The 144,179-nt window shown below is 43.6% G+C and overlaps 2 protein-coding genes and 1 long non-coding RNA gene across 4 annotated transcripts; 2 read left to right on the plus strand and 1 right to left on the minus strand.

Annotated features, from left to right (window-relative positions):
- The first annotated feature begins 8,932 nt into the window (after positions 1 to 8,932).
- Positions 8,933 to 45,217, plus strand: CAT (catalase). The gene is made up of 13 exons (XM_055549297.1): positions 8,933 to 9,092; positions 22,249 to 22,420; positions 23,840 to 23,950; positions 24,998 to 25,128; positions 25,678 to 25,782; positions 26,369 to 26,494; positions 30,713 to 30,904; positions 31,365 to 31,517; positions 35,064 to 35,202; positions 37,901 to 38,031; positions 42,017 to 42,124; positions 43,908 to 43,991; positions 44,509 to 45,217. Exons 1-13 carry the CDS (start codon positions 9,027 to 9,029, stop codon positions 44,572 to 44,574), a joined length of 1,584 nt encoding a protein of 527 aa, XP_055405272.1. The 5' UTR covers positions 8,933 to 9,026; the 3' UTR covers positions 44,575 to 45,217.
- Positions 9,372 to 18,567, plus strand: LOC129629307 (uncharacterized). Its single transcript, XR_008703134.1, has 2 exons — positions 9,372 to 13,117; positions 18,243 to 18,567. It is a non-coding gene; the product is annotated as an uncharacterized LOC129629307 (long non-coding RNA).
- An 8,168-nt stretch (positions 45,218 to 53,385) lies between the features above and the next one.
- ELF5 (E74 like ETS transcription factor 5) lies at positions 53,386 to 101,360 on the minus strand. 2 transcript variants are annotated; one of them, XM_055547754.1, is made up of 7 exons: positions 101,141 to 101,360; positions 79,209 to 79,333; positions 67,544 to 67,777; positions 63,086 to 63,136; positions 56,574 to 56,642; positions 55,434 to 55,629; positions 53,386 to 54,786 (listed from the first exon to the last, which is right to left on the minus strand). In XM_055547754.1, exons 1-7 carry the CDS (start codon positions 101,194 to 101,196, stop codon positions 54,690 to 54,692), a joined length of 828 nt encoding a protein of 275 aa, XP_055403729.1. In that variant the 5' UTR covers positions 101,197 to 101,360; the 3' UTR covers positions 53,386 to 54,689. The 2 variants fall into 2 exon arrangements, with proteins under 2 accessions (XP_055403729.1, XP_055403728.1); XM_055547753.1 differs by lacking the exon at positions 101,141 to 101,360 and adding an exon at positions 80,195 to 80,390.
- Between the last annotated feature and the right edge of the window lie 42,819 nt (positions 101,361 to 144,179).

A 144,179-nucleotide genomic window follows, 5' to 3' on the forward strand; every position in this document is an offset into this window, starting at 1 on the left:
AATGCCATTATTTAATATTTATCATTTTCAATCTACCCTCTATCAAGGTTATATGTGAAATTCTTCTCATGTGATCAGCTTTCTGTTGAACTTCGGTTTTAAAAACAGAGACTGTTTCATGAAAGACAAATTTATGCAGCAACTGTACTCTAGCGTTTGGCAAACACACAGGACAAACAGCATACTGCTTTTGCAATAAGGCCAAGAATCAGTGGCCTTTGATTGCCTGTGTGTGACTCTAAAATGTGGAACTAGGCTTCTGTTGTGCGTGGAGAAGTGGGAAGGAAAGTAAACATCACCCAAAAGGAAAAATCTGTAGTGCGTAGCGCTGGGTTCCAGTCCTTGTTTCTAGCTAGTTTTGAACGCCGGATACACAGATGTAATAATCCATGAGGACCTCAGTTATTTATTTTTTCCAGCCTGTTGAGGTATAATTGGCAAATAACAATTGCATATATGTAGGGTGTACACCATGCTGATTTAATATGATTTAATGTATGTGTATGTTGTGAAATGAGCACCACACTCGAGCTAATCACATCACCTCACATAGTTGCCATTTCTCATGCGTGATGGCAATACTGAAGGTCTACTCTTACAGCAAATTTCAAGTGTATTAACAGTAGTATTAGCTGCCGTCACAATGCACATTAGATCTCCAGAATTTAATCATCTTATAACGAAGTTTGTACCCTTTGACCAACATTTCCTCACCTCCTCCACCCCCCAGCCCCTGGCAACCCCATGCTATGTTCCGGTTCTACGAGTTTGACTTTTTCAGATGCCACATGTCAGTGAGCTCATACAGTTTTTCCATGTCAGTGAGATCATACAGTTTTTGTCTTTCTGTGTCTGACTTGTTTCATTTAGCACAGTGTTCCCCAGGTTCATCCTTGTTGGAAACAGCAGGATTTCCCTTTGCGTGTGTATATGTGTGTGTTTATAAAGAGCTGATAATATTCTATTGTGTGTGTGTGTGCGCGCACCATATTTTCTTTATCTACTCATCTGTCAACAGATATTTAGGTAATTTCTGTATCTCGACTGTTGTAAATAATGCTACAATAAATGTGAGACTGCAGATATCTCTTGGCGGTACTAATTTCAGTTCCTTTGGATGTATACCTAGAAGTGGGATTGCTGAATAATATGAGAGTTCTAGATTTAATATTTTGAGGAACCTCCATATTGTTTTCCATAATGGCTATACCAATTTACATTCCCACTAATAGTGTACAGGGGGGTCCCTTTTCTCTACATCTTCTCCAACAGGTACCATCTCCTCTCTTTTTGATAGCCATCTTTAAAGGTATTAAGTGATATCTCTTTGTGGTTTTGATGTTCACTTCCCTGATGATTAGGGATGTGGAGGACCTCTTTATATTGTTGTTGTTTAGTCACTAAGTCGTGTCTGACTCTTGCAACCACATGGACTGTAGCCTGCAAGGCTCCTCTGTCCATGGGATTTCCCAGGCAAGAATACTGGAGTGGGTTGTTGTTTCCTTCTCCAGGGGATCTTCCTGATCCAGGGATTGATCCCCAATATCCTGCATTGGCAGGTGGATTCTTCACCACTGAGCCACCAGAGAAGCCATCTCTTTGTATACCTGTTTGCTATTTGTAGGTTTTCTTTGGGGAAAAAAAAGTGTCTATTCAGGTCCTTTGCCTATTTTTAAATTTGCTTATTTGGGTTTTGTTTTTTTTTGCTATTGAGTGGTAGGATTCCTTATGCGTTTTGGATTTTAACCCCTTATTTTAAAATTGCTAATGTGTAGAGGTTGGATTGTCACCCTGCTTATTTAACTTAAGTGCAGAGTACATCATGAGAAACACTGGGCTGGAAGAAGCACAAGCTGGAATCAAGATTGCCGGGAGAAATATCAATAACCTCAGATATGCAGATGACACCACCCTTATGGCAGAAAGTGAAGAGGGACTGAAAAGCCTCTTGATGAAAGTGAAAGAGGAGAGTGAAAAAGTTGGCTTAAAGCTCAACATTCAGAAAACGAAGATCATGGCATCTGGTTCCATCACTTCATGGGAAATAGATGGGGAAACAGTGGAAACAGTGTCAGACTTTATTTTTTTGGGCTCCAAAATTACTGCAGATGGTGATTCCAGCCATGAAATTAAAAGACACTTACTCCTTGGAAGGAAAGTTATGACCAACCTAGATAGCATTTTAAAAAGCAGAGACATTACTTTGCCAACAAAGGTCCATCTAGTCAAGGCTATGGTTTTTCCAGTGGTCATGTATGGATGTGAGAGTTGGACTGTGAAGAAAGCTGAGCACTCAAGAATTGATGCTTTTGAACTATGGTGTTGGAGAAGACTCTTGAGAGTCCCTTGGACTGCAAGGAGATCCAACCAGTCCATTCTGAAGGAGATCAGGCCTGGGTATTCTTTGGAAGGAATGATGCTAAAGCTGAAACTCCAGTACTTTGGCCACTTCATGCGAAGAGCTGACTCATTGGAAAAGACTCTGATGATGGGAGGGATTGGGGGCAGGAGGAGAAGGGGTTGACAGATGATATGGCTGGATGGCATCACCGACTCGATGCACATGAGTTTGAGTGAACTCTGGGAGTTGGTGATGGACAGGGAGGCCTGGCGTGCTGTGATTCATGGGGTCGCAAAGAGTCGGACAGGACTGAGCGACTGAACTGAACTGAAATGAGAGGTTGGATAATTCCTTCCAACTCAGCCGGTTGTCTTTTCAGAACAGTGAGTTAACTAATTCCTGAAACTGTGATCTTGCTAACTTGAGAAAGATTAGAAGATAGGGTCGGTCCATAGGGCAGGGACCATGATAATTTATAGACTACTGAACCCCAGAGCCTGTGTAGGTTTTATTGATACCCAATAAAAACCTGTTGAGTGTTAAACAGCTGAGGGCTTACTAGCAGGTAGATTTTTATTTTCAATTCAGAGCTAGCTCTACTGACAGTTCTAAAGCTATAAATCTAAAAATTAATAATTGGTGCACATTTGGGGGAACTACAAAGGGGACTAAATTCTTCAGTGACAGCTTTCATTGATGTAAGGGATAAGGATTTTAATATTCCAGCCTACCATATACAGCTTAGATCATTTTATGACTTATACCACAAGCTCCATACATTAAACAAAGGTCTTTTCTCAATGGAACAGATGTCTATTGTATTAAAGTTGCCCCTCCTAACAATAACTGACTTCTCCAGTGCATTCTGACACTCTTTCTTGCTCCTTCCCCCTGGCTCCTATTGCCATCACCACCTGCATGCCAGTGGCAGATTCGGGGTTTGGGGGGGGGTCAGATATAAGACCAAGGCCCAGGAAGAATTAAGGAAAGGCAGGGATGTGTCCCTGGTACACGCTCCTCTCAGGCTGAAAAAGTGCCGCCTCAGCTCCACCCCCCAGTGAGCCAGTTTAACTTGATGTTCTATAATAAAGCTGCCCAGTGGGCTGGTCATGCTCCAGAGAGGGTGGGGAGAGTTACAAAAGCCAACGCTGCCCTTAGTTCAGCTCAGCCAGTAAGCAGTGGAGGGGTTGTTTTTCCTAAACTCAGTTCTCAAAAATATGAGAGCTTCTGCCATCAGTATTTAATAATACTGTTTTGTCCACATTTTTCTGTTTTCGAGCTTAAAACATTCGTGTCAAATATCTTTGAGGTTGGTCACATATTTGCAATTCTTTCTGTTCCTAGTCAATGGAAGTTGGAAGCTATTGCTGTAATTTCCCCAAGAAGCTTACCTCATAATCACACCCTATCTTAAATGATGTTTGGCAGCATTGAGATTGAGAGTTCCAATATACTTACTGTTTTATCAAAAAGTAAGTCATAATTAGACATATTATAATTTTTTTCCTTCTTTATTTTCCTGATATGTGCCTTCAGAAGTGAGGTTCAACACCATGGAACTTGGCTTCCATGAGTATTAACCTGGACCTTACTGACATCTCATTAGCTATCTTCTGAAGTGACTTGAAGACAGCTATTATTTCTTTTCATAAACAAGTCACAAATTGAAGAATCTTGATATTAGTAATAGTCTTGGTTTTTCTGTGTGGATGTTTCACTTAGTAGACGTGGAAACCATATTCTAAAAAAGTTAAATACTGATTTACTGCAGACCACAATGCTAGGAGATGTTAGAAATAAAACCCAAGGATTTTGATTTCCAAATAAGAGTCCATTTTTCTTTACCAGTGATTCTCAATATGTGGTCCAGAAATTTCTGTTGATCCTTGAGGGCCCTGTCAGGGGGTCAATGAGGTTGAAATGATCTTAATAATACTAAGATGTCATTTGCCTTTTTCACTGTCATTCTCTCATGGGTGTACAGGAGAGTACTCCAAAATTTACATAATCTGATATTGCACCAGACGGCATGTAACAGCAGATATGAGAATCCACTTGTCTTCTATACCAGACATTAAAGGATTTGCAAAAATGTAAAACATATTCTAGTTTTTTGAAAATATGGTTATTTTTTACAACAATATGTCATTTACGTTAACATATATTGGGCTTATTGTTTTTATTTTAAAATAATATTTAAATATTTAAAATTTATCAGTTATAATTTCTAATCATATACACATATATATTTCCAACATTAACAAAAGAAAGCTCTTTGGAGTCCTCAATAATTTTTAAACATGTAAATGGGTGCTAAGGTCAAAAGCTGGACACCATGCTGGTTGGATAAGTATTGAGCAATACAGGACTGTAATGTCTCCAGAAATCCTTTTCTTTTTTTTATGAAAGTGTCCTTTAAATTGAATCACACTGAAATAAGCCAGACAAAGACAAATATCAAATGATATTGTTTATATGGGGAATCTAAAACAAAATGATTCCAATGAATTTATTTACAAAACAGAAGTAGACTCACGTAGAAAACAAACTGATGGCTACCAAAGGGGAAAGGGGAAAGGGATGGGTAGGGATAAATTAGAAGGCTGGGATTAATATTCATACACTACTATATATAAAACAGAAAACCAATAAAGACCTACTGTATAGCACAGGGAACTATACTCAATATTTTGTAATAACCTATATGGGAAAAGAACCTGAAAAAGAAAATATATATATATATATATATATATATATATATATGTATATAAAGGACTTCCCTGGTGGCTCAGATGGTAAGGAGCCTGCCCGCAACTTGGGAGACCCGGGTTCGATCCCTGGGTGGGGAAGATCCCTGGGAGAAGGAAATGACAACCCACTCCAGTATTCTTGCCTGGAAAATGCCATGGATGGAGGAGCCTGGCAGGCTACAGTCCCTGGGGTCGCAAAGAGCTGGACATGACTGAGTGACATATCACTCATATATATATCAATTATTTACATTACTTTTCTGTACACCTGAAAGTAATACAGCATTGTAAATCAACTGTGCTTGAATAAAAAAAAATTTAAAAATAAAATAAGATAAAATGCATCACATTGTTTTGCTTTTTATGCGTTGTATCAGTCAGAACCCCTGAAAAAAACAGCACACTCTGAAGGGACAACTGTGGAAATTTTCATGAAAGGAGTATATAAAAAGGGGGAAGCATCTGTGACTGCAAGTAGCCTGTGTGCCATTCTTGCTTCTGAAGAGGCAAAGAAAAAGAGTGGTTTTTGGAACCAATTATACCTATAGCTATAGGACATGGCTGCTTCCAAGAAATCAAGGAATCATGGCAGGGTAGGCAGGCAGTGAGCTTGCTAAGAGTGGATCCCAATTTTGTGGGATTCGAAGCTTATATGTATAATTTTCACTATCTCTATAAGGAAAAGAACACACACTTAAGTATAAAAATCAATCTTTGTTTACAATGGTAAAAAAATCACAACTTACAAACTTGAATAATCAAAAAAGTACCATAAAAACATTACAAAATCCCACCCCCCCAAAGCATAATACTTTATTAACAGCCTGACATATCTCTAAAATACTTTTTTTTTTTCATTTTGAGTGCATACTTTTTGATCACCAAAAGAGGTAAAAATTTTCAATAGAGAGAATAGAAAGGTAATTCAATCTTCCTTCTAGCATAGTTTTCCAAAATTTGTGTTTGTTATTTATAGTTTAGAAAACTTTCATTTTGACTTTATACCTTACTACTGATAATGTCATTTAAAATTGATGAATTATAGGATATTCCCTGGTGATCGAGTAGTTAGGATTCCACACTTTCACTGCCGCAGCCTGGGTTCAATCCCTGGTCAGAGGACTAAGATCCTGAAAGCCATGCAGGAAGGCCAAAAAAAAAAAAACTTTAGCTTAGTGGAGTGAGGAGGACAGGTAAGGCAGTGATGGGAGATAAAACCAAGTGACAAGACAACAAAGTGCTGGAGTTTTATAGGCGAGGTGAGAAAAGAGGGTCAGATGTTGGCAAGAGGCTGAGCATGGGTTTCTGTGCATTAGAAAGAGAAATCAAAGGCTCAGTGATGCTCGCCAAACAGAGGAAAGGCTACAGAGATACTTGGTATCAGAGTCAGACATAACTCTGCCACGCTCTAGCTTGCAAAACTTTATGAACAATTACTAACTACACACGGAAGAGACTGCAAGTCAACTGTATTCCACTAAACTCAAGTAAATAATCTACAACAAAAATGTCTCCTTAGCAGGATGCCAAAAATAACCACAGTCACTCCAATGACACATGATAAGAAAGGTAAGGTGGTGAAGGGGAATTTGGATTTGAAAAGATGATGGTTATATCAATTGTGGTTAAATACCTCACTCATTTTATGAAGACTCACAAAAGTGCACATAAGCACTTTGTGAGGACTCCTCCCAAAAGTTTGGAAGGAACATGTGTAGGTGAGGAACTCTAAAATTAAGCTTCATTAACTTTGTGGTAAATCCAACTTTGGTGCTAATGTAACGAATAACTTGGTCCCTCTTTCTGCCTAAGCTCTGATCTCACGCCAGCCCACCACTGGCCGAATTCAACAAGAAGGCAGGGTATTGTGGGGCCAAGCGGATGATAAAAATCAAAATTTCTGGAGTACAGATTAGAGTCAAGAAGGATGGAGAGTAAATCTGGAGTAGCAAACAAACAAACAAAATGCCTGTTTTTCAAGAGAAGCAGATGAGCAAAGTGATGACCTGGAGAGAGATTGCATTTGATCCAATTCCCAGTGAAAACGAGAAAGAATCAAAAGTCCTACCACTTTAAGACACTGTCTCTGGTTGGGGAACTAAGGCCATGTGGTCCAGCCAAAAGAAAAAGAAAAGTCCTACCACTAAGCAGCTGAGGCCCAGGAAACAAAGGGCCTTTAACAAGGAGACACATAAATCAGCAAGTACAGGAGATGAGATTTACACAGAACCACTGGAGGAATCACGCACATCATTCCATAAATCATGTACATAAACACTTGAAAGTTCTGTATGGGTACTGTGTTTTCTTTTCTTCCTTAGGGTCTTTTAATAGGTCCAATGATCATAACGTGACTTGGCAAAAAATTTTTGGTGGCCCTCCCTAGCTCCTTCTACTTAATTTAAGCTTGAAAGACTTATTCCCATGCTCCTTCTACTTAATTTAAGCTTGAAAGACTTATTCCCAGGCTAATAATGTTATAGACAGTGGTTAGATTACCAGTTCTAACCACAAAAATCCTTTTTTCATACAAATGTGACTGAACTGGACTCCCAAGAGTATGCGAACATTTCCAAGACCAAGCTCAAGTATAAAAAGTGATATGAACCGGAAATAAAAGAAAAGAATGGCAGCCTATCTGGAATAAGGCAACTCCTGACCACAAGAGGATGGAAACGACTAGAGGAAGGGAAGATCCGAAGAACAAATGTTGATGCCCTATGAGTGGGAGGTTCACACAGAGGAAGAAAAGATCTATAACGTGGCCTCAGGATGAGAAGTTGTAGGAGTACAGATCCCTGTTGAGGTCTGGGAGGACCATTTCTCCCCAGCTTTATTTATTATGCCAAGTCTCAGACTTTGTAGACAATCTCTCTAGCTGGGTATAACCAAGTCTTTTTTCACACTTTACCTAATTTAAATGTCTTGACAAGAGTAAAACACCAATTGAAGGTATTTTCATAGAATAAGCCATTTTTGTACTGTTGAACTCTTGAACAATTTTCTCTGGAATATCACAAAATATATTGTTATTTCACTTATTAAAATGCATTGCTCAAACACCTCAAAAATTAGTTACATTGTCTTAGGGAAGACATTTTCTAAACTCTAAGGCAGCATTTCTGTTAATAAATACTGGGTTTGGACATCTTATTTAACTTAGTTAATTATTCTACATCAGGAGCAAGCCAACCTCTTCATGCTTGTTTATACTCTGTCATGATGGGGAGACTGCACTGACCTTTATATTCTTTTTGTTGTGAAGATTAAGTGGTCGAGTTTGGCAACCATCAGCAGTGTCCAGCACAAAGCAGACACTCTAAACCAAAAAGGGAATCTAAGGGACTGAGTTTTTGTCCTGCGTATTTTAGACTACTAAGATTTAGAACTTGCAAATATTTCGCTTTTCTGTTTTTTATTTTTATTTTTAAAAGCTTTTTATTTTATACAGGAGTGGATTTCTTTCTCTCTGTTTTTTAAGAGCTGAAAGCATGTCAACAGAGTTCAAAGCCCCACCCAGCAGGGCCTAAGCATTCCCTCAAAAAAACTGGCAGGCCACCAACCGCCACCTCCCAGGGCACCCTGAAGGATACTGATAAGCCGAGGAGACAGTCACATCCGAGTACGCGGGGTCCAACCCCAAATTAGTTAATCGGGCGTTTGCGGGTCGGAGGTGAGGAGGTGCCGTTCCTTTTCCTATCTCTCCCCAGCCTCTTCTCTCCCGGAGTCCCTGCTCCTCAGCCCCGCCCCTACTTGGCTTCCAATCCCATTCCGCCTGGAGCTCAAGCGGCCAATCAGGTGGCGGTCCTGCCGAAGGGGCGGGACGAGGGGGGCGGAGCTGAGTGGCGGAGTCTGAAGTCGCCTATTTCAGCTGCGGCGCTGGAGACGCGTGAGCCGGGCCCACCTGCAAAGTTCTGCAGCGCCACTCAGACACCATGGCGGACAACCGGGATCCAGCCAGCGACCAGATGAAACACTGGAAGGAGCAGAGGGCCGCGCAGGTACACCCTGCGCTCTCCGAGCCTGCCCTACGGTCCGCGTAGGAAGCAGGGTGTCCTCGAGTAACGGCCCCTGCTGCCACAGCGCGGAGGTTCTGGGGAGGGAGGGCTGTACCACCGATCGCGGGGGAGGTTAGGGGTGTTTGTGTGCTTCCTTTCGGTCTGGTTGGGCTGTTACATTCGCGGGCGGGAGGGGAGAGGGTTCTGGGCCCGGGGGCAGCGGTCCTGCAGGGTTTGTGGTAGGCTGCAGGTCGTGGGTGGTTGACTTACAGTTTTGCGCCTTTGCCAGCTGGGACAGAGGTTGCAGTTTGAGGCAGCAGTGAAGGCTTATGGGGAAAGAGGCAGAGAGCTGCAGCTGCAAGAAAGGAAGTGACGGGGGACGTGGGAGCAGGCTCTAGCTTTGCCCTGGCTCAAACAATAACTACCAGCTTTCGTATTTGGGGTGCGGGGTGTCTTGGGGGCAGGGAACGACTTTTATCATCTCCATGTCCCCAGCATTGAACATAAAGCGTTGTTTGTGTGTTAGTTGCTCAGTCGTGTCCGACTCTCTGTAATCCCATGAACTATAGCCCACAGACAGACTGTTCTGTCCATGGAATTATCCAGGCAAGAATGCTGGAGTGGGTTGCCATTCCCTTCTCCAGGGGATCTTCCCGAACCAGGGATGTAACCCAGGTCTCCCGTGTTGCAGGCAGATTCTTTACCATCTGGGCATCCAGGGAAGCGCACATACAGCATTAAACAGCTAAATAAAAAGATATGTACACCCATGATTTCTTTTGCACTTAAAAACATCGTCTAGCATTTTAGAGCTAAAAGTGACCTTAGTGATTAATTAATGCATTTATTTACACCTATGCTTTGAGTGCCAACATGTGCTAGGCACAGTGCTGGGGCAAGTGGAACAAATTCCAGTGAGGCTGAAAGCTCAAAGTCAAGTTTGGGAGACAAGACAGGTAAATAGATGGTTACCTTCCAACGTGGCCAGGGCACTAATATAGGTTATCTGCTGAGTGTAAAGGGAGTGACTGACCCAGTTGGCAGGCTTCTCAAAGCAGGTGACATCTGAACAAGAGCTTTACAGCTGAGTAGGAATTCAGCCCTATAGTGGTTGGCCAGTCATTCCTGGCCTGTACCCCTAGGATGTAGAGCATTCAAGGGCATCTCTGAGCAGGTTGGGTGGGATGGGAGCACTTCTGTTTTGAGTCTTCTTTTGTCAAATTGGCCTAGAGAGTGTTCAGGACTTGCCCAGTTCCCATGGCGGCTGGTTAATGGCAGAGAGAGGACTAGAGTCATGCTTTCCTCGTCTTGTCTAGTGCTCTTTCTTCTTTTTAAAATTTATTTTTAATTGGAGGTTAATTGCTTTACGATATTGTCTTGGTTTCTACCATACATCAACATGAATCAGCCGTAGGCAAACATATCTGCCTTCCCTCCTGAACCTGCCTTCCACCTCATGCCACCTGTCTAGGTAGTGACAGAGTACTCGTTTAGTGCTCTTCCTTAAAACCGGGTTAGTGTTCATGAACTAGGATTAATGCTGAGTGCTCATGGATTACCTTGTAGTTCCCTGTTTGTGAGAAGGCTACCATTCTCTTTAAAGGGCCTGGAAAATCTCTTTTCTCATTTTGTTCCTTATTATGTGCTACTAGGGGATTTGGCTTTTCATGAGTTCTTAGGCAAAGTGAACCAGAGAGACTTAGCATCTTATCAGTCAAGGACAAGTGGCTAGTCAGTGGCAGAGTCAAGATTAGAACTCTGCTTCCTAGAGCCAGGACTCTCTGTATACCCAGTGGTTGCTGCATCTTGGTTCACATGGAGGTGTTCATGAATACTCGGTGAATTGGAAACAATATGGGCAAATGAGATTCTCATAAAACAAAATTCATTCTTTTGAAAGGACTCCGTTGAGACTAGCTTGCCTTGTCACTGTTTGGGAGAATTATTAACTGTTGTTAAATCATTAAGATCTTGCTGGTGACTTGCCCTACATGGTCACCCATGTGAGAAACAGCTGGCCTGCAAAGCGCATCTATAATCTGGGCACTCCTAGTTGAAATACTTCTGTCTCCTCTGTTCATGCATCACAGTGCACTGTTCACATTGTCCTGATTGGCAGTCACATTGGCATCTTGTTTTTCCTTACCTGAGCTGCTCTGAGTGGAAACTGCTTATTTTTATGAGGAGACTGCCCACTTCCCAAAGGAATTTTGCATCTGTCACATACCCTTTGTAATTTCCCAATGCTTTCTTTGGAAAATTTTCAAACATTCAGAAAAATGAGAAAAATTGTGTAGTATATGCCTGTATACCTACGACATTTTAAAAAATTTCTTTTAACATGTTATTCCATATCTGTCTGTCCCTTCATACATCCCTTAACCTATGTTTTGGAGGGGCACTTCAGAGTATGTTGTAGACATCAGTAGACTTGATGCAAATTACGAGAATTCATTGTTTATTTATGTTTTTAAGGCAAAATTTATATACAAAAATATACAAATATGAAGTGCACCAGTCTGTGCTTTTTGATAAACACCTGTGAATCTGGTTCTTTTATCAAGATGTAGAAGATTCTCATCACCCTGGAATGTTCCCTCGTGCTGTTTTCCATCTTTCCCTGCTTCTCCTGCAGTCCTGCTCCAGGCAACCACTGATGATTTTGCTTTTTAACCATTGATTTAGGTACTTTTTGTGTAACGCTGCTTTCATTCAGCAAATATGTTTTAAGATTAAAAAAAAATGTTTTAGGATTCATTCCTGTCATTGCATGTATTGCTGAGTAGTAATAGTACTAGTACTATTACTGATTAGAGCACCATTGTCTGATTAGAGCACCGTGTGCTTATCCTGTTGTTGGGCACCTGGACTATTCCCCCTGTGTGGCTGTTATGAATTAAGTTTCTATAAAGAGTCTTATACAAGTCTTTTTGTGCACATATGCTTTTATTTCTCTTAAAAAATACCTGTGAATAGAATTGCCGAGTAAGTGAATAAGGTAAGTGAATGTCTTATGAGAAATTCCTAAGCCTTCTTCTGATGTGGTTTACCATTTTACACTTCTGTCAACAGTGTTTGAGAGTTACATTGGTCCACCTCCTGCCATCCTTTGGGATTGTCATTCTTTTTAAGTTTAGCCTTTCTGGTGAATAAGAAGTGATATTTGCATTGCTCTGATGACCAGTGATGCATCTTTTCATGTGCCTATTTGACCAGTGGTATACAGTATTTCTTCCCTGGTGGCTCAGATGCTAAAGACTCTGCCCACAATGCAGGAGACCTGGGTTCGATCCCTGGGTCAGGAAGATCCCCTGGAGGAGGAAAGGGCAACCCACTCCAGTATTCTTGCCTGGAGAATTCATGGACAGAGGAGTCCAGCAGGCTACAGTCCACGGGATCAGAAAGAGTCAGATATGACTAACACACACATATGTATTTCTTTAATGGATTTGTTCACATCTTTTGTCCTTGAAAACATTGGATTGTTTGTTTTACTATCCTTGATTCATAGCCCATGTTTTAAGTACAGTCACGCATGGGCTACATGCTGTAATAATACATCCCAAAGTGTATAGTGGCATAAACCTATGAGAAGCTTATTTCTCTCTTATGTGATTAGCCAAAATGGTTTGAGGTTGCAGAAGGAGGTAGTGAGTCCTCGGCAGCCCACAGTTCCCCAAGGCTGCAGGCTGAAGGAGGATGCTCCTGTGGCAACACAGGGTTTCTTAATGTTGCCCTCCATATCACTGTCTAGTCACAGACGATTAAGAGCGTGGAGGAGAGTATGTGGGAGGTTTAGATGCCAGGCTGGAAGTGGTGTATGTCACTTCTGCCTGCATTCTTTTGTCTAGAACCCTGTCACATGGCTGCACCTGCTGTGAGCGAGGCTGGGCGACAGTCTCCCTCTGCACCCAGGTCGCCAACCCTTCTACACCGTGTCCAAACATACTTTCAATGTGATGACAATCTCTCTGGCCATTTTCTTCTGATGTGGTGATGAGCAGACAGGCATAATCTCTTTCAGAAGGGTATGTTGGACTTTTAAAATATTCTGTTAGAAATTTATGACGGTAAAGTATAGTTTTTGTTTTTTTTTTTTTCAAATCTTCATTTGCTTGGCAAGTGCTTTTTAAAAAAATAAGTGGGCAGTTCTGCATCAGTATCTTGCCTTCCATCACCCACTTTGTTTATATTGGTTCTGGACTATGAGCGCTTTAAGTTGTGGAACTGCTGCTGGAGGGCACGCTGCCATCTCCTCCCTCAAAAACCGGATGCTGAATGTTGTGCTGGGCGTCTCCTCCTTTGGAACCGAGTCAGCGAGCATGAAAACAATTTATGGAACGTCTCTCCTTGTGGGCATATTTCATTGCTGACAAGTGAATTGGGACCTTTGTGAAATTTAACAGGCGAGTGACAAATCAAATACGTTCATAGGTATGACTTGGATCTTCTTAAAAATCTCTCTTTTTCTTTCTCTCAGAGTAGGTTTAGGGGAGGGAGGTGGTTCTCCAGGTTATTTCCGGTCCCTCTGAATGGAACTTGATGGAAACTTTTATTGCTTAGAATGCCATTGGCTCTTCCTGTGGGAAACTTAAGGTAATTGGTAGCCTCTGATCCCTTAAAAACTGGAGAATTTGAGCATTTCGAGACTTTCCTTTTTAAACAATTCCTAATTACTTAGAAGAGAAGTTGGGTTTTAGACCATCCATTCCTGTCAATGAATCACAAGACAGAACCTTTGAGGGTTTATGTATTTTTTAGGGTAAACTTGGTAATAGCTGCATTGACGTAATGTTGCCGACATTCGGGGGCTGGAGAGAGGTGACTGAATAACTTCTTGTGCACGTGTATTTGCATTTCTTGTGGAAACCACCTTTTTTGTTCATTTTCCTTCTAGTGCTGTGACTGCTGTCGTTTCTCCTGCTAAGGGTAAAGGAGTCTTTTACTTAGTGGATCGGTCATCCTTCATTTTTTGAGCCTTTCTCTCCTCTTACTCCCTACTTTTTTTTTGAAAAAGTAAAGGACTAGTGCATTTCTCAGTGCTGTCAGACTTATTTAGTAAAGTCATTTTCAAGACAGAGAAAACCTCTTTTTCAGTAGCCGTTCCGTGTATTTTCAAGGCTTTATTCCCGGTAGGATTATTCTGTTTGCTGATTATTGAAAACCAGTAGCAGTGTATTTTGAACATATCTGGAAATATAGACAGCTCACCAAGAAGAAAAGGAAAAAAAATGTGAGCAGCTACTGGGACGTGTTTCCTCTTGTACAAAATAATACAAAAGAACCTTGCTTGAAAAGCAGACATTTCCCATTAGGGTGAGGAAGGAGGTGTGTTCAATCAGTCTGTGCATGGCGGTCCAACCATGTGACCTTCAAGTCTGACATTTATCTTCCTTGTAAAAGGCAACTTTTTTTTTTTTTTCTGGAATAAAAACTGTCCACTAGAATCTAAAAATGAATGATACAAATGAACTTATTTATAAAACAGAAATAGACTCACAGACATAGAAAGCAAATTTGTGGTTAACAAAGGGGAAAGTGGTGGGGGAGGGATAAATTGGGAGCTTGGGATTACATATACACACTACTATAAATAAAACAGATAACCAACAAGAACCTACCGTACAACATAAGGGAACTCTACACAATATCTTGTAATAATGAGTAATGGAAAGGAACCTAAAATATCTATCTGGATCACTTTGCTACATACCTGAAACTAACACAACACTGTAAATCAGCTGTGTTTCAATAAATTTTGTTAAAAAAAAAAAAAAAAGCTGATAGAGCTCATCCAGACCTACTTAAAAAAAAAAAGTGATTACTAATAAAGTTGGATTAATATCTACAAAAAAGAACAACAACAAAAAAACCCCCACTAGTTGTCTTCCCTGGGATCCTTGGAATCATTTTTTAATTTTCTTCAAGCCCTCACAGGCTTCACTTTGACACCAACGGCCTTGTTTGTGAAAGTCGCTCAGTCTTGTCTGACTCTGCAACTCCATGGGTCTATCTATGGAATTCTCCAGGCAAGAATACTGGAGTGGGCTGCCATTCCGTTCTCCAGGGGATCTTCCTAACCCAGGGATCAAACCCAGGTCTCCTGCATTGCAGGTAGATTCTTTACCATCTGAGCTACCAGAGAAGGGCAATTCTTGGCTTGCTGGTGAGACCTTATTGTTCCTTGCCCAGGGCATTGTTATCAGCCTGAGGCCATATTCCATAGCAGTTAGCTCGGTGTTGACAAGCCTATTGTCACTCTCGCTGACTTTAGTGCACTTTGTTTAGTACCAACAGGGCCCGTTTGGTTCTTAATGAAGAACATATTTTGATTTTTTCTTATGTTTATTGGATTTCATTTTTTTCCCATTATATATTATTCAGTTTTTTTTTAATTGAATGGCACTTCTAGAGGTGGATGGTATAGAATAACTTAGACAATGAGTAAAGTCAGACAAGAACTCATTCTTGCCTCTTGCACTTCGAATGACCAACAGTTCTTGACTGAGGCACCTGGTGGCTTAAGCATGAAGTCAGCTTACAAGATGAAGTATATCCTGGTGATGAAGTCACCACTTGGAGCCCAGAAAGCATAATTTTTAGTCTTTAAGGCAGTCAGCAACGTTTCCCAGTGTTGTCAGGTCACTGATTTTTGTGCTAGAGAACCCCCTCAGTGTGATGTGGTATTGAGGTGAGTCACTTTCTAATGCTTCCGATGTTTTAAGACACAAAAAAAGCACATCTATTGAATTCAGAATTTAGGAGTAAATGATCTGCATGGAAGTTAGGATTCTCTTTGTTTTCTAGTGACAATCTCTGGGCAGGAGCCTGTGGCTCAGCAAAAAATCTGCCTGCAATGCAAGAGACATGGGTTCGGTCCATGGGTTGGGAAGATCCCCTGGAGAAGTGAATGGCAGCCCACTCCAGTGTTTTTGGAAAATCCCATGAACAGCCATCATGATGGGCTGCAGAGTTGCAAGAGTCAGAGACGACTTAGTGACTGAATCACCACCAGGAAGAAGCCAGCGTTAATCACCTGGTTGGTCTGTTGTATATTTTGAGTACAGTGCTGAACTTGCCTGTCCTTTGTCTTGACCGAATGTGTTGATGTAGGAAGAGTATTTAACACAGAGCCTGCCCAGGGTAACCACTCATGCATGATGCAGCCCTTTATTTCTGTCCCTTGTTTCAACTTCTCCCTTACTTCTTTTCTTTGACATTGCTCTTTGATTCTTCATGGAAAAACAAAAAAATCAAAAAACAACCCACACTTTATATTGTGGAAAATTTCAAACCGGAGCTGAACAGAAAAGATGGTATAATGAAGCTCCAAGCTTTTGTCTGTCAGCTTCAATAATGAATTTTTGTCCCACCAGCTCTCCCTGCTAAGAGCTCCCCTACAGAACAGCAGTTCATGTGAGTTGCCACGACTTGCTGGGGGAATTAGGCATGTCTTGTGTGGCTCCACTGGCAGAGGACTCTTGGAAGCTTCTGCTGGTTTCCTCTGACTTAAGGAGCCCCTTCTCCTTGCTTATTTTGCTTTGTATCTAAATGCCATAATAAATGATGGCCTGAGGATGGCTAGATGCTGAGTTCTGTGAGTTTTAGAGAATCACTCGGGGGAGGTCTTGAGGAACCCTGACATTGTCTCTCTTTTTTTAACACTTTGTTCAAATCCTAGATGCAAGTAAGGTTCACACATGGCATTGATTGATATGTCTCTTAAGTCCATCTGTCTCTTCCTTAGGGTGGTTTTAAATGAAGTTTACAGTGATTTAGTAACCTGTGAAGGGTCAGGCTTTACAATCAAATAGGGTTCAACTTGAGGCTTGACCGCTGGGCAGATTACCTCACCTCCCTCCCCTTTCGTTTCTCATATTGAAAATGGGATAACAATTCTCCTTACCTTGCAGTATTGCTGTGAGAATTAATTTATATAAAACATGTGTGTAAACCAACACATGTCAGTTACCCAGCCTGTAGAATATGTGCAGGAGATGTAAGCTGTGCTGTTCTGAGAAGCACTATAGTGTGTGCTTTTGGGTCCTTGAGCCAGTCTGCTTGGGTTCAAACTCTGCCTCTGCCCCATTTTAGGTGGGTAGCCTTGAGCCGGTTGTATAACTTCTCCACGCCTCAGTTTCCTCTTCTGTATAGTGGAGATTATCACAGTCCTTACCTTGGAGAGGTGGACTAAATGTGATAACCTGAGTAGAGTGTAGAACAGTGCCCGCAGAGCAAGCTGATATTTGTTGTTCTGAAGCTTGAGTGTGTCTAGTAAGGCCTTTCACACCTAAACAGAAAGAGGCAAAGAAAGAATCAGTGGGATGACAGGAGATGGAGGAATCGTCTTCATTATAAGCTGAGGCTTAACTGGAGAATGTGGCTTAGGAGTTTGGGCAAAGAGGGCCTGCTGAGACCGTTTCCCTGATTTGAATTTATTTACGCCTTGTGTTTAGCTGACTCTGGAGACTACCAGAGGAGTAGATGCTGCTGTGGCCACTGGCTTCCAAAGGGAAGAGCGTGGGCCCTGTGTAGGCCTGGGTCCCTTTCCCAAACTGCCCCAGCAGGGGAAGTTTCCCCGCTTCCTTGCATCAGGGCAGGAGGCCCGGAACACCACCGCACTGTCATGCCAACCCCCCACCAAGAAACTCGAGGACCAAGGCAACCTTTGGTTTTCTGAACGGGGTGTGTTGTAGGCACTGATTTGCTAGAAAACGCTAGGTATATTCTGTACTGATCTCTGAGAATATAAAGCTGACATTATGACTCTACTGGGATTGAAAGCTGGGGACAGTTTGTATGACCCCCTTTTTCAGTTTAAAAAAAGAAGCCTACGATAGCGAGTTCTTGGAAATTCTGTGAGCAGAGGGCACTTACCAGTGGCAACTATGAGCAGAGGGCACTTACCAGTGGCAACTATGTTGACAAAATATTTCACCAGAGAAAGCCATCTTGACCGCTCCCAGGAAAATTTCTTCAACCCTGTCTTAGTTTGAGCCAAAAAGTACAAACACCAAAGCCAAAGTGGAATTTTACTTTGATCTCGAGCCTTTCTTTCTAATCATGGTGCTAGCCTTTAAACCAGGCCAAAGTACTTCTTGTCAATTGCTGCAGCAGTTTTTATGACAAGTTTGTTTCACGATTTTTCATCAGAATTTGAAGTTACAGGACTTCCCTGGTGGTCCAGTGGTTAGGAATCCACCTGCCAAGACAGGAGACGTGGCTTCCATCCCTCATCTGGGAAGATTCTACGTGTGACGAGGCAGATAAGCCCGTGTGCCACAACTCGTAAAGTCTGAACGCCGAGATCTTTCTCTGCACCCAGAGAAGCCAAAGCAATGAGAAGCCTGCGTACCACAACTAGAGAGTTGTCCCCACTTGCCACAACTAGAGAAAGGCCCTGCACAGCAATGAAAACCCAGCATCACCTAAAATAAAAATAAATAAAAAATTAAAAAAAAAGAATTTGAAGCTATAAGTGCAGGTATTTCCCTTTTTTTTTTGGAGGGAAGGTGCAGGGAGAGGCATGGGCTATTGTTACCTCCTCCTCCTTTTGAGAAATAATCTTTCTTGGCCATTTCATATCGGTCCATAGTTTAATTCATTCCCTTGTTAAATCCTCAGCCTTGGTTGTGCGCTTGTGGCTGGGCTCTGGATGCAGAAAGAGTATACTGTCTCGAGAGAAAAAACCACAAAGCAACTAAGGCAATGAGATTATCTGTTCTGTGGGCCCAGGAAGATGCCCTTGGCCCAGCTTGTGGGGTGGCATGGGTGGGGCAGGAAGAGTGGTCGGGGAGAAGCATGTACGATTGTCATGAGGAATTGGCAGCCAGAAAGATGTTAAACATATTAACAGGTAACTGCTGCTGCTTTTCCAGAGAGGGAGCTCTCAGAATTGCCTATCCACAGAAGAACTCTTCTGTGCTTAAAAATATTCTAGTTGTAAAGTGATCTTGCACTGAGTTAAAACAGGCCCTTCCCTGGCAGTCCAGTGGTTAAGACTCTTCGCTTCCAATGCAGGGGGCACAGGTTCAGTCCCTGTTGGGGAACTGAGATGCCACATGTCACGTGGGGTGGCCAAAAAATTAAAAAAACAAAAACCCTATAACCAGCAAGTTGGCAGACATATCTTTGCCCTTCCATGCTTTCCTGTGTGCTGCCACACAGAAATCTGCGTAAAGTTAAATACTCTGAGCATGTGGCATCGACCACTAAACAAGTAATGATATTCCTCTCACTGGTTGTGGAGAGGCTTGAAAGAAGATAGCTAGAAAAAAAGCCTTTCATATGGCAAGTGCTCGAGAAGTGGTATTTACAAAGGGAAATTAGAAACTAGGTACCGTTCCATCAGCTGTGCTGATTCTGTGTGTTTGTCCTTTCTGATTAGCTTTGGACCAGTGGTAACCGCCCTCCATCATATCCCTAGAGAAAGCTCAGAGCTTGCATCACGGGATGTTGGGGATGTTGTTTCTTTTGTTTGCTGCTGGTGAAAAACGGGCACGGGCTCCAGGATGTGGTTATATTCTGGTTTTACTGGCACTCGCTGTCCTCAGGAGCCCTCTGTCTACCCTCCTCCGAGGGGGCAGACCTCTACCCTTGTGTGTGCAGGTCATAGGGATACATCCTGCCAGGCTCTGGTCTGTGGGGACCGGGAGGACAGGGACCACAGCTGGTGAATGAGTGACTTGAAATGAGTCACCTGGGGGGCCCTAGTGCTAAATCCACTCCCCCACCGCCCCGCGCCTGCCATCCAGCCTGCAGAGGGGTCCACCGTGGGGCTGTTGAACTAATGAGACCCAGGTGCACTGTGGCTGCTTCTTACGTCCTTCATCAACAGACAAGCTCCCACTTATTTTTCCCTCCTTCCCTGTCTTTCCCGGCCTCTGGCTGAAGTCTGCTGACCTGTTGCTCTCATCACCACTGCCAGACAGTTGCTGCCTCTGCCTTTGGTAGGCTTTTCATTTTTTCTCCCTTCTTCCTTTACCACTCCCCTCCCCGTCATCACCTCTGCCTTTCTCAGCACGTGCAGGGAGTGGCTTCATCTGACTGTACTCGTCTAAACAGGTACCATCTTCCAGGTCTTGCTGTTCTGGGACACTTTTGTCATTGCTTGTAGCCCAGGAGGGCTGGTTTTCACTGCTTTCTACTTCAGTTTAGTCACTCAGTCATGTCCAACGCTTTGCGGCCCCACGGACTGCAGCACGCCAGGCTTCCCTGTCCATCACCAACTCCCGGAGCTTGCTCAAACTCATGTCCATCGGGTCGGCAATGCCATCCAACCATTTCATCCTCTGTCCTCCCTTTCTCCTCCTGCCTTTAATCTTTCCTAGCATCAGGTTCAAAATTATTCTAAATGTTTGAGAATGCTGGAAGTTTGATTTAAACAAAAATCAAAACAAATTGTATCTATTCTGGGGTTAATTGCAATGCTTACTGCATGGAACTGGCTTTTTTTCAGAAATGACTTTTAAAATTTTGCTTTTGATGGTCCATTTCCCAGCTCCACCTTCACTTACTTTATTTAGTAAAGCTTCATTGCATTAACTCTGTTAGTTTTCACCATCTCAGTGAATATACTGTGTCCTTCTTTTCATCTAGTGAATACTCTCTGTCTTTGTTTAAATTCAGTATCTCTTTTTTGATGTTGCCCTAAACACCGCCTGAAGTCAGGAGTCTTTTCCTCCCTGATCTTTGACCATGACCTCCATTCTGTCTTGCTAACTATTGAATCTTTTCCTGCCACACTTGTTTTAAAGACATATTGCATATCCATTGGCTTGGAAAGGTGTTAAAAGAGAGGACAGTTGATCTATTAGACCAGGGAACTAGAAGAGAGGCTGAATGTTACTGACCTACAAACCCAGGTTTCATTTCTCGGGGGGATGAATGTCATGGAGGAGATTCCTGCACTGGGTGGGCAGGAGGCCCAGTGATGGCAGCATTCCAGCATTGCCACGTTAAGCGTCCATGATGCATTGTCACGAGGCGAGCCCATCTCGTTCTTTAGCCCTTCAACTCGCTCATCCGCTCATCCAGCTGGCTCTGCATCTGCCTCCTCTGGGCGTAGGCTTTATTCTTGACTTTATCACCCTGACCTGGTCCTAAGAAGGAGTCTTGTGATGTGGTCTCGTTCATTTCTCAGCAGCAGCGTCTTCCTGTATTAGGGATGCAAAGATGGAAATAACCCTCTGACCCGTTTACCGTTCCTCTCACTGAGCTTGGTGTTCTCTCACATACGCTTCTCCTTTATGGGAAGTCCCCCACCACTGGCCCCCCCTCCCCTGCCATGTTTATTTTTTTGCACATGAAAAGTTGATTAACTTGCTAATAGCCAGGGGAGGACTGGGGAAGGTCGTGGGAGAGGCAGTTGGCTGCTGTCAAAAGCAGAATGTGACCACAGAGCAAGATGAAGCTGCCTGGGATCACGAGAGGCTTAAAAATGCTGCTCCCACCCCAGAGAAGGGACAGCTGAAGGGCTCCTGATATAATAGAAATGGGAAAATTGGGTGGATCTAATTTTTAATTACAGTAAAACAACCTATCTCATCTCATAGACATTTGGCATCTTTCGAAAATTAATACTGTAATCCATCTTACCAGTAACTGTTTATTTTCGGTGATGACAAAAGCCAGTGACTTCTTTTGGAATTGAGAAGAGATGCTGCAGATGGCTGGAGTACTGCTTGAGAGCAGCGTACTGCACTGTACAGAGTGATTCGCCTTGACGTGTCTGGTGGTCAGGAAGTATTTGGAAAATCTGTGTAAAGCAGGTGGAGGCATAGCTTCCCTGGGGACCATCTCTCATTATGAGTTTGGACATTCAGTGTTAAACGCATATGACATATAATCCCTTTTAGGGGGATCTCTACCTGGGGTTTCCTGTGTGGAGCCTGGTGGCTATACCTAGACCAGAGGGGGAGCAAGTTGGTGAGTTATCTAGATATCGTCCTGCTTAGCATTTCTTAGAATTTCTGCGACCCAATTATAAATTTCAGGCAGCTGCATATTTTGTAGCATTTCAGTACTTTTCACACAGGAAATTTAAAAAGAGTTTGAGTAGCAGATGTAAAAATGCAAAATGATGTGCCCTGTGACAGTGGAAATTGAGGGCGTGATGGTATTGATGCTCTTGCACTCTTTTCCTCTCATGTTCACTTAGAAACCTGATGTCCTGACCACTGGAGGCGGTAATCCAGTAGGAGACAAACTCAATATTCTGACGGTAGGGCCCCGAGGGCCCCTTCTTGTCCAGGATGTGGTTTTCACTGATGAAATGGCTCACTTTGACCGGGAGAGAATTCCTGAGAGAGTCGTGCACGCCAAGGGAGCAGGTGAGAGCTGTGTTCATTTGCTGTGAAAGGACTGTTTCATAACACCTGGGTTAAAAATTACTTCTCAAAGGATCAGAGTTCTTTAAGAGAAGTGCCAAATTTTCATTCCTTGGAGAAAGGCAAAAATGTCCATCAGTTGAGGAGTCAGTAATTAAATGATGGTTTTTCCCTGGATTGAACCTTCCATGTAAAATACTTTATTTTGCTAAGAGTAAAAGTAATCTTCCTTTTATTCCATTATGCAGCTTAGTACAGAATGAAAAATATGGAAATACAGACACAGACATACTGTAATTATAACTGGATTAAGATGGTGCACTTAACTGGATAAACACTGGAATTAACTGTGCAAAGTCAATGACTGTGTAAATGTGCTGTAGTGATTTTTCCATTTTGTCCAAAACTTCTGTAAAACTCTTATCTTGCTTTTGTTACAGAAACAAAAGATATAGATGGTATTTAAAAGAAAGCTAAAAACTCAAAAGGAGGGACTTCCCTGGCAGTCCAGTAGTTAGGACTCCAAGCTTCCAATGCAGGAGGTCTGCGTTCCGTCCCTGGTTGGGGAGCCAAGATCTCACAGGCTGCACGGCACAGCCGATAAATAAATAAATTACTTAAATATTGTGAATCTTTAAAAAAAAAACAACTCAATAGGAAAAAGAAAGCTTGATAGAAAGGAAGAAGTTTTGTTGGACTCCCGTTTCAGTTCAGTTCAGTCGCTCAGTCGTGTCCGACTCTTTGCGACCCCATGAATCACAGCACGCCAGGTCTCCTTGTCCATCGCCAACTCCCGGAGTTCACCCAGACTCATGTGCGTCGATTCGGTGATGCCATCCAGCCATCTCACCCTCTGTCGTCCCCTTCTCCTCCTGCCCCCAATCCCTCCTAGCATCAGGGTCTTTTCCAGTGACTCATCTCTTCGCATGAGGTGGCCAAAGTATTGGACACAATTTCTTTATTTCCTGTTCTATCTTCTCCAGCTTATTTTGTGGGGCTTTTCCGTCATGCCTCTGATATGCTGTTCAGGTGGTTGTTTGGCTCTGTGGCAAGCTTCCTAAGTGCTCAGCCTTTCCGTGTGTTTTCTCCTCCTCTCTCCCCTGTTCTTTCTCTCCTAGATCCTACTTGTACCTGAAGGGCCTCTCAGACCCTGTGTTCTTCCAGCAACCCTGACTAGTTCCTTCTGGCTCCACTTCTCTTTGGCTCCGGCTCTGTAGCTCTCAGCTTAGCCCCGAGTGACGTAGGGCTTTGCATTTTGCTCTCATCATTTTATGTTTGGTTATCTCCCCTTCTCTCATCATTGGAAGCTCCCAGAAGGCCCGTGCTAAATCACCGGTTTCTGTTGTCACCCAGATACCTGTTGCGGGCCTGGTGACCTGAGTGATAGTCTTGTGATGCCAATTTCTGTGTCTTTCTCCTTAGGGGCTTTTGGCTACTTTGAGGTCACACATGACATTACCAGATACTCCAAGGCGAAGGTGTTTGAGCATATTGGAAAGAGGACGCCCATTGCAGTTCGCTTCTCCACTGTTGGTAAGTTGCTCTGTTTGCATTACTGGTGTTGCTTGACTCAACTCAGTGTTTTATCTGAGGCATTTATAGCTTAGTTTCCAGAAAAAACTTATCAGACAATAGGAAACAAGCACTTCTCCAAAGTATAGCAACATTTTACAGTAGAAAAAATATTTTAAGACATGTAGAAAGTTAATTATAATTCTGTTTGTTGAGAGGTCTTAGGAAATCATGCTTGTGCAGAGCTCACGCCTGCAGCCCTGTGGCATTTAGAAAGAGTTTTTCCTATGAGCGGTTGCCTCAAACGGAACATGAAGTGGTAGTGTTACTCCACAGCCATGAGAACAACTGCCCTTTATTGAGGGTTAACTCTGTGCCACCCATGGTTGGTGTTGTACTGATCCTGCTTATAATCTGTAGATGTATTAATGCTTTGCATGGTGGGGTTATTTCTGTTTCTGAGAGAGTGATTTTTCTTACGTTACAGAGCTAGTCAGAGATAGAGCTATCAAATTGCATCTCAGCATACCACAATGCCTGATTAATTCTGCCTCTGCATGAGTCTGTGTTTGTGCATTTTTATAATTCTGTGAAATGCAAAAGGAAATGAAATTAAGGATAAAAATTTCTGTCTTGACTCATTTTCTTACTATTAACCTCATACTTTTGACAACTTGCTTATTCTCTTTGGTCACTGCCTTAATCTTCATAATTATTCTCTTCCCTTATTTTACTTCAATTTTTAATTACCTGTTTGAACAAAGCTATCGTCCCTTATTTTAATTTAAATTTTAATTACCTGCTTGAACAAAGCTATCTTATTACATTAAATGGATGATATTTTCAGCTGTTATTATATATACTTTCTTATTTCTCTCAGCTAATTTCTTTGTTTACTTTTTCAGTCTAAATTAGCTGGTGGGTAATAGAAATAATAACCCAGGCACTTAAATACCTAATATGCTTCTAGAACTTGGGAAGGGTAGATTCCAGTGTTTTTATGACTTGAGGCCTCCTGGATGCAGAGTACTGTAGTGAGGCTTCATTTTCCCCATTTGAATCTTCTAGCTGGAGAATCGGGCTCAGCTGACACAGTGCGTGACCCTCGTGGCTTTGCAGTGAAATTTTACACAGAAGATGGTAATTGGGATCTTGTTGGAAATAACACCCCCATTTTCTTCATCAGGGATGCTCTATTGGTAGGTGATGAATTATTTCGCACTCTGCAGATATTTGTTGATTTAAATTGATTTCAAATACTCCGTATAGATTGGCATTTGAGGAAAAGCCCTGGGAAAAACAGAAAGAAGAGAACATCGATTGGGATTGGCTGGATTGCCTTTTACATTTTTTTTCTGTATTTAGTATCTTTTTATAAGGTCAGATTACAACAATTATCATTAGTCTTAGTTTGGCATTTTGGGGTTCACTGACTTGATGGGAATGATCCAGTTTTCCTTGCAGCACTTGGAAGATGAATAAAAAGAGGCAGTCTGCTCAAAAACGTGTAGAGGGTAAATTTCATTTCAGGGTTTTGCAGCTTAAAAATTTTAAATTGTATTGTTCAAAATGATAATCTGTAAACCTAACAAGAGGCAATGAATAAGACACCATAGGCCTGGCGTGCTGCGGTTCATGGGGTCGCAAAGAGTCGGACACGACTGAGCGACTGAACTGAACTGAATTGAAGACACCATAAGTCCTGTAAACTTAATTTTTGGATTTTTTCCCTCTCTTTTTCCATTTAGTTTCCGTCCTTTATCCACAGCCAGAAGAGAAACCCTCAAACGCACCTGAAGGATCCGGACATGGTCTGGGACTTCTGGAGCCTGCGTCCTGAGTCTCTGCATCAGGTGGGAATGCCTCTTTTTTCCACTATGTCACCTGATAAGGAACTGTTAATTATGCCTCATATAGTTTTCTCCAGTTTTGGATATTTTTATTGGAGTTGATTTTTGACTTTCTTTTGGAGAGCCTTCCTCAGATTTCTTGGTCCTTGAAGAGTTTTATAATGACGATTTTATTCATCTTTCCCCATTCATGGACCTTACCTGATACTGAACCATTATCAATTGATATTTAACAGTATTAAGGATTAAAGTTTCTTGTAGGAAGTCAAGCTCTTTGTATTAGGGAAATGAAGGGAAAGTAGTACCAAATTTTCTATTAAATTAGAATGTGAACAAGTTAGGCTAGTTTTCAGATTTGTTTTAGCTTTTCTTTATAGAATTTTGAGTCAGGACATTAGTGATTTATGTTTAATCTTTCTGCTTTAAAATTCTTCTGTTTGATATTTTTTTCAAATGGCAACCTTTCCTGTGAGCACTTGGCTAGTATGTTCCATGTCATTAAGAGATTTTTCTGGTAACTTAGGACTGTTTTAAAAATATGTTTTGATTTAAACTGAACAATTTGACCCTTGATTTTTCTGTTCCTTAGGTTTCCTTCCTGTTCAGTGATCGAGGGATTCCAGATGGACACAGGCACATGAATGGATATGGATCGCATACTTTCAAGCTGGTTAATGCAAATGGAGAGGCAGTTTATTGCAAATTCCATTATAAGGTATAGGTCACCTTTGGCAGAGTGGGTGGAAGGCTCCTACCGCCCATGTCTCCTTACTTCTCCTGAGGATTGGGCAAGGATCAAGGCCTGGCCTTCTCCACCTTTCCCTTACCTCCACCCCCAAGAATGACAAGTATCTATCTGGTTGATTAGGACCCTGATTATCTTATTGGCCACTGCCTGAGGCCCAGTTAGAACAAAGTAGTCTCTCTTTGGTCTCTTCATGTGGCTGATAGCACACAGCTGCTATCAGTAGTCAAACTTTTTCTTTCTGGACCCTGGGAACGCTGCCATAAATATTCGGGCACGTGCTCATTTTGTGCTGGCTCTCAGCATTTCTGGTGCTGGCAGGTACATATTGATATATATTTTTTTCCCCTGGAGAAGGAAGATCTAAGGTTTTAGATCAAAGATGAAGAGATAATAGAGGCCTCCCAGCTAGGTAAAAGGAAATTCCTACCTGGTTTAGCCTAGAGTTCTTTGTTGGAGTTTAGAGTCAGATGTTAGCAAACAGTCACGTGTTACGTTTTTGCTTTGCCTTTCGTAGCCCTGAGTACACTGTTCTGAGTACAGATGCTTTTGGGGTCCAGGAGGGCTTTAAGACAGAATTGGGACATTCTTGTTTGTAATAGCAATCTCATTCTCATTTTCAACATCTGATGCTATCTTTCCAAAAATATTTTTCCTCACTTTTAAATTCATCCATCTATTTTTTTAAGGATTTATTATGAACACCAGACATTAAAAAATCAGTTATAAATTTCAGGAAACAAAAATTGTTTCTTTCTTTCATAATTGAGATTTTTATTGGTTGTTTTGAGGATCAGTATACAGACATTTCAGTTTGTACACAATTGTAACATATGTACCAAAAATCTAAAAAAATCATGTAGTTGTGATTCTTTTCTAAATGTTTCAGTGATTTTCTAGCTTAAAATTTGGAGGCAAATTTTCCTTGATGGGATATCAAGTATCAATATCTTCAAATGTTAATATGCTATTATATCAAAAGTCCCACTAATTCACAATTTAATATCATATATACTACATACTTGAATTTTCAGTCATTCATAGCATGTTAACAAAGTTACTAGGAAAACTGGACTTCCACAACCAAAGATGTTACAGGGTGCATAAGATTCTGACAAGGAGAGCCAACATCAAGGAGTGGTTTGCTTTATTTAGGGAACACTTCTACCAAAAACAACATAGGAGAAGTGATTTCAAGTGTTCAAGACATTAAGTGTGCAATTAATTCCGAAGTGCTATGTAATATGCTTTGTTTTATAGGATAGAAAAGCTATCCCCATTTATGGAGTTGTTAAGCTGACACCCAAGACAATCAAAGCCTCCCATATTCAGTACCCCACTGGTCGTACCAAAAAATAACCAACCAGCAAATGATCTTATTTATTTATTTTTTTTAAAAAAGCATTTCCACTTAAAAAATTGGATAAGGTGGGATACTTTCCTTCTTTTTAAAAAAAAAAAAAAAAAATTATTTACTTCTTTGGCCGTGCTGGGTCTTTGTTGTGGCGCATGGGCCCATGGGTTGTGGCAGATGGATTTAGTTGCTCCACAGCATGTGGGATCTTAGTTCCCTGATCAAGGGTTGAACCCACGTCCCCTGCATTGCAAGGTGAATTTTTAATTACTGGACCACCAGGGTAGTCCCAAGATTCCCTCCTTCTTAAAACTGTTTCTAAAGCTACTAAGAAACTTGGATTTACCAAATAGTTGATTAAAAAAACATCCCTCTGGATTGTACAAGAAGGGGGACAGGGACCACTGATAGTACTGGGTGTGTGATATTGATCAGACTTGGCTTCTCTCTCTCCTGCTTCATCAGAGGCTGGGCTCTCCTCGTTTTTTAGTGTCTCTGTTTTCTGCAGGTAAATCATCTTTAGTCCCTTTGTTAGCCACTTTGTCCTGTTTTCCTTTTGCTCCTCCCTGTTAGCCTTTTGTTGGCACATTTTTGTCTGAAGATTTATCCTTTTCTGCTGCCTTTTGGGGCTTTATCTCCACTTTTGTGGAGCAGGTTTAGCTGACAGCCTTGCAGATCTCTTTTTGGGCTCCTCATTCTCTCCACCTCCCCCAGCTTCTGAGCTGACCTTCCTCATGGCAGCAGTGGGAGCTGTGGAGGTATGCTGCGCCGCCTGGCCACTGCTGCTCCTCCAGCCCAAAATTTCTTCTTCTTTTTTTTTTTTCATTTCCTTTCATACAATCAGATCAGATCAGTTACTTTTGGGGAATATTTTGAGAATCTTTTAATTGAGGTGTTCTCATGGGTTCTTTTAGTATGACTTGGCATTGGTTAGAATAAGTAACATTGCCAGAGAAGTCTAGAGGGTTATTTAAAAAACCTCTGGTTGCTTAAGAACTTGTTTCCAAATACTGCTGCTAAAATAAGCAGAGACAGAAGTGGACTCATGACATATACAGGCTCCCACTTAATGATATCCCAAGGACCTATTTTCTTCTGTCCTATTTGAACCATTATCTGAACAACTTAGGTGGGTGTATCAAACAGGAAAACTGTTACCCCTGTTTATATTTATGACTTGGATCTATAACCTTTGGCAAGGAACAGTTACAGGAAACAGTTGACCCACTGGCTTGTAATTGCCAAAAGAAGAAGTGTAGTGTCACTTAGAGCAAGACTAAGTCATTGTATCTGGGACAACTAGTGTGGTCGTGGCTTTGCAGTTAGAACGATCTGAACTCCCATTTCCCTCTTCTAGATAATTGTCTCTTGGCATGTTATTAAAGGTTCTCTGAGCTCCAGTTTAGCCATGGTGAAATAGTGCCAGCTGTCAGTGGTCCTGGAAAGATTGGGATGCTTATGGGTCTGTTCAGCCAAGGGCTCTGAGGTAGCGTGGGATCTAATAGACTCATCAGTCTGGATTATTCTGACCTAAGGCCATGCCTTTCTAAACCCAGGGGCTTCAGTTAAAATCAGAAAGGTATTGCAATAATATTGTACAATTTAGTGTATTCGCTGGGTGATCTGCAGATGGTGACTTCCATATTCTAATTCTGAAGATCTAACAGGCTGAAAAAAATCTTGCCACTGGCTAGAGAGAGCTGGGATTTCTGTGCTAGACATCGGCCAGCCTTCTAGAGGTGACTTTTGTGAAGGAAATATTTACGTGGTGCGTGACTTGTTTGGGCTTTTTCAAAATAAGATAGCGGTGGGAACTCTATTGAAGAGCAGGATGGGATGATAATAGGAGCTCTGGTGAAAGTGACTTAACGTCTTTGGGTTTTAATGGCTTGTTTGAAAGTCAGAATATTAATACTATTGGGTTGACCAAAAAGTTCAGTTGGGTTCATCTTATGGAAAAACTTGAATGAACTTTATGGCCAACCCAGTACTTTTGGTTGCTCATAGTTGGTGAACTGCTTGAGTAGCTATACCGAATTTCTTTTCAGTTCTATAAACCGTGATTCTATGATTTCTTTAAAAAAAAGTTAAAAAAGGAAGAGAGTTGGGGTGGAGGAATACTAGCTGAGCACAATCTCAGTAGTTGATTTGAGATATTTTAAGACAGGGAATTTAAAAAATTACTTCATGCTAAAAAAGGAGGAAAGTCCTTTAATTTTATTAACCATTTGCTTACTTTAAAAATATATTTTGATTTTTTTTTCTGATTGGAAATAGCATGAGTATAAACATTCAAATAGTAGCCACTCTGGAAAACACTTTTGAAATTCCTCAAGAAATTAACCATAGAATTACCATATGACACAGCAAGTCCATTTTACAATATGTACTCAGAGAAATCCACTGACTTGAACACTTGAAAACGGTTAAAATGATAAATTATATGTTATGTATACTTTATAGCAAAAATTGTTTTGGCTTTTCTGAAGACAGTAATGTAGCATTTTCTAGATGAGTGAAAAATTGAAAGTGAACTCTATGTCAACAGTTTAAAAAATTCAAATAATGTAGAATCCATAAAGGGAAAGAAAGACTAATTTTAAATATAAAATGTGTAGACAGATTCCACGGAGATTGGAAAGAATCAGGATAAGCAAACAGAATTTCTTACTGATAAATTCATACTTGTGTCAGATTTGAAGAGGGGAGTTACTGTTACAAGGAAAATCCAGTCTTTGGATAGTGTCACTCATAATCACGCAATGAATTACTGATTGAAGTTTGATAACTTTGCCAATAAGTTTCAGTTTGAGCTTCTTTGTTTTCTCCTGTAGACTGATCAGGGCATCAAAAACCTTTCTGTTGAAGATGCAGCAAGACTTGCCCAGGAAGACCCTGACTACGGCCTCCGCGATCTTTTCAATGCCATTGCCACAGGCAGCTACCCCTCCTGGACTTTATACATCCAGGTCATGACATTTAGTGAGGCAGAAAATTTTCCATTTAATCCATTTGATCTTACCAAGGTGAGTCAGTTAACAACTAAGTTGTTTTCTTTTTAAAGTGTCTTCACACCTAATTAAAAAAAAATTGTAGTCAAACATTTATAAGTTGTGTACAAAACAGTTGGAGCCACCTAAGAGTTTCCTAGCCTGTGAATGCGGGCTCACCAGCATCTCCCTTCCAGTTCCTGTTTGATAACTTTACTGAGTTCATCTGGGTGGCCTGATATATTGTTATTAGCAGGGAACAAATTTTGATGAGGTGATGTCCTTTTGCCCAGGGAAAATGTCAATATTCACTCCTGTTTGCTGTTGCAAAAGATTCAACCAATGCACTCACCTTAAGTTCTTACCATTTTATTAGATTTAAAAATGTTATTTCCACTTACTGTCATTGGCTTCAGTGTATTTGAAAGCTGATATTTTTATGAGTAATTTCCTTCTGTTGGTTGTCTGGTAATTGTGAATATGACATTATTTTTAGGTTTGGCCTCACGGCGACTATCCTCTTATCCCAGTTGGTAAACTGGTCTTAAACCGGAACCCAGTTAATTACTTTGCTGAGGTTGAACAGTTGGCTTTTGACCCAAGCAACATGCCGCCCGGCATCGAGCCCAGCCCTGACAAAATGCTTCAGGTAAACCTAGTTGATTGAGAGGTTCTGAGGCAGGAGTGTGTGTACATGCCTGTGTGCCCTTGCACGTGTGCGTGTGCACACACACACACACACACACAGTGTAATTTGGCTTGATCTTTATATGAAGAATTAACTAGGACATTACTTAAACCTTGGTTTGGGTCTTTAGTTCCTGTGGGACTGAATGAAACATCCTTAAATGAGTGTTACAGGATAAAACAGATTTCATAGTGAGTCCCTCAATATGGTAACTTTGATATTTAGGCTCTTAATTTAAAAGAAGTTATAATAGAAATACCTTAGGTATTTGTGGGATATTCTTTTTCAGTCTCTAATCAAGGATGGGGAATACCATTAATTGATTATAACATTTGATCAGCATAACCGTATTCATTTTCTCTTTCATGTAAAGAGAAAATGATGGCACGTGTAAAAAGAGACCCAGAGGTGATTTTTACAAGCTCAGTTTATGTTTCCATTGATTAAAGGCAGTGGGTTTTACTGTTTGTTTTGGTAATGTTGCTGCTGCTAAGTCGCTTCAGTCGTGTCCGACTCTGTGCGACCCCATAGACGGCAGCCCACCAGGCTCCCCCGTCCCTGGGATTCTCCAGGCAAGAACACTGGAGTGGGTTGCCATTTCCTTCTCCAATGCATGAAAGTGAAAAGTGAAAGTGAAGTCGCTCAGTCGTGTCCGACTCTTAGCGACCCCATGGACTGCAGCCTACCAGGCTCCTCCGTCCATGGGATTTTCCAGGCGAGAGTACTGGAATGGGTTGCCATTGCCTTCTCCGGTCATGTTCCTAGGCATTCAGTATTTTTTCACCTCTTTCCAGTATGTTTTTTCAAGAGTACAAAGAGTGAAAAATTCTTATCTGGATCAGAAATTAATGGGGAAATAACTGGCTTAATAATTATTGAGTAAATCAATCTTTTGTGTTCTTAGACTATGATCATGGTACAAAGGTTAAGGTTTTTACCCTAGATCAGACCACAGTGACTTACAGCTATTTCTTATGTAAGCGTCCAATTCCAGTTCAGGTATCACTGTCCATGGAGGTGAACTAAGTTTCGTTTGTTTTTTTAAAATAACAATTTTTTTGTTCTGACATTGGGAACATTTGAACCTTTTATAGAAAATACATTTATATTAATTTTTAATTTAATTTGCTGTGGGTTGAATACCTGTCTACTGATAGACTGCCGTGGCTGCTATAGCAGGAGGCTATACAGCAGGGAAAAACCATTGTACTTGGTTAGCCTTTTGATGAGCATTGAGGAATTGTCCAAGGTTTTTTGAGTAGGTAAGTAATAGAATCTGAATGGGGCCTTAGGAAGAGTCTTTTGGCAGGAATATTTAGGGTGACGTTGTTGGAAGGATGGCTTGGAAAAGGAGAGCCAGTGAGGAGGGCTTGGAAATGACTCTGATGGGAACTAACGCATGACCAGGTGGTGGTAGTTGTACAGTAATGGACAGTGTTTTCAACAGTAATGTGGAAAGGCAACACATTATTAAATTTTAAAACTTGGGGATACAAAGTGTAAACCAGACCGTGGTGAAAAGCACTCAGTAGTGTCACGCGAGTCCCGGAGACTGTCCCCTGAGTGCCTGGTGATGCAGGGGCAGCCCTTCTTCCCTCCCGCGCTTCACAGTTTATCAGGAGTGGAGAAGTCGACTGCTGGAGTGGGAGAGCTTTGCCCCGGCCCAGCAAGGAGCTTGGGCACAGGGCCCTGGGTGAGGCCTTGCTGTCTGCGTTTCTCGGCCTTAACTTGGAAGGTCTCTACCTGCAGGTGGGATGGGGATGCCTTATAAACACAAGGTGACCTGAAACCAGAACAATATGATGAGGCTACATCCAGGGGCTGCTGATGGCTCAGCTGTACCTTCTGTCCTATTGGTATAGTTAGAGCACAGCTTAGTCCATTTTGGGCAGAAGGAGGCGACCAGCATCCAAACTGTAGGTGCTTTTGTTCATGGTTGCATGGCCGGTCATCTGAATATTACTTTATTTTTAATATTTTTAAACATTTTTTTGATGTCCATTTTTAAACTCTTTATTGAATTTGTTACAGTATTGCTTCTGCATTATGTTTTGATTTTTTTAGTCGAGAGGCATATCAGATCTTATTAGCTCCCTGACCAGGGTTCAGACCTGCACCCTCTGCGCTGGAAGGTGAAGTCTTAACCACTAGACTGCTGGGGAAGTCCCTGAATATTACTTTAGACTCATGATTATGGGAGGTAGAGTCACTCAGCCAAGAGCAGATTATGGACAGAACAGCAAGACTGGACTAAGCATGTTGGCCTGAGTGATTTGGTACAAAATGATCACATCAGTTGCCCTATTCAACTTGTGTTTTGGCTGGCCCATTGAATTACTGATATAAGAATATTCTTTCAGGCTTCCCTGGTGGCTCAGATGGTAAAGAATCTGCCTGTAATGCGGGAGGACCTAGGTTCCAGGCCTGGGTTGGGAAGATCCCCTGGAGAAGGGAATGGGTACCCATTCCAGTTTTCTTGCCTGGAGAATTCCATGGACAGAGGAGCCTGGCAGGCTACAGTCCATGAGGTTGCAAAGAGTCAGACATGACTGAAGTGACTTATGACTTAGCATGCACGCACGCATGAATATTCTTTCAGTTTCAAGGCCAGTAATAAAGTTAATTAAAGAAAACTGCTTGTGAGTAGAGCTTTGAATAATGAGAATATTTAAATAATTGGATACTAAGATTTATATGGAGTTAATCATCAAGGTTTTTGTTTCAACACTAGTTGAAAGAAATTGCACAATCTCCTGCCCTGGTAAATATGTGATTTAGTTTAATCTTGATTCAGGGCCTTGTGTCGCCGTAGGGCCATCGTCCTATACCATGGCTTGCTTTGTGTGTACTTTGTTAATATCTGGAAAGTCTCAGAGCTCAAAGTATATCTGACATAAACCAGGCTGCAACACAAAAGGTGTTTTTTTTTTTTTTAATAATTTCCCATACAGTTGGTTTTGTAGAAATCTGCTGCTTTTTGTTAAGAGCAAATGGTTGACCCCTCCCCTGGAGTGAGAGAGTGGGGAGGAATGGAATTAGTTTGTTTTGCAATGTAATGTGTCCTTGGAAACAGAAATCATTTTTATTTCTTATTTATTTTTTTATATTTTGGCTGCACCACTTACCATGTGGGATCCCAGTTCCCCGATGAGGGGTCACACGTGTCTCCCTTGCATTGGAGTCTTAACCCCTGGGTTGCCAGGGAAGTCCCAGGAATAAGAAATAATTCAAGCCTGGGCACTAACTTGTTATTTGAGGAAAAAAGGAGTTATGATCTAGAAGAGATGTGAAGATTTGTGGCTCTTTGGCTGCACGATGTGGAAGATTAAGGCCCGTTCAGTTAGGGAGCACTCATTTGGTGAGAGAGAAGAAACTTTGGTCTTTACTGGGCAGACCAGTCAGGGCTCTGTGGTGCTCTGTGTTTGACGCTTGCCAGTGAAGTTCATGGGCTGTTTCTCTTTTGTCTCTTACTGCACATTGTCAACGTCTGTTCCCTTATAACTGCAGGGCCGCCTTTTCGCCTATCCTGACACTCACCGCCACCGCCTGGGACCCAACTATCTCCAGATACCTGTGAACTGTCCCTACCGTGCTCGAGTGGCCAACTACCAGCGCGACGGCCCCATGTGCATGATGGACAATCAGGGTAAGCCTCAGAAGGAGGCTCGCTCTGAGGGTGCCGGGGGGCACTGCTGGGCAGGGGTTGGGGTGCCCCATCAGCCCAGGGGTTTTCAGGCTGCCCCAGGGACCTCCTACTCTGTGGAAGCCCCATATGGCTGCTTGTGCCCACCACATATTTCTTGCCCAGCAATGAAGGTTTCAGCTGCCTGAGGACTCTTCTTACCTTTATCTATTTTATATGTTTTATTGAGAGTTCCCACCTCAGATTTTACTTTCTGTCCATCTCACAGTGAAAGGCAGGGAGAAAGATCTTTCACCCTGGCTGCTGCAGGATATCCAACTTAGGGAGCAGGTTTTTGTTTTTTTTTTTTAATTAATTTTATTACTGACATTGATTTTGCTGTATTTCTTGCCAGTCTCTCCTGTGAATATTTGTTACACATTTAAGATCAGCTTATATATATATAATTTTGTGCCTTGCATCTTGATACGATTATTATCATTAAGCCTCTTCCAAGTATTCAACAAGTTAATATGCTCACTAACTGCGTGTGTTGGGTGGTTGCAGTATTTCTGTTCTCTGAGGCTTGACATGTTGGTGTATAATTGCCCAAAGTAATTGGTACTCCTCTATCTGTCTTCTGTGTTTTTATACTAAAGTTATTGTTTTTCATCAATATTCTTTGATTCTTTTGTTGTTGAGACTGGCTGTATTAAGTGAAAGTTGCACAGTTGTGTCCGACTCTTTGCATCCGCATGGACTATGCAGTCCGTGGAATTCTCCAGGCCAGAATACTGGAGTGGGTAGCTTTTTCCTTCTCCAGGGGAATCTTCCCAACCCAGGGATCGAACCCAGGTCTCCCGCATTGCAGGTGGATTCTTTACCAGCTGAATCACAAGGGAAGCCCGAGAATACTGGAATGGGTTGCCTATCGCTTTTCCAGTGGATCTTCCTGACCCGGGAATCGAACTGGAGTCTTCTGCATTACAGGCAGATTCTTTACCAACTGAGCTGTCAGGGAAGCCCGGCTGTATTAAAGTGGTTCATATATATTTTGGGATGTCATTAATAAGTAATTGCTTTGTGTTTACCATTCTTATTTACTATTATGGTGGCGTATGTGGGAAAAAACTACTTTGACACCCCTCTTGCCTAATTTTAGAAGTAGAAAGTTTGACCTGTTCCCTTGCAGTTTGGTGAAAAAGCTTAATCTTTCCCAGTAGTCAGTGACTTGAGGACAACTCCAACTTTGAGTAAAGGTCAGAGCTTATTTGGAAATAAAATTTTAAAGTTACTCCAACTGGTACATTTCAAAGAACTAATTCTTAGTACAGAAAATCACTGTGATGGCTCGTTATGGAGAACTTTGCTTTTCACATGGACGTGGCTGACCTGGAATGAATTTCTTGGGCTGGTAACTGGACTCCATAGGAGTATGGGGCCTGTCTTCCTACAAGCTGTTGGTTCCTTTGTCAGTGTGATGTACAGTGTAATGTATCCACCCAGGATTGTCTATTCCAGCAGGGACCTGGGTGAAATTCTAAACCCAGACTGGTTTGTTCAAACCACTTGCTATGTTTTTTCAAGCCATCCTTTCTGTTTAGGCAGCATGTACTCAGATAACACAAGCTTCTGTATACATCAGCTGAAGCAGAGTATAGTTGGGAAAATGAACATGCCAAAAGGGAAAAAAAAAAGCCTCAAAATTTATTCCGGAAGTCTTAATACATGTTTTGATTGCATTTGTCATTATTTTTCCTAAGTTCAGAGAAATCAGAGTTGACATATTAGAAATATCAAAGTTAAAAAAATATTTAAAAAATGTATCTGTAGAGAGAAGCAAAAGTGAAGCTATTGGGTTGGTTGGCCAAAAAGTTCGTTTGGGTTTTTCTGTAAGATGTTATGGAGCACCCAAATGAACGTTTTTGGCCAGCCCAATAGAATTAAATAAAGTCGTAGTCAATAAAGGAAAGAAACCCCAAGCATCTTAAACACCTTTAAGAAATAGTGAAGTAGAGTCCCGTGATGGGAATCTAGTATGTGCTGGAATGGAAAAGTCAAAAATTCCAGATTCCGGATCCAGCAGAGGGAGATAGACATACGAGCAGATGACAGTATTCTCTAAGAATCTGGGTGCTGTTTATAGCTAAATACGGGGAGTTAAAAATAATATGTGCATGGCATCTGCACACATGCGTGTGCGCACATCACCCTGCAGCAGTCAGTGAGTGTCTCAGGGCTCAGCCCGTGTGTCTGGTGACTGAAAGAGCAGAGCTGGAACTTTGAGCTCCCAGGAATCCCATGATTGCATGTTTGAACTGCACCCAGGCCCAGTTGAAACCCTCTAATTTGAAATGTGTCTTTGGGTGTCATCTTCTATGGGGGCCAAACCAAACTTATATAAATATATTTGTCCTGGTAAGCATCAGAAGATTGTAGAGATGGGACCATCTGAGTGTTCAAAGGGAACTTGAGATCTGTCCTTTAAGACGCAGAGGGAGACAGACATGCGAGCAGATGACAGTATTCTCTAAGAATCTGGGTGCTGTTTATAGCTAAATATGGGGAGTTAAAAATAATATGTGCATGGCATCTGCACACATGCGCGTGTGTGCACACATATATAATTGTCCCTTGAATTTATTTTTTATTTTGTTGACTATTTGTAGACTTACTTCATTTTTCATCTCCCCAAGTAAATGTATGTGGTTTTCCTTTAAAGGTGGGGCTCCAAATTACTACCCCAATAGCTTTAGTGCTCCTGAGCATCAGCCTTCTGCCCTGGAACATAGGACCCACTTCTCTGGGGATGTACAGCGCTTCAACAGTGCCAACGATGACAATGTCACTCAGGTAATGGCTCCTTTGTCTTCTGTGAGAGTCGCTTGGTCATTCTTCTCAATGTCTGCATATATTCCCCTTTTAAAGTGTCTGTTGCTGCTGCTGCTGCTGCTAAGTCGCTTCAGTTGTGTCCGACTCTGTGCGACCCCATAGACGGCAGCCCACCAGGCTTCTCTGTCCATGGGATTCTCCAGGCAAGAACACTGGAGTGGGTTGCCATTTCCTCCTCCAATGCATGAAAGTGAAAACTCAAAGTGAAGTCGCTCAGTCGTGTCTGACTCTTAGCGACCCCATGGACTGCAGCCTACCAGGCTCCTCCGTCCATGGGATTTTCCAGGCAAGAGTACTGGAGTGGGCTGCCATTGCCGTCTCCATTTAAAGTGTCTAATATGTCTCAAGTTGAATTCAGGGACAACATCTTTATTCATAACTCAGTTCCCATATTAGATGGAGTTGAAAATAGAGTCTCAGATTATCTCTTTATTTTTCATACGCAAATATCCAGCATTCAGTAAGTACTAAATTATCAGGCATACCCTTATATCTGAAAAATCAAGAGGGAGGAAAAAACAAAACAAAATTGGCAATAGAAGCAAACCTACTGGAGATCCAGATAGTGAAATTGTCAGATACAGGTTTTAAAATAACTGCAAATAATATTTTTAGGAAAATAGAAAAGAGATGACAGCATGGAGCATTATTGAGAACTTTGATCTATAAAAAAAGAATTGAGAGAACATGCCTAGCAGTCCAGTAGTTAAGACTGCGCTCCTACTGCAGGGGGTGTCCCTGGTTGGGGAACTAAGATCCCTCAAGCTGTGCGGTGTGGCCAATAAAATTTAAAAAATTGAATGGACATACTGAGCTGGAAAATGAACAACTAAAGTTAAGCATTTAGTAAATGAGTTTAAAAAGGCGATTAAACATAAGAGAGGATTACTGAACTGGTAGAGCAGTAGATGTTATCAGGACTCACTCATGAAGAGAGAGAGAAAAAGAACTCCCCTTCATGATGAGAAACCATTCAGAGCCTGAGAACGCAAGCCACGGTTTGCTTTCCTCTAAATAACAAACAACACACATACAGTACGTATAAAGAACTCCCACACAGCAGCAAGAAAAAGTCAGACAAATGAATGTGAAAAAATGGGCAAAAGACTCGAATAGGCACCTCGTAAAAGAAGTATCCAAATGACTGGAAAACATATGGAAAGGTCATGTATTTCACTAGCCATCAGGAATATACAAAATAAAACTGAAAAGAGGCACTACTACAAATGCACAGGAATGACGAGACTTAAAAAGACTGTGTACCAAGTGTTTGTAAAATGAGAAACAGCTCTCACATAAGTGTAAATTGGTTCAGGTGTTTTGGAGACCTGGTTGTCAGTATCCACCGAAGCTAAACATGTACGTGCCTTTTGACCTAGTAAGTGCACTCTTAAGCATAGATTCCAAATAGAAACGTGTACATGTGAGCAGCAGAAGACAGGTACAACAGTTTCTTCATATCATCCAAGTGTTCATCAACGAAAGCTTGGATAAATAAACCGTAGTATATTCCCACTGCTGCTGCTGCTAAGTCGCTTCAGTCGTGTCCGACTCTGTGCGACCCCATAGACGGCAGCCCACCAGGCTCCCCCGTCCCTGGGATTCTCCAGGCAAGAACACTGGAGTGGGTTGCCATTTCCTTCTCCAATGCATGAAAGTGAGAAGTGAAAGTGAAGTTGCTCAGTCGTGTCTGACTCTTAGCGACCCCATGGACTGCAGCCCACCAGGCTCCCCCGTCCATGGGATTTTCCAGGCAAGAGTACTGGAGTGGGTTGCCATCGCCTTCTCCAATATTCCCACAGTGTACATCAATGAAAACTAATGAAGTATCCCAACAAGCAGTAACACAGATGAATCTTACAAACATGAAATTGAACAATAGAATGAGAATACAGACCACATGATTCCATTTGTGTACATTTCCAAGAGAAGTAAAGAAAGACATTTATAATAATAGAAGTAAAAACAACTGGGGGTCAGTTGCAGAAAGGGGACTGGGAGGAGGGGTATGGTAGGGGCATTTCTGAGATGTGAGTGATGTTTCTCTCTTGATCTGGGTGGTTGTGACACATGAGTGTCCCCTGAAAAATCACAGTGAACTTCACACTTAATGTTTGGTACCCTTACTGCAGACATATTACACTCAAAAAGAAAAAAAGAGTTATTCTCTCACTTTGTATAGACTATTAAAAATGTCACTTTTTCGTTAATAGGAATTTGGTCCTGCTCTTAAAGGTCTGTGGTTAACGTGTTGGAGTGGGTAGATTAGCTCGGCATCCTCATCTGGTGATAAAATGGAACCGCTGTCCCATTTGTGGAATGCCTTCCTGTAGTGAGCAGCCGAGCTGTGTGTGATTGGTGGTTGTTAGCCAGGCATGTGCTGTGCTGCGCTTAGTCGCTCAGTCGTGTCCGACTCTGCGACCCCATAGGCTGCAGCCCGCCAGGCTCCTTTGTCCATGGGACTCTCCAGGCAGGAATACTGGAGTGGGTTGCCATTTGCTACTCCAGGGGATCTTCTCGGCCCAGGGATCAAACCCGGGTCTCCCGTGTTGCAGGCAGATTCTTTAGTGTCTGAGCCGCTAGAGTTTATGATATGGCCATTCACACTGGAGTGGGGTGATACCTCACTGTAGTTTTGATTTGTATTTCTCTAATAATTAGCAGTGTTCAGCATTTTTTTCATGTCTGTTGGCCATCTGTATATCTTCTTTAAAGAAATGTCTATTTAGATCTTCCCACATGCAGTACTTTAATTGGATTATGTTAATACCTCAAAGTCTAAAGATTTTTAAACTTTAATATCAGATTTAAAGTTCGCTCAAATTTTAAAAGTAGTATTATATTCTGATATTTGATAACTTACTTATAAAAACTGTCAAGTTTTGATATTTTATAAATTTGCTACCTTGGGTAATTTGATGTTTTACGACTGAGCGACTTCACTTTCACTTTTCACTTTCATACACTGGAGAAGGAAATGGCACCCCACTCCAGTGTTCTTGCCTGGAGAATCCCAGGGACGGGGGGGACCTGGTGGGCTGCCGTCTATGGGGTCGCACAGAGTCGGACATGACTGAAGCGACTTAGCAGCAGCAGCAGCAGCATCAGAACAGTACATAGAATAGTGTCTGGTGCATTATAGGTATGTGAGTAATAAATATTTGCTCAATGAATGAATGAATGAAATGTTGCATAGAGTCAGAGCGATACCTGAGAAATGGCTGATTTCAGAAATAAGCAGAGGCTGTTAGGACTCATATATGTATTACTTTGCTCTTACTTTTAATTTTAACCTTTTGATATTCATTTTAGAAGTAAACTCAGTGCTGTAAGCAAAATACCACTATTAACATCTGTCTTCTCTAAGAAATCTTGGCTTCCGAGTAGCTAAGAGCCTAATTAATGAGCTAGGGTGTGTCCTCTCTGGTTCTGGGTGAACTGAACAAAGGTTGTCTTGTGCTAAGCTTGTATTTGATGATGGCACATTCTGCATTTGTCAGTAACAAGGTGTGGTGGCATTTTTAATTGTAGGCTACACTGCCTTTTATTTATAAGAGATTTATAAGCAGTGACCACAAAAGACATTATTAAAAAGAAGTTATGAGAGATTATCTTCCTTTTTTTTTTTGCCTATGCCCCCACGGTATGTGGGGTCTCAGTTCCCTGACCAGGGATTGAACCCATGCTTCCCACATTGGAAGCGTGGCATCTTAACCACTGGATGGCCAGCGAAGTCCCCGTTATCTTCCTGTTTGACTTAAAACAAAAAGTGAGGAACTCAACACGTGACAGTTTCATCTATAAATTATTCTTAAATTGCAAAGCCTTTTTTCATTCTTACAGCAATGAGAAATCTTGCGTCTTCATTTCAAAAGTGGGGTTTGGGTCAGTTTTGTTCGTGATAAAATAGTTATCTGATTCCCTGCCCTCTGTTTTCAATGAGCAGGTGCGGACTTTCTATTTGAAAGTGCTGAATGAGGAGCAGAGGAAACGCCTGTGTGAGAACATTGCAGGCCATCTGAAAGACGCACAGCTTTTTATCCAGAAGAAAGCGGTGAGTGACACTTTGTAAGCCGAACAGTGACACCTGCTGGCAGGGTGGGAGAGTGCAGCTGTGGGAGAAAGACCTTCAAAAGAAGTGTCATTTCTATTTTACTTGAGTTAAGCAAACTTAAAAAAAAAATTAGTATGAATCCCCAATCAACCTCTGATTCTTTTCTTTCTATGCCTTACCTCCAGTAGATACACTATATCCATCAATCCTTTACTCTTTGTCCAGCGTGTAATAATGTAGTTTAAGGCAAATCGTCTCCTAACGCTATTCAATCTGACTGTAGCCAAGTTCCATGTTAAGAGAGTAATATCCAGTAGGAAAATGTGGGTCCTGCCACAATTTTGCTTAGACTTGAGATGATAAGAAATACAGATTACGTCTTTGTGGTTTGAAGTCTACCTGACTACTCGATGTTATGATACCCAATTTGCCTTCAGAAGCAACTAGAAACATGCTGTTTTCTGGGGTAAAAACTGAGCTGCTTCCAAAGCTCAGGCTGACCTTTTGAGCAAAGGTGTCCCAGGGCATTTCTGATGGTCGCTGGTTGTGCTGTTTGCTCACTGTTGGTTTCCTGGCTGCCCCAGGGTCAGCCTCTCATAAATTTAGGAATCACTGCCCTTCCCATGTCTCTTGGCTGCTGCTTCTCTGTTCATAAGGGCAGCTGTCTGGAGTATGTTCTAAGGTCTGGAGATAAGTACCTTGCAGGCTGCGTGCTTTCTCTGCAGGCAGAGCTCTATAAACCGTGTTTGATGAGTGTGTATATGAAAGATAACCCTTTGATTCCCTGGACACTAGTACTTCTTGCTGTTTACTCAGGCAGAGAGCCTGACTGTTGCTCTGTGAGAGAGGTGGGGCGGGTTTTTTTCTCATCTTTCTTAGAAGAATGAGTGAGACTGTTTGTAAGCAGAGAATTGGGCCCAAACTCTTGGCCTTCTCCTCTTACATATGCTAAAGCTGCCTGGCCTCCGTGGGTTCTTGATGTCTTACCTCTTGCCGTCTGCTAGGGATCGGCCCGTGGTCAGGAATTCCTTCTTGCTGTCTGCTAGGGATCGGCCCCTGGTCAGGAATTCCTTCTTGAAGTGTACAGAGTTGCCCAGCACGGGCCAGTGTTTGCACACCTCACTTTATTTTGTAATTGGTGTATAATTGCTCTACAATTGTGTTACTTTCTGCTGTACAACAAAATGAATCAAGTATATGTATACATATATCCTCCCCCTCCTTGGGCCCTTCAACCCAACCCCCGCCCCCATCCTACCCATCTAGGTCACCACCGAGCTGAGCTCCCCATGCTGGACAGCAGCTTCCCACCAGCTGTCTATTTTACCCATGGGGTATACGGCTAACTGTAAATTCAGGCAGTGTCGGGGCCCGTTTCTTAATACAAATCACTGTAACTTGTTGCATTCAAGGTCAGCTCTTTACCGGCTGTAAGTGGAGCTCACCTCCTAATGCATTTTTCTCACAATACTCTGCAAGGTTGATTTAATCGATTCATTTGTTTTTATGGGAGTGGATATTGAACTCTATGAGGGAGATTTGATTGTCGCACCTATTTCATGAGGAGTGGGTATTGAAGCTCAGGCGAATGACTTATCCAGGGTTGCTCAGCCAGTATACATCCAGGACCTGAGTCCTGCTCCCTGTTGTTAAATGCTGTGTGTCTCTGCCTCCTGTGGACGTGTCCCTCCTCCCCTCTGGAGTAAATCCCGTGGAGCAGACACTAGGGACTGGCATGGTAGGGGGCTAGGGTGATGCTCTCATGGTCTTCATTTGGTTTCAGGTAAAGAACTTCAGCGATGTCCATCCTGAATATGGCTCCCGCATCCAGGCTCTTTTGGACAAATACAATGAGGAGAAACCTAAGGTAAGCCCAGAGCACCCCAGCTGTGGCAGAGGGTGTGTGTCATGGATAGGCACAGTGGGCTTTCTCTTACAGTAATTCTCCTCAGGGACAGCTATTCAGTTTCTTAAGCAGCTGTTCACAATCTCAGTTGAGATACAAAGAACTCACCTGGAAAGCGCAACCTCTTCATTTAAGCCTGGGCCATATAAGACTCGGGGATGTGTGGGCGTGTGTGTGTGGGTGGGTGAGTGAGATGTCCGACTCTTTGCAACCCCACCAGGCTCCTCTCTCCATGGGATTCTCCAGGCAAGGATACTGGAGTGGGTTGTCATCTTCTCCTCCGCAGGGGCTATAGTCCATAGGGTCGCAAAGAGCTGGACACAACTGAAACGACTTAGTGCATATGCTTATAAGACAATCTAAGGTGGACAAATTCTGCATTGTTATTTTCACTTGAGCACAGATGAAAGCAGAAATAAGTACTGAGTCTCTGCCCGAGTGAGTTAATTAACCTGCTGCTCTTGCCCTTTTGAAACAGAACGCAGTTCACACCTATGTGCAGCACGGGTCTCACTTGTCTGCAAGGGAGAAAGCTAATCTCTGAGGGTCGGGGGCCCTGGTTCTGCACCACGTTGCCGTCCACCTATGAAGCAGAGCATGGTGTTCACACCTGTACCCACTGATCGCTGGATGGAAGATTCTCCTACACTAGACATGCAAATGCAAGTTTGTGTCTGTAAAATGATAATCCAGATTTCTATAGCAAATGATGTAATAATGGCTTTTAATCCTACTTTCCTGTGGGTGAATGAAGGTTAGGGCTTAACAATCATTTAAAAGAAACATGTATTTGCTTTTGACAGCTGATTATTCACTTAAAATGATTAGAATGAAAGTTTCTAGCAGAAATATGATTTTATTTGACCAGAAAAAGTCTTAGTGACATTAATGTTTACATATCATCTCATGGCCTATTTTATAAAAATATCAGTGTAATTGTATAATAAGAAAAGATAAAGATAATTTACTGAGAAATTTAAATTTTTCTAAGTTCCCATGAGGAAGAACGCATTGCTGTCTTTTGAAAATAACTTCAGCACCATCATGGCTTGATGTTTATTCCTGCTTTGAATTAATCAGATTTTTTAAAACTTGCAATTACATTTATCCTAATACAGCACTGATTTTGCAGTAGACTGATCTGTAATTGCTTTCCTTTTTCCAATAAAATAATCTGTAAATAAAAATAGCAGACTGGTGTTTGATTTCTTTAGTCTCCATATGTAACTTGAAATGTCTCAAGATTCTTAATCTGAATATCAAGTTATTAGATTGTTGTTGTTTAGTTGCTTAGTCATGTCCAACTCTTTTGTGACCCCATGGACTGTAGCCCAGCAGGCTCCTCTGTCCATGGGATTTCCCAGGCAAGAATACTGCAATGGGTTGCCATTTCCTTCTCCAGGGGATCTTCCTGACCCAGGGACTGAAGCTGTGTCTCCTGCATTGGCAGGCATATTCTTTACTGCTGAGCCACCAGGAAAGCCCCCTGTTATCAGATACTTGCCCTTAAAATTGAAAATACTGGTTTCACAAGGATAGTATATTATTTGCTTAAATCAATAGCCTTTATACACAGCTTCTGAGGTACAGGGGACCAAAACTTTATTCTATTGGGAAAACAGGAAATTTCCCAGTTTTGAAAGTTACTTAGCTCTCTTGTTCATTAGCTTGCTTCTTTTTATCTGATTATGAGTTTTAACGTCTTTGAATTTTATTTTTCCCTTTTTTTCTTTCCAATTTTATTGATATGTAATTGGCACACAGCACTGTATAAATTTTACGTGTACAGTATAATGATTCAACTCACATAAATCCTGAAATGGTTATCACAATAAATTTAATTGGGCAGTCCAGTGGTTAGCACTTGGTGCTCTAGTCACGGGCCCAGGTTTGATCCTTGGTTGGGAAACTAAGATTCCATACACTGTGTGGTGAGGTCAAAATAATAATATTACATTAGTGCAAATGTAACTGTGGTTTTTGCATTGTTGAAATTTGCTGTTTGATTTTGGGATACATTCTAAGTGTGATTATGTTATACAACTTTTTAATGTGCATTTCTCATTTATGTTTTTTGATAATGATTTATTACTTGCTGTTTATTTTATATTTACATTCAGTTCAGTTCAGTTCAGTCACTCAGTCGTGTCCGACTCTTTGCAACCCCATGAATCACAGCACGCCAGGCCTCCCTGTCCATCACAAACTCCTGGAGTTCACTCAGACTCATGTCCATCGAGTCAGTGATGCTATCCAGCCATCTCATCCTCTGGTGTGCCCTTCTCCTCCTGCCCCCAATCCCTCCCAGCATCAGAGTCTTTTCCAATGAGTCAACTCTTCACATGAGGTGGCCAAAGTACTGGAGTTTCAGCTTTAGCATCATTCCTTCCAAAGAACACCCAGGCCCGATCTCCTTTAGAACGGACTGGTTGGATCTCCTTGCAGTCCAAGAGACTCTCAAGAGTCTTCTCCAACGCCACAGTTCAAAAGCATCAATTCTTCGGCGCTCAGCTTTCTTCACAGTCCAACTCTCACATCCATACATGACCACAGGAAAAACCATAGCCTTGACTAGACAGACCTTTGTTGGCAAAGTAATATCTCTGCTTTTCAATATGCTATCTAGGTTGGTCATAACTTTTCTTCCAAGGAGTAAGCATCTTTTAATTTCATGGCTGCAGTCACCATCTGCAGTGATTTTGGAGCACCCCAAAAATAAAGTCTGACACTGTTTCCACTGTTTCCCCATCTATTTCCCATGAAGTGATGGGACCAGATGCCATGATCTTCGTCTTCTGAATGTTGAGCTTTAAGCCAGCTTTTTCACTCTCCACTTTCACTCTCATCAAGAGGCTTTTTAGTTCCTCTTCACTTTCTGCCATAAGGTTGGTGTTATCTGCATGCTGCTGCTAAGTCACTTAAGTCGTGTCTGACTCTGTGTGACCCCATAGATGGCAGCCCACCAGGCTCCCCCATCCCTGGGATTCTCCAGGCAAGAACACTGGAGTGGGTTGCCATTTCCTTCTCCAATGCATGAAAGTGAAAAGTGAAAGTGAAGTCGGTTAGTTGTGTCCGACCCTCAGCGACCCCATGGACTGCAGCCTACCAGGCTCCTCCATCCATGGGATTTTCCAGGCAGGAGTACTAGAGTGGGGTGCCATTGCATTCTCCGGTTGTCTGCATATCTGAGGTTATTGATATTTCTCCCGGCAATCTTAATTCCAGCTTGTGCTTCTTCCAGCCCAGCGTTTCTCATGATGTACTCTGCATATAAGTTAAATAAGCAGGGTGACAATATACAGCCTTGACGTTCTCCTTTTCCTTATATTTACATTAGACTATGGAAATAATGTTAGGCAAAAAGCAAATTTGAGCTATTTTCTCATTTGAGTTCAAAATGGGTTGTAAAGCAGCAGAGACCGCCTGTAAGATGAGTAATGCGCTTGACCCAGGAACTGCTAGCGAACGTACAGTGCAGTAGTGGTTTTGCAAAGTTTTGCAAAGGAGATGAGAGCTTTGAAGATGATCGTAGCGGCCAGCCATCAGAAGTTGACAGCGACCAACTGGAGGGATCATCGAAGCTGATCCTCTTACAACTACCCGAGAAGTTGCTGAAGAACTCAACATCAGCCATGCTGTGGTCGTTCAGCATTGAAGCAAATTAGAAAGGTAAAAATGCCTAATTAATAAGAGGGTGCCTCATGAAGTGACTGAAAAAAAAAATCGTCATTTTGAAGTGTCATCTTCTCTTATTCTTCGCAACAACAGACCATTTCTGGATCGGACTGTGACGTGGCGAAAAGTGGAATTTATATGACAGCCAGTGACAAACAACCAGCTCAGTGGTTGGACCAGGAAGCAGCTCTAAACCACTTCCCAAAGCCAAGTGAAAAGTGCAAGTTAAGTCCCTCAGTCGTGTCCGACTCTTTGCGACCCCGTGGAGTGTAGCCCACCAGGCTCCTCCCTCCATGGGATTCTCCAGGCAAGAATACTGGAGTGGGTTGCCATTTCCTTCTCCAGGGGATCTTCCCGACCCAGGGATTGAACCCAGGTCTCCCACATTGCAGGCAGACGCTTTAACCTCTGAGCCACCAGGGAAGCCACATCCCAAAGCCAAATTTGTACCAAAAAAAAGGTCACTGGTGGTCTGCTGCTGGACTGATCCGCTACAGCTATCTGAATCCCAGCAAAACCATTGCATCTGAGTATGCTCAGCAAATCGATGAGATGCACTGAAATCTCCATTTTGCAGGGACAACTTTTTGCAGGGAAAATGTTTCCGTAGCCAGCAGGATGCAGAAAATGTTTTCCAAGAGTTTGTTGAATCCTGTAGCATGGATTTTTACATTACAGGAAGAAGCAAACATTTCTTATTGGCAAAAATGTGTTGATTGTAGTGGTTCCTATTTTGATTAATAAAGATGTGTTTGAGGCTGATTATAATGATTTAAAAATCACAGTCCGAAACCACAGTTACGTTTGCACCAACCTAATAATTTTACTTAACATTCGTCATCTCATATAGATACAACACTAAAGAAATAGAAAAAAAATTTTTTTTCTCATGAGAGCTCTTAGGATTTACTCTCAACAGCTTTCATATATAACATACAGCAGTGTTAATGATATTTATTGTCATTGTTCCCTTTATTCTGCTCCCTTTTATTGAAAAAATGTCTTTTAAGAACTGCCTTTACTTGCTATCTTCACTCTCTCTGTCCTTTCTTTGAACCTACAAGCAGACTGCCCTTGTTAAGGTCACCAGTGACTTCCATGCCACTAAAATCCAGTGGTCCCATCAAAGAGTCCCACTTCTGGGTATATCCCCAAAAGGGGTGGAAGCAGGGACTTGAAGAGATATGTGTACCATGTGAAGCATTATTCATCAGGGTCAAAAGGTGAAACAACTTCAGGGTTCATTAATAGGTGAATGGATAAACAAGATGTATATCCAGATAATGGAATATTATTCAGCCTTAGGAAGGAAGGAAATTCTGACACATGCTGCAACATGACTGAATCTTGAAGACATGCTAATTAAGTGAAGTAAGTCTGATACAGATGGACAAGTATGGTATGATTCCAGTTATATGAGGTACCTAAACAGTGAAATACACAAAGACAGAAAGTAGAATGGTGGTTGCCAAGGGCTGGGGGAGGGGGAAGTGGGGAATTCTTATTTAATAGGTATAGAGTTTCATTTGGAAGATGAAAAAATTCTGGAGGTGGGTGGTGGTGATGGTAACATAATAGTGTGAATATATTTGCCACTGAACTGTATACTTAAAAGCAGTTAAAAAAAGGTAAATCTTATGTATGTTTTTGCCACACAAACACGTACACACACAAGCCCAAAGCTCAAAGTCCATTCTCATCCTTACCTTACGTGGCCTCTCGGCAGTGTTTGACACAGTTGATCATTGACACTTTCTTTAAAAAAAGAAACTAGCTGTTTTTTGATGATAGACTTCACATACCATAAAATCCATCCATTTAAAGTGTATGATTCAATGGTTTTTAGCATATGCACGGAGTTGTACAGTCAACACCACAGTAAATTTCAGAGCATCTCTGTCACCCCCTAAAAATCTCTGTATTCATTAGCAGTCATGCACCAGCCCCCCCGCCCCCGCCCAACTTAATCCTGCCCAGTAACCCTTGGCCATTAGGGATCTGTCTATAGATTTGCCTACATTGCACATTTTATCTAAATGGAATCATAACAACATGTGATCTTCAGTGACTGGCTTCTTTGACTTAGTATAATGTTATCAAGATTCTTACATGTTTTATCAGGTATCTGTACTTCATTGCCTTCTGTTGCTAAATAATATCCTGTTGTATGGATAAGCTATTTTTTAGTGATCCATTCATGAGTTGACAGACATTTGGGTGGTTTACACTTTTTTGGCTACTATGAATAATGCTGCTATGAACATTTGTATGTGTGTTTTTGTGTGGACATGTCTTTTCGTTTCTCACATTCTTACCTTCTTAAAAGACATTTTCACTTACCTTCTGGCACACCACTCTCTAAAAATCTACTGGTATTTTAAAATTTGTTATTTACTGTTCTAAAAGGAGGGTCGGTCTGGACTTAGGGAAACATTGAAGAATCATCTTGTTGCTTTCAAATTCAATGTCAGAATTTTAGTTTAAAGCACATTAATTTTTTCCCTTCCCCAGGTGAAAGGGCATGACTCTAATTCTTGTAATCCCTGCTACAGAAATAAGTTTTCAAAATTTCTTAGCACTTGCTTTTCTGAAAGAAAAACAGTGGGCAAGCTTCTTGGCCATTTCTTTGCCTCTTATTTCATGATAAAGGCAAAGGGCCAGATTCTATTTTAAATGATCCTACAGGGCACACTGAAGGCTTTAAAACTCTCATCAGAGCTTTTAAAGATGTGAAAGGTTAATAGATGTGAATTGAAAATGTTCTGTATACTTTTGAGTTTTTGAGAATTTTAATCACTCACATGTAGAAAGCTCTACCGTGGTCTTTTTCTTTCTTTTTTTTTTTTTTTTTAACAAAGGAAATACCTATTCTATCATTTGGCTGTTTGATAAGTGATTTTTGCATTGTCATTTTAATTTTTGTTGTTTTGCTTTTTTATTGTTTGTTTAAACGTGGTATTTTAAATAATCCTTGTGTTTTCTGATCTGGAATGAATTACATTATGAAAATCTATGTTTAAGTAAAACTCAAATTTTGAGGAGTATAGTGGATTGAATGATGGTCTAAAATAATATATCCATATCCTAACCTCTGGAACCTGTGAAGGTGACTTTATTTGGAGAAAAAGTTTTTGCAAATATCTCCAGATGAGATCTGGCTTCCCAGGTGGCACAGCGTAAAGAACCTGCCTACCAATGCAGGAGACATAAGAGACTCCTCTTATGTGGGTTTGATTCCTGGGTCAGGAAGGTCCCTTGGAGAAGAAAATGGCAATGCACTCCAATATTCTTGCCTGGAGAATCCCATGGACAGAGGAGCCTGGGGGGCTACTCTCCATGGGGTCACAAAGAGTCAGACACGACTGAGCGCACATGCATGGCATGGCCAGGTGAGGTCATCCTGGACTGGGTCCTAAACTCCAAGGTCAGCTTTTAGGAGACTGAAGGAGAGGAGAATGGGCAATTCCTATGTAGATGGAGGCAGAGATTGAGTTTTTACAGTCACAAGTGAAGGAACCACTCGAGACTCTAGAAGCTGGAAGGGGCAAGGAAGGGGTCTTCCTTAGAGCTTATGGAGGTTGCGTGGCCCTGCTGATGCCTTAATTTTGGACTCATCCCCCAGAATTGTTAGAGAATGAATTTCTGTAGTTTTAAGTCACTTCTTTCGGGTGGCCTTGGAAACTCATACAGAGACAGAGCTAGTTTAATGGTTTTACAGAAGGAAAACTTTTTGAGTAGCAGAGGGATTCACTTTTTTGTTCTTTGAATTGCCTGATGCCCACCTCTGGTGAGGGACAGCATCTCTTAGGTGGTGAGTGTACAGTCCACCGCTGCCTGCCCGGCCCCCACCTCAGTCCCGCCATTCCCCAGAGCTGCTTGGTTCTGCTTTTTCACTGCCAAGCTGGTAGCCTGAAAGCTCCCAGCTCCCCTCCTGTTAGATAATTGCCAATTTCCTGGAGAGTCTCTTCTTTCAACTGGACTGAGATTTGATCCAGTGCATCAACATGGTACTTCCCTCTTCACCTGGCTTGGACAGGGGTCCCAATTTCAAAATGTAAAACCATTCTGGTTATATGAAAAAAAAAAAAAAAAAAGTGAATTGGTGCAGCCATCATGGGAAATAGTATGGAGGCTTCTCAAAAAAACAAAAAAACAAAACAAAAAATAAGAAAACCACCATGTGACCCAGCAATTCCACTGCTACATATATATCTGAAAAAGCAAAAACCCTGGCTCGAAAAGACGCATGCGCCTCAGTGTTCAAAGCAGCATTGTTTGCCAACATATGGAAGCAACCTAAGCATCCATGGAAAGAAGATTGGATAAAGATGTGGTGCATATATATAAAATGGAATATTACTCAGCCACAAAAAGAATGAAATTTTACCATTAGCAGCAACATGGATGGCCCTGGAGGTCATTATGCTTAGTGAAATAAGTTAGAGAATGACAAATACTGTATGATATCACTTACTTGTGGAATCTAAATAATGCAACCAACTAGTGAATATAATAAGCAGCAGACTTACAGAGCAAGAGAACAGACTAGTGGGTGCTAGTCGGGGAGGGGGCAAAATAGAGGTGGAGGAATGGGAAGCACAAGCTACTGAGTGTAAAGTAGGGTACACAGATGTATCATACAACATGGGGAATATAGTCAGTATTTTGTAATAACTGTAAATGGAATGTAACCTTTAAAAATTGTATTAAAAAATTAAAAAAACAACCACCTCAAACTAAACACAACAGGGTACAAACAAAGCTCAAGGTATGAGGCAGCACGAAGTGACCAAATGCTCTTCCACCCAGTCCAGGAAATTCCTGCCACAGCACTGAGAGACTAGTGATGCCAGATCTGACTTTTAAAAACAAAGTGGTGATCTGGATTTGCCTATACGTCTCCTGATTTTCAAATAAGGCAACTAATTCACAGGAAGAAACAAAACACCACCTCAAACACAAGCAACAAAAATGTGTGTTTGTACGCAAACCAAACAAAAACATACCTGTAGGCCCCACTGGTCCATGCACTCCATCTTGTGAGAACTCTGTCTTCAGAAGGAAAGGTGGTGGGGTAGATCACTCCCCTATATCTCGTACATCTTTGGGGCTCTCTAGGAATCTCCATCTCCTAAATGGTAGGAAATATTAATAGAAGGGTCATCCAAGGTCCATGTAGTCAAAGTTCTGGTTTTTCCAGCAGACATGTATGGATGTGAGAGTTGAACCGTTGAACCATAAAGAAGGCTGAGCACCCAAGAATTGATGCTTTCGGACTGTGGTGCTGGAAAAGACTCTTGAGAGCCCCTTGGACAGCAAGGAGATCAAACCAGTCAATCCTAAAGGAAATCAACCCTGGATATTCATTGGATGGACTGATGCTGAAGCTGAAACTTCAATACTTTGGCCAACTGATGCGAATAGTTTCGACCCTGATGCTGGGAAGGATTGAGGGCATGATGCTGGGAAGGATTGAGGGCAACAGGAGAAGGGGGTGACAGAGGATGAAATGGTTGGATGGTATCACCAACTCAATGGACATGAGTTTGAGCAAATTCCGGGAGACGGTGAAGGACAGGGAAGCAGGGCGTGCTGCAGTTCATGGGGTCACAAAGAGCTGAACACAACCTAGCGTCTGAGCAATGTTTCCTGAGTCAGCCTTGCTAAACTGAACAATCCAGAGACAGTGTAACATGTTAAATATTTTATTCACATTGTTTATAAACTGTATCCACCTGGGAAACACATGAATCCAAAAAATAGATTATTTTACAGTCATTCACATTTTTTAAAAACAAGTGACTTTTGACGTGAAACTCTAAGATGGAGGCCCTCAGTCTATCTTGCGGTTCAGTGCCTCATCACATGAAGCTTCCTGCTCTGGGGAAGGGGTCCTGAGGGCAGTCCACCTAGCTGGAGTCACTAATGGTTCACCTACCAGTGACTGATGAGAAAACGTCAGTGCAGACTTTAACCCGTGAACATTCACTGGTGTAAATCCATCGTCACTATTTTTGTCAAGGAAATATGCGTTTTAGAGCTTGCGTACCCATCAGGTAGGAAAACAAAGGGAGAGACTCATAGTTTAATTGCCTATTACAGAGCCGTCAGGAAATTCCTGGCTCTGTAAAGGTTTAATGTCTTGCTCACAGACAAATCAGTGAATTATGATTTTATTGCGTTGACAGCTTGAGCCATAGAAACAGTAGTGGTTTGGAAACTGATGCAAACGTCTGTGGATTAACCCTTTGCACATCTGATGCTCCCTACCCTGGAGAAGAGGGGCAACAAATTCAGCAAGAATTAAGAATGTGCCTAATTTTAAGTGTGTTAGCCCAGATAGATGGCCATGGGGGTTTTGCTGAGCGGCTAAAAAGGTATTCTGGTTAAGAAAGTTTACTATGCTAAATCCAATTATGTATCAGCTTGATGGCTTAGCTCCTTTACCAGTTAAGAAACTTTACTATGGAATTTGACTTTAACGATTTAAAATCTGTCTGTTTATCTTATCACATCTGACCCCCTCCTACTATGTGAACTACAAACTAATCACTTTTTTTTTTTTTTTTTTTTTGCTTTGTGAGCTGCCACAGTTACCAATGTGAAAACTTTGGAGCCTTTGGAGTGGGACCACCAGATGAGCCTCTAAATAGCAGAATTGGATCCTTTTTCTCTGAGCAGCAGCGATGACACTGGGCATTGTGGTTCTGCAACTCTTCACTAGGGAAGTGATTTCGATCAGGGTACCACAAAAGGTCATTCCCTCCTCCCCTTGGGTTAAAAAAAAATAGCTTAAGGGTTGCGGCCATTACCCCCAAACAGACAACAACAACTCTGAATCCAAACGTAAGCTGAGATGTGGAGAAATTTTATCAGCACGTTGGCAGGTGTTTTTTTTTTTTTTTAAAGGACTTTCCAATGTCTATTGCAATCTATTGTTTGAAAAGACAGAAATCCATTACATGAGCTGGATGATGGAGCAGATCATAGCTTGTCTTCCTGCCACCCATGTGCATTTTTTCCAAATTTGTACACTAATCTTCGGTCAACCCGTTCCAAAATTCCGGTTTTATAGTAGTACCTGCAAAGACAGCAGAAGAGAACCATGGGGAGGGTTCACACCCCGGGAAAGCGACAGAACACGAGCTCTCCCCTCGTTCCTCTCAGCTGACGGGGCCAGCCTGTGGTTGCCCTGGTATTTTCACACCCTCTTATCAACTTACACTTAAACCTTTCCCAGACATCTTGAAGACTGAACCTCACCGCATGCAGTTCAGAATGTGTGTGTGTGTGAGACGGCCTCAGAGTGATCCCCTGGGAACGCTGCCAAGAAGGGCAAGGATGGCGTGTCAGTTTACAAACCCTAATCTCACCTGAAACTAAGTCCCAAAGTGTGGTCTCATGACCTTTTGGTTATCAGGTAAAAAGAGCCCTGTGATTTTCTATGTGTGTGCTGTTGCTTCAGTTGTGTCTGACTCTTCTGCAACCCGCTGGGCTGTGGCCTCCTCTGTCCATGGGATTCTCCAGGCAAGAATACTGGGACGGGTTGCCGTGCCCTCCTCCAGGGGATCTTCCCGACCCCAGGATGGAACCTGCATCTCTTGCGTCACCTACATTGGCAAGCGGGCTCTTTAACACTAGTGCCACCTGGGAAGCCCAACTTTCTATGGCTGACCATTTAATATAACTGTGCAGGCAGACTCACGGCATTTCGTGCTGTTCACCTACCTCAGCGCTCTGCTCAGCTTTTCGTACGTCATTCTGTCATTTTTCTTCCTTTGTCCCCACATCTTCGCCAGGGCTTCTGATTTAACCACCCGAAAAATACCTTGTTCCCTATCTTCCCATTCCAGAATGCCGCAGTTTTCCTCAGGAGATAGAAGCAGATCTCGCACAAATTCCCATAGATGAGAACTCTGGAGGCCTTTAGGGAAGCAAAGAAAAGTGAAAAATTAAAAATTTTCGAGTCATACAACTTCTTATGAAACCATGAGAATTGCTCCTTCGTGGAGTTATGTCCCAAAGTTATGACCGAACACTCTACTTGGAGCCTTACAGAGCTGTGAAATGTTCTCTTCTGCTAAAAGAGTTACAAAACACCCACAGAGACACCAAATTTATGGCAACCAGCGACACTGATTCATGAAGCTTCCCCGCTCTATGGAACTCCCGGCCAGTTCTTATGGAATTAACGACGCGACAGTCGAATGATGCTTTGATTCTTCTTTCTGACAAGCAGTATGGTTCTTCTGAGGCCCCATAGCTACAACCATCTGGCTGGACTAATCCTACAGGTGTGTTTTTCATGAGAAACTGGTATTTCTGTTGTTCCATTGTATCGTCGTTAAAACTGACTCTGGAGCCTGGGTTTGGGTCCTGAATTTACCTCTTCTTGCTCTGTAACCAAATCTCTCTAGTCATTGTCTCTCTCAAATGGGTTAGTAAGAGTACCTCTCTCATAGCACAGGTTAGAGGATCATGATTTAATACGTGTTAAATGGTTAGACCCAAGCCCAGCAGGATTGACCCTGTAGATCTGTCTCAGTGCTGGGAAAGCTAACAGAATTGCTATTATCCTGGAGTACCTTTGAGAGAAGAATCCACAGTAGACCAGGAGAAAAAAACCCTTGTTTAGAAATTCAATCTGGCTAAAACATTTACTTACTTTAATTCTCCTGTTACCATTTCCAAGGGAAAAGAAAAATTTGATAACACTTACAAAAGTAATCTTCAGTTTCTCTGCTGTGTTGTTTGGGAAATAACTAGTCCTGCTCAAACGCTGGGTCTCAAAGCTTATTGAAGCAGATGATGTTGTCTCATGAATGGTTTCAAGGAATTAGCAACGACAAATGACATCAGCACACTTACTTGTTCGACTATGACTGTGACAGTCTTGACTTTTGATGCCACTTGTTTTCAAACAACTGGAATCAGCATCTGCAACAGAGTGATTTACAGCTGCAGGAAGAAATCTAGAGGCCACATTCGGACCTCAAGTCACACCAAATGAGCAGCTATTAATTGGACACCTTCGTGGCAGGAGACAACTGGTGCCGGCTGTTCTGGGGATAATTAGTAGGTTTCAGGAGAATTTGTATTCAACACTGGGGCCCAACTGTGTGTCAGATTCCAGGCTCTGAGCTGGAAACAGACAGTGAACAAGGCAGACTTGGTCCTCGCTCAGGTAGAGGCTGAGGACTACAGGGCAAGGAAAATACAGGTGAAACACAAATCGGCTCTGTTGTAAGTGTTACGAAGGAAGGAGGCATTAGATAGAGAATGGAGGCAGGCGAAAGCACCTGCTGCATCTAGATGGGGTGGGCAGGGCGGGTCTCCTAGAGGGACACATTCATGCTAATGTCAGGAGGTGGGAGAGGGTTTCAGAGGGAAGGAGCAGCAATGCAAAGCCAAGGGGACCGCGGGGTGCTAGGGAGGGCGGGAGGTGTTGCCTCGGGGGCAGCTATCTGCTGACAAGTCACGTGGGCACCTGAGAATGGCGAGGGATTTTATTCAACAAGTGAAGACGGAAGACTTTGACAAGATCCACACTTTAAGAAGATCCCTCCGGCTAGTGTGGAGAACAGACCAGAAAGGACACAGGGAAAAGCAAAGGGACTACAGCTTATGAAGAGCAGAAAGCAAAGCATGAAATCAATGCAGGGTTAGATTAGAACTCAGGCTGTAGCAGTCTGAGACAGGGGTATAGTTTCATAATTATGTAACAGCCTAAATGGGAAAAGAATTTGAAAAAGAAGAGATACATGCATAGGTATAACTGAGTCACTTTGCTGAACACAACATTGTTTATCAACTATACTCCAATATAAAATAAAAAAATCTGGCCTTCCATTTAGAAGCCACAGCTAAATGTCCACAGAGGCTTCTAGCAGGGGGTGGTCCTTCTCCTGTCAACAGGTAGAGTCTGCGGTCCCCACACCTCCAATATGGGCCGTGAACGGAGCCCAGAATTCACGCCCTGAGACTCCCAAGGCTGGCAGGAAGACGTCACAGACCAGGTCACAGCTGGGTTCAGTGGCCAGCCCTGCAAGTGGAGTCTTGGAAGAGAATCCTCCGCCCCTCCCCTCTCACCTCCCTTCCCCCTCCCACCCCCACCTCCCTTCTCCGGGGCCTCCCCTCCCCCTCCTCAAACGCAGGACTTGGACGCCTTGCATGGTGTGCAAGCCTCCCATGCGGAGCTCTGCCCAAACTGCCTGTTTGTGTGTAAATAATAAATTGTTTGAGCCACAAAAATAAAATAAAAAATTTTTAAAAACCCACAAAGTGTATATGATTCAAATCTAAAAGGTGGCAGCAGACCACCCCTCCCAATCCCTACATCACCTGCTCCCTCCACTCCAGCCACAGCGGCCTCCCAGCTCCTTCTGAAACTCACAGGCACCTCCTGGCTTGGGGCACTTGCTCCCTTGGCCCTGAGTGCTCTTCCCTGGGGCGTCCAGGGGCTTAGGCTCTCACCTCCATCTTTGCTCAAAGTCACCGTTTCGGGGAGGCCCTCTCTGACTGCTGAGCTGGAAGTGCACACACTCACCCTACTCAACACTCCATGTCCTAGTTCTATTTTTTGCCGCCGTATATGTCGCCATGGAACATATTATGTATTTATTTTGTTCACTGGCTGACTCTCCCTACTAGAGGGCAGGGATTTGTGTTCCCATGTGTATCCCCAGAACCTAGCACAGTGTGGGGCATACAGTAGGTGCTCAATAAATGCTGTGGCGCAGCCATGTACTGTACTGCACTGTTCTCACCATCTCTGCTGTAGGAAGGCGATGCTACAACTCCTGAATGACAAAGTATGCTGTCCTGGGAGGGAATGGTGCCCCGTGCACCGCACCACTGCCCAGGGTGGCTGGTCTCAGCGCCCGTGGGTCTTGTCACTCTGTGGGGTGACAGCCTGCAGTGGTGCCCTGTGGTCTCCCGGGCAGAGGCTGCCATGTCAGCCAGGCCTTTCACACCCAGACCACCACCTGGTTCTCCAGGTTTATCTCTTGCTGCTCCTCAACTCCTTCCCTCCTCTTGGGTCAGATGGTCCCAACAGGGCTCGACTCTCTTCCGCCTCAGGGCCTTTGCACAGGCTCCCTGCCTCTCACTTCCACCCAACCGACTCCGTTCTCACAAAACTCTTCTGGAAGGCTTCTTGGAGCCCACCCTTCTCTGTCCCACAACACCTGTGCATTCCTCAGTGTCCAGCACTGGACCCACTATCCCTGTACTGCAAAGGTCCACGTCAGCTGTTGGTCACCTGAACTGACAGCTGATATTCATTCAAAGTGGAAAGTGTTAGTCGCTCAGTTGTGTCCGACTCTTTGTGGCCCCATGAACTGTAGCCCGCTAGGCTCCTCTGTCCACGAGGTTTGCCAGGCAAGAATACTGGAGTGGGTTGCCATTCCCTTCTCTAGGGGATCTTCCTGACCCAGGGATTGAACCTGGGTGCCTGTATTACAAGCAGATAAGTGCTTACTAAATGCCAAGTGCTTGGTGAGGGCTTCACAGACAGCATCTCATTTCATTTTTGCCAAGACCCCTTGAGGTATTATTGCTTTTTCCCTTTACTGAGGAGCAACTGAAGCCCAGAGAGTTTAAGGGTTTCACCAAGGAAGGTGGAGCCAGGACTTGGACCTAAAGCAGTTCTGTTCCAAAGCGGCTGTTCACACTACTGCTTCAGTGTGTCTCTCATGGCAAGTATCTGTTCAACAGATACTTAATGAATAGTCATTGAAGTGTGTTGAACGTCTGCTGTGGCCAGGTGGTCACCCAATCTCACCCACTCTTATGATGCATATTTCTTACTCTCCCCACTTTACATATAAGAAGACAGAGGTGTCTCACTGGAGGTCCCTCACTCACAGGCTCCTGAGGGACCACACGAAACAGGTCCCAGTCTCTCCTCTGAGAGGACTTAGACCCAAGTGGGAGGGAACAGCCAGTGAACAAACCCATATTGGTGATAAACACGGTGGAGAAAGATGCAGTAGTAGTGTGCAAGGATCGAGGCAGTGGTGAAGGGGCTGAGTGACACTGTGATCATAACAGGAGCCAACAAAGAAAGCTCTTGGACAAGAAGACAGCTGAGCAGGAAGGAGCGAGCCCTGGAGACGTTTGGGGAGCCTGCCTAACGGCGGAGCTGAGATCACGTCTAATTTTCTGGCATTGGAGCCCTCAGCTCAAGTAACTGCTTGCATGGTTCACTGAAACGAACAATGACGCGAACGCGTGACTTCAGTGTTCAGGGTCCCTTCGGCCTCCCCTCTGCTATTTCCTACGTTATAGCCCAGGATCGTATCACTGTGGGAAAACAGGCCTGAGCGCACAGGCCAAACCTCAACCAACGCTCAGGAGAGATCAGCTGACAGTGGGGATGCTGCCAGGTGGAGAGAGGTCAACGGAGGTGAGCAGTGTTGATGGTCAGTTGATCAAGATGGAGAAAGGGTTTCGCCCTCCTCTCAGATCCGGTGCCATGCTCTGCGGCGTCGCCTGCAGAGCAGACCTGGCCTTTGTTTTAATTTAATCTTTCAGGAAGAGAGAAAACAAATGGAGCGGTCAAGATAAACAAAGGTGAACTATTAACTGGGGATTGGACAACAGCTTTCACTGAAATGCCCAAATGGCAAGAACAGGCAAGAACCTTTTTAATTCTTAAGATTTCTCCCACGTGCTTTGGACAGAAGCTATGTGGCTGGATGGGATGGACACAGGATTGATCAGCAAGAGGCGGGATGGGTGGGATGGCGGGCGTTTCCACCTGTGGGTCTTGCCAGAGATAAACAGTCCTGCTCTATCCATTCCTACTTCTCAGCAGTGGATCTGACGGTAGTCAAGGGTCAACTAGGCTGGAGGCCCTGCTTGGCTGGGGGGTGGGGCTGGGGGTGGGGATAGAGGGGCTGAAGCCATCACTTGGTGGCCACGTTGAGGGAAGTTCCCACGTCCAAAGCTCCCCAAGGCGGCAGGGGTGGCAGCATCATGGTGAACCCCACCCCACCCCAAGCTTCTCTGCAGAGGTCTGCAGTGTCTGAGGGTTGCTCTCCCTGCCTCACACTGACCTTCATCTTGAATGTGTCCCCGCGGCGGGGCTGTGCCTGACACAGGCCAATGGGAACAGGGCCCAGGCTCTCTGTTGTCTGCGGGATTTGGAGAAGTTTGTTTGCCTTGAAACTGGAGACTGGTAAAGTGTGGCCAGAGGATATGTTCCCCGTCGTTGACTGAAATCACGCTCACTGTCCCCCAGAAGCTGGGATAGAGACTGGAGGGGCAGTGTCTACACTGAGCTTGTCACGCACACGTCCCCGGAGGCCAGCAGTCCAGTCACAGAGCTGCATCTCGGGCCAACGCAGGAGGTGCCCGGCAGTGAGGCTGGGCCTGCAGGCTTGGTTCACTGGCTCTTCTGAGGCAGGGGTGAGGCAGGGCCAGGGAGAGGAGAGAACAAGTGGAGAAGGGCTGGGGTGCATCCCTTAGGCCCCTTCTGACGGTTTCCTAGCTTGTTGGGTGTAAGTCAAAAATCCCTTGTTCTCTGAATCATTGTGGCGCTGGGCCCAGACTCAGAGGAATTCTGAGTCCTAGGTCTCAACTGAGTGGACAGCAGAATGAGCACAAGGGTCTGGGGGCACGTGTGCGTGCATGTGTGTGCACCTGTGGGCATGTGGTGTGGAGCGCAGCATATAAGAGCATAGACCTTGAGGAGATGAGTCGGAAGCTCAGTTCTGCAATGACTTGTGACTTGTGAGTTCTAGCACCACCAGTTTCCATAGTAGCAAATGGGGATAATGCTACTATCTACTGAAGTTACTCATTGGTAGAGATGTGGATGGACCAAGAGACCATCATACAGAGTGAAATAAGTCAGAAAGAGGAAAACAAATATATATTAACACATACATGTAGAATCTAGAAAACTAGTATAGATGATCTTATTTGCAAAACAGAAATAGAGACACAGATGTAGAGATCAAACATATGGATACCAAAGGAGGAAAGCGGGGGATAGGATGAATTGGGAGATTGGGATTGACATATATACACTATTGATACTAAGTATAAAATAAATAACTAATGAGAAGGTATTGTATAGCTCAGGGAACCCTACTCAGTGCTCTGTGGTGACCTAAATGGGAAGGAAATCCAAAATAAAAGAGGGGATTTTTTTATATAGAGGATTATATAGAGAGGATTCACTTTGTGGTACAGTAGAAACTAACATAGCACTGTAAAGCTACTATACTCCAATAAAAATTAAAAAATAAAAATACATAGTGAAGTTATATATGAGGATTGTGGTGTTGGAGAAGACTCTTGAGAGTCTCTTGGACTGCAAGGAGATCAAACCAGTCAATCCTAAAGGAGGTCAGTCCTGAATATTCATTGGAAGGACTGGCGCTGAAGCTGAAGCTCCAGCGCTTTGGCCACCTGATGGGAAGAACTGACTCACTGGAAAAGACCCTGATACTGGGAAAGATTGAAGGCGGGAGGAGAAGGGGACGAGAGGATGAGATGATTGGATGGCATCACCGACTCGATGGACATGAATTTGAGCAAGCTCTGGGAGTTGGTGATGGACAGGGAAGCCTGGCATGCTGCAGTCCATGGCGTTGCAGAGTCAGACACAACTGAGACCGAACTGAACTGAAATAACAATGTACATAGAATATCTGGCCTGGCAGCAAGCTGGGCATGTAGTAAGGGTTTCACAAACGGCCACCATAGCTATGAATTTAATCTTACAGTTATTGAAGATGGATGGGAACATTGCTTGAAGCCCCCAGATGGATGCCACTTTGTCCTGGTTGGTCAGGCCCCCAGGCCAGGACCTTTGAGAGGGTCTCAGTAACCAAGAGCAATCATCATCAGCTTTAAAAAATGAAAGCTCCAAAGTTCCCTTTCCTAAACCTTCTCCATCTGCAGAAGTAAAACCACGAGGGTTAATTTTCAGTCAACAAGGCCATTTGAGATCCTCCATTGCCTTATAATTATAAATGTGATCTGCTTAATGAGCTCTGATTTTTAGACATTATCAACCACAAGGCCTCTAACGGTTGGTAATTTGTGATTATGATTTTTTACTGCTAACGGGTACCAGTATTTGGAGCAACTAGGCTGCTGGCATAGCTTAGGCACTTTATATGCACTGTTACTTGAACTCATCATGACCCAGCGAGGGTCTGACCATTTTGTAGACAAAGAAATTGAGTCTGGGGGAGGATAAAGAAGCCACAGACCCAAGCCCCATGCTCCACCATGTTTCTCCTGCCATCTTCTCTTCGTCTCCCGCTGTTTCAGGTTATCAGCCTTTGACTGAAGTCCTACAAGAACCATCGAGCCCACGTGCACTACAACAGCCATGGCACAGCAGCGTGAACTTGGTTACTTACAGTCTTTGAGGGTGGCCTTGGTCTCATCAGGATCATTAAAAAAGGAGTAACCTGGGAAAGAAAAAGAAATCCATTAACCATGGCATACATCCCTGGTTTCTGTGGCAAGGCCAGAAGGGGAGGTGCTGGGGAGAAGGGGAGTGATTTTATCCTCTGCAGGGTAGTTTTATTTCACAAGGAAACTTGGAGACCACCTGGCCCTTATAGGGCCACCCCAAAGGCACTCCTGAGAGATATAACCTCCTGGTGCTTTTTTGGCCGCTGCACAGCTTATGCGCTCTTAGTTCACCAACCAGGGATCAAATCAGGGCCCCAGCAGTGAAAGCGCCGAGTCCTAACTACTGGACCACCAGGGAATCCCCCGACCTCTTTGTTTTTAAAGGTCACCCCGGGAGAGCCCTGGGCCAGGCCTCCCAGCAGCTTCTAGAATTTTTTGAGTGGCTATTGGGAGCGAGTCCTGGCTTGGGGCTGGGAGGCCTGAGCTCTGCACTGGTCTGAGTCATCGACCCTTGTGCAGACTTGCCAGTCACCCAGCCTCCAGGCTTGTGTTCCTTCCCGGCAACATGTGACACACCACCCTGACCACCCTGTTGGCGCTGTCTATGATCTGGGATGTGACCTCTGATCCCTTGGGGATTTGAACACGTGTGACATGCTGGTCTACAATGGACATGAGAATGGACACAGGAGGCCTTAAGAAACCCGACGTGAGGATTCAAAGAGGGGTCTGGAGACTGCTGTTCTCCTCTGAAGGAGGGGGTTGGGGTTGGGACTGGATCAGGACTTTCAGATCACGTTTTCAAGCAGCACCACAGGCCGGAGGACATCCATTTTCTAACGTGGTGTCCAACGTGAGGGCCAGTTTCTGTTTACTGAGAAGACAGGAACAGGGCATAGCTGTGACTGCTGACTCCTAGGGCCGCTGGTTCTCGGAATGACTGGTTCTGGTCAGCCATACACTGTTCCTTCTTCCCAAGAACAGGCGGGGTTGCCGGGGGATCTTCCTCTCCTGCGCTGGGGAGCCGCCTCCTTCCTCCTCCCTTCCCACTGACCCCGTGCTCAGGGACCAGGATCCCTCTGATTCTGGGCCCTTAAATCCCACTGCAGTACCTGTGGAGCCAGACCACACACTGGGCATAGAGACCCCCTTTGACTCCTCTCTCTGCCAAAACTTGGCCCGTATCCTTTTCTGTCAGAGCCCCAATCTGTGGGGTCATATATGGGCTAAACCAGCCTTCTCAGGTGGTGCTAGAGGTAAGGAACCCGCCTGCCAATGCAGGAGACATGAGATGTGAGTTTGAAACCTGGGTTGGGAAGATGCCCTGGTGGAGAGCATGCAACCCACTCCTGTATTCTTGCCTGGAGAATCCCATGGACAGAGGAACCTGGCAGGCTACAGTCTACAGGGTTGCACAGAGTCAGACACGACTGAAGTGACTTAGTACGCATATACACATGCAAGGCCTAACCTAGGTAATAACCAGTTTAACATATAACTTATAGACCAAACAAGAACTTTTTTGAGGATAAAAAACAGGATAACAGGTGAAGACACTATGTCCTGGGCAGATTGGGACACTGGAAACTTTGGTCACAGTACCTGCATTTCAATACACTTTACACACTCTCACCCAAGGAACAGTGAATAGAGATCTAAGAACTGAGCAGGCTGATGGGGTAATCTCACTGCTCAACATGATAACCGTCCTGGCCTGCAGACTGCCTGAAAGACCATCATGGGGGGTGGCTTTGTGGCTCCTAGGATCCTTTAGAATAAGAAGAGGCAACCTGTGGCCTGTTTAAAAACCAGCTGGTTTTTCACTTATCCATTTTGCACAGACCTTGAGGTGATGGGACCAGGGACAGGTACGTTTTGATGTAACAGTTGCCTGGAACAGAAGGGCCCCAGAGGGGAGATGCCAGCACAGGACCTGCAAGGGCCTGAAGACAAACGTGATTGACTTGACCTTTGACTGAGGCTGGCAGTGCCAAGCTGCATCTTCTCCTAGATGGGCTACTCTTCTCTGTGGTCCTGGCAATCTTATGCAAGGCTGTTCCCTTGGAAGGGTTCCAAATGGAGCCTACCTCCTCCCTGAGCCTCTGTGATTTGCTCAGACTTGCTTTGTTTCCTGGAAGCCCACTCTGCGCAGACCACTGACCCTGGTAGGTCACTGGCACTGGCAATAGTCAAATATGGACTGGAAATCAAGGGATGGCAGGTCTGTTTGTCCTTTCCTTGCCCTCAAGAGGCCATGGTTCCTAGGGCAGAAGCCAAGCCTGAGAGCCCCCGTCCTGGGCTTTTGTGCCCTTAGGCACTCATGATGGGGGAGATCAAGGTGGGGGCAAAGAATCTCAGAGCTGGAAGGTCCTCTTTGGATTTCTCCCCAAATAGGAATCCCTGTCACAGCACCTCCATCAAGCAAGGGACCATTAGGTTGTTTGATTACCTCCAGTGATGGGGAGCCTCCTACCTATGATAACTTTGAAACAGCCTTTTTATTTTTTTTTAATTTGATTTTTTTTAAAAGCCCAAAACATTTTGTATTAGAGTATAACCAATTAACAATGTTGTTACAGTTTCAGGTGAACAGTGAAGGGACCTGACCATACATGAAACTAAAGAAGGTGCTTTTAGAAATGTCTCCTTAAATGGAGCTGAAGTATGTTTCCTTTATTTATTAAATTATGTTTTCTTCTTGGTTATATTCATTATGACAAAAGCAGGTGTCATTCACTGTATTTGCTTCCTTATCTGCTTATGCCAGGTAATGTTTCACTGAATCCTGTCAAGAAGGCTGAGGATGTGTGTATCATTACCCCACCCTAGAGGTGAGACAATGGAGATTCACAGACGTTTAACCCTGTGCCAGAGGTCCTGTGGCTCTGATGTTTTAGAGCCAGGGTAGGAACAAAGGTCTTTTTGATCTCGCAGCTCTTGCTTTGTACTGACTTTCCACGAATCAGCCTTGTTTTCTGTGTGACCCTGGAGAAGTTACTTAACCACTTGGGTCCTCAGTCCCTTTATCTGTGATATGGGAAAATAGAATTATATGTTCTCAAAAAACCTTTCCAGATTTAAAAAACCTGCCCATATACGTTCTACTCTTTCAGGGCATGTGTGTGCATGCTAAGTCTCTTCAGTCATGTCTGACTCTGTGCAGCCCCATGGATTATAGCCCACCAGGCTCCTCTCTCCGTGGGATTCTCCAGGCAAGAGTACTGGAGCGGGTTGCCATGACCTCCTCCAGGGGATCTTCCCAACCCAAGGACTGAGCTCCCATCTCTTACGTCTCCTGTATAGGCAAGAGTCTTCTTTACCACTAGCATCGCCTGGGAAGCCCCTTTCAGGGCATGAAGTGAAAGTCGCTCAGTCATGTCGGACTCATTGTGATTCCATGGACTATACTGTCCATGGAATTCTCCAGGCCAGGATACTGTAGTGGGTAGCCTTTCCCTTCTCCAGGGGATCTTCCCGACCCAGGAATTGAACTGGGGTCTCCCGCATTGCAGGTGGATTCTTCACCAGCTGAGCCACAAGGGAAGCCCAAGAATACTGGAGTGGGTAATCTATCCTTTCTCCAGGGGATCTTCCCGACCCAGGGATCGAGCTGGGGTCTCCCTCATTGCAGGCAGATTCTTTATCAACTGAGCTAGTAGGGAAGACACCCTTTCAGGGCATGTTATGGCAATGGCACCCCACTCCAGTACTCTTGCCTGGAAAATCCCATGGATGGAGGAGCCTGGTAGGCTGCAGTCCATGGGGTCGCTAAGAGTCGGATACGACTGAGTGACTTCACTTTCACTTTTCCCTTTCATGCATTGGAGAAGGAAATGGCAACCTACTCCAGTGTTCTTGCCTGGAGAATCCCAGGGACGGGGGAGCCTGGTGGGCTGCCATCTATGGGGTCGCACAGAGTCGGACACGACTGAAGTGACTTAGCATGTGTTAAATAAAGATACTATCACCACCTTGTGGCCAATTGATCCTTGACCATTAGGAATGTGATGAAAGGAAATTGCAATTCGTTGAGCCTCCCTGGAAACAGGGAAGGTAAAGAGTCTAGTTAATTTTTTTCTGCTGCTTAATGAAAGGTCAAGCCAAGTCTCTTTCTGTCCACTTTTCATGGCTATCAATCTTTATGAACATAATATTTTGTATCGGCCTGGTTCCTGGGCAATCCCTGAAGATGTTTTAGTTTTCTTTTTCTTTCTTTCTCATTTTTTAAAAAATGGACTCAACTTACTTCCTTGGTACTCACTCTGCTTTTCCTCCAATCTCTGATTCTAGCGTGCTAGAACTTCTAGGTATGGAAAGGTCTGGTTAGTAGAGGATCTTGGTTAACAGTTGCAGTTAATAAAATATCGCCACGTGAATCCTATGGTGGGGCAGGACCTCAGAGGTCATTTGGTCCCAATCCCGCGCCCCTGTCCTTGAGGCCCTGTGCTCTGGACACTGACCTTGTGAGCGGATGCTCTGGAGGATAAAGTACAGATACTCCCCGCAGACGCCGGCTGCCTCCATGAACTCCTCCTGTGTCATGCCGCACAGCTGCAGGCCACTGATGTTGAAATGGCAGAAAGAGATGCAGTTGGCGTCCAGCTTGTACTGGTCACAGCAGAACTGGAGCCATTCCCAGACGTGGCGCTTCGTCCAGTACTCAGGGTGGACGGATGTCCAGTAGGAGTCGCAAGCTGCACCAGGAAGAGACAAGTGAGGGATGACAGCTGGGAGAGGATTAGAAGCCCCCCAGAGGAGGCTCTGATTTTGTTAATGTCCTCATCCTCTGTCCAGTGAGTCAACGGGGCCTCCAGTCCTGGGGTGTTTTTCTGGGACCCTAGTAACTTTCTATCCTGCAGTGAAAACCAGAGGCATCCTGTGTGTAGACTTATTGGGAATGAGGGAATGAGAGGAGTAAGAAACCTGATTATGGCTTGGGAGTACCTTGAAGGGGGGTCACTATAGGAGGAGGAACGAAAAAGACCCTTCAGGTATTTGGTTTCAAACAACATGACATCAAGTGTATAGACTTTAGAGCCTGACAAGCCTGGGTTTTAATCCTGGTTCCATGGCTTTCTACTTGGGCAAGGTCCACAGATATTTAAACCTCAGTTTCCTTATATGCAAAATGGGGATAATATGCTCCACTCACAGGGCTGTTCTGGAGTTTGTGGTTTATGTATATAGACTACATGGCACATAGAAAATTATTGATCAATATTTATTCAATACCTGTGGTGTTCCGGGCACCATTTGAAGTGGATTTGATTCCCTCTGCTTTTATGGACAGCTGCCCCACACTAGCTACTGGTTTGTATATTGTCTCTGGCCATCTTGGGTTGCTGAGATGTTGCCCAAGTGTTTGGCAGACCATGGATCACCGGAGCAGGCTTCTCTAGGGGATGGGGGAGGTGGAAGTGTTGGTTGTATTGCCGTTCTTGTGTTTTGAGGAATTTCTATCCCAAGGTCAGATCCCCTTCACTCCTTCATTGAAGCTTCCTATGCCCCCAGACAGAGGTGGGCACCATCCTGTCCAAGAGGCTGAGAGGTAGCTGTACTGACCCAGGGGCAGAAATGGGTGCTCAACAGACTGTCCCAATGCCAGGAGAAACTAAAAGGTTGATGGATCAGGTGGGGAAGAGGTGAGGGACCAGGTCCTTGATCAGGCACTTTGACAGATCTTGCAATTACCATGGTACTCGTTCATTCATTCAAAAAGCTTCAGTTTTCTCATCAGTAAAATGGGGGTAATGATAGCCCTACATCATAGGGTTGTTCTGTGGATTAAATGAATTAATATATATAAAAGTACTTAGAAAACAGTCTAGAAGATTTTTAGTGCTATTATTATCATTAAGCACCTTTGATGACAAAGGTCCATATAGTCAAAGCAATGGTGGTTATCCAGTCGTCATGTACAGATGTGAGAGTTGGACCATAAAGAAGGCTGAGTACCAAAGAATTGATATTTTTGAACTGTGGTGCTGGAGAAGACTCTTGAGAGTCCCTTGAACAGCAAGGAGATCAAACTGGTCAATCCTAAAGGAAATCAACCCTGAATATTCATTGGAAGGACTGATGCTGAAGCTGAAACTCCAATACTTTGGTTACCTGATATGAATAGCCGACTCATTGGAAAAGACCCTGATGCTGGGAAAGAGGGCAGGAGCAGAAGGCAGGTGACAGAGAATGAGCTGGTTGGATGGCATCATCGACTCAATGGATAAGAGTATGAGTTAACTCCAGGAGACAGTGAAGGACAGGGAAGCCTGGTGTGCTGCAGTCCATGGGGTTGCCAAGAAATGGACATGACTTAGCGACTTAACAACAACAAAGATTATCCCTGAACACCTACTATGTGTGAAACAACAAATTGTGAGCTAAGGATTCATCATGAATAGGAGGTTTGGTTCCTGTCCCCCAGGACGAATCCGAGGTTCACAGAGGACCTGCTGAAGGTCCCACAGCCAGTGGTGGGCAGAGTCGGGATATGAACTCCAGTCTGAACTCGAAAGCCAGTGCTCTTCCCATTCTATCATGCTGGTGTTCAGAGGTCAGTACAGAGAAGAGATGAAATATGGAAGGAGAATTGGACACCAGCGGAGAGCCAAAGAGAAGGAGAGGGCTGAGGAGAAAGCAGCAGGCAGAGCCAGGAAGAGGTGACTGGCTCAGGCTGTGTGGATGACAGAGTGTCTCTCATCAGTTAGACCCCACAGTAAACGGCAGCGAGGCTGTTATGATTCTCTCTTTAAATGCTGAATTTGCTGCCACCATCACCAAATGAACTGTGGCAATTCTAATATCTAGCAGGAGATGGCTTCTCTGCCCCTAAGCATCCATTTGTGTTGGTCAGGCTGCTATGTGCCCTGACCTACACCACCTTTGCTTCCTCAAATCCTCCCACATGGGTAACAGGAAGAAACTGAGGCTCCCTCTAACTCAGAGCCCTTCCAGAAATCTCTTTTCCTACCTTGAAGGGGACTGAGATCAAACTTGAACACTAGATTTGTTATAGATTCGGGTCCTTGGACTCTTTAATCAATAGAAATTGATAAGAGACCAGACCAGGAATTCAGGCAAGGCTTATGACTTGTGCTGCAGCACGAGGGAATGAGAACAAGAAACAGGTGTCCCTGCTAGATGCTGGGGGAGGGTTAACCTGGTTTCTCAAGTAGGGTGAGGGAGGGCGTGAATTGGTGGGTCAGGCTGGAGGGCTGGTTTACGTGGTCTGCCCATCCCCTTGGAGGCACTGAGCCCAGGGATCACGCGCGGTTCCCTGCTTCTGCTCTGGTGCCTCAGAAGTGGTGGTTGGGTTTGGGCCTTTTTGTATTTTAGGGCTTTTTGTATTTTATTGTTCATCATTTAGGGCTTCCCTGGTGGCTCAGGCAGTAAAGCATCTGCCTACAATGCAGGAGACACGGCTTTGATCCCTGGGCCGGGAAGATCCCTTGGAGAAAGGAATGGCTACGCACTCATTTTCTTGCCTAAAAAATTCCATGGACAGAGGAGCCTGGTGGGCTTGGGCTGCAGTCCATGGGGTCACAAAGAGTCAGACAGGATTGAACAACTTTCACTTTCAGCCATTTGCCCCAAGTATGTATGCCTGCAGTTATTTTTAGTCCCTTAATAGTTTTTTTTTTTTTCTTTTTTTGTATTTTATGTTCCAGATGTTTGTCTGGGTGTAAGCACTACAGCAAAGGATCCCAGACCCTAGGTTTATTTAAATTTAAGTTTTTAATCAGAGTTGATATCTGGCCAGGATGGCAGAGGTTGACGTTGCTGGATGAGGAGGGACCCCTATCAGTCGTGGGGTGGGGATCCAGGATCTCCTTGGAAAATCTGGGGGCCTTTTTGCATCTGGGCTGTGTTTCCATGTGCTGAGTTCTGGCTGGAGTAAACCCGGGGCCTCCCCCTCCCTGGTATTCCCATGAGACTTTTATGAACCTTGCAATTCTTCCGCCCCAGTCCTGAGCTGAACCCCGCCAGGGGGTATATATCTGGGCGCTGCCCTTGGAGGACACACTTTCTTTCTTTCCATGGAGAGTGTTCGCCAAGCCTCCAGGCCCCTCCCCGCTCCTCACCTCAACCCCTGTGTTATTTTCTTTGGCTCTGGGAGATGGCCATGGCCGTGTTGTTTCTGGAGGCCAGCGAGGCCTGAAGGATTCAGAGAAGTGTCATGGACACTGGGAAGCCATCGCTGGCTCTGCCTGCTTCCCCTGGGCTCTGTCTGCTCTGAAGCTCCCCACAGAGCGGGCTTTGTGTGCCGCTCCGGCCCCTGGAGGGAGGCCAGGGCCGGGGCCAACATGGCGGCTCTCCTCACCGGCTGAGTGCCTCCCACGGCCCCCAGAGTGGAGAGAGAAGTGGCTGTTCTCGGCCCTGTGGAGGGCGAAGAGCCAACATGGTGGGAAGACTTTTGGTTGTGGGGCGTTTGCCCCATCCTGTCCTCACAGCGGTGAGGAAGGCCTGCTTCCTCCTCCTCACTCCGTCCATCCCCACCCCGCCCTCAGCACTGCCTCCAGCCCCAGGCACTTCTGGTCACTTAGGATGGCATCAGCCTGTCTTCTAATTCCTGCTCATCCTCAAGAGCACAGCTCACTGCCCCTCTGAGGGAGGCCAGCCCTCCTCACCCCAACTCAGGGGTCCTCCTGTCACCTCCCTCCCCATTCCCCCAGGTGGGCGGGCCCAGCTCTGCTTTGTTCAACCTGAGTGGGCTGGGAGCTGGCCTGGCCCCCTGTGGGTGCTTGGGGAGTGAAATGACCAGCCTGGGGCCCGATAGCTACTATCATCACTTCACAGGGAGGAAACTGAAGGCCCAGGAGGTTACGTGACTCTGCTAAGGCCTCATGGCTGGTCAGTAAGGGAGTTAGGGCCCCACTAACTCTTCCATCTTTGCAGGTAGGAAGTTTGCATCATATTTGCCTCCCTCTTCCTGGTTGACAGGGACCAAACTGGACACATACAGGCTAAACAATTTGGATGACAGTATATACATAGAAGGGGCTTCCCAGGTGGTGCTGTGGTCAAGAATCTGCCTGTCAATGCAGAAGCAAGAGATGTGGGTTTGATCCCTGGGTGGGGAAGATCCCCTGCAGTAGGAAATGGCAACTCCCTCCAGTATTCTTAGGAAATGGCAACTCCCTCCAATATTCTTGCCTAGAAAATTCCATGGACAGAGGAGCCTGGTGGGCTACAGTCCATGGAGTCTCAAAGAGTCAGACACAACTGAGTGACTGAGCATGCATGCACATATATAAAAATATAATTAAATTAAAATATATGTACATAGTTTATATAAATATTTATATAGTACAGTGTATGTATGTATATTTATATATTTTATGTTTCACATATATATTTATATATATAATGTACATATATAACCTAGGTTTGAAAAATCAGAATAAGGATAGAGATGATAACACTGTTTGAATGACATGAAGACCATCTTACTACTTGGAAGAAATGAACTCAGAGAAAATAAAAGACAGGGTAATTCACCCAGAGAATATATTATCTTCAACAGGTTGTACTGTCTGGAAATGTAAAGTGTTTTCCTCAACATGTCTACCATTCACAAAATAATCTAGACTTTATAGAGAAACTGTGCCATGAGCCACTTCTGCCTATGTTTACCAGTTGGGGACAGATGACATCCCATGTCTGGTAGACTTAATCCAAAGGTCCCCAGGCCATGATTACACAGCAGGCTTGGCCAGCTCCTTTGAAGTTGGAACTAGGTCAGGACACTTGTTTAAAGGGTTAGCTGCACTGGGAAGAAGACTTATGGGGTTAAAGGGAGTTTTCAGCAATTCTGGGGTGACGTTCTCAGAGACGATACTATACCCTGGGATGCATTCAAATTCAGAGGGAGGGCTTAAGCTTTTAGAGCTGGGCTAGTGCACTCAGATGCCCACAGGGTCAGCAGGTGATGCCCATGTCTGAAAGTGGCTGCTGATGGGGACCGTGAGACTGGGCAAGTTCATGCCAAGTGGACAGTTGTGGCCCAGCTCTGCCAGTCGGCTGTTGCCAGGCAGGAAGGTAGGCCTTGTGTTGCCAGGCCCAGATTGTTATGTGAAATCTCACAATTTTTAAGTGCTGATTTATTTAGTTTTTAAAAATCACTCCGAGGGGCAGTTAAAACTCTTCCACAGGCTGGCTCCCTCCTGGTGGTCACTTTTGAGGGAGAACTTGACAAGCTTCTGGACAGTTGTCTCCTTCCAGACTATTGTTTAGAGTGGGCATGCTAAGAGTTTATTTATATTTATTGAAGTATAGTTGATTTACAATGCTATGCTAATCTATGAAAGTGAGAGTGTTAGTTGCTCATTGTGTCCAGCTCTCCCTGATCCCGTGGTCTATAACCTCTGTTCATGGAATTCTCCAGGCAAGAATACTGGAGTGGGTTGCCATTCCCTTCTCCAGGGCATCTTCCTGACCCAGGGATCGAACCCAGGTCTCCCTCATTGCAGGCAGATTCTTTACCATCAGCCACCAGGGAAGCCCAAAGTGACTCAGTTTTGCATATATATGCATTCTTTTAAAAATATTCTTTTTCCATCTTGGTTTATCCCAGGAGATTGGACATAGTTCCTTGTACATACAGTACCATCTTGTTTATCCAATCTAAATGTAATAGTTTGGGGAGGGAGAGGGATGGACTGGGAATTTGGGGTTGGTAGAGGCAGAATTTTTATTTTTTATTTTTAGCTGAATAGTATTTTCTTCAAATTGAAGTTTATCTGGGAAAAAGCAGTGCTGCTCTGCTGGGAGTTAAGGGGAAGGTACTAGATGGCCTCCTCTCCTTAACACCACAAGGCTCCTTGAAAAATTACTGTTCTGGAGCTTGTTATTTGAATTCTCCCTTAAAGCTGAAAGTGTGTGTGGTCTCACACTTAGGGGGCCTGCCTCCTAGAACTCGTTAGCAAAACGGGAATAATAGGATCTGCCTCTCCATGCTGTTACAAAGATTAAGTGAATCAATGCATGGAAAGTGCTTGGAACAGGACAGGCAGAGAGTAAGTGCTCATTCAATACCATTAATGTTAAATATTAACATGTACTTGTTAATATTGGGGTCACTCCATACCACTATGTTAATTGCATTTCCTCCACTTGTTAGCTGTGCAATCCTAGTAAAGTTTCCTAACCTCTCTGGACTGCAGCTTCATTCATCTGTAAAACAGGAATAATAATAGTGTCTATCTTTTAGGAAGCTTACTGTGAAATGGAAGAGAAATGATGCATGGGCTGAGAAACTTAGCCCAGTGATCTGGATGACAATTCAGATCAACAATTCCCCGTGTCACTTGTAATTAGTTATTATTTGGGGACAACATTTGTTCTCGGGGAAATGACGCTGTCTCCACCAGGGCCTCAGTCTAACTGAGGGACATGCAGAACAAAGGAACCCAAGGACCCAGCAAGACGGAGGCAGACAGTCTGGGTCAGAGGAGACCTGAGTTAGCCAGCCTGGACTGTAATTAGCATGATTTATTAGCATCGGAACCTGGGAAAGTCTTTTGCCTGGAGCAGTACTGAAGAGGGCCAGTGAATGGACTAGGTAGCACAGGGCACCGTCAATTGTGGTTTGTCTCTGAAAGGAAGGACTTTATGAGGAGGGACCTGAAATGATATATGGCTTCCAGGTTTCCCTCCAGAGTTGGTCTAGCCCCATCCAATAGTCTTTCTTGACTTTCCTTCTAAGCCTGTGGAGTGATTTAGACCATGAGATGGAAAAAAAAAAAAAGAGCCTGGAGCAGTGTGAGAAACTGGATGGGGAAGAGATGAGAGGCCACGAGCATGTGGTTAGAAAGGACAGAGAGCACCAGGCCCTAAGCTGTTCCAGGCCACAGCTGCCCAAAGGCTCAGATGTGTGCGGGAGAGGCTGGAGGTGGCCGGCAGTGAGGTCTGTCCTTGGGAATGTGCTGGGGTGTGACCACCTCCACGGGGCTCACCTTAGGCTTTCTGATGATTTTATATTTCATTATTTGATTTTGATTTAGAAATTCTGAGACTCTCTTTGATCTCAAACATCTCTACTTGGAATAGGAATCTTACTTAAGAAAAGCACCCCCTGGAACCCAGATACCTCTCTCTCTGAGTATCTGGATGTTAATACCCAAGATCAGCATTTTGTATCTTAAAAAAAAATTTTTTTTTTCCATCAAATAAAATCTCCTCGTGCTTGTGCTCAGTGGCTTCAGTCGTATCTGACTGCTTGCAGCCCCATGGACTGCAGCCCGCCAGGCTTCTCTGTCTATGGGATTTCCCAGGGCAAGAATACCGGAGTGGGTTTCCATGCCCTCGTCCAGGGGATCTTCCCAACACAGGGACTGAACACGAGTCTGCTGTACCTCCTGCACTGCAGGTGGATTCTTTACTGCTGAGTCACCAGGGAAGCCATAAAATCTCCTATAGCTAACGTATTTGTTGAGCACTTAGTACGTGCCAGTTACTCTGCTACACTCTTGAGTTTTCTTATCCCATCCTCAACTCAAGGTCCTGGATCATGTAGCCTATTTTACAAAGTAAATGAAGAAAGAAAGGCAGAGAATGGTGAAAGCCCTTCTTGAGGTCACACAACGAGTAAGTGGCCGAGCAAGGTGAAAAGTGAAAGTGAAAGCCACTCAGCTGTGTCTGGCTCTTTGCGACCCCGTGGACTATACAGTCCATGGAATTCCCCAGGCCAGAATACTGGAGTGGGTAGCCCTCCCTTCTCCAGGGTATCTTCCCATCCCAGAGATCGAACCCAGGTCTTCCACATTGCAAGTGGAGTCTTTACCGGATGAGCCACAAGGGAAGCCCAAGGACGAGGTCATTTAGGTGTAACCCAGCTCCTGCAGCCAAGCCTTGGTAACCACTATACTGCACTGTCTTTGGAATCAAAGTGAGGGTGGGGGTAGAGAGGGGAGCCTAAAGTTTGTCCATCTCAACTGTCACTCCAGGTCCCCAAGGGACCTCCCAAGAACCCCTAGAGTTGCCCCAACCTAGAAAGCTCTGCTGCTAAGTATAAGCAAGATCCCAAAGCCAAGGTACATTGCACATTAGCCTGGCCATCTTGGCCATCAGGGGAGGGAGGTGTGGGTTTATGGAGGGTCAGGATAGAGTTGCAGGAAGTAGGGGTGAGTCAGGATATTCCATGACTTGTCAGATGCTTGGCTACTGGAACTCGATTGGAGAAATCATCTTTTAAAAACATCACCTGCTAGTGAAATGTACACAGCTCTCCACTATCCACCCTGGATAAAATTTTCCAGTATCTGTAATTCTTTATTTTAAAAGAGCTGAAGGGAAGTTCAGGATGAACTCATGACATTCTAGAGCATTTTGCAATCTGTGACCATCCACTCGCCAGCCTTCAGGGCAGCCTCTAAGTGCTGGTTTTAAGAGAGGCCAGGTCCTGAGCTCTTAACACATGGAGAGTTCAGGTTTGGCTGCCTCTGCTAGAGCTATTTAAGAGTCAGTAAATAGCTGGTTCTCCTGACCATGTTGCTTATTGCTCCCTACCCTTTTTGTTCGTAGACATCATTTATCCAGCAGGCATACCATTTCTCTCTCCCTTTCTCTCCTTTTTGTCTCAAAGTGTCTAAGCTGCCAACAATTCTGAATTGGATAGGTTGAGATAGAGACCTGTGTCGCTTTTGTTCAATATGAAAAGTAAGGCGAGGAGAGAGAAAGCTGTTTTTCCATGTGGTGTCTTGGTTGCTGGGCACCTACCAAGTGCCCAGCACTTTGCTAAACACATTATATGCGGAATCTCAGTCAATCCTCCCAACACCGGGAGGCAGATGCTATTTTAGCTGAGGAAAACATATCTCAGAGATGTTAGGGAAAACCTGGCCAAGGTCACGGGGCCGGTCAGTGCCAGCACCAGCCCCGTCACCTTGGACCCAAACAGGAAGCTGCCATTTGCTCAACCCTGACTTCAAGCTGGAATTTCCTAGGAGGTGGGCAAGAACTTCAGAAGAGGAAAACATATCTCAGAGATGTTAGGGAAAACCTGGCCAAGGTCACGGGGCCGGTCAGTGCCAGCACCAGCCCCGTCACCTTGGACCCAAACAGGAAGCTGCCATTTGCTCAACCCTGACTTCAAGCTGGAATTTCCTAGGAGGTGGGCAAGAACTTCAGAAGAGATGGCCACTAAGGTGGCAAGTTGGCAGAGCAGTGTCTGGAGGAGAACTTGGCTATCTCCTGATACATCCCTCTCAGAAGGTTTTTGCAGATACTCAGACCCATGTGTCACCTCCTGGGAGACAAAAAGACAGAAGGCCCTGCAAGGCATTCCTCCCACCAGTGGGAGCCTGGTCCTCATTTGGGACTGTTTCACACCCAAACTTGACCTTTATAAGCTCAGAAACACTCGGCTCCTTCTGAAATCCAGAGTGCAAGAGGGAAAGCCCCAAACCTGGCCCCTCCCTTGGTAATGGCAGGGAGCTGGCCCACTCTTGGCCATGCCTGGTTCCAAAGTCTGAGCTCTTGACAACTACAGAGGCTCCTGGAACACTGCATGAGGCAGGCACCTGAGGCTACCCTCTCCCATCCCACTCTGACAACACCTGGTAGAAGAGGCAGGAAGAGGCGGCTCCCAGGATGGCAGGTCTGGGTTATGTGTGGGTGGGGCTGGGCTTCACCATCACGGGACACGCAGGGAAGAGACGAGGGCTTGGAAACCTCTGTTTTCCTCCTTCAGATTTAGCCTCTTGACCAAACACAGGGTGGGAGGGTAGGGAGAAATTGATACATTTCTCATTGTCTTTTTGGGAAGGAGGCACTCTTTAGGCTTGAAGAACTGTCCTGTGCAGCAGGATGAGCCAGGTCCCCATGCAATGATGTGGACCCTGGTGAGAGTGAACCACGTCACAGATACCTGTGTGTCACGTGTAGGGTTAGGGCAGGTGTGGGATTGGTCTATGTAAGCACGCGCCTCAGGTCTGTCTGTGCAGTGCTGGTTTCTGGCCTGGAGGCAGGCGCTCCTTGAGGGGGGCATTTCACAGTGACCTCGGAGACTCACCCTCTCCTGGAAGCCACCTGCTTTCTGATCCTGAGTGTGAGCCCCGCTGGGCCGGAACACACAGGGTCAAGGCTGGGCGGGGAGGCCTGAGGGCTGGATCGGCGCTTGCATCACCCCCACCGCGGGGCGTGTACCTGCTGTACTAGCAGTCAGCCAGGCTTGCCGTGATGTGCAGTCACCCGGCACCTGGGGACAGAGGCCCTCAGAGGGTTTCTGGGGCAAAGCTCAGCTGGCCTCGCTTTGGCTTATGGCCTGCACAAGGCCCCGTGCTTTCTTCTTAGGTGGAGAGAACTGGACTAGGAGAGGAGGAAGTGTGGGGAGGGCGGCCTGGGGGGACAACGAGGGGACCCCTGTTTACTGAGCACTTCCTTGGTTGCCAGGTTATATATTTCACAGTTTGGCTCTCTTGGTCCTTATAGAACTCATCATCCCTGCTCTAGTGATAAGGAAATAAAAGTTCAGAGAATAGCTGTAATATTAATACTGATAACCACAGCACTACACCATATGTAAGATGACCATGTACGATAGTTAAGGGCACAGAGCTCAAGTCAATGTGCATGAGACTTAGTTAACTGTTAGACCTTGGGTGGGTCACAAAACCTCTCTGTGCCTCAGTTTCTTCATCTATAAAATGGGAATAATTACTAATTTCTCTTAGGGTTTCTGTAAGGATGAAATGGGTGTTTGGCACAGGGTCTGGGGCACGGCTAATAAGTATTTAGCAAATATTGGCTAAAGCCAGGATGCTCAAGCAATCACAGTGTACTTACTAGGCTTCAGCCTAAGGGTTTCTACTATTTTGTTTAAATTAATTGCTCCAGGAGATTGGTGTTATCTCCTTTTTACCCATTAGCAAAATAAGGCTCAGAGAGGTTAGTGGAGTTTCCCAAGGCCACAGAGGGAAGAGGGAAGAGGTTGCAGTGAGGATTCCAGGGCTTTCTTCTGTGCAGAAGTGGCTCTTCTTCCTGCCCCGGACTCTGGCAACCCTCTGTCCTGAACGCTGGTGAGAGCTGGCCTTTTCAGGCTCTCATGGCCTTGCCGCCCACCTGAGGCCAGCGCCACCTCCTGCCCCACCTGTCCCAGCTCAGATGGGCTTCTCCAGTCATACACACCTGTCTGATGCTCAAAGGCAGGGTAATACTCTTCATTGCTGAACAGGTCAGTCCACGACATCAGGGGGTCGCAGAAGGATGTGTTGGGCAGGAAGGTGCTGTGTGTCACTGAGTCCAACATCACCCTGTAATAGCAGAAGAGGCTGTGAGGAGGTGGCAAGCCACACCACAGGAGACCCCAGCAGGGCAACACTTGTTTTTTGTTTTTTTTGACTGTATCACTGGCATAAGGGATCTTAGTTCCCCACCTGGGGACTGAACCCATGCCCCATGTAGTAGAAGCATACAGTCTTAACCGCTGGACTGCCAGGGAAGTCCCTACACTTGGCTTTTAATTATGTCAGCAAACACAAACATGCAGCCTCCCAGGAGCCAGGCACTCCTCTGTGTGCCTTCCACGGTGACATTATTTAATTCTTTCCGCATTCTGTGAGGTTTGTGTGTACATCCCCATTTTATAGATGGGAAAAACTGAGGCAGAGAGGTTGAGACAATTGGTAACATGGCCAGTAAGTGGCAAAGCTGGGATTTGAGGATGAAGGTTTTAATTATGCAATAACTCCTCGTTCTTTACTTTTCCTGGTCTCTCTCACCTGGCCCCTGAACTCTGGATTATAATGTCTAAAAATATACTTCTGAAAACAGGGAAAGAATTATTATAAGTGAATATGCCCACAAACACTAATCCACAATTCTGAAATCTGAAAGCTCTGAAACTGAAAGTATATTTATGTGTGTTTGGTGCCAACATATTTCCCAGCAAAAACAGTCCCGAATTTACTGTTATAAAACTTTTATATATAATTATATCTATACTTCTATATATGTATGTAAACTAAACCATGCATTTATTAAACATATGTAACTATAGTATGCCATACAGTCTTATATCTATAGCTATAGTTTCATTTGTTCTACTTGATGAATATTCATATGATACACTGCAGAAAATATTGATGCATTTAAGCAGTCCAAGCAGGCAGTACCTTGAGAGGAGTGATCTGTGCTCTGCAGTATATGCCCTGGGTGGCTTCCTGATACTTGAAGAACTCTGAATTCTGCAGCACGTCCCACCCCAGGGTTTTGGATGAGAGACTGGGGGCTTGTCACCATTGTAACTCACTTGCTTCACTGAGTGCCCTGGGCTGAGCAGTTTATTATTCATGGTGTCCCCAGAACAACCACTCTGAGTCAGGGTCTGGTAGGCGTTCTGTCTTATAGATGAGGGACGGGAGCTCCGAGATTCCAGATGAAAAGCCCATACCACCCAGGTGGCAGGTGAGGGAGTTTGAGTGACAACTCAGGTTGGTCTATTTAAGAAATCATGATCCCGGTTGCTGTGCACACCAGCGAGTGGGAAGCTTTGGGAAAAGATGTCTGATTGAGGTTGGAGAGGGGATAGAAAAGAAGGGGCAAGCATTTTTGCCCACATTAGTCTCCTCTTTCAAATTTCCCTTTGCTGTTTTCCATATTCCCACAATTCAGAGACAAAAAAAATTCATTCTTGGTGAATTAGAAAAACCTGTTCACCCAAATTCTCTTATTATTATTGCAATAATATTGATGAGATACTTGGTTCTACCCCTTAAGCAAAGAGGACGCAGCAGCTCAAGATCACACAGCTGGGAAGTGGCAAAGCAAAGACTAGATTCCACGCTTGGGTTATTAAGTGCATGGAATTTTAAGATGGTCAAGAACTTATAAGTCATCTAGTCCAGCGTTTTCCAAACTTTAGTTATTCGCCTGCCCCATGATAACTTACTTAATTTATTTAAAAAAATCACCTCCCTATTGTTTAACATAACTGCATTTACTTAAAAGGAAAACTTTATATCACTACTATAAATGGAAAGCCAGGATTCATTTAATATACATAAGAATAAAGATATAAACTTTGAAATAAAAATTAGTCATTCACACATTGCCTAGATCAGAGGGTCTAGGCACAACCTACAGGCACAGTCTAGCCCACCACCTGTTTTTGAATGGCTCACAGGTAAAAATGATTTTACATTTTTAAATGGTTACATATTAAATGGTTATATAATATGTGCATAATGCACTTGATTTTGCCTTTAGGCCTGCAAATCCTAAAATATTTACTATCTGGTGCTTTAAGAAAATGTCTGCTACCCCTGACTGGATTTATATCACGTATCATGAGTGATCTGGCATGTTGGAAATTACTGTCAGTCCAATCTTTTCCCGCATCCAGACATTTTACAGTTGTGAAAATTAAGGCCCAAGAAATCTGTGTAACTTTGTCAAAGTCAAACACCCTACAGTGTAGGGAATTAAGTTTTTTCCAATTTTCAACCCATCTGCTTTCCTTTCTACAAACACTCACAGCCTCATCTGCTCACAGACACATCCTAGGCTCACTACCAGGGCAATCCAGATCTTGATCCCTAGAGGGTCAGGGACTGTGTGATTCCAGAACCAGAGATCAATTATTTGGGGATGTTTGCAAATCTGTCACGATCATCACTATCAGATATGCATGAGAACTCTGCTACAGACAGAGAAATAACTGAATTCAGATTCTCATGTGTAGGCACCCTCTCTGGGCATCACTGGAAAGTTGCCAGACTTCCCTAGGAAGTCTCCTTCCTGATGCCTGGAGAGGGTTAACGTGCCCAGCAGATTATCATGTTCCTGGATCTCCCCCTGGGAGCCATATCAAACAGAGGTCAAGGCTGCCCGGGTCTGGACTCTGATTTTCCCACAGATTGACTGGTTTTATATCCCTGAGCAGGTGGCTGGATGAGGAGGGATGGGGGTGGGAGGATATGAGGAAGAAAGAGGCTTGGTGGGAGCCCAAAGCCTTTTCTACTTTCTGGACTTGACCCCAGAAAAGTTCTCCTAAGTGACAGTTCAAGGTGAAAATACCCCCTACCCCTCTGGGTCGGAGGCTCAGAAAATGGGACAAGAGGGTGGCAGACCTCTGACATGACCTTCATGGGTGGGCTTGGAGAAAGGAGAGGGGGCTTCCACGTGGAGAACAGTTCCCAGGTCTCCGGTGTTAATTAGAAATCCTCCAGATATAGGATGCAACAGTAGGAACGTGCTTCTTCATCTCTGCCTGACAAAGCTCTCAAAAGTCATTCGGTAAATTGAATTTGATCACAGAAAAATTAGGAATCTCTGTGACCAGTACAATATTTACCTCTTCGAAGGATTTCTTTTTTTTCTCTTTGCATCACCCTACTGGCTGGCACTGTGATTTCTTCAGGGCTGTACCGGGTGATGTCTGTATCTGATTCCCTTTGGGGGTTCCTTCTATGGCAAATTATATCCATTAGGTTTTCTTAAAGGGCTGTTTCCGGTATACAACATGCTGTTTTTCTTCTGTAATTATTTTTTGCTTTGTGGAAAAGTATGTTTTATAAAAGGCAGCGGCTTTTCTTTTTTCTATTGCAGTGGGAGGAGGGGATATTGTTAACTCTTGGACTCTCCACAAAAGACCTTGGCCACTTAACCAGCAGGCCCTAGATGTGAAAGTTCAGGAATAATGGCTCCTTTGTATTCAGCAGTCCAGCTTCTTAGGCCTTTACAGTCCTTGCAACAACTGAACATTTTAGCTCTTCAGATTTCTTTAATGTAGGCGGAAGAGGGTGGTGGGCAACAATAACTTTTGGGTTCCCTCTTCTCAGGGAGGACATTGAGGCCCAGTGATATATAGTTTTAGGCCTGAAGTTAGAATATGTATTCCAACGAGGGGACAGTGACCAAAGAGGGAAAAAATTGGTAAAAAAATTGGTCTTAAGGGTCAAAAAAATCTTAGCCATCATTATCCTTTATGACTCTTCAAAGCCCACAGTACATAAATGATGAATGGTGAATCTGTGATATTAACATTTCATGGAGGGGGTAAGATTAAGAACAATGATCTAGGGGACTTCCCTGGTGGTTCAGTGGTTAAGACTTTACCTTCCAATGCAGGGGAGAGTGGGTTCAATCCCTGGCTGGGGAGCTAAGACCCCACATGCGGCCGAAAAACCAAAACATTAAACAGAAGCAATATTGCAACCAATTCAATAAATACTTTTAAAAATTGTCCACCTTAAAAAATTCTTAAAAAAAAAAAGAACTAAAAAGGGGGTGATAGTGGGAAAAAAAAGGTTGCAAAGCATTGGGTTAGACTTAGAGTCAGCAGCAGGACAAGTAGGGGAAGCCTAGGGAGGGTCCTAGGCCTGCTGTTGTAACCCCGCATTTTTGGTTTTTGAGAGGCTGGCTGACTTGTCCTCATAGAAGGAACATTGTCGTGATTCTGCCTCTCACTTTTCTCGGAGCCTCAATACTTCATCGGCTGCATGAACACAACAATGAGATGGACTCTAACACATACACTAGCTGCGTGATTTTCTTCAGGATCCCACCCGATTTGGCTGACACAGCCACACACGTGCACGCATACACATAGGCATATATGATAGCTATAGTTGGATATTGCAGTCAAGTACGCTCACCAAATTGGAGTACAATTCAATCATGCAGAGATGAAAGTTTTAGCTATAAAAAAATTCCCATGATTTTCTCTTCTCCTTTTCCTCCCATACCCACTTTCAGCTGTGACCTCTGGACATTCTTTGCCTGGGTTAGCCAGACCCCTTAAGTATTCTGAACCCTCGCTCACTGCCCTTCTACAGACCCATGGCAGTGGAATTCAGTCTCCCCAAAGTGTAATCAGCACTTTAGCTGCCTAGTAGGTAGGAAAGAATCAAGCACTTTCAGCACAAGAGGGGAGAATCAAGTGGGTTCTCTTCCAGGCACAAGAAAGGCTGGCTAGACCTTTGGGAATGGCATGGACGCTCAGGTCCTTGGTGCTTCCAGGGGCTTCCTAACCCTTCTGAGAGTTTGGTTCACTCACCAAGGGTGCACCGGAAGGGTCCACACAGTCAGAGAGACAGGCCTGTGGGCTTCTTGCCCTCACACGAGTCAGAGGCGGCAGTCACAGGTGTGGTGTCCATGGCACCTCTGTTCAGCCTTCCAGAGAGAGTGGAAGGCGCAAACCACCCAGCCTTGGCCAGTCTGTCAGACAAGGAAAATTCCTTCCTGACCCTGGCAGAGATCATCAACTTCACTCTGGGCATGTGACCAAAAATTCACCCAATTAAGCACCTACACATTGGCTGTTTATGCACCAAAGCATCACTGCGCAGAACGGGCTGTGAAGGTGTAAACCATGGAAAAGGGGGCTCGGGAGGGCCTTCCTTGATCCCACCATCCAGGCCATCTCGCTGGGAAGAATAATGCTTTTCCTCCTCTAAAGTCCCAGTGATACCCCAATGCCCACCAGGTTCCGAGCCCTACGGGCAAGGCAGGGTCCACTTCCTACCTTTTGGACCTCCCTCAGAAGAGACACATGGAGGAAAACCCATTGGTTGAAGTATTTCAATGTTTTCTGCTAAAGGCTTGTGGGTTGGGTGCTTGAGTGTTTGCTCTTCTGGGAAAAACCAGAGCAGCTATGAGACTGCTTTGCTGATGTCTTGCCAAGTGATTCCTCATCTTCCTTTGGCTTGTATCAGAAGTTTGCTAGTTTGTTCGTTTTTTAGTTGTTTTTCTAAAGGTGCCGCAAAGACTCATAGGAGTTGTGCTGAATAGTTTACCATGGGCTCCCATACAAGGCTCACTGGGTTTGGGTTAAACCCATGTGTGTGTGCTCAGTCGCTTCAGTCGTGTCCAAACTCTGCAATGCTGGGGACTGGAGCCTGCCAAGCTTCTCTGTCCATGAGATTCTCCAGGCAAGAATACTGGAGTGGGTTTCCATGCCCTTCTCCAGGGGATCTTCCCAACTTGGGGATGGAACCTGCATCTCCTGCAGCTCCTGCATTGAGCTGAGCTGAGCTACCTGGGAAGCTATATTAAATCCATTGGGATTTAAATCCTACCTCTGCCACCCACAAGGAAAGGGATGTGGGACACATTTCTTACTACTCAGCCTGCTGAAATTTTATTCTTTTTTTTTTTTGTTTCATATAAGGTGTGTAGTGTCAAAATCCACAACCCTCTTTGAGCTCATCTCTCAAATGGAGATTTTAACATGCAATACTCAGGATAACCCAAAGATTTAACAAAATTAGGTAATATATGTAGATGAGTGGATATAACATGTATGTCCATTACTGTCCCAGCAGGGGATGGGGGACACAATTGTCATCAGTATTCTAAAAGGTTGCTACTTAGGTGACTTCTGAGAAAAGCAGACAACCAATTTGTGAAAACTCTTACCAAGAACACTTTGAATCACCAGAAAACCCTCTCACAGAGAGCATGAGGACAAAAGAATTAAGCTTTCACTCAGAAGGGCAAACAACCTCTTCCCCTGGGTCTTTAGACTAAAACATGAAACTGTCTCCCTGAATCACTTTACCTTGCTAGGCTTCAGTTTCCTCCTCTGTAAAGACAATTAGGGATCATTGTCCCTAATGATCTCTGACAGCCTTTGCAGTTTGTAAAATTCTCGGCACATCAGAATGAACGTGGGTCCTCAGCTCCCGCGGGAGAAGGGAGCATGTGCTACACCAGTCTGCCAGCAGGGGGCGAACGCTCAAGAACCTCACGTAGTGCAGAGTCTTAGGAAAGGTCTGAGAATACAGTGGAAAAACCCTAACCATTGCTTTTCTGGAAGCATTCTATACTGAGGAGGTGTGAGAGTGCAGAATGGGTTTCCTTTAAGCTATTATGTTCAGACAGTCTCCTGAAAAATTCCCCAAACTGTAATAAGGCAACAATTTGTTTTCTGTTTCAAGGGGGTGCTCCATGAGCAGGCCAATGGAGGTGAGGCGCTTAGGCAGGAGGAGGTGGGCTTTTCTTGAAGCTGAATATTTTTTGGTGTAAAATCCAGCTTCCCTTCCTCAGGTTAGCTTGAAGAAGGTAGAGAATGGCGTGCCCGTATGCATTCTCTCTCAGTGAGTTCCCCTTGGTTTAATCAAGTCACCCAGAGGGGGCAGGGGCTGCCTACACAGCCCGAGGAAGCAAAAACGTCTCTCTCGGCCAGCAGTTAAATCCCAGTCAAACAGCTCCGGGGAGGTACTGTGACTGACGGACGTGGCAGGAGGCCTGGCCATCTGGAGCTGGGGACGGACCCACAGACCCAGGCCCCCCACCAGAGCCACTAAGCCCTGATGCCCCTTACGATTTATCCAAAAGAGCAAAGAAAAGGTGCTTACGTGAGGACGGCGGTGCTGGGTCCAAAGAGGAGGTTTTCAAGACAAGAGAAGGCAGGCACTCCCAGCACCGGCGTACGGTGGAAATAAAGGCACCTGTAGCCTTGTGATATAAGTAACACCTACAGACAGGTCCGTTTGGTTTTTCAGGTTTATGCACAACCCCTTTGATGACGGTGACATACAGTGTGACACGGCTCCTTGGAGGGGGAACAGTTCTCACACACAGAAAGTTTACCTTTATCCTGCTTTTGTGCCCAGCTCACCCCCGACCCCGGCTCCCCTGCTCCCCACCCGGGGAGTCAGTAAACAAGCTGAGAATTCTCGCCTCTGGGAGCTTTGCTGGATCCAGCATTTGCTGGGAACTCTCTTTTGGGCAAGCTGGAGGGGAAACAGGAATCTAGCCGTGGTGCCCATCTCTGCAGCCCTCCTCCCCTCCCCCGCCCCCAGCAGTAAGGTGGAAGGGTAGGATAGGGCAGTGGTTAAGAACAGACTCTGCAGCTAGACGATATTTTTTTTTTTGCAGTTAGATGACTGAATTCAAATCTAGGTGCATCATTTTCTAGTCATGTCACCTTGAACCACTTAACTAGTTAGCTAATAACTTAAGTCGCTCTAATGCAAATAACAGGACCTACCCTCATACGAGGTCCTGCAAGTGAAGCACTGTGTGAGCTCTTTGTTTCATTCTGATTGTAGCGTTTTCTTTGACAGACCACATTAATCAGAAAGCCCTTCTCCACCACTTCCTCTAAACTCATGCCTTCCCAGCAGATTGAAGGGAACGGCCAGTTTGTAGAACCAATGTTGGGGCCTTGTTTCTACTTTTCACCCAAAGCATAACCAGCCATCGGACACATTAACTTACTCAACTTCTAACCTCTTGGGACATAATGTGCCATGGGGTTGTTTTCTCTCTTACCTTCCCCTTTACAGATGGGGAAAAGAAGAGGTTTAGGGGCTCAGTCAGGTGACCACAGCTACGAGGCTGGGGTCTGACTTGGATGCCAGCTCTCAGGTGTCTTTGTGAGAACTACCTGCATCCCTGTAAGAGCAGAAACTGGACCCAACTTAGGCTGAAAACAGAAGTCCCCGGTCACCTGCAGGACAGCACTGATGGCCCCCTGCCTTTTTGCCCTGTGCTTCCAGCTCTCCTGGGCAGCCGAGACCTATGTCCAAACTGCAGACTCTAAGCTTTAGAGTGAAAGCAGGCACTGGTTTGTTAGGTTTTCTTGGGAGCACCAGGCATGGGTACAAACACAAATACAAACACACATACAGTCTGGGGAAACAAAAGGCAGTTCATTAGAGGACTCAAGTGTCATCATGGAAAAATTGTTGAAGGAAGATAAGAGGATTGCTGAGGATTCTGACTTGCTGTGTAACCTCAGACAAGTCAGGTAGCTTCTCTGGGCTTCATATCCCCTAATGGTGAAAGGAGGAGGCTGGGTTAGAATAGCAACTTTCAAACTGTGCTCTGAGGAACCCTGGGGATCCCTGAAGCCCTCATAGGAGCTGCTGGGGGTGGGTGTGTGAGAGAATGGGATCAGAGTGGGTTAGGCTCCAGGCGGCTCCTCCCTGATTCAGTAAGAGCATCTCGGCTTTTATATCAATCTTCAGGATAAGATTTCTCTTGAACAAAAGAATCCGCACTTGAAAAGAGCTTGCAGAGAATGGGATTAGGTGGTCATTGAGATTCCTTTAAGCTTTAAAATTCTGCGATTTGCCTCTTTCTCCTCTGTGTCTAGGGGATCTGGTTGGTCATACAGACTGTTTCCCACTGTTGGGTACTTTCCCATCTTGTCACTCATCTTGGAAAGTCTTCTTATGTTTATATCTACACACATATGTTCTTCTTAGCAGAGAGAGTTTCATGGAAAATATAGTATTCTGATATTGTTTTTAGAAAAGAGTCTTTGGAGAAATTACATTTGTTTCTGTGCTGTCTTGACTCAGCTATTTCAGAGTGAAAAGTTTCTGGCATAAACGTGTATGACAGTAAACTGTTTGTCTCCTGGTCCTGAGTGTGTAATACAGCATATCTGGGTGCCCATGTGGGAAATTATAGGCTTCTGGGCTAGCGAGTAAAAGGGGGTGATTAAGATAAAACCAAAATAAAAGAGGAATTTGACTCTAATTAAATCTAACTATCACATTGAACCTAAATTTGATTGGAGTGGAGATCTTAAATGATATCAAACACTAAGCTCATAAAACCTGTATTTGAATGTCAGAGGTGGACCAAAGGAATGAGGCATTTTAGACTTTCTAGCCCACCCTCCCTCTGCTGTCTCAACCACATAGCAATACAGGTAGAATGAATTAGGCTTACAAGAGCCACGGAGTGACTCAGCCTGGATTCTATTTTTTTTTAAGATTTTGATGTGGATCATTTTTAAAGTTTTTTTTTTTTTAATTGAAATTGTTACAATATTGCTTCTGGTTTATGTTTTGGATTTTTGGCCATGAGGCATGTGGGATCTTAGTTCCCCAGCCAAGGATCGAACCCATACCCCCTGCATTGGAAGGTGAAGTCTTAACCACTGGACTGTCAATGAAATTTCTAAGCCCGGATTCTGCAGAGAGACTTTATAGGTTTGAGTCCTGACTTTGCCATTTTCTGGCTGAGTGAGTCTGGGAAACTTCCTTAAATCCTTACATCCTAGTTCCCTCATGTGTAAAGTGGGGGGAAAAGAATGCCTCCCTTGTAGGATGTTGGGTGAATTAAATGAATTAAAAGCTGAGAAGAGGTGAGAGCCCTAGAATGAACTCTGTTATCTACGTGCTGTGTGTGCATGTGTTCAGTCGCATCTCACTCTTTGCCACCCTAAGGACTGTAGCCCACCAGGCTCCTCTCTGTCCAAGGGATTCTCCAGGCAGGAATACTGGAGTGGGTTGCCATGCTCTCCTCCAGGGGATCTTCACGACCCATGGATAGAGCTCATGTCTCCTGTGTCTCCTGCATTGCTGGCACTCTTGACCTCTGAGCCACCACAGAAGACCCTATCTGCATGCTGGCCTGTTACATTTGTTAAAGTAATGAAACAAGAAGGCTGTTTGACTGTGGTGCCTTTAATGCTCAGCTAGCCTACACAAGCAAACCGACGCCTCAGCCAAAGTTGATTGTAAATCCACTCAGGTCCAAAAACAAGAAATTCAAAACCACCGATCACAGACAGCCAACTAGGATTTCCCAGATAAAGCAACTGGTTAAGCAAAAGCCAATCAAATAATTTCCTTGCTTTCTTCCATGTCTGCACTATAAAAGCCATTCCTGGGACTTCCCTGGCGGTCCAATGGTTAAGATAGGGTGCTTCCACTGCAAGGGGCACAGGTTGGATTCCTGGTCAGGGAACTAAGATCCCTCATGCCACATGGTGTGACCAGAAAATAGAAGGAAAATAAAGTCACTCCCCTGGCTCTTGTTGGTGGAGTGCTCCTAAACTCCTAATCACTTGCAGTTTGGTGATGCCAGATTGGAATTGATGTTTGCTCAAATAGACATTTAATAACCTTCACGTGCCTTACCTTTTAATACATTCACTACTTTAAATTCTCATAACTCTCTGATGAGGATGCTACTTAGTATCCCCATTTTACAGATAAAGGAACTGAGGCATAGAGAAGTGAAGTAACTTGCCCATGGTCACACAGCTAGTAAGTAGCAGAGCAGCATTTTCTGCCTCCAGAGCCCATCCTCTTAACCACCATGCTAACTGGTCCCTGGGTACTCCTGGGGTGGTTGAGGGGGGACAGGAGGAGGGAATCTACCACATGCCAAGAACTGTTCTAGAACCGCTCACCTGTTGTCCCGTGGTTATTTTTCACTGTAATCCTGGGAACTAGCTATGACTACTTTCTCTTAAAGAATGAAGAATCAGAGTTGCCAGGCTTGTTGGGTGTCACCCAGCTGGGCAGTGGCCAAGCCTGGGTTGAACTCGAGGCTGCCCACTGTTAAAACCACAGTGTAGACACGAGAGTTCAAGCTGGTCTCAGAGCGGGGGTCTGGTCTCAGAGGGGGTCCTTCCCTCTCGGTTGGTTTAAGACCCCTGAGTTGCATGACTGTTGCATGCACAGTCTGTCCTCTCAGAGTAGAATAGAAATTCTGTTACCTCCTTGATTCTCTGGTGTCTAGTATGGTTCTTGGGACAAAGAAGACGCTCATTACATGCATGTATCATGGGAGTGAATTAACAGGCAAGCCTCCTAACATAAGGCCGGAGGTTACTACCCAGTTCCTTTCACTAGATGTAATGGGTTCCCTTCTTCTCCTAGACCCTGACTGTGGTTAACCTGAGCCAGAATTTCTTTAGTCATTTTTCTCTCCCTCAATCTATCACCCTCACCACCCAAGGGGCAGCACAGGCTGAACACAAAAGTGAGTTAAAAAATACATTTAGGTAAATTCAGAGATGAGGCCATTAGCAGGAACAGACTTTCAGGGTGAAGATAAAATATATGAGCTATGGATTAGGATCTCTGTCTCCATTATCTTAAAACCATTTTTTTTTTTTTAGAAAAGAGTCTGTTGGAGAAATTACATTTTCTATGCTCTATTGGCTTAAATATTTAAGAATGAAAAGTTTTCTGTCTGTGGATATGTATGATAACAAGCTCCTGGCACCTGCCACCTGGGAGCCATTAGATGAGGTATCAGACTGCAAGGCTTCAGTTCCCTCATCTGGACATACCTACTCTGATTCCTGGTACACATTAAGCTCTCACTGAATGGTGACTCCAATGGTCTATGGAGAGAAATGTAGATGTTGATTGAGATCACCCACCTTTGAAAATTACCACAGCAAGTAGGATAATGTTGCCCTTCTGCAATGAATAATCACAATCGCTACCATTTATCTGGCACTTACTAGTTGCCAGACATTGCCTAGGCATGCTCCATGTATTAAATCATTTAATCTTTGCATCGCTCCTGTGAGGAAGGTACCATTATTATTATCTAAAATTTACTAATGAGGAAACAGGCATAGAAAGTTCAAGGGACTTGCCAAATATCGCGCAGCTGGTAGAACATGAAGCAGGGTTTGAGTCTAGGTATGTGGGAGAATCCCAAGAGGAGCCTGGTGGGCTACAGTCCATGGGGTCACAAAGAGTCGGTCACAACTGAGTGACTTAGCATGCGCACACAGGGCACTAGAGTCACTAGCTTCCCCTTTAGGCTCTCGTTTGGTACCTCTGGAGGAGGCAGAATCTAAGTTGTGGAGACACAGTTTTTTTTTTTTTGGCTGGGTCTTTGTTGTGGTTTCTCTTGTTGCAGTACGCAGGCTTAGTTTCCCTGCAGCATGTGGGATCTTAGTTCCCTGACCAGTGATCGAACCTGCATCTTCTGCATTGGAAGGAGGATTCTTAACCACTGGACTACCAGGGAAATCCTGATATCAATTTCTTAGGCATCTCAGGTTGCTGGGATCAAAATCAAGGATAAGGATTATAAACCTATTATCTACAGAAACACCCACGATGGACTTAAGCACAAATAAGTGCTGAAGCAACTCTTGTTGCTGGTTGTGTATTTGCTATATTTCCTCTTTGGGTGTCTTTCCCCAGTCTCCTATATCCAGCTCATCCCTTAGCTATTCACGCTGTCCATTCTCCTGGCCAAGAACCCCAACTCAGCAGAGAACAGCAGTGAGGTAGCTCCCTTGATAATCCTTTCATGGCTATGAGCTTCATGGAAGAAATGGATCTTTGTGTGATTTCCATCACAGAAGGCATCATGGAGGTTAAACAATAGCAAAGACAATGGCTGGCTGAAGCATAATGAAAATGAGGTTAGGTATACTGATTTTGTCATTTTAAGGTTGAATTATGGTAACGTTTATGAAACAGCAGACACAATTGCATGACTGTAGTTTTGGTCTCCTCTCTCTCTGTAGAGATACTGGAGCATGCTGAGTCACTTCGGAGAAGGCAATGGCACCCCACTCCAGTACTCTTGCCTGGTTCCATGGGCAGAGGAGCCTGGTAGGCTGCCGTCCTTGGGGTCTCAAAGAGTCAGACACGACTGAGTGACTTCACTTTCACTTTTCACTTTTACGCATTGGAGAAGGAAATGGCAACCCACTCCAGTGTTCTTGCCTGGAGAATCCCAGGGATGGGGGAGCCTGGTGGGCTGCTGTCTATGGGGTTGCACAGAGTCAGACACGACTGAAGTGACTTAGCAGTAGCAGCAGCAGCTGAGTCGCTTTAGTCATGTCTGACTCTGTGCAACCCCATGGACTGTAGCCTGCCAGGCTCCTCTGTCCATGGGCTTCTACAAGCAAGAATACTGGAATGGGTTGCCATGCCCTCCTCTGGGAGATCTTTCTGGCCCAAGGATTGATCCTGCATCTCTTACCTCTCCTGCATTGACAGGCAAGTTCTTTACCGCTAGTGCCACCTATGGAGAAGTTAATGGCAACCCACTCCAGTACTCTTGCCTGGAAAATCCCATGGACAGAGGAGCCTGGTAGGCTGCAGTCCATAGGGTCGCTAAGAGTTGGACACGACTGAGCGACTTCACTTTCACTTTTTACTTTCATGCATTGGAGAAGGAAATGGCAACCCACTTCAGTGTTCTTGCCTGGAGAATCCCAGGGACGGGGGAGCCTGGTGGGTTGCCATTTATGGGGTCGCACAGAGTCGGACACGACTGAAGCGACTTAGCAGCAGCAGCAGCAGCAGTTGAATCTGAAGTCACAATGGCTATACATTGAATGGATCTGAGAGGCCCAGCTAAGGGAAGCTTTCTCAAAGGAATTCTTAAAGAATATTTTCTTTAGCTGTTTTCCTACCAAACTTCAGTACCCTGGAGGGCATGAGCTTGCTTCCTGAGAGAATTGCTGGGGGCGACAATTCGAAGAATGGATGCCATTGACTTCTGTGGCCAGTTCATGATATTGGTTCGAGGATGGTGTGGTGCTGACGGTGCTGCCATTGACTAGTATTGAATGGACCAGTCCCTTCAGCTATGGCTCATTCACTTTGTTAATTCAGGAACCACATTAATGACAGGCTATCATTAGATGATCCGTCAGTCAATCATTGAAGACTTAATCTTCCTGCAGGTGACTTGACACTTGCTGGCTAAATTTATCTGAACTTCAGTTTCCTCATCTGTCGGTGGGAATGACCACACATGTAGTTTGATATTGCGTGTCTTCACACTGATATCCATGTCTCTGCACTGAACTCTAAAGCATGTCTATGGTCAAGGGACAGGGGGCGATGGTGGCTATGAGGATGGAGGCTGGTGTGAGGAGGGATGCTAGGGGAAATCTGTTGTGGATCCATGTAGATCTACTCTTATTGATCAAGCAAGTCTTATTTCTAAGATGCTGTTGATTATAATAGACAACACTGATTTAGGTAAACTTTGTGGGCAGAAAACATTATATTAAATGTATAGGTAGATGGTAAAGGTAAACTTTGTGGGCAGAAAACATTATATTAAATGTATAGGTAGATGGTAAAGCTTATCCTAATTTCAGAAATGTTAAAATGTGAACTTAGTCAATATAGTAATTAAAAAATATATAATAGGCCAATATTTTCAGGAATATTAAAAAAAAAAAAAGCAAGATCTAGTTGCATCCTTCAAGTAACAAACACTTTAGCAGAGAATTCAAAAAGAGACATTTAAAGTGAGTATAGAAGTCCAAGTCTAATTTTGAGTTAGGGACTGTAGGACTTCAGGGAGCAGGAGGTCAATAAGGGCTGAAACAGTCAGAAATCGCTTCTTGTGGGATATGGCATGTGAGTTGGGTTCTGAAAAATTGGAATGACTTGCTAAAAATGGTTGCTCATTATGTGCCAAGTACAACAACTATAGGAATTGGGCCTGTTATTGTCCCCATTTTACAGAAGGGGAAACTGAGGCTCAAAGAACTTCAGGAATTTGCCCAAGGTCATACAGCTAACAAGCAGCAGAGCCAGGGTCCCACTGCCTGATTCAGAGCTCAGGCCGTGGGCCACCATGCTCTGTGGTGTCTGAGACGGCCAGAAGGACAGGCCCTTTCAAACAAGAGGAAAGTTGCAGGTGTGCAGAGACAATGAGCATGGGATGGCCCAGGAGCTGAAGTCTAACACATGTCACCTCATGGCAGTCCTGGGACATCAACCACTATGAACTAGCAGGGATCTGTGGCTAGTTGATGAGGGGTTTTGAGTTTGAGGAGGTCTCAGATCTTGTCTGCTCTTCAGGGTCAGATTTTTGTGGGTCAGCAATGATGCTTGGTGAACAACTTTGATTTTTCTCTTACTCTGTCCATGAGTTTTTCCAGGATTACACTGTATTTCTTATGGAGATTACTGCTGGGTTTTCTTCTTCCACTCATTTTTAACTAATATTGCTTTCTTAGGTTGTTTCCTTGCAATCTTCTACTATCTCCCACAATTTGATTTGCCATTAAAAAGTACAAAGGTCTGGACTACACACTGAAATTTCCTGAGTTTGGTTTTGTTGGAGACTCACTTAGAGAAACAGTCTCTGTTGTAAACACAGGATGGTGTAAGAACTCAGGCAGTGTGTTTTACAAAATTTCAGTCTTTCATTGTTATAAACTTTTCTGATTTATCACCTTCTTCTAGAGTGTGTCACCATATGCTAACTGAAATCCAACAATTCTGGTACTTAAAAGTACTTATAAATCTGAGAGGTGAGCCTTCAAATTGGGGAAGCTGCTTGGCCTCACTGAGAGTTTCACATCAATGTTGACTGGTTTGTTCCTTGAACTTGCAAACCCAGGGAAGTTCCAATGAAGCATTTGTCACTCCCCAAGGTGTTTGTCTAGGGTCCACATTTGGGGAAGTTATCACTGAGCTGTTGGAGTTAAAGAGAAGACAAGTGTCGTCTTTGGTCCTGGACATCACTTGCCCCCATCTCTTTTCATGAAATGATGTTTTAATTCCTCTCGAAGTACAAAAGCAGGTAGGTAGGATTCAGCTTCATTCTGAGTCAATGGTTATCCTTTGGTTCCAAAGAACCAATATGAAATATGGGACTTGGCTGAACATTTTATTTCTTTTCCTTTTTCAATTTTTATTTTGTACTGGAGTATAGTTGATTTACAGTGCTATGTTAGTTTCAGGTGAACAGAAAAGTGATTCAGTTATATATACAGATATATCTATTCCTTTTCAATTCTTTCCCCCTTCAGGTCATTGCAGAATATTGAGTAGAGTTCCCTTTGTTATACTATAGTCCTTGTTGGTTATCTGTTCTATATATAGTAGTGTGTATAGTTTAATCCTAAACTCCTAATTTATCTCCTCCCTTCCCTTTGTTAACCATAAGTTTGTTTTCTAAGTCTGTTTCTGCTTTGCAAATAAGTTCATTTGTATCATTCTTTTTAGATTCCCCATATAAGCAATATCATCTGATATCTGTCATTCTCTGTCTGACTTACTTCACATAGTATGATAATCTCTAGGTCCATTCATGTTGCTGCAAATGGCATTATTTCATTCTTTTTATGGCTGAGTAAAATTCCACTGGGCTTCCCTGGTGGCTCAGCAGTAAAGAATCTGCCTGCCAATGCAGGAGACATGGGTTTGATCCTGGAGTTGGGAAGATCCTTTGGAGAAGAAAATGGCAACCCACTCTAGTATTCTTGCCTGGTAAATCCCACAGACAGAGGAGCCTGGTGGGCTACAGTCAGACACACATCTCAGAGTCAGACAAGACTTAGTGACTAAACAAGAACAATATTCCATTGTATACATGTACCACATCTTCTTTATCCATTCCTCAGTTGATGGACATTTAGATTGCTTCCGTGTCTTGGCTATTGTAAACAGTCCTGCAATAAACATTGAGGTGCATGTATCTTTTTAAATTACGTTTTTCTCTAGATATATGTCCAGGTGTGGAATTGCTGGATCATATCATAGCTCTATTTTTGACTTTTAAAGGAACCTCCATACTGTTCTCCATAGTGACTGTACCATTTACATTCCCACCAAGAGTGTAGGAGTGTTCTCTTTTCTCCACACCCTCTCCAGCATTTATTGTTTGCGGACTTTTTGATGATGGCTATTCTGAGTGAGAGCTTCCCTGGTAGCTCAGCTGATAAAGAATCCACCTGCAATTCTTGAGACCCCAGTTCGATTCCTGGGTTGGGAAGATCCTCTGGAGAAGGGATAGGCTACCCACTCAAGTATTCATGGGCTTCCCTGGTGGTTCAGATGGTAAAGAATTCGCCTGCAATGAGGGAAACCTGGGTTCAGTCCCTGGGTTGGGAAGATCCCCTGGAGTAGGGCATGGCAATCCACTCCATTATTTTTGCCTGGAGAATCCCCATGGACAGAGGAGACAGGCAGGCTATAGTCCATGGGGTCACAAAGAGTTGGACATGACTGAGTGACTAGGAACACACATTCTGACTGGTGTGAGGTGATATCTCATTGCAGTTTTGATTTACTTTTCTCTAATAATTAGTGATGTTGGCAATCTTTTCATGTGCTTCTTGGTCATCTGTATGTCTTCTTTGGAGAAATGTCTATTTAGGTCTTCTTCCCATTATTTGATAGGGTTGCTTGTTTTTTTTAAATATTGAGCTGCATGAGCTGTTTGTATATTTTGGAAATTAATCCCTCGTTGGCTGCATCATTTGCAAATATTTTCTCCCAATCTGTGGGTTGTCTTTTCATTTTGTTTATGGTTTCCTTTGCTGTGCAAATTGGCTGAACAGTTTTAAATGATACAGTAACTAAACAGACAACCGTGGTGTTGCTAAAAGCAAAAGCCAGATAAGAAGGTAGCAAAGGAAAAACAAGAACAAGAAAGGGCAGTAGGTTTTGAATCTGATAGATGTAGGTTCAAAGCTTGGTGCTGTCCCTCGGTAGCCAGTGACAACTACCTCCCTAAGACACAGTTTCCACATTTAAAAACCTGGAGAAATAAATTGTTACTTCATAGAGTTTTGGTAAGGATTAAATGAAATAATATAAAACAAGAAGTACTTAGCTCAATGCCTGGCATTTATTAAATATTCAATAAATGATGGTTATACTTTATTAAATACTCAATAAATGATGGTTATACTTCTTACTATATTATTATTTTTGCTGCTGCTGCTGTTGTTATTAAACGTATCCACCTCTCAATTTCTTAATCAGCAAAATGAGAATAATGTTAGCTATTCACTAGATTAATTGAAATAAGACAGGTGTGTGCCCCTGGCACTTAGTTGATATTCATCCATCCATTTGTTCATTTTTCAGTCTCTTACCTGGTGTCTATCAAAAGTGTACTAACCTTGGAAGTTACGAGAAGGCCAGCATATCTGGCCAACAGTTATTAATTATCTTAAATAGAGTAATACTTTTATAAGATGTCATAATATATACTTTTATACTTATACTTTTTTATACATCTTATACTTTTATAAGATATTCATTCCCTGATCCAAAATTTTTTGTCCTGACCTCCTATGTGCCCTTCTGGGAACAAAGAAGCTTCAAGAATCCCAACAACTCACTTTACAGAGTAGCCAACAGTTCTGCCACCTGGCCATGGCCCACTCTCCATCTTTCTGCACAAGCCCTGTGGGTGGGCTTTGGCAAGTTCACCTTCTGCTGTACCTAGGGGAGAATGGATGCCACCTGCCTTTATGGGAGGGAAACAGGGGCAGCGTCTCTTTGATTTGGGGTTTGTCTTCACCCCGGGCTGCAGCTGTCACTTTGAGTAGAGTTCAGGTGGCATTAAGGCAAATGGCAGACTTTGCACAAGGCTGTCTGAGGGAGGAAATAACCAAAAGGGGTCAAGTGTTCCAGCCAAAGCAAGCGGTGAGTTGCACGATTGACCAGCAGACCATGGCTGTGCTAAGAGAGGCCGTCCAAGTATTTAAGGCTGTGAGTAGACTCAGGGGAGGGGGGGAAGGGTGGAAATGGCCAGGCCGGCTCTGGATCTGGCCCACATGGGGATAGGTGCTCAGCCCTTGCTGTAGCGGGGGACCTAGGCTTGAAGTGTTACCTTACACCCATCTGACCACGGATGTTTGTTATTGTTGTTTAGTTGCTAAGTCATATCCACCTCTTTGCAACCCCGTGGACTGCAGCATGCCAGGCTCCTCTGTCCTTCACTATCTCCCAGAATTTGCTCAAATTCAAGTCCATTGAGCCAATGGTGCTATCTTACCATCTCATCCTCTACTGCCCCCTTCTCCTTTTGCCTTCAATCTTTCCCAGCATCAGTGTCTTTTCCAGTGAATTGGCTCTTCCATCAGGTGGCCAAAGTATTGGACCTTCAGTTTTAGCAACAGTCCTTCAGTGAATATTCAGGGTTGATTTCCTTTAGGAAGCCACTTATGTTTAACCAAGTTTAAATCAGAATTGGAGACTTTCTGGAGGACCTTTAGTATTGGGCCTTGAGGAGTTCATTTATCCGGCCCAGAGGTGAGTAGAGTTGACTCCAGTCAGGCCACACAATATTTAGAAGGAGCAGTACTCTTTCAGGAGCCCTTGCAACTTACAAACTAGTTTAAGGTGATAGATGTTGAAGACAAGCCAAGATAGGTCTGGACGTAAGATTTGAAACTGTGGCAGACAGTGGCTAAAGAGGGCACTTGCAGGTAGAATTGGCAATCAGGAGCTCCATGAAACTGAGAGTTGCTCAGTCATGTCCGACTCTTTGCAACCCCATGGACTATACAGCCCATGGAATTCTCCAGGTCAGAATACTGGAGTGGGTAGCCCTTCCCTTCTCTAGGGGATCTTCCCAGCCCAGGGATCAAACCCAGGTCCCCCGCATTGCAGATGGATTCTTACCAACTGAGCCACAAAGGAAACCCAAGAATATTGGAGTGGGTAGCCTATCCCTTCTCCAGAGGATCTTCCTGATCCAGGAATCGAACTGGAGTCTCCTGCATTGCAGGCAGATTCTTTACAAACTGAGCTATCAGGGAAACCTGATAGCTATTGGATAGCTATCAGGAGCTCCAGAGGTCTTAGCTAAATGAAATAGAGAAAGGTCTATTTTTGGGGGGGGGAAAGAGTTATGACAGATTCAACATAGAGGGGAGAACAGGCAAAATTCCGTCGCTTGTACTCCCATCTGGTCATGTACAGTCTTAGACACAGCTCCCAGCCACACCCCCTCTTATATCTTCCACGCTCTCCCCTAGACACCCTGTCCTCCCCAGCGACCCACCCTGCACAGCACAGATCCTCCCACGCCATGCACAGCCATCAGATAAACACAGTCTCCTTAGGAAGCTGATTAATAAAACTATTTTATCTATAATTACACTTGACTGATAATAATGTCCTCAGAGCCTGCATGGCTAGATTGGCTCAGATGGTAACATCCAGATTAGGACTGAACTCCCTTTGAACTCTGGACACACTGTTGGTCTCTCCAGCTCAGAGACTACAAATGGCTTTAGCTGGATTCGCCCCATGGAACTAGGAGGGTAAGTAGAATTCCAGCTTGCCTTGATTCCTTTTTCTCTCTGAGACTGTACAGATGATATCTCTGAGAACACATGGCCCAAAGTAGGAGGAAGGCCTGAATTCAATTACCTCCTCCAACTCACCACGGCATACTCTGGTGGTTCTACTTCCAAACCAACGTCAGTCTCAGCTTCCTTGGAGGAAGTGACTGTGAATGCTGTCTGGAAGACTGACACTTGAAAATAAACTGTTTAATTCCTGGATCTTAGGCTGTCGGGGATGGGCTCTACTGAGCCATAATTAACTCTTTAAAGTCTTCACGGTGTCCTGAAAATATCTGATTCTTTATGATGTAACGCTGAATGGAGGCAGCGAAGAGGCCTTTTAGGCTAATTACATGTTGGAATGAGGTTAATGACGTGTTGAATATTCTTGGCATGGCTCCTCTGACATTGACAAGTCATTTGGTAACATGCTAGGGCTAAAGACACTGATGGCTTTTAAAGAAGGTAGGGGCTAGAAATTGAGCTAGACAGGCCCCTGATGTCACTCCTTAATTTAGTCCCTCCCCTGGAACTAGACCCCGTGTGCCCCCCACCCCATTTCCAAGAATTAAGAGATCTTGATTTTCAACTGGCATTCGATGCCGTGGGCCTGGAGATGGGGACTGCCATCTGCTTGGGTCTCAGCTCTGTCTTACACATTTTAGAGCAGCTGAATTTAGCTGAGGATGGAAGTAAGAACTTACTATCCGATGGCATGCTTTTCTGCTGAGCAGAAGGCATGTCAGGACGAATAAGCAACATGTGCATCAAAACGAACCACTGGATCACAGGAGAATGCCCAGCACACAGGAATGAGTCCTGATACCAGCCAACTGAAGGGACTTAATATTATTATGATCCCATTCTGCAGATGCACACTGGCATTTCAAAATTACCCAGGGAGATCCAACAACCACTCCTTTTCTGTCCTTCTACTCAGGGCCAGACATTATTTTAGTCACCTGGAGACCTGTTCCAAGTGCCTACAGCCTCGAATTAGGGATGCCACATACTGCTTTTCTGACTCCCCAACATTTCCTATCTAGATGAAATTGGGTAAAAATGAATCTCACGGCTTAGACTAAAGAGGGAAAAGTAACTACAAAAGGCCACCATACTTTATGAGGATGCTTGTCCTACCCCCGAGGCATGGTGATAGAGTCTGGTTTGCAGGCTCAGTGGATGTATAGGAACCTCTGAGTTTTCTCAGCACGCCCTTTTCTCACTCTTGGTGGAAGGATTGGAGCAAGGCTAGCGCTGCCTGCGGGCTGTCTCCTCTCCCATCTGGTGCCCCTTCCTCTCCCTGCACCCTCAGACACACAGCACCCACCTCTGCTCGCTTGTCCTGCCAGGCTGGGCTGGGCTCTGGTCCTCCGACGTGGTCATTGCTTGGCCCTGAGAAGGCCCTAGTTGGCTGGGCTCCTCAGCGACAAGGATACCGCATGGCTGCTTCCAGGCCGGCGACACCCCCTTGGGGTGCCCCAGCCCCGAACAGCCTCCCACGTGCAGCAGGGCCCCAGAATGGCAGCCAGCAGGTGGCCCTCCCACCTCCACAATGCCCAGGTGGGAGCTGGAGGTCAGGCGAGTCTCCTGTTTTGACGGGAGCTATGAAGAAGAGAGACACCTGCCGCCTTGCCCGACGTGGCTGAGGTCTGAGTGAGCAGCAGGGCTGTGTCTGGGGAGGCGAGGCACGGCGTCTGGAGGAGGCACGAAGAAATGTGTCAGACAAAGCTCATCAGCACGTCAGCACCTGGCCAAATAGTAATTACCAGTGCCTCATGCCACCCAGGAGAGGGAGGGCGATATCTTTATCCCCATTTTATAGAACGGTAAGTGGAGGCCCAAGGAGGTTACACAACTGCTTTTAGCCAGTCAGTCAGAGGCTAATCTTGGCCCTGAGCGGGGCTGAGTCAGAGGTTGCCAATGCACCATGGCAAGCGTGGCCCCAACAGATGTGGGGTCTGGTATCCTGAAACACCTTGTGAAGAAAATGTCTCCAGGCAGCTAACTCAGGACGGGTTACTGTTTATATTCCCTGCTTCGGATTTGCGAAGCTCACGAGGGTGTATTAAAATCTCTGAGAATTCGTCTAGTAAAGAAACCTCTTTGATTTTGCTTAATCCAGTCTTTCTCAAACTTGAGCAACTTTTTCTAGTAACACCTATTAGCATACCCAGCTAGTGTTCCTCCAGACAGGTTGGGAAATTCTGAAGGAGACAGTCAACTCCCCAAGAGAAGGGACTGCGCCTCTTTCCCTGGGGGTGTTCCCTGCACCACCTGCTTGCGGCAGGCTCAGGAAACTGGGCAGATTTGAGCGGTGGGAGCGTTTTCCACGGAGAAGGCAATGGCAACTCACTCCAGGATACTTGCCTGGAGAATCCCAGGGACAGAGGAGCCTGGTGGGCTGCCGTCTATGGGGTCGCACAGAATCGGACACGGCTGAAGCGACTTAGCAGCAGCAGCAGCAGCAGCAGGGTTTTCCTAGTTCCTCAGGCGTGGAAGCCTGAAGTCATCTTTAACACTCATTCCTCAAAGTCCTTCCCAAGGCTGGCCACCATGTCACACTGACTCCACACCACTGTGACATTTCTCTCCTGTCTATCCCTCTTCCTTTACAGTCAGTGACAAATGACCCACCGTCTCCACAGAGAGGACTTCCTGACCATCCTTTCTAACAAAGCACCCCATGTCTGGGTGGCTAGGTTGCTCAACCCCAGGGGGCGCCCTCTCCACAGGCTTCAACACCAATGGTGCCTGACGGAGTATGCACCAGGGCTGCCCTTCACTATTGACCCCCTTGCTTCACGCTAGTTTTCTTCACAGGACTTTCCAATACTTAACGCTGCATTTACTTATATATTTATTTGTTTACTGATTGTCTCCAGGATGCCAACTGTTGGTTGTGCAGGTGGCTCACTTTCCAAGAAGGCAGGGCTAGGCATTATCTTGTGCTTTTTTTTTTTTTTTAATCATTCTTAAATCCACACCTAGCTTACAAAACGCCCTGCATGCAATAAGCGAGAGGAGATAAACACCCAGCCTGAGCTCTACCTTCTGTGAGTGTCCTGTGAGAGCCTGCATCTTCCCACAAAACTGCCTTTATTCAAGTTGTGTCCACCCAGAAAGGGATTCTGATTTATACAAAGGTGCCATGTGGGCTCACCTCTTGGTCTCTTCCATAACGTGAGCTCCACGAACTGAGTGGCCATTAGTTTATTATCCAAACCATGGCAATTTTGAGAATAAACATGGCAATAATACTGAAGTGGGTTGTCCCTTTCCTTCTGCAGAGGGTCTTCCTTACCCAGGGATCAAACTCCGGTCTCCTACATTGCAGGCAGATTCATTACCTGCAGGGAAGCCACCAGGGAAGCCCTGAATAAACATGGTACTATTTACTAATTGTATGGGGACAACAGACAAAAGTTGGGACTGTCCTGGACAAACCAGAACATATGGGCACCCTGTCCAGGTGGGTAGACTTTGTTTTGTTTATTGCTTTATGCTTGCTGTCTCGTGTCTGGCACATTCTATTCGTGGCATGTTTGAGAGGATAATTCCTGCTATCATCCCCAAGTGAGGCTCCCTGTTTTAAGCCTCTCTCCTCTCCTAATCCATTCTACCACACTGATCCTCCTAAAATATCATTGCATATGCAGAAACTCCCATTCCAGCATCTCTAAAGATTCCACAGCTCCATTTTCCAAATTGTCTTCACGTTAACGTAAACACTAAATTCAGTATGCTGCATTTAATGAAAAAAAATGAAGAAGAGAAAATAAGAGTGCTATGGGATAATACTTGAAGAATATTTGAATATCCACAAAGACACAGTGTGTGCGTGCCAAGTCATTTCAGTCTTGTCTGACTCTATGCAATCCTATGGACTATAGCTTGCCAGGCTCCTCTGCCCATGGGATTCTCCAACCAAGAACACTGGAGTGGGTTTCCGTATCCTCCTCCAGGGGATCTTCCTGACCCAGGGATTTAATCCACATCTTATCTACTTGTATTGGCAGGCTGGTTCTTTACCACTAGCGCCACCTGGAAAGATACAGTAGATGTGAAAGAAAGAATTGCAGAAAATAAACATGGTCAACTTTGTTTAACTTCAAGAAGTTATCCAGTGATCCAAAAATGCATTCAATCTAGAATTCTCATTTTGGGGACTTCTCTGGTGGTCTGGTGGTTAAGACTTCACCTTTCAATGCAGGGCATGCAGGTTCGATCCCTGTTCAGGGAGCTAAGATCCCACATGTGTTGGGGCCAAAAAGCTAAAGCATAAAACAGAAGAAATACTGTAATAAATTCAACAAAAACTTTAAAAATGGTCCAGGTCAAAAAAATATTAAAATAAAATCCTGTTTTGACCTAATACATTTGATGGGATTAGATGAGAAACACTTTGGAATACTTTGCCATAGGCCCAAGTCCTTAGTTTGATATCCAAATGCAGTAACAATCAAACCCACATATTTCTCCATATGGAGCACCTATAACTTCCCTTAGAGGAACCCGTGGTTTATTCATTTATCCAGTAAATATTTTCTGAGCACCTACTGTGTGCCTGGCTCTCTTCTAGTGACTGGGAACACTGAGGTGAATAAGCCAGATCCCTGACCTATAGAACTCATGGTCTGGAGGTCCATGAAGAAAAACAAATCCCTGTTTTCACCAGTCTGATCCGGAAAGACCTCACCCAGGGAGTGGCATTTGAGTTGAATGTCACCTGAATGATGTGGTATTAGCTAAGTGGGTTTGTTCTCCATTTCCAAAAGTACCCCTTGTATACTTGTCTGTCCCTGAGCCCTTGATCACTTTCTTCTTGAAGCTGGAATTTTTCTCTCCATGTTTTTTCACTTACCTAAATTCCATTTTTCCTTCGATGATTCCTTACAGTCTAATTTTCTACAGTAAACTTCTTGAAGCTCTCATGCATCTCCAGCAACATCTAAGTTCCTCCAGCAAGTCAATCCATCATGTGTTTGGCCTTTAGCATGGGCTACCTGGCATTGTCTTGTATCTATTTTTCTTTGAGGCTTTCCTGAATTCATATCTAGATTGTAAGCCTTTGTGCACATTAGAAGGTCAATAAATGTTTGTTGATGATAAAGATATATTCTCCAGCATGGACTAGATGAGGGATGAAAAATGGCTTTTATCTTGCATGCCAAATTGGACTGATGGTTATGACTGCCTGGGGAGTTGTATTTAGAAGGATCCCGATGCAGTGTGTAAAGAGTGCCACAACCTATCAGCAATGTTTTCTGTGTGTGTAGGGGGTGGGGGGGTCGGTGGGAGGGTGCTTGGGGTGGTGGGGCAGAGCATAGGCACAACTATTTACTATTCTTGAGCTAGACTCTGCAGAGGTTGAATGTTATTAGCTCAAATGGGATTAAGTGGTGCATAGCACTAAAGGAGTTCTCAGGTAGAAGTCTAAGTAATATATCCCCTCTCAGGTGCCCAGTCTCTAGATGTGGATCTCATCAGGGTTCCTTGTACCAGGAGGGAGAAGGACAAAATGATAGGAGAGAGCCTTTCTGAACATGTTAGTCTCTGGCTCCATGTTGCTTTTGGTGGCTGCAGAAAAGAAACTGTTATAAGAGGGTTAGGATGGAAAGGGTGCAAGCTCTTCACTTGTTCAGCCTCTTAAGATGGAGCTCAAGCCAAGGAAACTTGACTCCTCTCCTTCTGTACTATAATATGAGGCTTTAGGAAGGTCTTAGCATCCTAGATTTAGAGGTACAACTATTTGAATATGGGTAATTTTTTGGGCTCCAGAATCACTGCAGATGGTGACTGCAGCCATGAAATTAAAAGATGCTTACTCCTTGGAAGGAAAGTTAGGACCAACCTAGATAGCATATTCAAAAGCAGAGACATTACTTTGCCAACAAAGGTCTGTCTAGTTAAGGCTATGATTTATCCAGTGGTCATGTATGGATGTGAGAGTTGGACTGTGAAGAAAGCTGAGCGCCGAAGAATTGATGCTTTTGAACTGTGGTGTTGGAGAAGACTCTTGAGAGTCCCTTGGACTGCAAGGAGATCCAACCAGTCCATCCTAAAGGAAATCAGTCCTGGGTGTTCATTGGAAGGACTGATGATGAAGCTGAAACTCCAGTACTTTGGCCACCTCATACGAAGAGTTGACTTATTGGAAAAGACCCTGATGCTGGGAGGGATTGGGGGCAGGAGGAGAAGGGGACGACAGAGGATGAGATGGCTGGATGGCATCACCGACTTGATGGACATGAGTTTGGGTAAACTCCGGGAGTTGGTGATGGACAGGTGGTGTGTTGTGATTCATGGGGTCACAAAGAGTCGAACACGACTGAGCGACTAAAAAAAAAAAAAGAAAGAAGGAAATAGCTTTGAATGGCATCTGAAAATTATAGTAAGAAAAAATAGCAAAGGAACAAATAAAAGGAAAGAAATCATCTATGATTTCTCATCCTGAATGTAGTTGCAACTCTGGACTGTTTATTCATTCCTCCAACAATATTTACTTTGTGTCCATCATGAATCAGCACCGGGTTCTGGGCTAGAGCAATGCAGAAAGTAGTGAGTGTGTTCAGTTCAGTTTAGTCGCTGAGTTGTGTCCGACTCTCTTTCTGCCCCCATGGACTGCAGCGTGCCAGATGTTCCTGTCTATCGCCAGCTCCTGGAGCTTGATGAAACTCATGTCCATTGAGTCGGTGATGCCATCCAACCATCTCATTCTCTGTTGTCCCTTTCTCCTCCTGCCTTCAATTTTTCCAGCATCAGGGTCTTTTCTAATGAGTGGGCTGTTCGCATTAGGTGGCCAGAGTATTAAGAGCTTCAGCTTCAGCATCAGTCCTTCCAATGAATATTCAGAATTGATTTCCTTTTGGATTCACTGGTTTGACCTCTTTGCTGTCTGAGGGACTCTCAAGAGTCTTTTCTTCAGCACCAGTGTTTGAAAGCATCAATTCTTGGGTACTCAGCCTTTATGGTTTAACGGTTCATCTCTCATATCCGTACATGTTTATTGGAAAAACCATAGGTTTCACTATATGGAACTTTGATGGCCCTTCTATTAATATTTCCTACTATTTAGGAGATGGAGATTCCTAGAGAGCCCCAAAGATGTAAGAGATATAGGGGAGTCATCTACCCCACCACCTTTCTTTCTGAAGACAGAGTTCTCACAAGATGGAGTGCATGGACCAGTGGGGCCTACAGGTATGTTTTTGTTTGGTTTGCGTACAAACACACATTTTTATGGCTTGTGTATGAGGTGGTGTTTTGTTTTTTCCTGTGAATTAGTTGCCTTATTTGGAAATCAGGAGATGTATAGGCAAATCCAGATCACCAATTTCTTTTTAAAGTCTCATCTGACATCACTAATTTCTCAGTGCTGTGGCAGGAATTTCCTGGACGTGTGTGGAGAAGCGTTTGGTCACTGCTTCATGCTGCCTCATACCATGAACTTTGTTTGTACCCTGTTGTGTTTAGTTTGAGGTTTTTTAAAATTTTTTAAATTGCATGTAAAAAATTGACTGGTTTTGATCTCCTTGCAGTCCAAGGGACTCTCAAGAGTCTTCTCCAACACCACGTATCTAAAAGGAACACATAAGATTTCTTTTTGTTGATTGTAAAGTGTAGTGGACTGGAAGGTAGCTCCTCCCAAATATGTCCACATTGTAATTCCCAGAAGCTGTGACTATTACGTTATATGGTTAAGAGTGAATAAAACATGATTCCTTTCAGGATCTTGACAGTAAGCATTTATCCTGGATTGTCTGAGTGTGATCACGTGTATCCTTACAACAGAGAAGGCTTTTAGGGCCAGACACACAGAAGAGGTGAAGGCGAGGAGGTGGAGGCAGAGAGTGGGTAGATGCGGACTCAAGATGAGAAACATCAACAACCACTTGAAGCTGGAAGAAGCCTACTTTCTAGGGAGCCTTTGGAAGGAACGTGGTTCTGCCGACAGCTGATTTTAGACTTCTGACCCCTGGAACTGTGAGAAAATAGATTTCTGTTGTGGTAAGCCAGGAAGCTTGTGGTCATTTGTCATGACAGGTCTAGGAACTAAATAAAGAAAGTAATATGTATGCTTTGCAGAAACTGCAGGCAAATCCATAAAAAGTAAATGTTATGGTGATTCTACAGTTAAGTTATTCTGTAGTTAACGGACACACACACACATGCATGAGGATTTTCTGAACCTTTTTCCATGTTTTATTGTTCTTTTTAAGTTGAAGTATCATTTATAATATGTCAGTTTCAGGTGTACAACATAGTGATTCAATAGTTTTATAGACTATACTCCATTTAAAGTTATTGCAAAATATTGGGTAGGTCAAAATGTTCGTTTGAGTTTTCTGTAAGATGATGGAAAAATCCAAATGAACTTTTGGGCCAACCCATCAATAAGCTATTTCTCTGTACTGTTCAATGTACCCTTATTGATTCTTTATTTTATACATAGTAGTTTCTGTCTCTTACTCCCATATCCCTAACTTGCCCCTCTGCTGTCTCTCTCCCACGAATAACCACTAGTTTGTTCTCTATGTGAGTCTGTCTTGTTGCATACAATCATTTTATTGTTTAGATTCTACATATAAATGATAGCAGAGTATTCATCTTTCTCGGTCTGACATAATACTAAGTCCATCTACATTGTTGCAAATGGCAGAATTTCATTTTTTAATGACTAATATTCCATTGTGTGTACACATCACATCTTATTATCCATCCATCTGTTGATGAAAACGTAAGTTGCTTCCATATCTTGGCTATTATAAATGATGCTGCTATGAATATTAGAGTGAACATACCTTTATGAATTAGTGTTTTCACTTTCTTCAGAAATACTTCTGGAAGTGGGATTGCTGCCTCATACGGTAGTTCTAGTTTTTGTTTGCTGAGACATCTCCATACTGTTTTCCGTAGTGACTGTACCAATTCACATTGCCACCAACAGTGTATAAGATTACTATATAAATATCTGTTGCTTTTCTATGCACTAATGATGAATTATCAGAAAGAGAAAGCAAGAAGACAATTCTATTTAAAATCACATTAGAAAGAATAAACTACCTAAGAATAAACTTAACCAAGGAAATGAAAGACCTATACTCTGAAAAGTATAAAAGATTGGTAAAGGAAATTGACAACGATCCAAAGAAATGGAAAAATATTTGTGTTCATGGATTAGAAGAACTAATACTATTAAAATATCCATACTACCTAAAGCAATCTACAGATTTAATGTAATTCCTATCAAAATGCTCATGACAGTTTTCACAGAATTAGAACAAGCAGTCCCCAAATGTATATGGAACCACAAAAGATCTAGAATTGCCAAAGCAATCTTGAGATAAAAGAATAAACCTGGAAGAATCACACTTTCTGACTTCAGACTATACTACAAAGTACAGTAATTAAAACAGCATAGCTCTGGCACAAAAACAGACACACGAGTCAATGGAACAGAGAGTCCAGAAATAAACCCACCCATTTATGGTCAATTAGTCTATGAGAAGGAAATGGCAACCCACTCCAGTATTCTTGCCTGGAGAATCCCAGGGACGGCGGAGTCTGGTGGGCTGCCGTCTATGGGGTCGCACAGAGTCGGACACGACTGAAGCGACTTAGCAGCAGCAGTCTATGACAAAGGAGGAAAAAATATGCAATGGAGAAAATACAGTCTTTCAACAAGTGGTTCTTAGAAAAATGCACAGCTACATGTAAAGGAATGAACTCAGAACATCTTCTCATACTGTATATAAAAATAAACTCAAAATAAGACCTGAAGCCATAAAACTCCCAAAAGAGAAGATATGCAGAACACTCTTTGATATATATTGTAGCAATGATTTTTTTTTTAGATCTGTCTCCTAAAGCCAAAGAAACAAAAGCAGAAATAAACAGATGGGATCTAATTAAACTTAAAAGCTTTTGCATATCTTTTTTTTTTTCTTTTAGCAGTATATTACTTCCACCCTAGTCTGTCTAATGTGTGTGCTATAATTTATTTAACCAATATCCTTGTTCGTGTTCGATGTTTTGGTTATTTCTAGTTTTCCACTGCTACAAATGCCACTGCAGATCTTTTTGATGGTAGCAACTTGGATAGGGCACCTCTCCACTGCCTAGGTGAGTGTCCCAGAGCCGAGCCTGGGAACTGGTGACTGAGAGGTCATTGGTTGGGCTTGGGGTTGGGGCTGGGGATTTGGTGGAGGGTGGTGGTGGGGCAGAACAGGCCAAACTTATTAGCACAAAGGAGTGACTTCAAAACCTGTAACACTTTTCTTCTGAATGACTAGGATTAAGGAAAAATTTATGACCCAGCTGAGAAGAGCAGGAGAGTGTTTTCAACTTTGGAGTCAGAGAAAGACATGTGACCGGGTGAATGTAGATTTTCAGCTATGCAATAGTGTCGATTGGAGTAAACATTGTTTAGAGGCTGCCTGTTGCTTCAGCCCTGCCCCACCCAATGGGATGCAAAGCTAGACAAAGCCATTTTCTGCGGGAAACACACCCCTCCTCAAAAGGGCAATGGGTGATGATGAAGACTTCAGAAATTGGAGCCATCACCAAATGTGGCATAAGAAAGAATACATTTGTAATCAGGAGAAAAACTTGTGTGTGTGTGTGTGTGTGTGTGTGTATTTTAATGTAGTCACTGTCTTGTACATTATTGTGTCTCCATGTTTCTATTTTGAGGAGAGGGTGACAGGAATTGAAGGAAGGAACAAGAGATGGACTTGAAATTGAAAAAAAAAAAAAATGGCCAGGGAATGAAATTCAGACACACGCTACAACCATGGAACATGAAGATGAACCTTGAGGATATCATGCTAAGTGATATCAACTAGTCACAAAAGGACAAATACAGTAGGATTCTACTCATATGAGGTACCTAACCTTGTCAAATTCATAGAAACAGAAAGTAGAACAGTGGTGGCCAGGGGTGGTAAAGAGAGGTGTGAAGGAGGAATTCTTATTTAATGGGTGCTGAGTTTCAGATTGTGAAGATGAAACAGTTCTGGAGATGGACGGTGATAATCGTTGCACGACAATGTGAACAGGCTCAGTGCCACTGAGCTGTACACCTAAAATGGTCAAAATGGGAAATTTTATGTTATGTATATTTAAAAGAGCAGGCCCTGATGCTGGGAAAGATTGAAGGCAAAAGGAGAAGGGGGTGGCAGAGGATGAGATGGTGAGATAGCATCACGGGCTCAATGGACACGAGTCCATGGAGTCGCAGAGTCGGACACAACTTAGTGACCAAACAACAACAGATGTAGCAGAGCCTGGATTTAAACCCAGGTCTGCCTAGATTTGGAACCCATGTGAGGTTTTTCTCTGGTTTACTGGCTTAGACTAAAGCTGGCTTCTGGGAAGTTTCTTATACACTGTTCGTTCAGTGTGGCCGTCTGCAGCAACAGAAAGGCGGAGATTATTTGTTGGTTTTCTCTTATACTAAAATTCAGTGTTTTAAGATGGTCTCTGACTTGTAGGGTCTCTTTTCCAACTTCCTAGAAGTTGTACAAGTCCAAGCCTGCCTAACTGCATTGCTTTTCTAAGAACTCCTGACATCAAGACAACTTGTATTTTGAGACATTGTGTTACAATGATTTATTGACTTATCTGTCTTGTCTACCAGGTTCTAAACTCTCAGAGGGTGTGGACTTAGTCTGATTTATCTGTTTCCTCAGTGCCTAGCACTGTGCCTGACTCATAGGAGGGGGCTTATTAAAAATTTGCTGAAAGAATGAAGTCAGACAGACCAATGAAAAAGCTTTAAAAAATGAACTTGTCAAGACTTATCTGGTTCATCAATGACATGATCTATGAAGGACAGTGCTCAGATTAGATCCTCACCTTGATGTCCATCTCTATTTATCTGAGTGATAAAGATTAAGTCTTGGTAGGTTGGCTGGGCAAACATAAATAAATATGATAAACTCTTATTGTTAAGGAGCTTAGAGTCTGGAAGGGTGGTGCAAAATTACACACAAATCCAGGGAATAGTGGTTACAGGGTAAACAGTGTTGAAGAGGGAAGAGATTTCTGGAAAAGGATGAGAAAAAAGACAGAGTGGAGTTGTTCAGATCCCAAACCTTTGCACAGGGGCTGCCTTCACAGGTATATAACTCTGGCACATAATCCTCTAAGACTCAGTTTCCTTATGTAAAAAAAGGGGAGCTATTTTATGGGTTGAATTATGTCTGCAAGGATGTTGAAGTCCTAGTCACCAGTACCTGTGAATGTGACCTTATTTGAAAAAAAAAAAAAGCAAAAAACAAACCTTTTCTGATGATCAAGTTAAGATGAGGTTATAAGAGTGAGTCCTAAGCCAGTATGACTGATATTCTTATATAAAGGAGAAATTGGGGCACAAAGACAGACACGTCAGGGGGAAGACGATGCAGAGACACAAGAGAGTGCTACCTACATGCCAAGGAATACTGGGGCTACCACAGCCTAGGGGAGAGACATGGGTCAGATTCTTCCTCGTAGCCCTCAGAAGAAACCAACTTAACATCTTGATTTTAGACCTCTAGTCTCCAAAACTGTGAGATAATACATTTCTGTTGTTTAAGCTGCACAGTTTGGGGTAGTTTGTTGTGGCAGCCCTAGAAAACTAATATAGGGGCAATAATAGTGTTTGTCTCATGGAGGTATGAGGATTAGGGGAGATAAAATAAGCAAAGTGATTAGCATAGTGCTTGGTATGTAGTGTGGTGTGGGAGAAGGCTCTTGAGAGTCCCTTGGACTGCAAGGAGATCAAACCAGTTAATCCTAAAGGAAGTTAGTACTGAATATTCATTGGAAGGATTGATGTTGAAGCTGAAGCTCTAATACTTTGGCCAGCTGATGCGAAGAACTGACTCCTTAGAAAAGATCCTGATGTTGGAAAAGATTGAAGGCAGGATGAAAAGGGGATGACAGAGGATGAGATGATTGGATGGCATCACTGACTTGATGGACATGAGTTTGAGCAAGCTCTGGGAGCTGGTGATGGACAGGGAAGCTTGGTGTGCTGCAGTCCATGGGGTTGCAAAGAGTCAGACACGACTGAGCGACTAAACTGAACTGAACTGAAATGCTTGATAACTGTGGGTGGGGTGATCTCTCTTGATCTGGTGAAATGATGTGAGGCCTCGCAGAGCTGGTGGCATTTGGATTAAGGCAGGCAAGCTGGGTAGGATGTGCACATTGGGAAGAGGTATAGGAGGAGGGGTCCATGAAACTGCCATTTGCAATGAAATCTTGGTCCCAGGAGGACATACACTCAGCCCCTACAGTCCTGCCTTTGGCCCAGGTGCAAGTGGTTGTTGGGTAATGTGGGGATTCTTGTTATTTTTGCCTGGCCAGCCTTTCTTTTCTCTTCCTTGGATAACAGTTACTCATTTTTCCTTTGGTAAAGTCACCCCTCCCTTGCTCCAATCATGGCTCTGCCCTTCCCCAGGCTGGGGGAGTTGGGGGGATGCAGCGGGCATATGCCCCAATTAGGGCCAATCAGAGTTCTCATTAGGCATAGGTATGGATCCTGAGAAAGGGAGGGTCTCTGTTCCTCTGGGATAAGGAACAGTAAAGACAATACACTTTCTCCTTCTTGGGGCCACTTTTCCTGACTACATGGAAGAAGCCACATTTGGGATGGGGAAGAAGGCTAAGGTGTGAACAGGAATAAACCTGAGAGTTGGAAAGTGATGGAGCTGGATGGATGGATGGAGAGAGAGAGAGAGAGTGATCTGAAGGTAGGGAGACAGTGTTTGAACTCCAGGATCTAGTGTTCCTGAATAATCCAGGTGCCCTTGGACTTTAAGTTATGAAAACTGATATGTTTTGTTTCTTACAGATTTTGCATTTGGGTGGATTATATGCATCTAGATGAGTCCTGACCTAGTCGTTATTTTCAGGAGCCTGCCTTTGCCCAAGGGCAGAGAATACTTAGGAGGGTGGAGATGCAGTGGTTGTGGGGAGGTGGTGTCTGTCACAGCTTCTGTCCTCTCAGAGGACAGGAAAGACTCCAGGGTAACCTTGCATCAGGATTGGCTTCTGCTGGCCACTTTCTCTCAGATGTCTACACCGTGTGTTGATTTGGGTCCTTTTTTGACCAAAATCCTCTTTGGGGACTAAGGCTAGCCCAGCAAAGAATTTCAAAGGTTTTAGGAAGGCAGAACCCTTCTCAAATTTATTGAAGAATTCCAAGGGGCTGATCTGGGAGACCCCTAGGACCCTTTGGAACTCCCATGAAGACGTTCTGGATCCTTGACACCTTAAAGAGTGGAGGATGCCTTACTGGGGTCCGTCTTATCCTGTTTATCACTCTATTCCTAGCATCTGTGACCATGCCTTGACCATAATAGAGACTCTTTGACTCTATTACAACCATAATAGTTTGTTGTAAATAGGATATTACTTAGAAAATATTCTATATTTTTTATTATTTAGCTGGTTTTAGAAAAGGCAGAGGAACCAGAGATCAAATTGCCAACATCCGCTGGATCACAGAAAAAGCAAGAGAGTTCCAGAAAAACATCTATTTCTGCTTTATTGACTATGCCAAAGCCTTTGACTGTGTCGATCACAATAAACTGTGGAAAATTCTGAAAGAGATGGAAATACCAGATCACCTGACCTGCCTCTTGAGAAATCTGTATGCAGGTCAGGAAGCAACAGTTAGAACCGGACATGGAATAGAACATGGAACAACAGACTGGTTCCAAATAGGAAAAGGAGCACGTCAAGGCTGTATATTGTCACCCTGCTTATTTAACTTATATGCAGAGTACATCATGAGAAATGCTGGACTGGAAGAAACACAAGCTGGAATCAAGATTGCCGGGAGAAATATCAATAACCTCAGATATGCAGATGATACCACCCTTATGGCAGAAAGTGAAGAGGAACTAAAAAGCCTCTTGATGAAAGTGAAAGTGGAGAGTGAAAAAGTTGGCTTAAAGCTCAACATTCAGAAAACGAAGATCATGGCATCCGGTCCCATCACTTCATGGGAAATAGATGGGGAAACAGTGGAAACAGTGTCAGACTTTATTTTTCTGGGCTCCAAAATGACTGCAGATGGTGATTGCAGCCATGAAATTAAAAGACGCTTACTCCTTGGAAGGAAAGTTATGACCAACCTAGATAGCATATTGAAAAGCAGAGACATTACTTTGCCAACAAAGGTCTGTCTAGTCAAGGCTATGGTTTTTCCTGTGGTCATGTATGGATGTGAGAGTTGGACTGTGAAGAAAGCTGAGTGCCGAAGAATTGATGCTTTTGAACTGTGGTGTTGGAGAAGACTCTTGAGAGTCCCTTGGACTGCAAGGAGATCCAACCAGTCCATCCTAAAGGAGATCCGTCCTGGGTGTTCATTGGAAGGACTGATGCTGAAGCTGAAACTTCAATACTTTGGTCACCTTATGTGAAGAGTTGACTCATTGGAAAAGACTCTGATGCTGGGAGGGATTGGGGGCAAGAGGAGAAGGGGACGACAGAGGATGAGATGGTTGGATGGCATCACTGACTCAATGGATGTGAGTCTGAGTGAACTCTGGGAGTTGGTGATGGACAGGGAGGCCTGGCGTGCTGCAATTCATGGGGTCGCAAAGAGTCGGACACGACTGAGTGACTGAACTGAACTGAATGACGTATTATTTCTTTGATTGAGGTATACACTTGGAACTTTGGAAAACAAAATATCAAATAAGTAGTGAGCCTAACATTGGTGTTGTGCCGGGCTTCTCAAATTTTGATGTGCATACCAGTTCCCTGCCTGCAGACTGTACTTTTTTCAGATGGCTCAACATGAAATCTCAGTGCACATTCTCTTTTTATAATACAACACTGACATTCTCCCATAGAGATGTGAGTTCTATTTCTCTCCTGTTGAGTCTAGGTGGGACCATTACTATAGTGGAAGCAATTTTTTAAAAAATATTTGCTTTTGGAGCTTGGCCAATAGGCTGAAATGAGACTTAACATCAGGATCTTTCTTGAAGATATTGAAAATAATTTCTTTCTCCTAGATTTGAAGCAAGAAAGGCATAAACCTGGAGCTGCTAAGGGTCCATCATGTGATAGGAGACTGCTCAAGAGTCAAATCCTCACACAAGAAAGCAGAGCTGACCCAGCGAGAAATCAAGTCCTGATGACTGTTTGAGCCTCTGGATCCAGCCATGCCTGAACTCCCTTTAGAGATTTCAGTTAGACAGGCCAATAATTTCTTTGGTTTAAAAGCTAGTTCATTTTGGATTTCTGTTGTCTGTATCAGAGACTGATATTAGACAATATGCATGACAGCACAGAGTTTACAGACCTAGTCTTTGAAAATTAGTCGTTACTATCAAAAACCAAGGATATTTGTTATCCTACTTCCCTAAGAATATCCTTGGCGGGAGGTGGGGGGGCGGATCTTATCCATGCTGCTGCTGCTGCTAAGTCGCTTCAGTCATGTCCGACTCTGTGCGACCCCATAGATGGCAGCCCACCAGGCTCCTCTGTCCCTGGGATTCTCCAGGCAAGAAGAATTCTGGAGTGTGTTGCCATTTCCTTCTCCAATGCATGAAGGTGAAAAGTGAAAGTGAAGTCGCTCAGTCGTGTCCAACTCTTAGCGACCCCATGGACTGCAGCTTACCAGGCTCCTCTGTCCATGGGATTTTCCAGGCAAGAGTACTGGAGTGGGTTGCCATTGCCTTCTCCGGATCTTATCCATACATTAGTATTAATGGAGCACATCCAAAATGCCAATGCTTTGATGATCTAGGCACCTTCATCAGGTATTTATGCCCCCTTCCCTTCATGACCCCTAAAGTTTCCCAGGCTATCCTGACTCAAGGATAAACACCCTACAGCTAGTTGTTCTCAGCATCCCTCGCTGAGCGCAGGACTGACTCAGTCCTGCCCTTCAGGAAAACCCCTTGGAGCTGCTGAGTGACTCATCTTGAACAGAGCCCCAGGTTTGCCTGGGAACTTCAGGGGAGTTGTTATGTGAGAAACTCTAGAACACACATGAATAACTAAGATGGGACTCAGTGCCAATTTGGAACGATTAAAGGATCCTGTGAAAGCTGACCCTCTGGAGAGATGTATACGCTTCTATTGTATAATCCTCTAAATTCAAAAGGGCAGAGGAGTAGCCTCTTTTGATCCAAGCACCTGTGCACCCTCACTCTTGCCCCTTGGGTTCTTGGCATGAGTGAAACTCCTCTTATCACGGTGACCAGCCCCAGGCTTTTTCCTATCACCCTGGGAGTGCCTTCTTAAGAATTCCTTCCAAAATCTTGTTCTGGGCTGTGTTGATTACTTTTAGTATGTTTAGACCTGGCGCCCGGGTCTGAACAGCAGGAATGAGTTGCCAGAAGGATAAAATTCTTACTTCAAGACAGATGACTCTTCTTTCTTTTAGTAGGAAGTGATTATTGTGGTCTTCCCTCCACACCTCTCGTCGTCGTCCAAATCCCCATCTCCTCCCAAGGCTGTCAAACGCTACCTCATCAGTGAATCCATCTCTGACCCTGCTTCCTCACTCAGGCTACTGTGATTTCTACAGGTTTAAAGCTTTCAGAACACTCTTCATACACATTTAAGTTCATGAGTTTTCAGCACAGTGCCTGGCACTGGGGTCCTTAAGTATTTGGTGGGGATGCTCCAAGTTTCAGAAGCAGCTTCTTCAACCCCTATTTCTCGAAGATAGCCTCTCAAGACTGCTCAGTTGGACATGTTAGAATCCAGTGTGAGTCTGATGTATGAAGCAGGGCACCCAAAGCCAGTGCTCTGTGATCCCTGGAGGGATCTGGTGGGGAGGAAAGAGGGAGGCAGGTTCAGGATGGAAGGGGCACATGTATACCTATGGCTGATTCATATGTATTGCAGAAACCATCACAGTATTGTAATTACCCTCCAATTAAAATAAATTAATTAATTAGAAAAAGAAAAAAGTGTTAAAAAAAATCCTATGGGCTCCAACAAATGGGAAGTTAGTGACTCACCTTCCTCCCCTCTGGAGAGCTGTGCGGCTAAACTCAGGAGACAAGAGACCAAGACTGGTAACCTGCTCTTTTCCTATCTAGCTGCGTGATCTTGGGCATGTAGCTGAACTTCTTATGACCTGACTCTCCTTATTTGGGCAATAATGACTAGTCTTACTAGTCAGCATTTATGTGAAGATTAAATAAAATGAGCCAGGTACAGCGTTGAGTACAGTACCTGCCACATGTTAGCTGTTATTACTATTATTATTCAATAAAGTTCTGTTGAATATCTAATAGGAGACAGGTCAGACTTTTAGATTCCAGCCTCTGAACCTCACATGGAATTGACTTCTTGGTGACCTAAAGCAGTGTCAGGGTCTTACTGTGACCCATTGTACTTTATTTTGGTCATTTTATTCATTCACTCAGCAGATATTTCTCATCCATCTCTTATGTGTCTACTCTCTTTAAGGTACAGCCCCCACAGTTGCGTTGCGGGAATCAGGAGTAAGGTCAGGAACATACTTTGCAGTTTTGACTGAACGATGGACTAGCCTTCTAGACTATTGATTTCTTCACTACCTTTTTTTTTCTTTTTCTGTCAGCTCCCAGCCCTGTGATGGAGGATAAGAGATCTTTGCTTTACTTTAAGGGAATGCCAAGGGTGAAAATAATACCTCTGTTTCTGCAACAGAGGGGCTGTAAAGAAAGCTTTAGAGAGAAGTGTGTGGGTTCAGACAATGCTTTCTGGCTGGTAAGGAATGAAACCACAAGGATTAGGGGGCTACACTGCCCTCTTCCCCCCACCTTTTTTTTAAAGGAACAAGCAAGGACTTAACTCTTTATGTTCTGGCTGAAGTTCAGTATTTAAAACAGTCTTTGGCAAGTGGTAACATAGTTTCCAGTAAACACTTTTCTGCTTTTGTGCTCCTTCAGGTACTGTGTTCAGAATACAGAGCTCGGTGGCTGGCTCTGGGTGAAGGGTCACTGGCTGGCTATATGCCACACTTTGCCCCACCATAGAGCAGGATTCTGTAACCAGAACTTTGCTCCTGAAATTCTTTTTGGCCCCAGTGATAAGCATCGTGTAAAACTCTAGTAGGCTGGGGTTCAACATGCAGACGATTCTGTCTGAAACTGGTTCAAGGTTGATTGCATGTAATTTTTTCTCTTTCAAATCTCAGGGCTTTGGGGGCGGGGGTGGGTAGAAAAGCCATTCTTTTTTGCAGGGTTGTCCATTGCATTCCCAGTAAAAGCCAGTCACAACTTCCAGTTATTGCAACTGTGGAAAATACCTATCCCAGTTTCCAAAACCTCCTAGGCGTGCTGCACCATCTTCTGTTGTGAACCACAGGATCAGAGAGCATGTAGGTCATCTTATTTGATGATGGTGTGAAGTTGAGCATAGAACTTTCCCTACTAGGCTAAAAGCTCCATGAAACCTAAACAAACCCGTGGTAGGTTTTAGTCTTTATTGTTTTCTGGTGCCTATGACAGGGTTTGACCCTTACTGGATTCTCAAGAGTTATATGCACCCAGCTGATGGAAAGACTGCATAGTATAGCATTCATTTTGCGTAACTTAGTCAAACTGTAAGTGCAGAGTTGTTTTTTTTTTTTTTTTCCTTTTTATAAGCGAGGGGGATATTTAATTATTTAACAAAGAGTACTCACACAAGTTCTGACCAGTCAGAACTCACCCTGGAGAGTCTGGGGCCCCCTTGCTAGGACAGCACCCTTTAGTTGCTGGTTGATGAGGCAGTCCAGGGGCTGCCAGGAATATGACTCAGGGAAGTAGGAACAGTCGAGGACAGTGTCTCTTTGTCAAACAAATTTTAACAGCTAGCGAGGCAATACTAGAATATACGTTAGAAAAGCATCAGAGTGGCTATTGTGTAGAGTGGAGTATAAAGAACATTTTCAGGATTCCCTGGTAGCTATTCATTCATTGACCAAATATTGTGAAATTTCTTTACAAAAGGTTCTTTTCTGACTTCCAGCCTTTCACCACTTACTTTTTCCCCCTGAAGTCTCCCTTGCCTTTGCTCAGGGAACGTTTATATTGTTCAAGAAAAGAATGAGAAAGAACACTGGGATTCACCTCGCATGGCATGGGCGTAACTGAGACAGACGCCTGTTTCTCAGGAAGCTGGCCAAGGTTTACTACGCTCATTAACAATGTCTTCTAAGCCCCTTTGCTCTTCCCATTGAAGCTCTAGCCTTTTCTTCAGGTGAGCCCACTTGATTTCTAGTTTCCAGATGTTGGCTGAGCAAGTGACCCAGTGAGAAGGAAGGGATGGTGAATAGCTGTTTGGATTCCAGGAGATCAGGAGACCCGGATTTGAGTCCCGTCTCTTTCCTTACCAAATGGGAAGCAAAGAAAGAAAAGGCATGTACACGAGCATTGGGTATCTATGGACATATCACTTAGCCTCCCTCAGTTTCATCAACTATCAAATGAGGGCTCTGCCTTGGCTGCTCTCCTCCCAGCCCAGAATCCTTGAGTCCCATCTGCTCTGACATCTCCAGGCATGGGTGGAAGGTTTGTTCCAGCCCACCGCTGTGGCTGCTGGTCACCTCTTTCCTCGCCTGTGTAACTGGACCCCACCCACAGCAATCCTGGGATCCATCTCCTCTGCCGTGCTTGGGCCACCAGCCCTGGACCTTAGCTCAGAGGGTCTCCTACATGCAACTACAACCATAAGGCCCTTCCTCCTCCAGGTCCACCCCTGCCCTCCTCCCCCACTCTCAGTCCCTCAATCTTTCTCTCTCTCCTCCCATCTGCTTCCCTTCTTCAGACTCTCAGCCTTGCTTCCCCCTCAGCTCACCTGCTTCAACTCCAAGGAAACCAGAATGCTAAGGCTTCCATGGGTACAGTAGACTGCTGCTTTCTTATGCTGGGTCCTTGGGAAGTTACTTAACCTCTCCTTGACTTGTTTCTTCATGTGTATATGTAATATTTGCTCCCACCTCATAGGATTGTTGGGATAATTCGATGAGATTATACGTGTGAAACACTACAGCAGTGTCTGACCAGTGGGAGTTGCCCCGTGTTAGCATTCCTTTTTTTCGCCTGCAGCAAATTGACTTGGCTCATTGAATACATATGGGTGTGATAAAGTCAATTATTAATCTGCCTTGAGAAGTTCACATTATCTTTCCTTCAAGCATTTAAAATATATGAGCAATTTACTCACCAAGTTTTTTTCCCCTATTCAGCTGCTATTTTCATTGCTTCCTACAAACATATGCAGGCTTCAGCCTACTGAACTCTTTGGAGCTCCAAGACTCGCTGGGTTTTCTCCTCCTTCCTTGTCTTTGTATTTGTTTACCATGCCCTCTCCTCAATCTATTTTCTTTGTCTTTGCTGCTGGTTGACCTCTTAATAATAAACGTTTCAGGAATTGGTTCACATGCCACCTCCTCCGGAAAGACTTCCCTGATGGCTGCCACTCCCCAAGGCAGACTCAAGTACTTTTATGAGTTTTGTAGACATCATTGTCGCAGGGCTTATACCATGCCAATATCATTATTCCTATTTACTTGTCTCTCTTTCTAAACGGGCAAGTCCTTGATGTCAGGGATGTGCTTCATCCATTTTTTGTCCTCAGCATCCAGCGCAGTTTTTCGGTACCTAACACAGACTTAGTGCATGTTAAATGAATGAAAAGGATGAGAAAAGATCTCACAAAAGCTCACTAGAAAAGTAGCAAAGTTACTGTACTAAAGATCATTTTACTACAAGGAAAACTTCTCTGTTCTTATTTCTTTCCAGATGTATGTTCCTACTTTGGGCATGATTATAACAAGTTTGAGTTTTAGAAAATCCATAGCTGTTAAAACACATTATTAGGAGGGGTGAGGAAGAAGCTGTTGGAGATAAATACGTGAAAGGAGAAATGACACTTGACCCTCTTATGGTGATAGGAACAGAAGAAGTATAGAACACACAACAGGGTGCTCATAGATGCACTTGTTCAGAATGTGGGAAAGCAGTTAGACACAGAATGTGTCACACGGGATATATACACTGTCCGACATTCAAAGGGAATGCCCTAAGTCACTGAAAGTTATAAGTTATATATAACTTATAAATAAGTTATATTATACTTTGCATATTCTACCTCAAAATATAAAGTTGGAATCTATTGATTGGGTTTTTAATGGTATAAGCTTTAGCTACCTGGAAGTGGTCTGGGACTGTTCATTAAGCTGTTCCTCAAATATTTTATCACAGAAACTTCATTGCTCATCTGGAGACAGTCCCGCAACCTCATAACTACTTTTGGATATGGAGGGCATCTTGCCAATAAACCACAGAACGGTAAATAAAAGATATCTTAGGATACTGCTTTTCAGACGCTTCTCTTTGGAGCTCTGAGGGTTCTTCAGTGTTCTCTCAGATATTGATGCTAGGATGGGGAAGTCAGAGCTACATTATCCTCACTGACCACCCTCAGCCCCTATTTTCTATGCAACAAGTTAGCTGTCAGGGTGGAATTTTGTTTGAAGAAAAGAGCCCTCTGAAAAATGTGAGGGTTTTCTTATGGCAAGTAGAATGGGTATCTGGATATAGATTCTTAGGAGGCAGTGACTGAGAGCCTCATCCAAGGGAGTTCAAGTCCCGGCTCCTGGACTTCATCTCTCTGTACCTCAGTTTACTCATTGGCAAAATGGGGATAATTGTAGGTGTGTGTCAGTGGCCATTGTGAGAATGAAATTAGTTTAAAATATGTAAGGTGCTTAGAAAACTGCTTAGCATATAGCAAATCTATCCAAGTATTTTCTGTCTTCTATACAGGAAGCCCCTTGATCAGGCATGCCTTATGAGGGATGAGGCAAAGCTTTGAAAGCCAGTTCTAGCTAAGCCTTGAAGAATGAGTTGGTGTTTGAGAGGGCCAGGGCATTTCAGTGGGGAGAGTAAGGCAAGGAGGGAGAGATATTATACATTCAGGCCCCTGGTCTGGACCTAACATAAAGGAGAGGCACCATAAGTGGCAAATGTGTTATTCTTCTTTCTTTCTTTCTTTTTGACTATGCTGTGCAGCAGGTGGGATCTTAGCCCCCTGACCAGGGACTGAGCTTGCATCGCTGGCTTTGGAAGCATGAAGTCTTAACCACTGGGCCACCAGGGAAGTCCAAGCAAATGTGTTATTATTAATTAGTGTCTCAGGTCAGCCAACGTGGTCAGGATGTATGTGTGAGAGGGAGATGATGGGGAAAAACTGGAATGTGGCCGTCTCCATGGTGTAGACTTCCCAGCTTGTCCTCCTTGCTAATCAGAACTTTACTCCTGGTGACATTTTTGGATCTGGATTTTAGAAAGATACTCTGGAAGTGCTGTGGAAGATAAAGCAATTAGAAGGATTTCCAATTTACGAAAGGTAAAGTTAATGGCTATTTTAGAGATAAAATTCCCGGAGTGGGGCGTGATCCTGGCAAGAGAGGGAGAGGTCAAAGATGATTCCAGTTTCCTGGTTTGGGTAACCGGGTGGAGGTGATGCTGTTCATCAAGATAGGGGAGGCAGGAGGAGGAGCAGGTTTGGGTGGGGAAGGTAATGAGTTCACTTCTGGGACAGCTTGAAATTGAAGTGCCTAAGGGAATCGAGGTGGTGATACTCAGTAGCCACTTGGATGGCCGAGTCTGGAGCTCAGAATGACAGGGCAGGGCTCGAGGTACTGATTTGGAGTCACCAATTTATAAATGAGAGTTAAAGCTTTGGGAGTGGCTGAGCTCACTCAGAGAAGGAACTTAAAATGAGAGAAGAATAAGAATGGAATGCCGGGGCACATGGACCCTTGGGGGCCCACTGAGGAAGGGGTCAGCATGGGAGACAAAAGTCTTTGGCTTCAGCAGACCAGCCTTCAGAAGGACCCTGCCCAGGACTTGCTTGCCCCGATAATTTATCTGAAAAACATGACTGCTCTCAAAGGGCAAGAAGGGATTTATGGTCTTGGAATCGGTGTGCTTTGGAGTTGGAAAGAATCTCAGCGATTTTATGGTTCAGTGGGCTTCTTTTTTTTCAGCAAACTTTTTCTTTTTTTGTTAAAGAAAACTTGTGCCAAATCCCAGTAGATGATAGAGTGATAAACACTGAGCTACCATCACTGAAGCTGGGCCTGGATGGCTTCTTCAAGTGTCTTGGAGCAGTCCACGCGCTCATTCATCCCACAAATATTTATTGGGCACCAAGTGTACAGCAGGCCCTGTGCTCAGCTCCAGATACAACTGTGGACAAAACAGTTTCTGCCCCTGGGGCTCACTGGTTCTCAATTTTGGCTGTACTTTAAAACCACCCTGGGGAGCTTTGAAAAATTCCCAGTACCTGGGCAATGCCCCATACTAATACAATCAGAATCTCTTGGCAGCAGGACCAAGTATCAGCAGTTTTAAAACCTCTCCAGGTGATTTCACCGTGCGGTCACATTTCAGAACCAGCGACTTATAGACCGTCCAGGGCACTCCGATCTTACCACTGGACCATTATGGCAGAGCGTGGGGCCAGCACTTTCCCCACGAATCATCTAGGAGGGGCCAGGAGTTAAGCTGGCCAAGATGCACGGTGCGGGAGCCGGGCCTGGGCCTCTGTGTTCGTTCTTCTCGACCACTGATCTTTGTCCTCGTACACCGAGGTGGCCTCAGTGGGCTCCATGCTGTGCGGCCCTGGGTGGCCTTTCACCTGGTTGGTCACCCAGCTTTGATGTGAAGTAAAAATCTGGTGAATGATGGACATTGTTCTCTCTGGTCACCAGGCCTGTCTGTCTGCTTTCTCTGTGAAAAACCAGTTGAATTCTTTCTCTAAATGGGGTATTCTTCATTCAGAGGACACACAATGGGCTTCTTTCACCGGCAATTCAGTCTCTAGTAACAGAGACCGCGGGGCCTGCCAGCAATCTCCTTGTGAAACTGGCAGGCACCTGGCTTCTGAACATGAGCCATGTTCACTGACTGCTGGAGAAACAGGGACCCCTCCTTGTGTGGGGCTCCCTGAGACCAAGGGATCGCCCTCTCAATGGCAGGGAGAGAGCTGTGAGCAAGCTTCCCAGCCTGCATTGGCGTCTCCTGGAGTTGCTCTCCATAGGGGACAGCCAAGCCTTTCCCTCTATGTGGCTGACTAAAAGCCTGAGTCTGAAGACAACCACCATTTAAAGGTAGCTAGCTGTGTGACTTTGGGTTAGTGGCATAACCTCTCTGAGCCTTAGTTTCAGGCTGAAATACTAGGGATATAGGATTATTTTGAGGATGAAATGACATAACGGATGTAAAATGTGGGGTACCTGCACGGATGTGCCAAGTGCTGGACTTCACCTCTCTGTGCAAAAGTTAAGGCCCTTTTATACATGATATGTAATTGAACCCAAATAGAATTAAATCAGCAAACTAGCTGTTGTAGATTTTTATCTCTAGTTTATAATGAGGATAGCAAAGCCCAGAGAAATGAAAAAAACGTGTCCCATGTCACACAGCTATCAAAGAAGCTAGACAGTAAGCCATCAATAGTGGGTTAGCTGTTTTACCAGATGTTGCTTAGTAATTCAGATGAGAGGAGAGAAAAGATGACCTGGAGATAGGGAAGGCTTTTTTAGAAAAATTACTTTCGGGGTTGTATTCATAGGCATGCCATTTAAGCCAGAAGCTGTAGTTTTCTACAGGGAACAAGGGAAAAGGAAACAATTTTTGCTGGCACCAGCTATGTGTTAGGCACTGTGCAAACTCTCTTTGGGTACATTTGTGCATTATTTAGTTCCCAGGAATAATTTGCAAGGGAGGTCTTACGGATTTTCATACCTATTTTGGAAGCGAGGATTCAGAAGCTCAGAGAAGTTAAGCAACATTCCCAATGTCACGGAGTTAAGTGTTGAAGCTGGACTTTAAACCAAGGTCTGTCGGGCTCGAGTGTGGAAGTGTTAGTCGCTCAGTTAAGTCCAACTCTTTGTGAGCCCGCCAGACTCTTCTGTCTATGGAATTCTCCAGGCACTAATACTGGAGTGGGTCGCCATTTCCTTCTCCAGGGGATTCTTCCCAACCCAGGGATCGAACCTGGGTCTCCTGTGTTTCAGGCAGATTCTTTACCAGCTGAGCCACCAGGGAAGCCCAGCTTCAGAGGCAACTACTGTTTTGCTTTTCCTTGAACCTTCCCGAATGTGTCCTGGTGACTCTGAGAAATGAGGTCATCCGTGTGTTTTCAGTTCATTCTTTCACTTCCTTGTGGATTTCATCCTTATTTCCTAGGTCCTGCAATAATCAGAAAGGGTGGTTTCCTAGGCACCGTGTTGGGAGGAGAGCGGCACTGACACAATATTAACAATAATTACAACTAACATTATGTTCCAAGGGTTTAATAAGTTCCGGACACTGTTGTAAGAACTCACCAGACCTTATCTCATTTGATCCTCACAACACTCCTATATGGTTGACTTATTACGCTCCCTGTTTTTGCAGATGGAAAACTGGCTCAGATCAGTTCAGCAACTTGCCTAGGGTCACACAGCTAGTCACTGTGGAGCTGGGATTTGAACCGTGCACTTGGGCCCAGATACCACTTGGCAGAACTTTCTGGAAGCAGATGCTGTGGTCTTTGTTCCTCATGACCTGACTTCTGATTGGCAGCCGCCACGGGAAGTGTTCCAATGAGGGGACGTTCTCTGGGAAATGCTTTCTCTTTACTTCATTTTGAGGAAACAGTCATTCCTGGTGGGTGGAGTTTCAGAGCGAATTTGAAACAGCTCTTACTTTTTGCTGCGTGTAGTCTTCCATGGACTTGATGTTTATTTAACTTGGCCCTGACTTGCTTACTCAGTTGGGCTCTCAGGTCTACCAAGCCCTGTCCTGCCCTCCTTCAATGAGGGGGGAGCTCTGTTTACAGGAAGTGGGTCTCCTGTGCTTTCTTGCCTTGTTTCAGGCAACACCCTTCTCTGCAGGTCACCCCTGTGTCCCCAGACCTTGGATCCAGGTCCAAATCCTGTCTTAGGTGGCTGGTGAACCCTTGGGTGTCTCTGGCTCACCAAGACCACCAGCCCACTCTGGCCTTGGAGAGATTGGCCACAGGAAGTCAGCATTCTGGCACAGGGCTCCACACTGTGTCATAGTACAATGACGCACCTGGGGTTTCTATTTCAGGGAAGGGATACTCTGGATTTTTCTTTAATTCAATCTTTTCACGTAAAAACTATTTTTTTTATTAAAAATTTTTTTTATTGAAGTATAGTTGATTTTCAATTTTGTGTTAGTTTCAGTTGTATAGCAAAGTATGCATATACACATATCTGTTTTTTTGTTGTTGTTTTTTTTTTTTTTAAGATTCATTACCCTTATCCCTGGAAAGGAAATGGCAACCCACTCCAGTACTCTTGCCTAGAAAATCCCATGGACGGAGGAGCCTGGTGTCCATGGGGTCTCAAAGAGTCGGACACAACTGAGCGACTTCACTTCACCCTTATAGGTTATTACAAAATAATGAGAATAGTTCCCTGTGCTATCCAGTAAGCCCTTGTTTGCCTATCTTATACTACATAGGGCGTATATGTTGAGTCTAAGCTCCTAATCTGTCCCCACCCCACCTCCTGCCATCCTTGTTGGCAGCCTTAAGTGTGTTTTCTATGTCCGTGAGTCTATTTCTGTCCTGCAAATAAGCTCATCTGTATCATTTTTTAGAGTCCATATATCATATATCATATATTTGTTTTTCTCTGTTTGGCTTACATCACTTAGTATGATAACCTCTAGGTCCATCCACTTTTATAAAGGTGCAAATATAGTAGCATTCTTTCTGTGTTCAGTAGTCTCTGCTTAAAAAATGACTACAACAAAAACTCTGCCTTAATAATAATATGAGCAGCAGTGATTTATTGAGCACATACTGTGTGCCAAATACTTTACAAAAAGCATCTCATTTTAATCCTCTTAACAATTTTGAGAGGAAGGCGTGATTATCCTGTTTTTACGGCTGAACAATCTGAGTGTGCAGAGATTAATCTGCTCAAAGGCACACAGTCAGAAGTGGCCAAGCTCGGATTTGAGCCCAGGTCACCCTGACACTGAAATTCTTAGACACTATCCATGTAACCTCCCACTTCTCTCCTTCCCCACCTTTCCCTTTGTTCTTCCTGAAGCCTGAAAACTTCAGGAGGGGTGAGAACTTGGACGATTTGGGTGACGAGGGGAGTGAGGCTAATTGCTGCTTTCTCTGTGCCCACTGAGTGCCTGTGATCTCTTCAGTCTGAGGCCGGGGGTCTGGTTCAGCGTGTCTGGGGCAGAGTGTAAGCCGTGTCAGTGAGTCACTGGTCTCTTGAAGCTTGACAGGAACAGCTCCGTCATGAGTGATGTGTGTGTATACGCGTGTGTTCCACCCTTACCTGCTCCTCCTGACAGATAGCTGGTTCTGCGCCTGAATTTGATTCATTTCTAGTGAAAAACAACCCCAACCTGAAGATAAGAATTCACTCAAGCAAGATTGGAGAGTGAGATAATGTGAAGTTTGCAATGAGTTCATTTTAACTGGTGACTTATTCCACCCAAGAGTTCTCATGTGTGAGAAATGGAGTCCGGATCTAGGGGTGTGTATGAGGGAGGCTGGAAAAGCAGCTAAGTTCTCCAGGACAGCCAAGGCCTTCCCATCACTAGGAGCCCAGACTCTGGGCCAGGAGCAGAGGGTGGGGTGCGGCTGCTAGGAGAGGGCTCTGGGTGCCATCCATTCTGTGGGGGACATATCCCTTGTTTGGCATCTAGCTTTCTTTGGCTTCCTTTCTTAGCCTGGCTCATCGTTCTGAGTCTCAATTCCCCAGTGCAGGGCTAGATGCCTGCTTTCTTAATCTGCCCGTGCTCCCCCTTTGCAACTGGATGGGTTGTCATGACTTAGGCGCCTTCAGTAAGACACCCCCACAGCAGATGTTGATCTTGAAGGGGATCATATGAAAAGATGGCAGTGCCAGGGATCTACTTTCAGAGGCAGCAGTGGTTGGGGTCCTGGCAGAGTCACCTGTGGCCTGGTGTGTGGCCCAGTCAAGTGGTGGCGGTGGAGGTATCTCTGCAGAGGCAGGCTACGGAGGGCCTGGAGTGGTGTTCTTTTTGTTCTTGGTGGCAGAGCTTCTATGTCTGATTCTCTGAGCCTCCCTCCAGGAGATTTGTGAGCTCCTCAACGTCCTTTTCATTTGCTAATGACCCAGAACTTGATCTCTCTTAGTATTTGTTGTTACTGCTTGAATATGCATTCTGCTGTTGCTGGGTGTAGTGTTCTCTAAATGTTGGTTAGATTTCCTTGGTTAATAGTGTTGTTGGATTTGTCTATATTTTTGATATTCTGTCCACTTGTTCTATTAATTGTTGAGGTGGGTGGTGCTAATGTCTCCAACTACAATTGTTGGATTTGTCTAGTTCTCCTTTCAAGTTTTATCGGTAATTTGCTTCACATATTTTGCATCTCTGTTGATTGGTACATACCCTTTCTTGTGAATTGACACTTTTAAAATCATTGTGTAATGTTCTTCACTGCCTCTGGTAATTTTTTTTGCTGAAATTTACTTTATCAGATTTGAATATAGCCACCTGCTTTCTTTTGATTAAAGTTTGCCTGACATATCCTCTCCCATCTTTTTTGACTTTCAACCTACCTATATGATTGTATTTGAAGTAAAATACCATATAGTCGAGCCATGTTTTAAAATCCACTCTGATGATTTTTCTTGCTTAACCTCTATATTTAGATCATTTGTACTTAGTGTAGTTTTGGGTATCATAATCTTTAAGTATACCAAATTGTTTCTTCTTTTCTGTTCTCTGTTTTTTATTTATTTATCTGTTTTATTTGCCTTCCGGGGGGGTTATCTGAATATTTTTTTTTTTAGAATTGCATTTTGACTTGCCTGTCATGTTTTCGACTATGTCTCTTTGATAGCTTATTTAGTGGCTGCTCTAGATATTATATTATATGTACATAACATCACAGCCTACTGGTATTGACATTCATCAGTTCATATGAAGCACAGCAACTTATCTCCCTGTAGGTCCCTTTACCCTCCCCTACTTATAATAAAATTGCCTTGTATATTTCCTCCAGATACATTTAGGACCACATCAGATAATGTTATAATTTTTGCTTCCACCAGCAAACATAATTTTAAAAACCGGAAGGGCAGAAGGACTGTTGTATTTAGCCCCCAATTTTGTTCTCCCTATGTTCTTCCTTCCTAATGTCTCAGGATTCCTTCTTCTGTCATTTTCTTTCTGTTTAGAGAACTTCTTTCAGCCATTAGTTTTGGATAGGTCTGCCAGTGACAGGTTCTCTCAATGTCCTTCATCTGAGAATGTCTTGATTTCTCATTCAGTCCTGAAGGATATTTCTGCTGGATTCTGACTGGACAGATCTTTCCTTTCCACACTTGAATAATAGGGTGCCACTCCCTTCTGGTGTCTACAGTTTCTGATGAGAAATCCACTGTGATATAAATTGTTTTTCCTTTTATTGGCAGGGTGTTGTTTCTCTTTAGCTGCTTTCAATATTTTTAAATTTGCCTTTAGTTTTCAGAAGTTGAACTAGGCTATGCCTGGAATGTCATTTTGGGGGTTTATTCTGGTTGGGGCTTGCTGCTCAGCTTCTTGAATCTGAGGTTTATGTCTTTTGCAAATTTGGGAGATTTTCAGCCATTATCTCTTTGAATGCTTTTCCAATCCTGCCCTTTTCTCCTCTGCTTCTGGGACTCTGAAGACAGGAATGTTAGATTTTTGTTCCACAGGCCCCTGCGGCTCTACTTATTTTCTTATTCTCATCTATTTCTTTCTGTTTTTCATGCTGGGTTATTTCTATCATTCTATCTTCAAGTTTACTGGTTCTTTTCTTTGTTCCCTCCATTCCACTGTTGAGCTTATCCACCGAGTTTTTAACTTCAGTTACTATATTTTTCAGTTCTGAAATTCCATTTGGTTCTTTTTAATATCTTCTATTTATTTGTTGAAACTTCCCAATTCTTTGAGGAAACTTCATTTTTTCCCCACTGATTTCAGGCATGTCCACAATTTTACACTGAATTGTGTATATGATATCTGCTTCAAGACCCTTGTCAGCTAATTCTAATGTCTCTATCATTTTGGTGCTGGCCTTTATTGATTGTACATTCAAGTTGATATTTTCTTGGTTCTTCGGATGAAGAGTTACAGTCTTTTGAAACTGGACATTTTTGTTATAATGTTATGATACTCTGGATCCTATTCACATCTTCTGTTGTACTGACATGTTTGGACTCTTCTCTGTTAGAGGAAGAGGGAGGCGCTGCCCTGCTCCTGCCAGGGGGGGAGTAGAAATCCAAGCCCCCGCTTGGCCTGTGTTGACACCTGAGTGGGGCAGGGATTTCTCATTTTTAGGGTGGAGGTGGGAGTTCAGTTTTCCCACTAGGCCTTTGCTGATACCACCCTGGCTGGGAGGGGTAGGAGTGCCTTGATACTTCTTACCACCCATCCTCCACTGATGTCACAGTGAAGGGAGGTGACCTGATTATCTCTGGGTAGTGACAAAGTCCTGACTCTTCCCTAGGCCTCCTCTAATACCACCCCGGCGGGGAGGGGAGAGGGTGGATTGCTAACTGGGGGTGGAGGTGGAGGTTCATGCTCACCTCGATGGCTCCATTGACACCTACGTGGTGAGTCAGGTGCCTGTTACCCTCTGGTGGCATCAAGACCCCAAGTTCTTACTTGGGCTTCTCTGACACCATGTGGGCGGAAGTGTTGGGGACCCTCATTACAGCCTGGTGAAGGTGTAAGTGTAGGTTCCTCATTTTTGCCTTTGCTGGTCTGGGTGTGAGTAGGCACCATTTTTCTTCTTTTTTTGGTTATGTTTGGCTGGAATAGAGCAGTTATTGTCTAGCAGTTTTCTATCTTGCCGTCCTTTCCTGGTTCTTGGCTACAAAGAATAGGTTTTTATTATGGCTTATTTGTGTCCCTGCTTATTTACATTTCTTGGTTACAAGTTTCTTCAGCTCCCATTCTCGGATATATGAGACAAAAAGAAAACTCAATAAACTTACCACCATGTCATTTCTTAGTTCCCAGCCTGTCTGCCTTCCTTTCCCCAACTTTCAGAATTTTCTTATGATTATTATATGCATAATATCTATGATTTTTATTTGTACTTAGTGGGAGGAATAAGAAGAAGTACATCAACTCTACCTTCCTAAAAGTGGAAGTCCCAATATCATTTAACAAATGCTCTTTTTGCTGAAACCGGCTCCAATGGGGTCTGTTGTTTGCCGTGAAGAACCAGATTGGTGCCTTTTGAGAAGGGCGGGACCACAGAAGATCTGTCCTCCAAAGGCAGCACACTGAATTTGTCAACAGTTTTTCAGAATTGGCAACTCTTTGTTTTGCCTGCAAGTAATTTTCCCCGTTTCCTTTAAACACACAGCGTATCTTCTGAATACAACCATTTTTTCCCCATTACTTTCTTTTATTAAGTCAGTAATACTTGTTCTTCGTAGAAAATAAAGATAAGTAAAACAGAGCATCTCCCACCAGAATATATATAATGTATTAAAAATGAGATTATGCTGTCAATTTTGCTAGGTAATCTGTTTTTTTTTTTTTCTTCATTTAACCAGGTATCCTAATATCTTTCTACTCCAAAAAATATAGTTTAGATCATCATACTTTGCATCCATGGTGTCACAAAGAGTCAGACATGACTTAGCAACTGAACAACAACATCAATTTTTGGTGGTTATGTAATATTTCTTTGCAAGAACATAGTTATTTACATATCTATTGCCTATTGCTGAACATGTAGATGATTTCCAATTTCTTTTCAGTGTAAACAGTTCTGCATGGAACATCTTTGTAGATAATCATTGTGTACTTGCCTAGTTACCTGAAGATAACCCCTGAGAAATGAAATTACTGGGCTGTAAGGGACACATTTTTTTTCTTAAAAGAACTTTTGATAAATATCTTTACATTGCCTTCCCATCCTGCTTGTTGTCCCAGTGCCATTGCTTGGCTCTCATTCTGCTCTAGAATTTTCTCATTCACAGAGCACTAGTGGCGTCCTAGCTTCAGCTCCCCCCCGGCGCCCCACCTAGCTTGTGGCTGGATAACATCTGACACATTCATGGATGTGCTGTGACGCCTTCCATACTCAACTTGTTCACATCCTGAAGGCTATCTTACATTCAAGCCACGGTGGAACTTCTAAACTAAGGTGGTGCTACTTAGTTTTAAGTTCACGTGCTGAGGGTTCAGATGGAAGATTTCGGAAGTGGATGTAATCAGTCAGTTCCTTCCCTCACCACTGACCTCTGATATTTGGAGAATAAGAGAGGTAGAGGTGAAGTCAGAGGGATGGACATGAGTGTGAGTGGCCTGTGCCTCTCTCCACTCTGAGAGGTGAATCTCGGCCAGGGGACATAATAGGATCTGCCTTGAAGTGAAGATGGCCTGTGAAGATGGCCTTTACTTCTGTGTCTCAACGAGCAGTGTAAGGAGTCATCAGGCTTCAGATAAGTTTTCTGTTCATCACAGAAAGATGGCCATAGAATAGAAATGGTGGTATATCTAGTGGGGAGAAAAAAGTGTAGACGTAACCTTCCGATTTTCGCAAAGCCTTGGAGTCCTGAGGGTTGGGCATATGAATGTCTCAATGGGATCAGATTGGTGTACAGAGGAGGAGGAAGAGAGAGAGGTGGAAAGGGAGGGAAAGGAAGCATACAGAGGGAAGGGGAGGGAAGGGGAGGAGAAAGAAAGAGAGGGGAGAGGAAGACAGAGAAAATAAGAAATGAGATATGGGAGGCCTATAAGAGCTCCTTGCATGAATATGTGTGGACCCCACGGCTGAGGATGGAGGCTAATCTGATACTTCAGATATCTGAAGAGGAGAAAGTTGCATTTCAGAGAATTTGCAAGCCTTGGCTGTAAGGACCAGATGACATGAGTTACATTTGAAACCAGAAGCCAGCATGAGACCAAGCAGAAGCAGACCTAACTAAGCAGAGGCCACTGCCTTCTTCCACTGCACATTGGGTGACATTCCTATCACATGCACACCCACACTCTGAGCTGAAAGGGTGGCCAAAAACCCTGATTTTGACTTACTTTACTTTAAAGTAACTAGACTAATAATTTTACATTGATCAGAATATGGATCCCAGGCAGAAAGCACATTCAATTAGAGAAAGGGGGGAAGAAAGAAATTTCTGCAGTTTCATGTTGACTGAAAATTTCTTACCAACTATACATACTTCCTAAACTACCATGGCATAATAAAATATGTTTTCCAGATTTGAGCCTTTGCATATCTCCAAAAGTGAAGAGGAACTGCAGAGCCTCTTGATGAAAGTAAAAGAGGAGAGTGAAAAGGCTGGCTTAAAACTCAACATTCAAAAAATGAAGATCATGGCATCTGGTCCCATGACTTCATGGCAAATAAATGGGGAAACAATGGAAACAGTGACAGACTATTTTCTTAGGCTCCAAAATCACTGCAGATGGTGACTGTAGGCAAGAAATTAAAAGATGCTCGTTCCATGGAAGAAAAGCTATGACCAAGCTAGACAGCACATTAAAAAGCCGAGACATTACTTTGCCGACAAAGGTCTGTCTAGTCAAAGCTATGGTTTTTCCAGTAGTCATATATGGATATGAGAGTTGGACCATAAAGAAAGCTGAGCACCAAAGAATTGATGCTTTTGAACTGTGGTGTTGGAGAAGACTCTTGAGAGCCCCTTGGACTGCAAGGAGATCCAAGCAGTCAATCCTAAAGGAAATCAGTCCTGAATATTCATTGGAAGGACTGATGCTAAAGCTGAAACGCCAATACTTTGGCCACCTGATGCAAAGAACTGACTCATTGGAAAAGACCCTGATGCTGGGAAATATTGAAGGCAAGAGGAGAAAGGGATGATAGAGGATGAGATGGTTGGATGGCATCACCAACTCAATGGACTTAAATTTGAGCAAGCTCTAGGAGTTGGTGATGAACAGGGAAGCCTGGCGGGCTGTAGTCCACGGGGTTGCAAAGAGTCGGACATGACTGAGCGACTGAACTGAACTGACTGATATCTCCAAAAAATATCTCCCTTGTTACATATACACAGTGATTATCAAACTTTTTAATGTACCATTTTGTTAACATGAAAAGTTTCAAGGATAGCCAATATATAAAGGAAGTATCAGTTGGTGGGGTGGGGAGGATGCTTTCCATTAACTCTCTGCAGTTAGTGAAAGGCCTCAATGGCTGAGGAGTCAACAGATCCAGGATTGCCATGTACAGTTGTGTAGTGTGCACAAAAGTGTTGGCCAAGGCACTTGGGAGTTGACCTTCAGCCCAAGTTCCACTTATCATGGGATCTGGCATAGGGCTCCTTCGCTGACTGTGTGATGACAGGACCATATAACTGAAGAAATGATGGGGTCATCCTTCCTTGTTTCCTTCTCCAAAGACAAGTATTTACCTCTGGGAAATGCTGTAGGTATGGTCCTACTTTGAGGGGCCACATGGGGTTACTGTTTGGGGAGCCTTCAGTTCAGTTCAGTTCAGTCACTCAGTCGTGTCCGACTCTTTGCGACCCCATGAATTGCAGCATGCCAGGCCTCCCTGTCCATCACCAACTCCGGAATGTGCTATCATGAGTTGTCAATGAAATGGGCTGTTCTGTCAATGGCTTCTGCAAAACTAAAATGCATCCTCATTCTGCCCTTGTGCTGCATCAGCCTGAGAGTCATGACTGCTTCCTGGGCTGCAACATGGCCACTCCAAACAATAATAATAACAACACTAATGATAGCAAGCACTGTCATCAGCTTGTTTGGTCCAGGCAGAGACCCTTTGATCTGGAGATCTCCAAGCATGTTGCCAACATGATCCAGCAGCTAGTGTCATTATCTCCCTTTTACAGAGAGAAAATGAGGCACAAGATGTTTAAGCTTAGAGGCCCGAGGTCACGCGGGGTGTTGTTACTAGAGACATGTGAGGAACTCTGGTTGTTACATCTGAAATAAAATCTGTAGGCACTTAACAAGCTGTTGGTTGGCAATGGCTGCTCTTTATGAGGACTGTATATCTTTATAAATCCTGCCATAAAAGTGAATACCACTCATTAGATTTCATTTCCAGCATGCCTTTCACAATCTTAAATGCTCTCAGCATGTGGCAGAACTTCCTCTGCTCTGAGCAGCTGTTAGTTGCATACCTGTCCTCTGGAACACTCTGGTGGGTCCCCAGTGGTTCAACTCAAAGGTGGCCTTATGTGATGAAAGGAACTACGGTCAGAGTCTCAGAGGACCTCAAATTTTTTTCAGCTTTATTGAGGTATAATTGACAAATAAAATTGTATGTATTTAAAGTGTACAATGCGATAATTTGACATATGTATGTATACTTTGTGAAATAGTTATCATAATATTATTAAGTAATAGATCCATCATCTCATATGGTAATTTTTTTTGTGGTGATCTACAAGATCTTAAGATCTACTTTCTTAGCCACTTATCATAATATTGTTAGGTAATACATCCATCATCTCATAGGTAATTTTTTTGTGGTGAGCCACAAGATCTTAGGATTTCAAATACACAGCACAGTCTTACTAACTCTGCTATAGTTATTAGAGTCGTAGTATATTAGATCCCCAGGGCTTATTATACAACTGAAGGCTTGTAACCTTTGATCAACCTCTTCCTATCCCTGCCACATCCCCCGCACCCTGCAACCAGGCCCCTGGTAACCTCCATTCTTCTAAGTTTCTATGTCTGATTTCTCTTTTTTTTTAAAGCAAGATCATACATTATTTTTCTCTGTATGACTAATTTCACTTAACATAATGTTCTCTAGGTAAATCCATGTTGCTGCAAATGGGTAGGATTTCCTTCTTTCTCGTGGCTGAATAATATCCCATTGTATATGCATATTGTATCTTTTAATCCATTCATCCATTGATTAAATGCTTAACATTGTTTCCTTATCTTGGCTATTGTGAGTAATGCTGCAATTAATAGGGGAGAGCAGATATTTTTTGAGATTCTGATTTCATTTCCTTTAGATATATCCCCAGAAGTAGGAATGCTGGATCATATGATAGTCCTATTTTTAATTTTTTGAGGAATCTTTATATTTTTTCATAATTGCTATAGCAATTAACATCTTCACCCACAGTGCACAAGGGTTTCCTTTTCCTCACATCCTTTCCAACACATCTTTTGTCTTCTTGATAAAAGCCATTCTAACTGTTGTGAGGTGATATATATCATTGTGGTTTTGATTTGCATTCTCCTGATAATTAGCAATGTCATGCACTGGTTTATATACCTGTTGGCCATGTCTTCTTTGGAAAAATGTCTATTTAGGTCCTTTGTGCATTTTTAAAATCAGTGTATTCTGTGTATATGTGTGTGTGCATGTATGTGTGTGTGTGTGTATGCATCTGGTTTGTTGTTTTGTTCTGTTCTTATTTCCCTTATTAAGTGATAGGAGTTTATTATGTATTTTGGATATCAATCCTATTAGATATATGATTTGCAAGTATTTCCTCCAATTCCATATGTTGCCATTTCATTTTGCTGATTGTTTTCTTTCCTGTGCAGAAGCTTTTCAGTTTGTTGTAATCTCACTTGTTTATTTTTGCTTTTGTTGCCTGAACATTTGGTATCCTATCCAGGAAATCATTGCCAATGCCAATGTTAAGGAGTTTTCCTCTATGATTTCATCTAGGGGTTTTATGGTTTCAGGTCTTACATTCAAGCTTTTAATCTATTTTGAATTAATTTTTGTGAGTGGTATATAATAGGAGTTCATTTACATTCTTCTTCATGTGGATATATAGTTTTCTCAATACCATTTATTGAAGAGTCCATCCTATTCCAACTGTGTATCATTTACATTCTTCTTCATGTGGATATATAGTTTTCTCAATACCATTTATTGAAGAGTCCATCCTATTCCAACTGTGTATTTTTGGTGCCCCGGTCAAAGAGTAGTTGACTATCTATGTGTGGGTATCTATCTGGACTCTCTATTGTGTTCTGCTGGTGTATGTATCTGTTTTTATGCCAGTACCATACTGTTTTGATTGCTACAGCTTATAATATAATTTGAAATCAGAAAGTGTGATGCTTTAAGCCTTGTTCTTTCTCAAGACTGCATTGGCTCTTTTTGGTCTTTGGTAGTTCCATGAAAATTTTAGCATTGGTCCTTCTCTTTCTGTGGAAAATATCAGTGGAATTTTCATAAGGATTGCATTGACTCTGTATATTGCTTTGCGTAGTATGGACTGATCAGCACTATCAATTCTTCCAATCCATGAACATGAAAGATATTTCCACTTGTGTCTTTCTCAGTTTCTTTCATCAGTGTCTTGTGGTTTCCAGTGTACAGGTATTTTACCTCCTTGGTTAAATTTATTCCTATTCCTTGGTTAAATTCATTGCTTTTGATGTTATTGTAAATGGGATTCTTTCCTTAATTTCTCTTTCTGATAGTTCATTATTGGTGTACAGAAATGCAATTGATTTTGTAAAATTGCTTTTTCTGGGATAGATGTGCCATGTAGCTTGTGGAATCTCTGTTCCCTGACCAGGAACTGAACCTGGACTTTGAACTGAACTATGGCAGTGGAAGTGCCAAATGCTAACCACTAGGCAACCAGGCAACTCCCTGTATATTGCTTTTGTATGCTGTAATTTTCCTGAATCTATTAGTTCTAATGGGTTTTTTTCTTTTTTTTGGTGGAGTCTTTTTTAAGGGTTTTCATTTTTAAAAATTTATTTATTTTTTAATTGAAGGATAATTGCTTTATAGAATTTTGTTGTTTTCTGTCAAACCTCAACATGAATCAGCCATAGGTATACATATATTGTATGTATAATATCATGGCATCTACAGAGACAATTTTACTTCTTCCTTTCTGATTTGGATATATTTTATTTCTTTTTCTTGCCTAATTGCTCCAGTTAGGACTTCCAGGGCTATGTTGAATGGAAGTGGCAAGAGTGGGCATCTGTAATTTGTTCCAGATCTTAGGGAAAAAGCTTTCAGCTTTTCACTGTTTAGTATGATGTTAACTGTGGGCTTGCTACATATGGCCTATATTATGTTGGAGGTACATTTCTTCTGTATCTAATTTGTTAGGAATTTTTTTAATCATGAGGTTTTGAATTTTGTCAAATGCTTTTTCTGCATCTATTGAGATGATTATTTTATTCTTCATTCTTTTAATGTGAGGTATCATATTTATTGATTTGCATTTGTTGAATCATTCTTGCATCCCAGGGATAAATCCTACTCTATCACGGTGCTGTTTGACTTCTGTGTGCTGGTATTTTGTTGATAATTTTTGCATTTATATTCATCAGTGATATTACACTCTTAATTTTCATTTCTTACAAAGTCTGTGTCTGGCTTTGGCATCAGGACAATCTGGTCCTGTAAAACAAATCAAAAAATGAAAGTGTTTCCTCCTCTTTACTTTTCTGGAATGGTTTGAGAAAGACTAGTATTAATTCTTTAAATGTTTGGTAGAATTCACCAGTAAATTCATCAGGTTCTGGCTTTCATTTGATGGGACTTTTTGATAACTAATATAATCTTCTTATTCACTATTGGTTTACTCAGATTTTCTATTTCTTCATCATTCAGTTTTGGTAGATTGTATCCTTTGCATTTTCAATTACAATGTGAAGGATTTGCATTAAGTCATGTTTTTAAAATGAAGTCATGGTTTTGTGAAAATTCATCCTACCACAAACTCCAAACTTCTGAGATCTTGGAGAATCTACTTTTTCCCTGGTCTGAGCCTTTGGGATGCTCTGCATTTTCCTTGCTGCTCTGTTATCTTTTTTTTTTTTTTTGATGGGATTCAAACTGTTTAAAGCAATATACATTCAGTCAGAGTTCAGTGAAGAAAATAGACTGAGAATTTTAAGTAGAAATGGATTCAATTCAGGGGATTAAGAGCTTATAGAACTGTTGTAAAGGCTAGAGGAGTGGATGTCTGGTGGGTACCACTAAATTATTTCAAAGTCATCCTACAATAGCTATGATCCAGAGGTTAGAAAGCTGATGCCCCAGCTACTTTTACCATAAGTGGTTCTGGCATCCATGCAGCTGGTGATTGGACACTGGAATGAGGAGTCCAGTGGCTGAAATGCCTCTAATCACTCATGTTTCAGTCATATTGTTGCTTCACACAAAGGCATTATTGGGGGAACCTAATTTGCTTCTAGAACTATACCTTCAAGAGTGTCTGGGAAATGCTGATTTCTCTTTTCTAGCTCCTGAGTTACAGGGAATGGGGAGTTAGCGCCAACAATTCTATTCAGCACATATAGTATTCAAATGTCATTTTACTTGATGTGTTAGTCAAAATAGGCTTTGCTGTGCTGTAATAATAAATAATGATAACTTTTTTTTAAGAAAAATTTTAATTTTTAATTTATTTATTAACACCAAAAATATTTTGTATTGGGGTATAGCTGAGTGCTGTGGTTAACTCTCACATTCTGATGATTTAATGTAATAAACATTAATTTCTCACTCACTAAGTATCTGATGCAGGCTGGTTAGCCCTCCTTTTTCTTCTAGATATACTATCTAGAACAAATGACCTTTAAGACATTGAGATAGGGGAACAGAGAAATGGAGGACACATATCATCCAGTATCTGCTTCAGCTCAGGAGTGGCACATGTCAATTAGGCCCATGATCAATGGCCAGAGCTAGTCACATGGCCCCAACCTAGCTGCAAAGCAGGCTAAGAAATGTAGAGTAGGAGGACATGGAAATTTGATGAATGCTTGCTATCACTCGTGGTAAAAACAGGAAGTGCTTGGCTTCAAAATCAGGGTGAACCTGACTTTCAATCTCCCTTTCCCTCTGTGAAAGACCTTGAAGACAAAGATTCCAGGGTTCCTTAAATACCAAGATAAATACATTGCATATGAAAGGATTTAGAACTATACTCTAGTTATCTGTGTGACATTCTTGGGGAATCAGAAGAAGATTTCCTTCTCCATAAGTATCTCTCTCACTGACCTAACCATGCACCTAAAATTTCCACCATTAATATTATTTTTGTGTGTGCTCCCTCAAGGATATGCATGTTTTAAATAAGTTAAGTCAATAAGTAATCTTGGATTACACTAGAGTTCTTTCAGGGAGCAGGGATCAAGGTGTAGGAGAATTGGACTGATGCCATGCACAGGAGAAAGAGAGAGGAAAACTGGCATCAGTGAATCCTACAGATCAGCAAGAGGGTCTTGGGTATATAGGGCAGGAGGCTGGGAAGAAGTGGACTGGGCTCCCCAAGGAAGGGTAGAAGGGGGTTTTAGGCAGATTATTCATATCACACCTTTTCCAAGGGCTTGGCCTATTTTGGCCTTCAGGGTGGTCACATCTTCACCCAGCTGCATCCAATAAGGTCACAAAGATGTCTTTGGACCAAGCCTACTTTTGCAAGATAAACTCAGGAGGATCTGCCCAGCTAGACTGTAGTGAAGACAAGTGAGGCTGCAATGGGGTGTTTGCCTCTAAATCTAGAGCTGTTGGGCTTGGCATCCCAAGATTGACTTTAAATCTAAACTCTCTTAACTTATTGTCACTCTTGTGGACTTTTAAAATGCACTTTAAAAAAATGCAAGTAGTTATGTTGCAATGGGCTAGTTATGTTTTTGCATCTCTGCTGGCAGGATTAAATGAGGAATGCATGTTAGGCATATAGCAGAGAACCAGTGGATGCAAGCTGTGTTCCCCCTTGTGGGTCATGTTGGTCTCTCCATCTGTGAAATAAAGTATGTATATAATACCTCTCTCTGGAGCTCTAGGTCTCCACAGTCATCTCAAGGATCAGAGGAGGTGAGGAGAAGGCTGAGTTGGGGGAAATCTTCTGGACTTTCCACCCTCATTTTATTTGTTTATTAAAAAAATGCAGAGTACATCATGAGAAATGCTGGGCTGGAGGAAGCATAAGCTGGAATCAAGATTGCCGGGAGAAATATCAATCACCTCAGATATGCAGATGACACCACCCTTATGGCAGAAAGTGATGAAGAACTAAAGAGCCTCTTGATGAAAGTGAAAGAGGAGAGTGAAAAAGTTGGCTTAAAGCTCAACATTCAGAAAACGAAGACCATGGCATCCTGTCCTATCACTTCATGGCAAATAGATGGGGAAACAGTGGCTGACTTTATTTTTCTGGGCTCCAAAATCACTGCAGATGGTGACCGCAGCCATGAACTTAAAAGACGCTTACTGCTTGGAAGGAAAGTTATGACCAACCTAGACAGCATATTCAAAAGCAGAGACATTACTTTGCCAACAAAGGTCTGTCTAGTCAAGGCTATGGTTTTTCCAGTGGTCATGTATGGATGTGAGAGTTGGACCATAAAGAAAGCTGAATGCTGAAGAACTGATGCTTTTGAACTGTGGTGTTGGAGAAGACTCTTGAGAGTCCCTTGGACTGCAAGGAGATCCAACCAGTCCACCCTTAAGGAGATCAGTCCTGGGTGTTCTTTGGAAGGACTGATGCTGAAGCTGAAACTCCAATACTTTGGCCACATGATGTAGAGAGCTGACTCATTTGAAAAGACCCTGATGCTGGGAAAGATTGAGGGCAGGAGGAGAAGGGGATGACAGAGGATGAGATGGTTGGATGGCATAACTGACTGGATAGACATGGGTTTTGGTGGACTCCAGGAGTTGGTGATGGACAGGGAGGCCTGGCATGCTGCAGTTCATGGGGTCGTGAAGAGTCGGACATGACTGAGTGAACTGAACTGATTCTTGATGTGGGCCATTTTTAAAGTCTGTATTGATTTGTTGCAATGTTGCTTCTGTTTTATGTTTTGGTTTTGCCCTGAGGCATGTGGAATCTTAGCTCCCTGATTGCACCTATCCCCTGCATCAGAAGGCAAAAAGTCTTAACCACTGAACCACCAGGAAAGTTCATCCACTCTTATTTTAAGCTAGAGCTGTTCTAGGTAAGATTTAGTTTGGAAAAAATGTATTCTATTGGTAAAATGAACTCTGAAACTCTGTGGACTGGGGATTCCTGCAATCTCTTCCTTCTAACATGTTATAGTCGTGAGAGTAATGTTTCTGAAAATACCTTAAAAATGACAACACACTATACAAACATAATGCTGTATTATTATCAGTGTCTCTTTCCGATTTGATCTTAGTTTGGAATTTGGTTAGAATAGATTGCAGTATCAGCTTCCATAACCCCCGTCAGTTCAGTCATTCAGTTGTGTCCGACTCTGCAATCCCATGGACTGCAATGAGGCAGGCTTCCCTGTCCATCACCAACTCCTGGAGCTTACTCAAACTCATGTCCATTGAGTCGGTGATGCCATCCAACCATCTCATCTTCTGTCGTCCCCTTCTCCTCCTGCATTCAATCTTTCCCAGCATCAGGGTCTTTTCCAATGAGTCAGTTCTTCGCATCAGGTGGCCAAAGTATTGGAGTTTCAGCTTTAGCATCAGTCCTTCCGATGAATATCCAGGACTGATTTCCTTTAGGATGGGCTGGTTGGATCTCCTTGCAGTCCAAGGGACTCTCAAGAATCTTCTCCAACACCATAGTTCAAAAGCATCAATTCTTTGATGTTCTGCTTTCTTTATAGTCCAACTCTCATATCCATACGTGACTACTGGAAAAACCATAGCTTTGATTAGATGGACCTTTGTTGGCAAAGTAATGTATCTTCTTTTTAATGTGCTGTCTAGGTTGGTCATAACTTTTCTTCCAAGGAGCAAGCATCCTTTAATTTCATGGCTGCAGTCACCATCTGCAGTGATTTTGGAGCCCAAAAAAATAAAGTCTGACACTGTTTCCACTGTTTCCCCATCTATTTGCCATAAAGTGATGGGACTTTATGCCAGCAAATTTGGAAAACTCAGCAGTGGCCACAGGACTGGAAAAGGTCAGTTTTCATTCCAATCCCAAAGAAAGGCAATGCCAAAGAATGCTCAAACTACTGCAAATTGCACTCATCTCACACTCTAATAAAGTAATGCTCAAAATTCTCCAAACCAGGCTTCAGCAATACATGAACCACGAACTTCCAGATGTTCAAGTTGGATTTAGAAAAGGCAGAGGAATCAGAGATCAAGTTGCCAACATCCATTGGATCATTGAAAAAGCAACTGAGTTCCAGAAAAACATCTAATTCTACTTTATTGACCACACCAAAGACTTTGACTGTGTGGATCACAACAAACTATGGAAAATTCTTAAAGAGATGAGAATACCAGACCATCTGACCTGCCTCCTGAGAAATCTGTATGCAGGTCAAGAAGCAACAGTTAGAACTGGACATGGAACAGATTGGTTCCAAATCGGGGAAGAGGTACATCAAGGCTGTACGTCAAGGCTTTGATCTCTGGTTCCTCTGCCTTTTCTAAATCCAGCTTGAACATCTGGAAGTTCATGGTTCACA

The sequence above is a fragment of the Bubalus kerabau genome, chromosome 15, assembly GCF_029407905.1.
Source record: "Bubalus kerabau isolate K-KA32 ecotype Philippines breed swamp buffalo chromosome 15, PCC_UOA_SB_1v2, whole genome shotgun sequence".
In the NCBI taxonomy this organism is placed as follows: domain Eukaryota; kingdom Metazoa; phylum Chordata; class Mammalia; order Artiodactyla; family Bovidae; genus Bubalus; species Bubalus kerabau.

Coding starts and splice junctions, on each gene's coding strand:
- CAT (XM_055549297.1), top strand. CDS start 9,027: ATGGCGGACAACCGGGATCCAGCCAGCGACCAGATGAAACACTGGAAG. Junction 26,495..30,712: donor ATTGCAAATTCCATTATAAG/GTATAGGTCACC, acceptor TTTCTCCTGTAG/ACTGATCAGGGCATCAAAAA. Junction 42,125..43,907: donor TTTTTATCCAGAAGAAAGCG/GTGAGTGACACT, acceptor ATTTGGTTTCAG/GTAAAGAACTTCAGCGATGT.
- ELF5 (XM_055547753.1), bottom strand. CDS start 80,373: ATGAATAATAAACTGCTCAGCCCAGGGCACTCAGTGAAGCAAGTGAGT. Junction 67,778..79,208: donor TGCCTTTGAGCATCAGACAG/GTGTGTATGACT, acceptor TTCCTGGTGCAG/CTTGCGACTCCTACTGGACA. Junction 54,787..55,433: donor AAGCTGAGCAGAGCGCTGAG/GTAGGTGAACAG, acceptor CTGTCTTTGCAG/GTACTACTATAAAACCGGAA.